At 37.5% G+C, this 123,296-nt stretch overlaps 1 protein-coding gene across 1 annotated transcript; it reads right to left on the bottom strand.

Annotated features, from left to right (window-relative positions):
- Positions 1–24,200: 24,200 nt before the first annotated feature.
- On the bottom strand, positions 24,201–119,553 carry LOC116707721 (protocadherin-16-like). Its single transcript, XM_032545203.1, has 21 exons — positions 119,099–119,553; positions 109,373–111,193; positions 48,596–48,784; positions 45,957–46,188; positions 45,636–45,872; positions 44,012–45,040; positions 43,117–43,304; positions 42,938–43,034; positions 39,562–39,719; positions 37,432–38,281; positions 34,803–35,042; positions 34,096–34,218; positions 32,821–33,030; positions 31,844–32,710; positions 31,647–31,760; positions 31,341–31,552; positions 30,484–30,635; positions 30,103–30,233; positions 29,525–29,811; positions 29,264–29,405; positions 24,201–28,252 (listed from the first exon to the last, which is right to left on the bottom strand). The coding sequence occupies exons 2-21, from the start codon at positions 111,170–111,172 to the stop codon at positions 25,668–25,670; spliced, it is 9,843 nt and encodes a 3,280-aa protein (XP_032401094.1). The 5' UTR covers positions 111,173–111,193; positions 119,099–119,553; the 3' UTR covers positions 24,201–25,667.
- Between the last annotated feature and the right edge of the window lie 3,743 nt (positions 119,554–123,296).

Genomic DNA, 123,296 nt, shown 5'->3' with positions numbered 1-123,296 from the left:
CAAGGAGGAGTAAATAGGTGGTGCTTTGTACTAGCAGGTGTTAGGGCACCTAGAATGGTTGCCACTGTAGATTCAAGGATTCTTTAAAACCTCTATGAAAGAATCAAACCAACACTCCAGGTATGTTTTTTGTAATGGAACAACACAACATCATGTACATCTAAAAAAAGTTGACTTCACATAATACTTTCTCTTTAAAAGGAACAAACACACAGTTTATTTGCACTACTGACTGCTTGTATCACATTTCACATTTTTCTCTTATGCATATCACTGTAAAGCCACTGTAACTCAGTGTTTTGCACGTTCCTGTTAGTTTGTATTGGTAATAGTATTTCGTTTATCACTGACTACAGTGTTGCACAGGATGCTCTGGATGAGCATAGAATTTGGTAGAATTTGGTAAACACGTTTACCAAATTCATGTTTGTCCTTCTTTTTAAGACTTTTTTTTTCCATTTCCACCTTAGCCCTCTGATGGGCTATAAGGTGTGTTGTTTCTCACTCGCTTACTGTTCAAAATCACATCCTTATCAACATTAAACTGAGAAAGGTTTTACTTTCACACTTCTTTGATCCACCTGAACTAAAAGTAAAATATTTGATAGGGTTAGATGAATGAATGAAGTCTGTGGAAGATTACATTTCTGTCTGCCATTTCTTGGTGTCATTTCAGTTTATTGTTCTGCTTGGTCACCAGGACTTTGGTCATTTAATTACACTGCAATATTCTGCCCAAACCCTCTGGTCTTGACATTCATATGAATGTCACCACATATTCCTTGCAGCCCAGCCTTTTATTAGTGGAACAGCTAACTATTAAACTCTGAAAACTACTGCCCTTTATGGCTCGGTTCAGAGACAGAAAATGATCAATTCTGAAATGATATCTCCCATGTGATGTCAGGTATATGTGTCATATAAAAGGACATCAACCGTTATTCTTCCCTTGAGCAAGAGTTGCAACTTGCTCAAATGTGTAGTAATGATGCTGGGATTTAAAGCACACAAAAGAAAGCACATGCACACGACTTAATAATGTATGCTTTCTAAAAGTAATACATAACCTATTTTTTCATTACTTACTGTGCCATTAATCAGTTAGGATTACCAAAATTATTTATATTTGTTAAATAGCAGAATAATTAAAGACAGTATTGTTTAGAGATTTTTTAAATCACTTTCTTAAAATTCAGATGTGTTCTATGAATATTATGCAGCTCATAAGGGCCTTATGAGCTGCTGATGTTTGAATACACAAAACACACCTACCTATATATTTTGCAGACAACTTCTTAAGCACACCAATTTCCTGTGTGACATCATGAAAAAAAAAGAACTCAACAAAGATATCAGTAAGAGAATTATGAACCTACATAATTCACAATTTCCAGATGCCTGAAGGTGCTATTTTTATCTGTTCTTACAGTGATGTGAAAGAAGTAATTTTTCCCAATCAAAATAAAAAACAACATTACAGTTCCCAAATGCATTTAGAGACAAGGACCTTTATTTTTGGGAGACATTTCCTATGGTCTTGCCCAAATGATCTTTGCTATATCTGGAAAAATGAGGGTGAAGTTTGCGAATAAGAGCTAAAGTATGAGAGTGGAAGCATTATGTTGTGTTTGCCTTTTGCCTCTAGATGGGATTGTGTGCTTCACAAAAAAGATGGAATGACGAGGAAAGATCATTATGTGGAAACATGTCTTGCAACACCTCAAGACATCATTGAGGAAGTTAATGCTTTGGCACACATGTCCTCCAAAAAGACAACGACCTTAAGCATACCATCCTTTTAGGTAATGAGTGACGGAGAGACAGCATTGTTTTGGAGGGGCCACCACAAACCTCTGTTATCAGCTGCTTTCAAAAGTTGGGGGTTGAGCTGAAAAGCTGTTCAAACATACTGTTTGAGAAGTTTGTAGAAGCTCGTTTGACTTAAAACATAAAGTTTAAAGATGAAGCGAATCATCCGTTCTCCATGCTAAGTTTGTGATGTATGAGGTTACCGAAGAGTCAGTGAGTTGAATTCATGAATTCCATTTATTATACCAAAATACAGCTGGTCCATTCTGACATGCTACCTTTAAGAGCTAACAATCAAAAGGCAACAAGCAACAGTTGGTAACTTCTTTTGTTAGCCTCTGTCTAAGCTACGCCCCATAGAGGGAGTTCCCTAGTGTGTCATTTCTTCTAAGCAGAGCTCCCCTTTGCATGTCGTTTCCTGTAGGTTTAGCTTAGCAACTAGCTATAAGAGATAAAAGGAAAACACAGAATTTATTTATTCTCAACAAAGGGCAGTTCTACAAATGAAATGTCTGTAAACTTTTGATTTTGAGGAAAATCATTATTCAGTCATTTAGCAATAAAAATCAGCTTCTTCATTCTACCTGACATTAAAGAGGAAAGACTTATTCTGAATTTAATGCCAGGCAATGTGGTTCAATCTGCAAATTCCTGCAAACAGATAGGGAGAAATAAGAGAGAGAAATATTATTTTTATTATATGCCTTGAGATATAATAAATTGTTAGTTTATTGCTGCACAAGCCAATTCTGGAAGTTCTGAAAGTTTGCAAGCAATGATTCTCGCTCTGATCATGGCTTATTCTGAAAGGTGAAAATACCTTTAAATACTTTAGATTTTTCATCATCCTCACCTTAAAAGAACATCCATCAAAAATTTGCTGGAATGACATGAACATAAATCATAGAACTAAACTATTCACAAGGCTAGATGTCAATAGGGTGTGTGAACTTTTTTTTTATCAGAGTTTAGAATGCATATCATTAAAGTATCATCCGTAGATTTAATAGCATGAACATATCTTTTAGAATAGGAATCTTTTATCTCCACAAATGTTCTGTTTTGGAGATTTTGAAAACAATAAAAGCAGCTATTCCACTCATCAGAGCAGAAAGAAAGGAAAACGTGTGCTACAGTTTTAAATAAACTTACACAAGGCTGCAAGTTGGAGAAGTTACAATTAAAGATAATTAAGACAGAATTTAATTACAAATTCTCTCACAATTAAGCATGCTAAAGTGTTACCCATCACAGATGTAACTTTATAACAGCTGGATATTTCAACAAGGGATTATTTGGGGTTGTGTAGTAAACCTTTATTTTCACCCTTGGCTAGAAGCATTCATTTCTCACACAGGAGAATGTAAATTTAGTGTTGCCTATAAATTTAGAGCAAGTCCAAATTAAACTTTAAAGAGCTCAGGAGAAATCTCCGCTGAGACCACACTGCTTGTCACAAATGCAGAATATAAAATCAGGGGGCAGGATGGGGGAAGCGTGAGACCTAGGTTGCAGTCTTCCCCTCCCTGTGTCTTTTTAGAAAACAGTTCATCTTGTTTTTCAGTGATCATTAAGCATGCTTCCAGATGTGGGGAGTGAACCTCATCTTCTCACAGTCGTCTGTTCTCTGTAGCAGAAAACAAGGCTCTGGAAATGGAGAGTGAAGCAAAAAAGAAAACAATTGAAAGCAATGCGGCTTGCATAAAGACTCCAGTAGAATTAACAGTGTTTCACAATTTTCACATGAGAGCATATGGAAGTGATTTTTTTATAGTGTCTTTTAGATACCATTTAAAAACAGTCAATCAACCCCTTTTCCAACTGGCAGTTCAATCACCAAAGAGAGTAATTCATCATTATCTTGGATCTTTGAGTGCTGGGACTTTCACCAACTTTTTAAAGAACCAGCACACCAACAACAGCACATTTGCTAAATGCTTTAACTTCAATACAACTCAAGCAACATAAAATACAGAAAGCATTTTTCAAATAATGCGTTCATTCATTAAAGAAAAAAAAAAGAAAAAAACTACCCCAACAAACTTTGGTGGGAACAACTGCCATACAGCTTTCACAGTAACTGACAGTGAATCTTTTACGTTCTTGTTTTGCAGAATTGTTTTAATTTAGTCACAGTGAAGGACTTTTGAGCGTGAATGGTCTCCTGGCCACGTCACACCGTCTCATTCAAGGTTAAGCCTGGATTTTGACCTTTCAAAACCTTCAATTTTTTCTTTGTTTGTTTAAACCACCCAATCGCTAGTATTCTTCAGATTATTATCCTGCTTCATAAACCAAGTGCACTTGCCACTTGGATTATCACAGTTATACAATCTCTGTGAGGAATTTCTATTCAAAAGGATAATTCAAGATGAAATAACAGCAAATCATCCAGATCATGAAGCAGCAAAAGCAGTCCCGGACCATTAAACTGCCACCACCATGTTTTACTATTAGTGGTATTCCTATTGTGCAATGGTTTGAAATATTGCTTTAACAAAGTTCAGTTTTTTTCTCATCAATCCGGAAATCTTGGAGAGCATCAAGATAAGGGTTAGCCAATGTCATGATAGGCCTTAGTGTTTCTCTGGCTGAAGCATGCAGAGCCTTAGACGTGGCTTTGGGTTGTTCTTTCACCTTCTGAATGAGTCAGACAAAGGCACTCTCAGAAACATTTCGGTAGGCCAGCATCCTAGAGGGTTCACCACTGTTCCTTTTTTTTTTTTCTCTATTTTGGATAATGACACTCACAGTGGTTTGCTGGAGTCCCAAAGGTCTAGAAATGTCTTTGTAATGCTGTAGAGACAGATGGGGTAGATGTCATGACTTTGTTTTTATACTTTGTCAAACTTCTTCAAATCAGCACATTTGATTTTCTTTTTTTTTTTTTGGTGTCTGAGTCTGACTGCATGCAGGCTCTGTTTGAATTAATTCTTGATTTTACAGGTCTGATAGTAATCTACACAACTGAACACAGTTGTTATTATTTGTTCATTAACATTGAACCAAATCTGTTTGATAGTTGTTTTTATTACCTCAATAAAATCATCATTTGAAAACAGTTTTTTATGTTTATCCTCATTATCTTTGTAAAATGATAATGTGTGTTTAATAACAAAGATGTGCTTAATATTAAACACATTTGTGTGATTCTAAAACTTGTTTGACATTTCAGCATGACAAGAAAGTAAAAACTCTAAGAGGCAATACTTTTGCCTTTGTGCTGTTTAAAAAGCAAACATCAAAAGAAGAAATAAATTATCTTGACTGGCAGATGTGCTTAGATGAATTATTACTGCCACAAAGAGACTTTGTTGAATTTTTGAAGGTGTTAATTTAGGAAAAAACACAGGAGCTGTCACAAGTATTTTTTTTTCAATATTTATTTAGGCAAAGTCCCAAACAACTCAGGAAAATCATATCTTTGTGCTGTCAAATAAAAAGTCCACTGAATTATTTAGCATGTCAGCTTGAACAGTTTTCACCCTAAATTTCACAAGAGATTGCTTTATGAGCCTACAATTTGGGAGCAGGCAAAATTAACTTCACTATATGGCGTGAGAGCAGTGGCCCCTGTGAAATAAAGGCCTTGCTGTTGCTCTGATGTTTCCACTTAAATTCACCTGCATAATAAGAGGGATGACTTGTCAGCAGCCACAAATAAACTGTGAGAGCAATTTCAGAATCGTAAATCCCCCTAGGGATTGCTGGCACTTTCAGTTAAGTGTTAAAGTCACCATTATTTGTTTTCGTGAATGCTACCTTTGGCACGCCCACAGACGCTGTGGTTAGGTCAAGCGCGGAAGCCAATGTCTCATTTTCTTTTCCTTCTTCTTCTCCTTTGTATACTGTTTACTTACTTTCTCATGCAATGTTCTGATGCAAACTTCTAATTTTACAGTGCTTTTGGATGCATGCTCTTTTCCCAACATTGGAACAAAACCTCTGGTTTTGTCACATTTAAATTAAAGAACAGGGGAGGTTGATGAATATTCTGTGTATGAGTAATTGGCAATACATGCATGCTGGGTAATGGTTTGCATGATCCTAATTTTCCATTTTAAAACAAACATGTTTTAAAACTGACCCTTTAGATAAGCTTAGTTCTATGTCAACCCTTCCTAAAAAGGCTGGAGGTGTAAAATATATGACAGCAAACTCTCTTAGCAATAAAACATGAGGACAGTTTTCACACCTGGATCAATACACCATTAGCCAATAAAATCAATGTTTTACCCTATTATTTATTGTTTATTTAATTATTATTTTACCACAAAGTCTCAAGAGATAAACTGTCCTTCAAGGATGATATTACAATTTCATAAAAAATGACTTAAGTACAAGTGTAAAAAACTATTTACAAGAACACAGCAAAAATTAAGACTTTAACAATCCTTTTAAAAAGGATTAAATAATAACATACACTCTTTAGTTAAATAGCTTTTAAGAAAAAGCTGTTTGACTAAGCTAAATACTTTGATTAAGAACAAATTTCTTCTTAAATTTGTTAAAGAAGAAAATAATTAAGAATGAATCAAATTCTTAATGTATTAAAAGCACAAGTACCACTTGCAGGAAAATGCAAAAGAGATCACTGTGATTGGCTGCATAGTGGTGCAGCTGTTGAGTTCAAAATGCCTTTCTCAACTGTGAGAAAAAAAAAGAAAAAAAGCCCATTAGACTTGGTGGTCTCTTTAAGAAACCCTTAGAAGGGCGTTTGCGTGTGTGTGTATCATTATTTGTCCTGTGTGTTGGCTGGTAACCTATCCAGAGTGTATCTCATCTGTCGCCCAATAACCACTGGAGGACCGTCTCACCAGTAACTCTGAGGGATGTATAAACTATGAATGAAAAGACTGATAATTGTGATGAACTGGATGACAGTTAGCCAGAAACAAGTGGTTGGTGGCAACATGTGCTGTGTTCCTCTTACTTTTAAAGTCCAAATCTGAATTTAGGAGTGTCTTCAGACCAGACCTAACCATGATCCAATTACCAGTTTGAAACACAAAGGGATGTAACCATTGATGTATTTATTCACCAGACTAACTGATTATTTAAAAGTATTTAGCTTCCCTTCGAGCTTTTTATTCTTTGGTTTTCTGGTTTAAGCTTTGACCATCTCTGTATTGTCTTGTCATATCCTAATCAGTTTACTGTATTTATTATTGTTCAGTAGGTCTTGGCATATAAATGTAATTTGATTCCTTAATTCATGGTAGTGTTTGGTTCCTTGTGCATGTTGGATGTACTGTAGTTATTTGTTCAATATTTTTTTCCCTTTATTTGACTCTCAGTTCAGCTCCTAATGTTAATCATTCAATTTTCCTCAGTGTACCTATGTGCCTTCTCTCCCAGCAGCACCCTGTCTGTAATCAACCACCTGCGTCTTGTTGGCAATCACACTTCACAGCTTTTCTGTCTCTGCCATATTTTTGATGGATTTGTATACTTTCCCTGCCTGATCCACTGCTTACATATAAGCCCCTATGCCATTATTTTTTTTCCATATAAGTATATCATCTTTAAGTTCCTGTCTGTCTTTTGGGACCGGTGAAACAAGTTCACCAAGTTGTATAGTATGTGAAGCTGAATGGGAGAAACCACTGACTTTCATTTTAATATTATTCAAAACTTCTGCGGAAATCTGATTTTCGTTACTTTTTTCCAACTTCAATTTTGAAAGTTTCAATTTGCAAGTGACATAACACACATCTAAAACTGTATTCATCCATGAATTATGTAGTTCATGAATCGAAATGGTTTTCTTTCTGCTTTTTTTTTTTTATATAAAAATACGACACACTGAGAAAGTCTAACTCCACAACTATTTTAAACACTCTGTAAATATGATGGTACTTGAAAAAAGTACCATTTCCATAAGTGGTTTTTGTGAAACCACCGAGGTGGAGTCTAACTTTCAAGTACCATAACAAAGAGTTTTCCATAAAAGCCTGAGTCATGCTTAAAAGATTACTCACACACTGCACACTCCACTTTTACTGGCACCCCATAAAGATGTGTACAACATATTAGAAGTAATTCATGTTTTATTGCAGTTGCAAACTCGTTCCCTGAAAAATTGCTACAATTTTCTAACAGTGAGATTTTTAACCTACTTTTACGGTCTTTCTCTCTGTGTGGTGGCAGTATAAATACTATTCCTCATCCAGTATTTCTCATCACAGTTCCAATTGTACTGAACTTTTTATTACATCTATGACTCTAGATGAGTGTAATGATAAATAGGACTGTAAGTTTAGCATTGTCATATTTGGTCTTGACTGTTGGGGTATTTGTTTTTCTTGTTACATTTTGTCTTCTGTGTCATCTCTAGTGTTTATAAAGTTGGTCTTGTATTTTTTATTAACAGATCCATTCTTGAATAATCTTGTCTACTTCCTGAGAAAACTAGTATCCTCTGAAGCAACGTCTTATGACAATGTGGTCAAGATAGGGCAAGTAATTTCCAACACCTGCTTAAGGTCATTTACTGACTGTCGATCTAATTTCAGTTAAAGTCAAGAGAGCATAGAGTAATAAGAGATACAGTTGTTCACTTTGTGTCTGTGAAGTGGCTTCTATAAACATCTGAACAGAATTCTTCAACACTGAAGTGCTAGGAAAGCATTTCTGTCTAAACAATCTTAATCCAAGTCTGGAGCTCTGCTTTGCCACAAGCTGGTTGGGTCTGTAATTTCTGGAGTAACCGTAATTAAAGTTCGCAACTACTTCTATCTTAAAAGTCCAGCTGGATTACTGGCACCTCAAAGAGGACCATAGGCTGGACACAGAGCTCCTGTAGAAGAGCCAACAATGTCTGTGTTAGATGTGACTGGAAAGGTCACAGTAAACACGCTCCAATACAGCACAACGTTCAGTCAGAGTTAGTTTTCCTGCAAATGTGAACTCTCTCTACACACGCACACACAAACTTAAAAACTATGAGTAAAGCCAGTTACTAAAATTCTTTTTTAAGGTGTGCCAGTTGGCTTGTCATCTGTTAGATGCAAAAGACTGCTGATATAGCAATGATTCAGCTATGCCACACAAATTTAATGGAGGAGAAGTTAAAGGAACTAAAGTTTTTACCTTTCAAATGGTGAAAAAAACATTGTTAAACTTTGGAAAAAATGTTTTCCAAAGTACAAAACATCTGACATTGCTTGGACATCTGTATCATAATTCCTTTTTTGCATTGCTTCATTGTCCTATCACATAAGACACAATTTGTTTGCTGTGAAAAATATTACAGAATACTCACTAAATCACTAAATCTCACTAAAGTGAGAAAAGCGATGGAACCAGATGGCCTCTGATCTTTTTTACTCTGTCACCAACGCTTCAGACCCACAGAGGCCCATGAAACTGCCACTGTTTGACAGTCACATAGATAAAATAATGTTGCAAATCTCAACTATTGTAGTACACTCTGTGTGGAAAATACCCTGATTCAGCTAATGGTCCAGCAGCAGAAAAAACTCTGCTCCTTTTTTTAAGGTTCCCACACATTACATCATAATGTAATGAGTGTCAGAGGATGATGAAAGTGATCCACAAATCTATTTGAAATAGAAATCTTTGGCCCACTAATACAGTCAAGATGAAAGTAGATGAGATATTTCTTGGGAATACAATGAGCAGATGCTTTGGGATGGGATGGGATACTGTGTCCATTATACTGTACTTTCAATAAATGGTTATTCTTTCTGCATACCAGAAAGGGAAAGCATATTGCATCATATTTTTAATTTAATAGCATTTTGAAACTTTGGTTTAAAATCTTACCCTTTTTACTTTCATGATTGCATTTTCACTGTGCATTTATCAGAAGGCAATATTTAAAATCTTAAATATTTTAGGATTTTAAATATTCCTAAAATATTTAAGGAACATTCTAGGAATATTTAGGATTTTTCCTAAATATTCCTAAAATATGAAATTCAGAATACTCAGAAGGCATCATCGAAAACCTGCTAGTCTTGACTTACAAACAAAAATAAAAATACCACAGTGCAAGAAATGCAGAAAATAGTAATTCACCAAAACAAAGTTGAAGAAAGCACCCATCCATCTAGCTGTGCTCTTCTTATCCAGAATTGGGTCAGGGGTTACATGGCCCAGGATATCAATTTCCCTAGTACCACTGTTCAACTCATTTCAAGCACAGAAGGGATAAACAGTGTCTTGTGTCTTGGGACCCAGGAAGCATCCAGATAATAAGTGCCACACTTAACTACAAAGCTTCTCTCATCTGATAGAAATCCTTAATTTATCTCTAAGGCTTGCCCCACCTATAGACTAGAGGAGGTTCATTCCACCCTCTTGTTTCCAGGACTTGGTTATTTTTGACCAGGAGCAGTCCATTTCTTTAGACTCCTAATAGTACGGGGAAATGGTGGAGGAGCCTAATCTTTTTACAGATTATGTCTCATATTGTACTGTCACGACATGGAGACAGATATGTACAAATATGTAAAAAAAAACATATTTTTGTAAAAGTTACATGAGCTTTAACAGTTGATCTAAAAAGTTCAACACATTAATACAGTATTTCGTAATGCAGAATAATCACATTTCCTATTTTTTCTCCTTTTTTTTACGTAAAAGCCTCTTTCCCACGGAAAGGTTACTTAGTTCAAAGTAGTGTGTGACAGTGTCTTGCACTTCACTCAACAACGCAGAGTGTGTTAAGTCAGCGAGATGCGGGAGGAGGGTCATACTGGTGTACTGAGTAGAAAATTTCACTTTAAAAAACACAGTGGTGGACGCTTGGATGAAAACAAGGTAGCAGATAGCCCACTTATTGCAATGATGAATTATCCTTCCACTGAAGCACAATCAGTTTTTTATTAGCATTTCTACCTCACGTTTGAAACAGAATGACTTCTTCTAAACCTTCCTGAACATGAAAAAACTGAGACATTTGGTTTGAGCCAATAAAACCATTATAGTTTTAGTGGCTCAATTATAACTTTATTGCATTTTTATAGTGACTATAAAAATGCACTTTTTAAAAAAAAAAATTAGCATTTTCATAGAGTTAAGAACAGTAATTAATTGTGATAAATCACAGTGCTAGAGTGTGATTAATCTCATCACATTTTTGAATAAGTTGACATCACTAGTCATAATATATATTTCATGTATAGAGAGGTAAGTCGGGAGCTTTTTGCTTCTTCTCTGGTCTTTTTTCACCACAACAGAACGGAGCAATGCTTGCATTGCGTCAGGCAAGACCACAGTCCAAATATTTATCCCATTCTCCATCCTGCCATCATCTCTGAACAGGACAACAAGATGCTTTAGCTCCTTTTCTGGACCCAGAGGCTCACACCCTACCCAGAAATAGCAATTCATATTTTTCTGGTTGGGAACCATCGCTTTAGAAGAGTGAATCCCTGTCGGTTCTCATTCCTCTGTAAACTGTTCCAGTGCACGCTAAAGGCAGTGGCTTGAAAATCCTAACAGTACCAAATCACTGGCAAACAGAAAACATGAAAGCCGAACATTCCCTTACCAGCTATCCTTCTTTCTATAGCTACACCTTGAGATTCTGTCAATGAACATGAAAAACAGGACTGGTGAGAAAGGGAAGCCCTTCGCTTTGCTCAGTCTCCAGCTCCTTGTTTCCTTTCCTGTCAGAATTATTTCAAAGACATGTTCAGAAACCTTCTTCAGTTCCATAAAAAAAAATATTACAAACTCTAATTCTAAGTTCTTAGAATCTGCTCAGCAAGTCCCTGAAGGTGAGGACCTAGTTCGAAGTTTCACAGCCGAAAAAGCCGCAGAGCACCTTATACATCTGAGGTGAGTCTATTGGCCTGAACCTCCTTCCCAACACCCTGAAGGGAAGCTGAGAGGTGTGATTCCTCAATAGTTGAAACACACTCACCGGTTCCTATTTTAAAAGGTCAGGCACACTATTCTTGTTTGATACAGATTAGGTGTTACCATGTGACTTTGATATCCCCAAAGCCATCCAGGAGTCTGCAACCTTTAAAAGCCAAAAAGCCAGTTTTGCCCTCAGTCCAGCTAAATAACACTGGTTTAGAGCCATGAAAACTACTTGACTTTTTGAAAAAACAACTTCTAATTTCTTTTAATAAACATCTAATACAGGAAATATGTTGTAATTTTTAAAGAATGACTATTTCCCCCTATTTTAAGGTTTTAATACAAAGAAAAACACAATAAAAAAAAAAAAAATAAATACATTTTCTTATGGGATGTTATTTGTATAGTGTCGAGCCTCATAAGAAAAACAGATCTAAATAAAAAAAGATTCTGTGCATTTAATTTCACAACAAAAGGATAACAGATGTAATTATCCCATTAAAAACAATTGTTAAAAACTTCAGTGTTTATATATAATTTTTAGTCAAAGTAATAAAGAGTCAATGTGGAAGGTCCGAAGAGCCGCTCTCCATACTGAAGCCATAGGTTGCAGACCCCTTTGAATATCTTTAAAATCTTTGGTCACAGCATTTGATTATGTATTACCAAGGTGTGTGTCGAACATTTCAGTTTAGTTTAAACAAAGAAAATATTCAGGGTGAAAAGTAATGTCAGGGAGCAGCAGTAAGGCATTTAATTTTATTTTTCTTTTTTAATTAAAAACGTTTGAAGACTCTCTGAATGGACCAGGAGTCACAAAGACACTGCTTATAAAATGGTCAGAATCTTATTAAACTTAGAAGCCATTTACAGATTTTTCATCTTTGTTAACTTCTAAGTGAAAATCATGATTCATTTTCCGTTCTTTGAATATGAAACTATCCACTTTGAACTTTTAAATCACATATTCAAAGAGAAAAAGCTTTTGCACTGGGTTTCTCATCAACCCAGTGCAAAAGTAAGTGTTTCAGACTTTTAACAACTGGGGAAGTTCAGCTTTAATCACAGAGAGTGAATTACACCCGAGCTGCACTCAGATGGTCTGATTTACCTTTTCACATTTCATTTTTCAGCATGTTCCATCTGGAGTTGTCAGTAATTAGCATATGCTGATATCTTGAATATAAAGCTCTGCAGATCTGCCACAATCAAAGCTTAATTCCCTTTTTAATTTTTAATAAACAATACATTATTTACATTTCATTATTGTACTGACATGTTCTTTTGATCTTTATCCTCCAACATATGGATCACGAGTAGTACATTACAGGAAGTCACTTTTTTTTTAATGAGTCTTGCAAAAATAGACAATCGTAATTAACACTGATCCTTCCCTACAGTTTGGCTGTTCCATTCCACAGTTCTTCATGAAAATGCCAGAAGCAATCTGTGCTCTCCTATGATGTTTAAATTTAGAAATTTTTACTGCATAATGGTGACAAATATGGAGAGAGAGGTTCCTTTTTTCTTCTCTGTCTTTGGAAGATTATCTTTATTTATGTTAGAATGAGACTTTTGTGATAATAAATAACTCGTGCTGCTTATATGTTGTCACTTTAGCACATATTAGGTGTTAAAGAGGCGGATGGTGACAGTTTTAGCAAACTATGTGTGAGATTAAACTTTACTCTTTATGTGTTACTTTTTTTGTAAACGTGAAGTTATTTTTACGTTAAAGGAACAGTTTCTCTGCATGTACCAGTTGCATTCCTGTTCTGGTTTAAAGTGTCAAACTCAAATGTTTCCTTAAAGCTGTAAAGATTTTCAATCATGAGGCATTACTTTTATGTGATGCTGCATATATGACAGCGCATACTGAACAATCCATGGTCATAAGAGAAAATCTGTCTTGCATTAATATTTCTGAAGAATACTGGTGTGTAAAAGGTGAATTATCTTTACAGCTCCAATAAGTACCTGTACACTCAGAGCAAGTTAAAGCACATGGGGCTGTAAGTTAAAATTCTTTCCACAAACTCGGTGCCATGCTTGTTCAGTTTTACTCAGTAGCTCAGTAGTATTTCAAAAATGTCAAAATACTTTGGATTCCACCATTCTTACCACATTGTTATTTGGTAACACGCTGATTTACAAATGAAGTCTGTCTCCTGAGCTAAGTGAAACCAGGAAAGATATTAGGACTGGCAGCCTGAAAAACACATGCAAAACTGAGTATATAAGCTTTGTCATATTCTACATTTTACAGGAAAGACACTCACTGAGAAGGACATGGATCATAGCAAAGCCATAAAAAAGCGACAGCTGAGAGTATTTTTGACATTTTTAAGATAAAGTGTTCCCTACTTGCATTACAGTGAAGAGGTATTTATGCTTCCACAGGTTTTTACTTTTCGGTCACATTTAACTTGGGTACATATCAATAAAAATGCCAAATGATGATTCAGTTTATTAAGGGAAAAAGGAATCCAAACCTTTACTGATCAGTTACGTAAAAAACAATTGACATGACGGCCCCGCCCCCTTGTGGAAGAAGAGCTGTCCTCGACAGGCCAACTGTTATTAAGTCAGACTAACCGACCTCAATGTGATACCTGAGACATTTTTTGAGTCATTTTTGTTTTATAAACCAAAACTGAGGCAAAGACGGCAGCCAAGAAGACTCTCTAACTAGTCCTAGGTCAGGTCTGCAAGGTTATTAGCGGGAAATAATGGAGAAATCAACGATAAAGCCCAAGAGGAAAAATGAGGGACACAAAGTCTGGTTGGATGTCAGTGTGAGCGCTGTGGGATGCACTTTGCACATCCAAAATGGGTGAGTAATGACCTAAATAATACTGGCTTGTGAAAATCTGCCATGAGGAAAATGCTTAGAAATAAACAGTAGTATGAAACGGTGTTTAAATGCCAATATAGCAGTTAGCGCTGTCTGTTTTCATGCTGCCATAGAGCTACCGTTGGAATCTACACGCATAAAATCCAGCACAACTACCTTCATTTATTGATCTGGAAATGTTTAGATGTTTATCATTGTTGTTTTAATTTAACTGAGTTGTGTTTATTGACGCGTAGCTGTCAGCTGTGAGTCGTTAGCACGGAGCCTGAGCCGTTTGTAAGGAGTCATGAGTCGTTAGCACAGAGCTATCAGTAAGTGTCGTTATGACAAAAACTGGGATGTTTACTCCCAGTTGCCTTCGTGGTGCTGACTAACGTGATAGTTTCCGTCCTTCAGTTTCATTCAACTGGACGTGAGGTCGGCTGCAGTCCACGATCCATTTCTTGCGTTTTTCCAGACCTCTTTTTGGTTTTGGAAATGTAATAAATTGTATTCCGCCCTCTACATGTTCTGGGTAACGGCTGTCGGGATTGCATATTACCCACTGACAACTGGCGCCGTGATTATCTATTATTTTCCTCAAAATTTCTCTGACTGCAGCGTGTTTTCTATGATAGATACTGTCAATATTCTCGTACTACTGTACTTGGAACGCTGATTGCTCAGTTGCTGACAAGTGCCCTGAAATGATTGGGGGAGGATTGCTCTACGTCAGCATGGGGGCGGAGCCGGCATCATGTCAATTGCTCCCATAACTGCTTGTGCCAGTCTTAACTGGCAGTCAATGTTCTACGACACAATGGAAGAACGTGTGCCCACTCTTTTTTTGCTAATTTGTTTCAGTTTCACCCAATCTATGAGTTTCCAAGCATGGACAGTCAAAGTTTAATTTGTTATAAATTAAGATTTGACATTGCTTTGGATCATTATCCTCCTTGCAGAACCTAAACACACTTGGATTTAATGTCATGAACTGTGTGATGAACATTGTCCTTCAGGATTTTCTAGAGAGCAGAATTTATTATTCCACTAATCACTTCAAAGGCCGTCACACTCCTATCTAGACATAAATAATGCAGTTTATGTTTTTGGAAATGTGCCTTCCTGTTTTTGTTTGTCAACAGAATAATCAAATTTTTACCTGGGGCTTCTTCTATTGTTGCAGTCTCTTTATTAAGCCAGCAGGGCTTTAGCGGTTGCTCTGGCTTCTTTTGTGACATCTTGTCAATTTGTGGATAATGGTTCTCACTGTGGTTTGTTGGAGTTCCACAAACCTTAAAAATGTCTTTGTAACCTTTCCAAGCTGATAGATTTCAATTACTTTCCCATCTTCCCACCTGAGCCTGAATTTGTTTAGGTCAACATGACGCATTGCTTTTTCAGATCCTTTATATCACTCCATCTTGTCAGTGTTGTTTAACTGATTTATTGATTCTGCATGTTTGGCATGCAGAATGAATGACCTCATTGGTTGTGGTCAATGAAATAGGAAAGAAAATGTGGTTTATTGCAGTTATTTATAATTTAACCAGGGAGTGATTTCTATTGCACAAAAGGTCAAGTTTATTTGACCCTATACAAAATGTCTTTTAAAGTGTATAAAAAATGTAAGTGAAGAAAAGCTTTCTCATGGCACTGTATGTTTTCAGTTGAATGCATAATAATCCTTTACATACATTATTTTTAATTGGGGAAACTTTATCTTAATTTATCTGTGGTCTGATGTTTTTACAGACTACAGCTCTAATGCACTGCAGTCAAATATTGTATTGGTTTATCTTCAAATCTTATCAATATGAAATAAACTGTTCAGTGCATGTGTTCCAGTGCAAAATAGTGGCACTTCAGTGATAGTTTTCATGCATTTGTGTGGAACCAACATCACCACACACAATGAATATGTGCTTTGAATTGAATGTAACCTTAGCTCACATTGTGGAAGATGAGAACATCAGTCCAGTTATGGTCAGCTTGTATAAAACACGAACAACAAGAACAAAACGCTATGTGGTTTCTACTATGTGCTACCATGTGAATAATTTGTGACCACTGAGAGTAATAATCTAGCTTTCCAATATTCCACTAATGGTCAAAAAACCACTTGGCTATGGGCTTAGCACATAGTTTAGAATTATTCACAGTTGAAGGAAACTGTTGGGTAGAAATCATTTAAACTGTTGAAAGACAAATCTTCCAGTGACCTAAACAATTTACAACCATATTCTTTTTGCATTTCTTTGGCCTACACCATTGTTATTTTTGACCAGGAGCTGTCCTTTAATTCACTAGAATGCCTTAATTCATCCGTGAAACTTGGGAGGGTGGAGGATTGCAACTTTGCATTATTTTAGGGTCCAAATAACTTTCTTGAAAAGCCTCCAGCTGATCTAAAGGGCTGCAGCAGGGGTTCTGAGTTGAACTACATCATAAATCTGCTTTTTTTTTTAGCAGCTCCTCATGTGCTCCTAAATACCAGAATAGATCTTAAACACTTCATAGAAGTATATTATTCCAAAAAAGCACTTTGCTCTCAGAGTGCATACTTGCTTGTGGTCTCTAAAGTTTCTAACTGTAAAACGTGCATGCACGCTTTTATGCTACTATTTCATGTCACTAACTATGTGGCACTCTCTCGTTCTCTCACCCACAGCTTGTGACTTTTTGCTCTGTGATTTTTTTTTCAAGCCAAGATGGTGGGTTTTTCCCCATGGGCTGCTGACAATGGAGGAATTGTCCTTGCAGTATTAGTAAAAGACAACCATCAACAAAAAAAGAATTTAATCAATGATTAGTTTCTAAATAGTTTAATGGGTGTTAGTTTTTTTTAGTCAATAAACTAACACCCATATGGTTTGTGTCAGCGTTTTTCTACTACTACTACTTTCCTGTCTATGTGTCTGACTCACTCTCCAAAACAGAAAGTAATAGAATGGAGTTGAAATGTTGGATCGTGTCATTGTAGTTGACAGTCAAACAGGGAAAAAAAAGACAAAAATGTTTTTTTATGCACCTTAAAACTGGTAGGAAACTGGCTTTGTTTCCAACCTTGGCAATGGTGCTAAGACTAAATCTTCTATCAGCTATGCCAACTGATAGAAGAATGAACTGGCCAGAGAACAGTCATTGTATTCATTGACTTTAGATCCAGCTTCAACTGTGATGACCGGATTGCCTTAAGGAAATTCTTCTGCAATTGACCCATGAAAGTAATAACAGTCTGGTCCAGATTCAAAGCAACCTCTCTGAAGAATTACCCATAAAGATGAGAGTGCTCTAAGGAGATATGGTCCCTCCATTCCTGTTGTCGTCAAAAGGAATTCGAAGGTTTGACACAAATCTGTTCATGTTATTATTTTGGTGAAAAAGTATTCACTTTTAAACCAAAATTCTACCAAGTTTGCCCTAGATATCTATAGACAATTCAGGCATTGCTTAGATGTAGTCTAATAATGTCTACATTTAAAAACTGAAAAGAAGTCTGACCAGCTGTCATACAAAGAAGACAGACAAAACCATTTGAGGTCCAGGCCACTGCCTGGACCTCAAAAAGTGTTATAAAGTGATAAAAGAAAAAGATCATAAAGTGTTAAAAGAAAAAAGAAAAACATTATAGAAACATCCACAGGCACCTGCAGGAGTGTAAGACTGCTAGCTAGGGATCAAATAAGAAGACTTAATAGCAGAGGTCTTTGACCGTAGTCCTGCATCTTTAATCTGGTTAAATACTCCTGAATCAGATTGTTCAATGACTTTCTCAGCATCCAATCACATTTGACCAACTCCTATTTAATTTGATTCAGAATCATATGCATGTAAAAACTACAGCAAGTTTGAAAGCCTTGGCATATTAATAATAATGATAATATTCTTCTTCCCATTTTGACAAATGATGAATTTTCCCCTGCTTTGTATTACAAAATGGGTACATCAAAACAACAATTATGTTGTTGTTTTTCTTTAGTTTTGCTGATACTTAAAGGGTAATTCTGTCTAGTTTTGAACTTGCATAGAGACAGAGTAAATTCATCTTTGAATGAAAATTGTGTTGTGTCCCTGTTGTGCTGAAGTTGTTTATAAAGTGTTTATTTCTGTCTTTTATAGTTGTGAAAGCTTTTTTAAGAGATGCCAATAGATTAGTGGATTCAATTAAGCATTGTCTGTAAAATACAGACTGATGTGAATCAGTGATGAGGAATACTTGCCATCAGCATAGCATATTGCTGTGAGTCATTACTCTGTGGTGAACAGCTTCATTTTAATTTCTGTACTGTCTGCAATGTTTTTCTCCCCACCAGACTGACAGATTGTAACACATTTTTCCCAGAAAATGAATAATTACAGATATTATCATTTAAACTTGATTGAGAGAAAATAAACATGCTTCAATAAATATTTTTTTCAAATTTCAAGAGAAAAGCATCATCTTAACTTGAAATGTTCACCCTAAAAGGACTGAACATATGTCGTATATTAAAAAAATAATGTGATAATGTGAACAGAGTTGCTGTTAAACTCGTCTGAGGGACTGATTCATTTTTTACGGGTTTTCCCCGTATGTTGTAATTTATTGATCTCTGACATCATTGTTTTTCAGTCTCAACAACTAGCTCAAAGATATTTTCAGACACTATTTCAACTTCTGCCTTCAGTTAAATGTACATTATTCAAAGGTTTTGCAAGCATCCCTTGCAAAAATGTATTTCCCAAACCTGCGTAGTATTTTGAACATAGAATGAGAGATACATTTAAATGCAGCCATTTTAAAAGGGTGAACTTAAGACAAGTTAAAAAGGGTAGAAACAAATCAAAACAAAGCCGACCCTGAAACACAAGCAGATGGTCTGGTAATAGGAAGCAGGCTGGCCTTGTTGCTAAGTGACACGGGCTAAGAAGAGAGCCCATAGTTTTGGCCGCGGTTTTGCAGGAAAAACACTTCTCCTCCCTAGTCTGAGCCACCCTTTTTCTCCATAGTGCTGTGGTTCTGACGCAGTGGGGAAGGATGGAAGGCAGGCCTAGCCAAATGAGAAACAGACACTCTTCACCCCAGTATTGCCTATTTCTCCCTGTGGCTTTTTTTCTTCTTTTTTTTTTTTTTTTTAAAGAATTCTATCCAAAAATAGATTTGGGGTTCGCGTGCCATTGGGTTTTGAAACCTTCCCTCCCCCCATTCCCTCTAGTCACGCAAGTAGCCTGGCAAGACCTTGAAGAAAGAGCAGAGGAAAAACACAACTCATGAGAGACATGAAGATTGTAGGAGTGGGGGGAGTCTCTTTGAAGAGTTTGGAGAAAGGATCATGTTAAGCTGAGGATGGGATGCTTTGGACCTTGGCCATCTGTTGAAACAACAAGAAGCAGAGACTTCCGTGCAAGCTTCAGGTATGAGGTGTTTATAGGTAATCCAAGCATGAGTGGAAAGACACTGCTCAGCTTCATGTATTTAATGAATGGAAGCCTGGGTTTCACCACAGAAGAGTCTGTTCCCTACAAAAGCACAAATGAAAATATTCCCATGCCCTCTCTTTGTATGGGATGGATGTCTGCCGCTGATTTTTATCTTTTCACAAGTCTCTTCATATAAAACGTCATCAAAATGAGAACACCACCTTGGTTGTAAAAATGAGACGTACCCTTGAAATCTTGTTAAATGCTTTTAAAAGTCTGTCTGTTTTGGTTGAGTTGCAATAGAAAATACCTTTAAACATAAGGCAGAGAGAGTGACGCATAGCCAAAGCATCTTCTGTGCAAGTCATGTTAAAACCATTGCATTCTTGTTGTCATTTTTCCTGCAAAGCTGGAATCCTATTTCTGAGGAGCAGGGGTATTCTTTGGAAGACCTTCATAAGGGTTGTGGCCATTTTCTTTCAACAAATGTTATATGCAAAAACAAAATCTGGCCACTGTACTCTTCATCCTAAACTGTAGTCACTCTGTAGACTCTGATACTTCTCCAGGTACATAACTGATAGACCGATTCATCCACAGTATTTTATTTTTCCATTGAGAGTGGGGACAACACATGAGAGAGTTGGTGCTAGTCTTTACTAAAGCGGACCAGAAAGTGTATCCCAACTATTGAGAAATTGCACTTCTCCATCTAGTGTTGTTAAGGAAGTTGTAACTCGTCAGTTGGATCCGAGAACAGTGAGACTTTCCTGGCCTTGGAACCGGTAGTAATTTCAATACTCACTGATTTTGCAAACAGCTACATTTCTCCACCCCTAGGAGACCACGATGAGCAGCATCTGGAAACCGTACTTGTTATGGACAATGAGTTTTATGTTCATCGTGTCATGGTTTATGGGTTTATGGGTCTATGTGTCATGATCTTTGAGATTTTCTTGTTTTGTGTGGAAGTCTGGATTTTTCCAATGTATTTACATGTTCTGTTTTGTGGTTAAGTTTATTTTATGTTATGATATTGCTTTGTGCACCTCTGTTTTTTTTCTCCTCCTGTTTCTGTTTGCTGTTTTGTTAGCTGACTCCCCACACATGCAGTTTGTTAGATGATTAGCCCTGACAAGAACTTAGTTCTTTTTGTTGTTGCCAGCATGTCATCAATGTTTCATGAGTGAACTGTTCTTTGTTTCAGTCTTGTTCCGTTGTTTGTCAGTGGATTTAGGAAGTTATAGTCTGCTTTTTAGTGTTTTAACTGTTTTGATTCTCAGAATTAAAAAAAATCTGTTTTTTGGGGGGGCTCTTCATCCTGCTGCCTCTGCTCATGAGTCTGCATTTGGGTTTTACTTTGTCAAGTACACATGCAACCCACACCGTTTGCCAATACTAAAAGATTTGTTTAAAAGTTCCCATTAAACAGACAAACAATACTCTGGGAAAATCCAATGAGGTCACATCAAACCAGAGAAAAAGAGAGCTGCTCGGGTTTTAGAAAATGTGATGGAATAATGAGGAATGCCATTCAAGTGGTCTGCTATCAGGTGATCAGGAATGATGTATCTAAATGCGTAGCCAAGCTCTTCAACACAACAAACTTACATTTCTCAAGAAGTAGAATTTCCATGAAAAGCTTATTCAAGACATTCAAACTCAACATGTGGTTTGAGCTGGAATGAATTGCGGCAGCTTTTAAAGTTGTGACGCTCGTTGTGTTGCAATAAAAAGACAATGTTGCATCCATTTGGAAGTGTGCAACGCAGGTACCGGAGCAAAATTACTCAACATGCATGAAATGACTTGAGCAGCATATTCCTTGATCAAAGTGTGCAACTGATCAGCATGGTTAGCAACACTCACTTCTCCAACAGGTTTAAGGATTTCAAAGAATGAATGTTTGTTCTGTGGAAAACAGCTTTAAGCCTGAATATCATAAACATAGAAAGCTACACAAACCATTGCTTCACTTGCTTGCTCATATTACTGAGAAACTGAAAAATAAACGTCAATAGCAACATTTATTTGTAATGTAAAACCAGTAGAGGTACCATATCTGTATTCTTTCTACAATATAGTTTACCACAGCTTGCTCATAGTGTCTCAAAAACCATTAAAACACCCATTTAGTCATATTACAATGAAAAATATGAATTTACTTCACTGATACTTTTGAGATAGACCAATGGAAATCACTCCATTATCATGAGGTGTAAGAAAAGTGATGAATATATACTGTATGTTTTACATATCTGAAAAACTTGGCATGGACTCAGACTCCCTGAGACACTTTGGTAGAGCAAACATTCACTAATAGTTGTTTTGAGGTATATCTCTACCAATTTTGAATATCTAGAAAAGTACAGTTTTTGATAAATTTCCTTTCCAAACTAGTTCAAGCTCTGTCAGAATGGATAGAAAGCAGTTTTTTTGGCATCGTTTTTCAAACACTTTCTCTTGTGTACCGCTGTTCACACCTCTCCCTTGCTCTTTGCCGCACTGCTCCTAGATTACTACAACAGAGTCTGCCATGAATGCTCAGGCTAGTTAGCATGGCCTCTGATAATGACAGATAAAAGGTCTTCCTGGAACAATAAGTTGTATCCCTATCATTAACACATTGAGCACAGCATATACAAATGTGATTGATTGCGCTAAGACCTTCCTGCTGCCTTTGGTTGGTTGTTTGCCGTGTCCTTCAAATCGACTTCTAGACACGGCCAACAACAAATCTAAAGATTTTCTGTTAGTAATAAGCACAATTAATACTTTTTATTTTGACAGATTCCAACCTTCTAACTACTTCTCCTACTATTCTGTTTAGATCAGCGAACATGTGTTGGCAAATTTTCAGTATTCCTCAGTTTTGGATGATCAAGTGGGCAGTGGTCCATGAAATATTCAAAGCTAGAAAGATTTCCAAAACGTCATCTCTGACCTGGATGGTGTGTCCCTTGGTCTTTAGAGTGCTGCTCATTCATTCAAGATGGCCTGCACAGAGCAGGTGTATTTAGATTATACAAACAAAAGTGAACATTTTATAACTAATAAGGTGACTTATTAATATACTTGATTATATTCAGTGGTGTCAAGGTAAAACAGAGCTGAATACAAATGCGTACCACATTTTTTGGGCATTTTCATTGTTAAATTAAATTCACCATGAGTTTTGTTGATCGGCCATATAAAATCCCAATAGAACAAGTTATTTTGTGATTGTGTGACAACGTAAAAAAGTACTTTGTCAAGGCAAGGCATATTGGTTGTATTATTTAAAAAAAAAATCATTATTTCATGGATTTCTAACCTTGAGGAACACAATTTTTAAAACACAGGCATGACAGCAGTGACAAATCACTGAAAGCCACAACAGTGAGCATGAGCAAAAAGACAGCCTGGCACTGAAGATTGCATGCTAAATCCAAGCCTTTGTGTACTGACTTTGTGTTGATGGGAAAATGATAGACTTCATTCGATTTGCACGCAGCCTTTCATTTAAGCTTGGGTAATTACTTGCCTTTTACCCTCTTACTCATATCAACTGAGCTCTGTTGTAAATACACTGACTTCTGATGCCAGATTTGGGCCACAAAACTTATTTTATAACCTGAGCCTGTTATGGAGCTATAGCTTGTCTGTATCTTTAACTTGCTACTAGATTCTGTTTACTTTGCCTTGCTGAAGTAAACCAATCTCTCCCATCTTGTTGAAAATGTATTTTCTTATTTTCTTCAGGATGCAGCCTGCAGTGAGGTGCTCAAGAGCCACTTCTTTCTTGCTGGTCATATATGATGGCGAGTGAGTTTCGGAATGGAGAATTTACAAAAGCTTAAATAGTGGATATCCTTTGAGAAACCATCCGTAGGAATGAAATTGGATGATTTTACAACTTTTTTTTTTTACAACAATCTTTGTTCCACCACAAGTGAACACACCATACTTAAAGGGGACCTATTATGCTGGTGGGTCTTTCATTTTACGGTTTGTATGAATGGGTGTTATAGACAACTACATAATTTCACTTTAGGGTCAATGAAGTATTTGCGTGTGTGTCTGTCACATTTAACATGTTTTTCTACTTCTGTTTTGATTAAAGGTGCTTCTAAAAACAGTCCAAAACACACTGAGTCTTCTAAAACCACCCAGACATTTTTGGCAATAAGTTAATGTTTTTTTGGTGTATGGAAACAGCATTATGACTGCAATCCCTGCCACCCCCTCACATAAAAACCCAAGTTCACATTATGGAATAAATGTTTAGATATATCTAGGCCATCAATATGAGCTTGGAAAGATGCAACAGAGGCAACAATGAGATATCAAGAACTTTAATCAGGCACTTTTTCCTTAAAACATCACTCAGGACAAGTTTAGACTTGATATGCAGTATTTTCTCATGTTTTCTCTTCAATACTGACCGTAAAAGAAGGCAGATGACAAATTTATTTTCAACGTCTGTTAAATAAAAATGTTACAAAAAGCAAGGTGCCTTCATTCAGTTAAATATGTAGTGCTTATTTTGTCATGGTCAGGATATTCTAACATTCCTGTGAATAATTTATCAAGCCCCTCTTTTTCTGGGCCTGTTTTAATAAGGTTACAGTTAAATGCTAGATGATAATATAACTATAAAACTGGCAACTAAGTAGGGGAACTATGAAGTTAAAGAAATAGATTTGAACATGTTTTGTTCTGTAAAAGCCAAAAGCACATTATGATCATGCAGATGATCAGATCTCTGCATAAAAGCAACTGAAACATTCCTGCTTGAATATCAAAAATTAATTGTTTTTAAATTTGTTAGTTGATGATAAAAAGTTTAAATAATGTACACAAAAACTTACCAGAAAAAAGATCTTTCCCAAATTAGAGTAAAAGAATGGCCCTTTTATCGAGTTTTTACCAGTACAAAAAAAATGTTAAAGTAGCAGAATTGCTTATATTTTCTGGAATGGTTCTGCTGCTGACAGAGTAAGTGATTTTCCATTTTTCACATGCCTGCTTAACAATTTTCACAATAAAACATGAAAAACAGTAAGGCTTAAAGTGATAAATTAAAGCCGTTGCTCTTACTGTACAAGAAAAATGGGTGTCATGTTCTCCTTTCCTTTGTACAGTTTAAAGGAGCGTGTGTTAAGGACATTTCAGCTTTTCACATTCATTATTATCAGTTCAACATATGATCACAGAACACTTTTTTCTGACTGATGTTCCATTTAGGAAAGTAAAGAAGTCTCTTCTACTACAAATATTTACAGTTATCTCATACAAAAATCTAAACTCATAAAACCTTGATGAGGAGCTTCATTTGAACCACGAGGTTGAGAATATGTACAATGTCACCAACATATAGTACGGACATACAGTACAAGCTACAAATATACAGATATATTCTGGTGTCTACTACCCCTTGACACTTTAATGTTTTTGACAGAAACCACATGTAAGTACAAAAATATAAACAATTACTTTGTACAAAATATTGACATCATGTATAAATCTCCATCTCAATGTGCAAATTAACACTGATCAACAAAATAAAAATACATAAAACACACAAGCACACACAGAAAGGCATAATCCTTTTTGGCCTGTAAATGATGTTTTGTCTTAAAAAGCACCACAGCTTCAACTTTTTGGTCTGAATGAAACACTGTGTACTTGTTCTCTTGAGAAACAGAACAGAACAGAGCTGAGCATTTCAAGTTGCAGCCTATGGTCCTACAGTAGCACAAGTTTTGAACAGCAGTGACTGGGTTTTAAACCAGCAGTTTAACATTTAAATCTGCAGATCTGCCTCCTCGCTGTGTTCAAAACTGTGCTCAGTTGTGCTGATTAAGGAGGCAGAGGGACCCTGTGAGACACTGAAGGGTGTAACTGCAGGAGAACGAGCTGCCAGCGGCGAGAGAGATGGGGAAAAACTAGGAGACATTGCGACCGAGGAGATGGACCCCTCAGCGCTGATTGGAGATCTTCTTAATGAGGCCAAGTGAGAGAAAGTCCTCGATATGGCAGGCTTTGGAGGTACAGTTTTGGCCCCAGGGTGGGCCACAGAGGTTATGAGAGGCGGAGGGTCAATCCTTGACTCTGCTTTTGCTTTATGATGAAATGACCTGCGGGAATGAGGAGGAGCAGTTTCATCTTTTAAACGTGCTATTTCTGTAAAAACGTTAGCTAGGGGTTGGAACTGGGGGCACCAGTTAAGAAGGTAGTCCCAGTTGTAGCTGCCCCTCAGCTCTTCATCACTGGCCACAATGGCTGTAAGGGAACCGTCCACAGGAGGCTTCCCGTCCTCTGGGAAGGTATAGTCTTTAGGGTGGGAGATGCTGAGTCCTCGCCCGACACCCACATACCCACCCCGTTCATCCCTATACACTGGCACCTGGCCAGCTATTAAAGTACTATTTGTGCTGCTCAGTTTCTTTCCTTTAAACCAGTCTAAAGGTGGTTCACAGGAAACATCTGACAGCTGATCAGCATCCTGCTGAATTCCAGAGTCTGGACCTCTGGCAGATATACGCTCCTGCATGGAAGAAGAGATGCTTGACACTCGAGGATATTCATTAATCATTCGGATCTCGTCATCCTCTGCTGCCTCTGCAGAGCCCCGGCCACTAGAATGAGACGGATCCAGGGATCCCCCACGAGTGTATGGACCCCCAACATTACCACTCTGATCAGATGCGTACCCAGGAAGTGCCTGATGGTATATGATTTCATTTGCTGCTAGTTTTGATTCCTCAAAATTATGCAACAGAGTTCCTGAAATTGTGTTTCTTTTATGGGTTCTTTGCTCCCTTTTGTGGTGTCGCATTCTCACAAAAAATAGTGCCACAGCAATTACTATTAGAATCATTATGGTCCCAAGTGAAACAGCAATGACGCTGACAAGCAGCATATTCATGTCTGTGTTGAGGCCAAAAGATGTATGGCTCACGTCAATGGTAACTTTGGCGACTGCTGTGCGAGAAGTCTCTAGAGGGCTGTGAGCGGTAACATCCAGAGTAATCAGGCGTATCTCTCTTTTAGATCGGCTCATATGCCTAGAGTTGCTGTCCATCTTTATAGCAATTTCTCCAGTTGATTCATTGACTTCAAAGTAAGGAGAATTTTCTGATAACGAGTAAAGGACAATGCCATCCACACCTCCGTCTTCATCTCTAGCTTGTATTTTGCCAATGATCTGACCTTTCCTTGCTCCTTCTGGCACTTTAAATGAGAAGTCTGATGAGATGAAGACAGGATCATATTCATCTTCCCCGGTGACATAAACCTGTACTGTTACAGTGGAAGAATAATTGCCAGCATCCATGGCAACAGCTACAAAATGGAAGGAGTTGACCTTCTCAAAGTCAAATGTAGAGCGTGCTCGTACTTCGCCTGATGTTTGATTTATGAAGAAGTCCTCTTGTCTATCTTTAGAGGTATCTAACAGGTAATACTTCAGCTGTCCAAAGACTCCCTTGTCATGGTCAACTGCATGCAATATGGTAACTAAGGCATTGGGGGGCTGGTTCTCCCTGACACTTGCAGTTACTGATTTAAGAGGGAAGAAAGGCCTGTTGTCATTTATGTCTTTAACCTCAATATTTACTGATGTCAATGCATAATGGCCTTGACCATCAGTAGCCTGAACAACAATCATATGTGACAGCCGAGTTTGGCTGTCTAGAAGTCTCTGCAGCCTCAGTACTCCAGTCCAACGATCCACCTCAAACAGATGTGTCTCATCTCCTGAGCTTATAGAGTACTGCACCTCTCTATTGGGGGCAGAGTCTGGATCTGTGGCTGATAAATGCAAGATTTCCGTCCCCATTGCTGTACCTTCACTAAGCACAACACTGTAATCTGTTCGACTGAATGTCGGAGGGTTATCATTGGCATCTGTAACGCTGATTAGGACGGGCACACTGGCGCTTCGCTGGGGGATTCCCCAATCTGACACCACAACAGTCAGATTATAAGTTGGGACCACTTCAAAGTCCAGCTTTTCAACCAGAATCAGGCTGCCAACTGTTTGGAATCCCCGGCCCTCCAAGAAGTGCACACTGCTCTCAATCTGGAAGGTATTACCAGAGTTGCCACTGGCAATGGCAAAATCAAAACCACAGTTTTCCCGGAAAAGGTCTCCATCCACAGCTTCTAATGTGAGAACAGTTGATCCAGGAAGACCATCTTCAGAGACAGTGGCTCTGTACTCCAACTGGTGGAAAACGGGAGCGTTGTCATTAACGTCGGACACTTGGACCTGGACAGTGGCGATGGATGATAGAGACGGAGTACCATGGTCCCGTGCTTCAATTGCCACAAGGATGGTGGGATATTCAAAATCCAGTTCTGTCTTCTGGCTAATGAAAAGAGTCCCTGCAAAAAAGGGATGTTTTTAATTAACTTAAAGGATCTTTTTGTTAACTTTAATTAACAAAAAACATTCATTGTAAACACCAGAGTGTCTTTCAGTGATAGTTATACCCTAGGATCCTTTTCACATTTAGTCATATTACAACCTCATGTTTGAATTAGTAATGGGACTCAATTAAAATTTTAATCAAGTTAATTTCAGGGTCTGTAATTAAATAATCGCAATTAGTCACATTTTAATTGAAAGCCATATCTCAACAAAATAAGCAACATTTTCAATTCAAAAAAACTTTTTACTGCCAAATTATTACATAAATGGACACATAATCTTAACAACAAGAATATTTCTTGTTTTTAATCTATAAAATAGGTTATTCAGCCATCAGATTAGCACAAACTGCTGTTACACCCATCAAGCTTTCCAAAAATCACTTAATGATTAAAGAGATGTATGAATCCTTTTGCAAAGCACTCCAGCTATTAGCAATACCTACTCAAAAACAAAATAGCAATAATAAATATGAGGACTGCACAATTTATTGCACATAACACCATCACAGTTACACACTGCAAATTTAAGCATTTGTTTATTTATTGCACGCTATGCCTGCATCACATTTACCAAACTTATTGCATATTGGACATTTTCATGATATCATGCTGCCCTGATAGCTACAATATCAGGAATATATATTCATGTATGATGTTATTGCTATATTTGGTAGAGTTTATATCAGGTTTGGGTACAAGATGAAAGGGTAAAAATGAGCTGAGGCAAATGAATTAATTCTTTAAAAAAAGTGACAGGAGTAAGTGAGGCTACAGCAGCTCTTGTCATTGTAGTGCAGATTTTAATAAAAACAAATAGTTAAATAACGTATTTAAGTTGATATTATGTTTTATTGAAGGAGAACCTTAAAAATTGTTTGCTTCCTTGTTCTAAACATGCACAAGACTCAGTTAAAGCATGTGCAAGATTATTATAAACTTATAATATGCACACATTATGCTTACCATTGCTTGGATCAATGAAGAAAGCACTCTTAGTGGATGACATTACTCTGTAGGTAATTCTTCCATTCTCACCAGAGTCACAGTCAGTGGCTGTCAAGGTGATCAATGGACTGCCTGCTCGTAGGTGTTCTGACACGGTCACCTGTTCAGAAGCACAATGCAAATCTATAACTGATGTCTAAATGATTTTCAAACAACAATTTGCTTCTCTAACAGATGCGATACGGAGGTGTGTTTAAACATGTTTGAAGGTAATTGTACCTGGTACAAATCTTGAGTAAACGCAGGGGCATTGTCATTCACATCATCCACTAGCACAGTAAGATTGGCTTCACTTTGATGTTCAGAGTCAGATGAGCGGACTGTTAGTGTGTACCATGTCCTTTCTTCATAGTTGAGAGACCCTGTCAAAGACACTCCTCCCCCATAATGATGAACTCCAAACATGCCTTGGCTGTCAGCATCTAGGTGGAGTGTATAGGAGAGCGGGGGTCCCGAGTCCACATCATTTCCTGTGACCCGAGTGATAACTGTCCCAATAAGAGTGTCTATATGTATAGGGGATACGGGAAAAGAAAATAAGTCATTTAGGTTGCATCTGAAATGAAGCAGAGTCTATAATGAAAAACTGGGTTTTTTTTTTCTTCATGAAGAAATATCCGGTTCTGAAAAGCCTTGACTGAAGACACAGGAAATGAATACAGAAACACTGGCAATAACTTGTTTCATAAAAAGGGGTCTGATTTTTAAACACTGAGCTCCAGTGAGAGAGCTGCCAGGGAGCATGATGCGAGGCTTTATGATAAGATCACTGAACTAACTTCCACTGAGATGCTTACCCTCAGGCACCCGGATCTCTCGAGGCAGAGGAATCATGGGGCTGTTGTCGTTGAGGTCGACGATGATCACAGTGAGGGTGGCGGAGCCAGCCAGCCGTGGGGTTCCCCGGTCTGTTGCCACAACAACGAGCCTGGTGCCACAAAATGAATATCAGTATCTGAACTGCAGCTGAACTTGGATGGATATACCATCATAGCAAACGAGATGAAAAGCAACCACAAACCATTTTTTTGGCCTTCACTCAACAAAAAATACTACAAGAACAGAATATACATTAAAATTTAAGTAAGTACTTAAGTAAAAATAATGATCTTCAAAACACTTAAAACTATGACAAGTCTAGCATAGAAAGAAGAGGAAATGACTGACAATAAGCTCACTTTGTTTGTGTCCATATCTCCCGGTCCATGATGGCGCCAGTGGTGATGCTGCCAGTCAGCGGGTCAATTCTGAACAAACCACTCATGGATGATGACCTGATGGAATATGTTACCTGACCATTCTGACCCTGGTCGAGGTCATCTGCAGCAACCTGAAATGAAAATGTCCATATTGGAGGGAAATATATACTTTTAAAATAAATATTTTCAAATATTGTGTTAGTGTAGCTTCAACTTTGATGTCAATTGTTCATTACAACTGAGAATCACACTTTATGGTACTAAGAATGAATAGTTATTTGCACTTATAGAATTGGAATAGGTTTTTTTTTTTTTTTTTCTTCTAATCTGACCCTAGGTGCCAACTCAGTTTGTGATTCAAAATTAATTTTTTTCCAAATTCAGTTTCGTAGGTTTGTCCAGAAATTATTTATTTATTTTACATTATGAACATTTGGTTTCCAAACCTTCACCAGGTTAGGTTTTATTAGCTGCTCTGTTCCCACCTAAAGCATGAATTATCAATTTAGTGAAGTTGGCTTCTGGTCTGGCAGTGTGATAAAACACTGCTTGATTATTTTGTGCTCTGGACAAACTTAAATTATTTAAAATATGAACTGATCAAAAAATATTATAACGAGCAAACAAAGTGTCATCAACTCGACATAGATAAATGTAAAAAGACCATTTCCCCCCAAAATGTCTTAAATTCAGGTAAATAAAGATGAAACAAAAGCTGGGATCAAACTTTAATTCCATATTCAGACTTGGGAAAATTGTCCATTCTACTTAAGGACTCAAATTCACTTTTAAACTCCATGCAGCAATAGAAACATCAGAAAGAGTGGCTATGGTACCTGAATAATAGGAGAATTGTGACCTTGCGCCTCTTTGATGTATGCTACATAGTTCTGGAGCTGGAACCGTGGTAAGTTGTCGTTCACATCCTGTAGAATTAAGTTGACAGCCATGTAAGAGCTGGAAGATGCTGTCTCTGCTTTCACCACTAGGCGGAGTTTTGGAGTCTCCTCATAGTCCAGTCCTTCGGATTTCTGCACCCAAATTTCACCTGGTTCACGAGAGAACATTCACATCAGAAGTTAATCAATGACTTGGACTGGAAAATATTTCCTTGCACCTTTTGCAGCCATGAGTAAACCTACCAGTAATAGAGTTTATCCCAAAGGACTGAATTTTATTTCCACTGAAAATGCTGTAGATGATCCCAGTTTTGGAGCCATCAGGATATTGGGCTTCAGTTTTTGTCACTACGGTGCCTAAAACATCAAGAACGCACAATATTGAAACACTTCAATTTAACTTCTTGTTTACATCATGATACATTAGGATTTATTCAAACCTTTAGCAGCGTTTTCTTGCAAACTGACGTCTCTAGCTGTACGAGAGAAGCGAATCCCTCTGTAGTTTTGCTCCCTAATATAAATGATAACAACTCCCAAGGAAGACTGAGCAGGATTTCCTTGGTCCATGGCCTGAACTATCAAAGTCCTTTGGGTTTGGGTGAGAGTTTGAAGCTTTTCTGTTGCCTGGATGTCTCCTGTTAGTGAGTTGATGGTAAATCCTTTGACAGGATTGGCAAAGCGATAAAACACAGACCCATTAGCCCCAAAGTCCTTATCCTCAGCCCTCATTGTGGCTAAGATTTGCCTATTAGATATGCTGCTGGTAGAGATGTTCAGAATAAGTGGATCCTGAACGAAAAACGGTGCATTGTCGTTCACATCTTGAATGTAGACTGTTACTTCAGCAGTTGAATTTAGAGGGTTTGCAGGGGATGAGTCAGTTGCACAAACCTCAAAGGTGTAAGAGGCGGTTTTCTCTCTATCTAGGGGTGCTGCAGTGATGATGCGGCCTGTGTTCTGGTCTATAATGAACATGCTCTGAGAGCCATGGCTCAAGAAGTAGAAGATTTGACTGTTGGGTCCATTGTCCAAATCAATGGCCTTGACCTCTAGAACCAGGGAACCAATGGGAACGTCTTCTGAAATGTCAGCAGTAAAGCTGCTGCTGTCAAACTGTGGCCTGTGGTCATTAACGTCCAGAACTGTCACTTCAACAGTGGTGCTGCTACTGAGCGGAGGACTGCCTTTGTCCTGAGCTACAACTGTTAAGGTATACCCAGGTCTCTTTTCTCGATCCAGCGGCCTTGAAGTATACAGCACGCCTGATTTACGGTCAATGTGGAAATTTTCAGATGGATCCCCAGCTGTAAAGAGAGCAAAATTTGATAATGACAGTTAAATATTGTCACCCTAAACTATAAAAAATAACAATAAACGTGGAAAACAAAAAAGGCAATTAAATACATAGTAACACCTGTAATTCTGTAGCTAATCTCTCCACTGTCTCCTGTGTCCGGATCTGTGGCTTTTAGGGTAAAAAGAGGTAACGCATCCAGATTTTCAGGCACCTCTATGCTGTAGTAGAGACGTCCAAAAACAGGGGCATTGTCATTTACGTCAAGGACCTTGATCTTCACTGTTGCTTTAGCATAGTTGGGTGGAAGGCCTCCGTCTTTTGCGTAAACTGTCAGATCATTAAAAACACACAATATGGTTATAATAATCTGCTGTTGATAGAATTTTAAAGCCTACAGTTCCTTGCAAAAATATGTATACCTCTGTAACCTTTCCATATTTTTGTCATCTTTTGGAAATCATGAGATTGTATGTGTTAAACCAACACAAGATATTTGTGGGGGGTGGGGAATATGTTGTTTTGTAATTTTTTGTGCAGTGTACATGAGAAAAGTGTAGTTTGCATTTGTATTTAGCCCTGCTGGGTAAAAACTTGGTGGAAAAACTCCACAAAGTATTTGCAGCTATTTAAATCTATTTATAAAGTTGGATTTAGATCTGGATTTTATTGGCCTATTTTAAACCATTGAAAGATTTTGTTCAAAATCACTCCACTATAGCTCTGGCTGTATGTTTACAGTTACTGCCCTGTCAGAAAGTGAACATCCACTCTAGAGTGAAGCCTTTTTAAGTCTCTAAGAGAATTTCCTCTGTCTTCCCAATTAACTTTGACTAGTTTTACTATCCCTACCAAAAGGGACAGTAAAATTAAGTTTGGTTAAAAAAAACAAACAAAAGTTCAAATGTCTTCCGTTTGGTTGTTTAAAAGGAGAACACTGGGTCTTACAGGGCTAAGCAATCTCCATCTATTTTTAAATGATGCGTTTTGGCATGCTTAAATTGTGGAAAATACACATCTAACAACCTTGCTTTAAACTGATCTGTGTGCTTTTTTCGTTAGGTTTTATTATGCTCTTTTCACACTGTGTCTTTCGAGAACAGATGTAATTAGAGTTAGACTAAATTACACACAAGTGGATTCTATTCACAAATAAATTGATTTCAGAAGGTCGTAGGCTGCATTTGGATTATTTTGGGGGTGAAATGAGCTTGATATAAATGCCCTCCACACCTCAAATTTTTTATTTGTAAAAAAAAAAAAAAAAAATCTCTTTTCCTGCTTGTGGTATAACTTCAGTAATGTGAAAAGGTTAAAGAAGAATGAAGAGTTTTGCAAGAAACGGTTAAAGAACATGTTTTTCTGTGATAGCTTGAGCCACACAATGGACAGTACCTGTGACAGAGTAATAATCCTGAAGCTCCCTATCCAAAGACTTGGTAGTCGTTATGATGCCTGTGACCGGGTTGATGGTGAAACTTCCCTGTGAGACACCATATGTCACGAGCCCATTGGTTCCTACAAAGAAACATGCAGTCACAACTCATTCATTTAGATATTGATTGTAAAAAGAAAAGCAAAACATTCCATTCTAAAATCTGCAAAGGAAGTTAATTATTGCTGTCTCATTTTAAGCCTTTATTCTTGTTTGCTGTGAAATTTGCTGTTTAAGCACTTGGCAGTGATAGCTGCCTCCCTTCTGTTACATGGATGCCAGATTGCGTGCTAAAAGAAAGCAGTCTGGCAGCCTCACTTGTTTACTTCACTAATTGCTTTTAAGTAGAAAGTTTATAATTTGCTTTTCTGTTTTATGTGCTTCTAAGTTTGGGCCAGTACATTTTCTCTGTATCTCCTTGCCTCCTGTGATGCCTTTATAATTGGAAACAATTGTTAATGTCAACATAGTGATCACAAAAAAGCATGAGTTAGAGTAGAAATAGATTCTGTTTACTTTTTCAGTGCAAATTAAGGTTTTCTGTTTACAATAGAATGATGAAAAGAATGCTAATATGCATTTCTGATCCTTAACACAATACTAACAACACTTTCAACCCCAAATATCCAAATCATGTACAGTACGATTCCATGTTCTATGTCTTCACCTTGATCCAGATCTGAGGCCAACACTGTTAAGACACTTGTTCCGACAGGTTTATTCTCAGAGATTTGGGCTTCATAATGACTCTCTTCAAACCAGGGCACTTCATCGTTGACATCAATCACATGGACACACAGCATCTGGCTAGACGAGCGTTGAGGTATCCCATGATCCTCAGCAATTACTGTGAGGTTAAAGATGTCCTGTTCCTCACGGTCCAGAGGTTTGAAAATAGAAAGAGAGCCTGAAAACAAATGAATGAAAAGTCAATTTTGACAAAGGAATAGCCCTTTGCAATAATACAGCTGGTTTCACAGAGTCTGTTGCATACAAAATTTTCAGTGTGTCATCAAAGACAGGAAAAACAACCGCTTTCTAGGACTGTGTGACTGCATCTTATTTAGAGGGTAAGTGTGAAAAGTTGCCGTGTGAAGGCCAAATCAAAGCTAATATCCTCCACATACACAGCTTTGCCTACCTGAACGCTACCACCACCATTGTTGTAACAGCCGACTAGTCTGGCCACAGTTTACGAGATTTTCCATTGAGGAATACCACAGCCATCGAGAAAGAAGCTGTAAACACACACTCTAGACACGCAACAGCCAGGCCTGCCGTGCTCCGGAGAAATTAGGGGCACCCTCGCCTTTTCATTATCCTGCCCTTAGAGGTTAGAGCTTGCATTGATTCAATTTCAATTTCATGCTATTAAATGGGATGTAACTGTTTAAGGCAGAGGGGGCAAAGACTGTTTTATGTTTAACTTCTTTATGTTTTTTCACTTTGTTTTGCTTGGAATGAGATAACTTGGCCCTAAGCTTTAAGCTGGTAAAAGTTAGTGCTGGGATTTTTTTCACCTAAATTTGACTCCTCTCTGATCCTGCCCTGCTTCCAGACACTGATAACATGTGAGAGAAAACAAAGAAAGATTGTGGGTTATTCAAGAAAGGATTTTGGATGTTCTAATCCCAATATATTACACCTGTGTAGGTTTATGGCGCCACATTCTAACTGTGTTGCTTTTAGACATCACAGTTGCCTCCTACATTGTACCACAGTATCTAAACATTTCATTTGGTGCACTGAGGCATGCAAGTGCTTCTTACTTCTCTGACTGTAGTTGTTTCAACGAGGAAACCCTTGCAGAATCTTATTTTTCCATCAGCCTCCTTGTGGAGTTCCCCAAGGTCCCATTCTTGGACTAATTTTACTATCCATCTACTTTGTAGACTCACTGACTACAAAGTGAGTCAGTGAGACTCAAAATTAATCCTTCCCTGCCAGATTTAGGTGTGAAGTAATCTATTTATTTCATCTTCTAACTGATCCATTTTGAAGTGGATCAACCAGAATTCCAGCTTTAATCCAAAAGAGAATAGAAAAAGTAAAAGATTAGGGGTTGGCAAAGCAGCCTTCCAGACTCTGGTTTTTCTTGTTCACTTAATTAATTTATATAATTTTAGTGGTCTTTATGGTTTAGATGATGTGGTCAATGCTTTATAAATAAACTTGAACTCAAATAGAACTGTACACTCTTCCACATAGTCTTACAATTGACTGAAAATTAAATTAATCATCATTGCCCTTTGACAAAGAGCGATGAAAATGTGCTACACTCTCTGACTCCTAAAGATTCCTGATAATTGGCTTAATGGCTCTCTCTAAACGGGTTAACAGTGTCATTGTAACATTGTGATGACTTGGTCCAAGATCGAGTCAGTCACACCCCTATAACAGGAGCCGCCCAGGTGCTTAACTTTGTCATTATTTAAACAAATAACCGGTGTGCATGAAAACACTTCACAATGAAAACACACTGGGCAGAAGGGGTGACTTGGACGACAGATTCTGAATGTTTTCATCCTCTCAGAGGGGGGATGCCGGTTGGGGAGTTGAAGGAGAGGTGGAGCAAACGTTGACACGTGTCTCAAACACCACAACAAAGCCCACAGGACCAAATAGCTCAGGGTCAGTGTTGACTAAGTGGCAGGGCAGTGTAATGTGAGCTCACAAACACACAGAATGTGGGTGAACACGTGCACACACACCCCCACACGCCCGCACACGCGCAGATATGCGTAACTGATCCCTTCTCTAATGGTTCCCAGAAGCCTGGGCAAAAGGATCTTTGGTCTTTCATGGGAATAGACCTACAATAACAGATGATGGGTTGTTGTGTGTGCACGTGTGTTTCTCGTGTGTAAGTCTATTATTTGACAGGCTGCTCTATTCAGCCTTCAACTGTGAGAGATAACTTAAGAAAGGTAAAGTAGGAGTGTGTTGGTAAGTAAGGAATGTGTTACTGCTTCTGTGTGTGTTGCAGAATCTGTAAGAAATAAAATGAATTAGTTAATGGTTTAAAAAAAATATGTGTTAATATCAATATCACAAATAAAGGGATATTGATATTTTTTGTAAAGTGCCTTGAGATGACATTTGTTGTGAATTGATGCTATATACATAAACTGAATTGAATTAAATTTCAGACAACCGTCAGTTTAAAATAAATGCAATTGAGAGTTTTTATGTATATCTTTAAAGATAGACAGACTAAAGATGGATACATCGTATGTTATTGCTCACAGAAAAGGAAAACCTTTTATAATATAATTGTTGATATTAACTGAACATACCCGTATTAGGGTTGAGGTTAAACGTCCCGCCCGTGTTGCCTGAATGGATTCTGTAGGTCACTCTACCGTTCTCCCCTTGATCCGCATCTCTGGCCATGAGAAAAAGCACCACAAAGCCCACTGGCTGGTCCTCCATGACGCTGACTGCTGTTGGTGATATGAACATCGGTGGGTTGTCGTTCTCGTCGGTTACATAGATCCTTGCTGTGACAGAACCCCAACGCCTCTGGCTGACAATGAGGGCCGAATCTGTTGCCTTGACAACCAGTATCATTGTGGATGTCACCTCATGATCTAGCTTGTGACCCAAAGAAAGAACACCAGTGACCGGGTCAAGAATAAAAAGGCCAGGGGTATTTGGCCACTGCTGGAGAATGGAGTATTTCAGTTCACTGTTAAGCCCACTGCCATCTTTATCCATCGCCTGGAAAGTGTAGACAGAAGAGCCAACTTCCATGTTCTCAGAGATGACAATTGTTATGGGATCCTCAGCAAACTCAGGAGAGTGGTCGTTGCTATCTTCTATGTTGATGTCCAAGTTGACAAGCGTGCTTTTAGGAGGGACCTGCGATAAATCATCCACTTCGATTCTCAGGCTGTACCGTGTGTCTCGTTCATAGTCAAGAGGACGAGCCAGATACACATCACCAGTAAGGCGATCCACAACAAAAGTCCCATCCCGATCTGTCCCGCCGATCACTGTGTAGGTCACCTTGCCCTCTTCTGCAGTTCCTCTGTCATGAAGGCGAACTGATCCAATAACAGTGCCAGGACTGGCCTCCTCCTCCACAGAGTTGAATGAAATGGAGTGCAGGCTCGTTTTAGTGGCTTGACTGTTTTTGCTGATAACCTGTAATTGAAAGAAACCAAAGTATTTGAATTAAAATGCAAAGTAAACAGAATGTCATAGGATGTTCCATTTATGTAAATCCGTGGCCAAGCAGCAGCCGATTTTACAAAATCCTCTCACCTGCACAGAATGTGTTCAGTGATAGTTAATGAATGCCAGTCACAATGAATGTAGTGACAAAAACTGTTTTATGGATAAAAGAGCTGCTACTATTAATCATTTTCAATATGATTTTTGCATTACTGCCAGGACAAATTATACATGATAAAAGTAACACAATCAAAGGCAAAAAATAGTTCAAGGATCTGACTTTAGCTCTGGGAAATAAATTGCTCGCTTTGTAGTTTTTAAAGGGGCTGTTTATGCTTCTACAAATATTACAGCATTTTACGAAAAGAGAACATGTGTAACTAAATATCTTGCTTAAAAGTGATTGTTAGTTTTGTCTGATTTAAAGAGTAATAAGATGTTTGTACTAGAAACTTTTGTGTTTTTGCAGTGTAGTTGTTTTTAGTTTTTGCTTCTCACAGTTGATTCCAGTTTCCCCACTAAATATGTACTCTTAAAAATTCTAATATGAAATAATCATAACAATATACATAACAATACATTCTAGAGAATAGTTAAGATTGAAAAATAAATAAGGTTAAAAGAATGAGTAAAGGGAAATTTTATTACTGCACCAACAGACATGGAAAACACAGCAAAGGTCAATTGAATTAACCAATAATTATAACTTTCATGTTTTTTTAAATAATATTTGAAAAGAAAGAAAATCTGGACTTGTATTTGATGGATATGCTAGTTCTATTTTCCAGGAACCCATAAATTGAAGTTCCTTCCAGGGCTCTCTATGTTTCCATTTCTGTTCCGCGTTATATATTACCTTTAAATACCATCAGTGCTGTGTTTTGTTGAGTGTAAGTAAAGCTCTGCTACTTTTCGTAAAAAGGGCTACTGTACCAAAAAAAAGTGTTGAAGTCATTGGGTATGACCTTGATCTGAGAATTCTACAGCTGGTTCTCATCATAACCCAGCTGGGAGTGTTTAATTTAGACCCACTTTTCCATTTCAGATTGAAATTTCCCTTTAGAAAATTCACAAGAGGAGAAAAGGGAGGAGGGTGGGAGGCGACCTTGTCAGAAGTGAGGCCGATATGTTGGCAGCTAGTCTGAGGGGCCCGGAGACATGGATCCTCTCAGCCCTGGGTCCATTCTTTGATATTAAATAGGTGTGTAGTGAGAGTGTTTGCGCTGGCTGAGCTCCAGTAGGAGTCTGACCTGAATTGTGAGAGAGCAGGAGGCGCTGCGCGGGGGTAGTCCTCTGTCAGTGGCTGTCGCTGTCAGAGTGTATTCAGCCCGTTCTGAGTGGCTAAGAGGGGATGATGAGTGCAGCTCGCCAGTGATTGCGTTCAAAGAGAAACGCTCAGCTCTGGGACCTTGGAAAGACACAAAATGTTACAGTTAGCAGGAGACGACAGGTGTAGGCAGACAGAATACAAAAACCTGACATGCTAAAATGAAGCCAAACATTTGTAATCGGGACACTAAATATGACAAATTAGTTTGTTTCACTACTAGTGGGGATATAATGAGAATTTGTGGTGTTTCTTACATATGTCTTCAATATATTAGAAACATTATCAGAAATGTATTTCAGTAACTCGCTAAGTAAATTGATTATTTACATGCACACACTTATATTTATAAGTCTGTATTTCTGTAAATTATAATTAATTAAGATTTTTCTACTTTTTTTAGTTAATGAAACTATGACATCTGAGATCAGAATATTGCATCAGACCAATAAAAACCATTTCACCACAAAAATGTGGGTTTAATGAAAAGTACATTCATAATCTTCGGGACTTTAGTCTTGTGTTTGTCAGTCTGTATTTCATATTCTGTTCATTTCTTAGTTTTAACATCCCTTATAGATTTGTTGTATACTCTATAATTTGATGATTTGTATTTTTAATTTTCTATTTTTAATATGCCCTGAGTAATTAGTTGCATTTGCTTGATCTTAGTTCCTGAATTCCTGTCTTTTTTTTTTTTTTTTTTTAGCTCTTGGTTAACAATCTGTAGGATTTGACTTTCTGTGTAGGCTTGTATCAGCTATTTACTTGTTTCAGTGTCTGTGTTCTCAGATCTACCCAGTAGCTTCCTTCAGTGTCTCAGCTATGTGTCGACCCAAACTGCTTCACATCTGTACCTTAACTAACCTGCCCACCAATAAAGCTGCCCTTTAAAAATACTACTTGGTTTTCTCATTCAGTGTTGAATTCTCATAAGCTGTTTCCTTGTGTTTCCCTTGTGTATTATTTTGGACTACCCCATGAACCTTAGCTTTGGTAAGGTATTTTAATTTTCTTTTTTAAAAATAAAACTGTTCATTTTCATGAGCATGCCTCCTTCTCTCCTTCCTAAATTTGGCTCCTGCTCATCATCTTTATGTGACATTGTTGGGTGATAAGTGTCACCAAAATCTTGTACTCAGTCAAGAGCATGAGCCAGATATACATCACGGGCTCAAATTGCGATCTGTGCCTCTGATCACGTAAGGTCACCAAGTGAACATTTTTAACTTGACATTCTGTTGTGTTTATAGATGGAAATAAAATTTTGAAGGTTAGTATTTCATGGCTAACTGCTGTACTGAAAGAGCTGGCTAATAAAGAGCTGGCTGACAATACATAGAAAACTACTGAAGAAGACCCCGCTGAATTTAAATCATTTATCTGGCAGCATTTTGTGGAATGCAGTTGAAAAAGGAAACTGATATATTGAGTTTTGGGTTTCAATTCCAACTTTCTCCTGCCACATATCGATGTGTTCCTTGGCAAGCACTTAACCCCAAGTTTCCTACTGATCTGAAAGTGATTGGATGAGTGAGGCTTAAATTTAAACCACTGTAAGTGGTCAGCTTGACAAGAGAAGAACTACACATATTCAGTTAATTGAGATTCTTTAAAACACAGTGCATGGTGAAACAAAAATGTGGGCTTCTTCATTGTCCCAGACATATTGGTAAAATATTGTCTCATCTTTTTCTCATGAACCCAGTATCACGTCCTGTATCTTCCTGTGAGTTGAACAAATTATTAAACCCCTGCTGACAAGCCTTTTTATTCAAGTACAATAAAAATATTTCACCACATTGGAGAAATAAAGAAAATTATTTAATCATAACAACAACCATTCACCTACTTTTAGAATCCCTTGAATCAAAATTATATGTTGTGCTACTGTAAGCAGCCTCTATAAACAAAAAGCTTTCAGGAGTATAACTATAGCAGAAAATGCAACAAAAGCAGCAATTTTTACCTCTCACTGCATGCAGTAGGAACCCAATATATTTTAATCTGTCTCTTGTTTGATTTCATTTGTTAAAATACATTTGTTTTTGCACTTCAGACTTTCAACACATTCCAAAACCAGCTTCTTCTCTAAACACTCCAAGAAATTCAGGCAGCTGCATAAATGTGTCAGCTGTTATTTTCTCACATTCCTCCTGCAAACACATTTTTATATGTGTTTACAGGAGGAATGTGATAAAATAACATTGCATTTTTTTGCATCTATTTTTTGTTTCAAGAATCTTCACACATTTCGTACTAAGGACAAGTCAGGTCATACACTGGTGGATATTCAGTGTATGTTTTTCTGCATCTGTGGTTTGTTCTGCTGTTATTTTTAATTAGATTTTTTTAATGTTCATTGTGTTAAAATACTGCTTTACAGTTATCTTGCAGTTAAATGTGGTTAGTGTCAATGAAAGAAGTGTGTCTCCTAAAATCTTATGCCTCCTAATGAAAGTGTAAATAACTTTTCCATGTGCCACTGATGCAAAATCCATGCCATCACAGAGTCTGGATTTTGAACCTGTTGCTAATAAAAGTTCGGGCAGTCCTTTTTGTCTTTGCCTCAGAACACACTGTGTCCATTTATTCTAAAAAGAAATCTGGAATACAGACTCTTCTGACCACAAACCACTATTCCATTATGTGAAGTTCAATCTAAGATTTGTTCGCTCACTGAGAAGACAATTTTGCCATTAGACAGGGTTAACACAGGCCTTTTCTGTTGCACAGTAAAGTTAGAGCTGAGAAACTAATTGTGTATTGCACAATGAGACACTTTCCCAAACTTTCCCCATGCCCAGATGGCTACATCAACAACTGACATTGCAATTCTTGATGAGATTCCATTTGAGGGATCAGAGATTGTCCAGTTTAAGCTTCCACCCACCTACTCCCAATGGCATTTGCCCAAATTCCGCCAGTATGCAAATCCTCAGCCATCTTCGTTGGAGGAAATTTCTGCTTCTCACACATTTGTTTGCCAACAAATGTGTGAGAAATTTCTAATCTCCTTTTTTTTTCTCCACAACAACCCAAACAGTTGCAATTAATTATGATTACCATCACTTGTTGGACCCATTGGTTATTTTTACCCTGCAAAATTGCCGCATTACAACTTTTTGGAAGGTTTTAAATGTGTTAAAGCAGGACTGACTATATATCATCACATGAAGAGTTGACAAGATTATTTGTTAGCTTAGATGCAAAATAAAATAGAACAGTTAATAGATTTATTGAACACATTAAGCTTATCATTCATACATAAATCTATAAGAAATTAATTCATAATGTACCTGACAAGGAGTAGATTATTGTGCCATTCTCTCCTTCATCTGGGTCTTGGGCTTGCAGAATTCCCAGCACAGCGCCAGCAGATTGACCTTCAGTCACCTATTGGTTAAAAGCAAAATTTTAGACATGAGATTCCCCCCCCCCTTATTTGCTCATCTATGTCCCTCAGCTATGACGTCACCTGTATGATGACATTTTTGCCAGACTGACTGTGGATGAAAGTTGGATCATTGTCATTGTCATCGAGTACAGTAATGAAGACGGTGCCTGTCGCAGAGCGAGGCGGTGAACCTCCATCTTGTACCACCACCATCAGCTGATAGCTTGACTGCTGCTCTCTATCAAGAGTCATCCTTGTACTGATTTCACCTGGGGAGGAAAAGGGGGATGGATGAGAGGGAGTTTATGCAGAGAGACTAGCACACCGGAATAATGATGAGGGACTTAGCAGTCAGCAGGCTTTTATCAATGACACTCAGGAGTAACAGACATAAGCGCATGAGAATTGAATGCATTCGCTTGCTCAAACACACACAGCCAAATTTACAAGTGGATGAGGATTGGCAGATGTTGTAGACGTGCAGAACGGAGCTGGAGACTCATCACAAAGCAGAGCATGAGTCTCTACCCAAAGACCAACAGGCTCAATGGGCCAATTAGAGTCCAGAAAAATATTTCATGCTGCTGTCACCATTATCTGACTTATTTATAACCATAATCAGGGGGCAACTTCACACTCTCATCTTTAAAACATTACTCAGTTAGTTAAACTCTGTTTTTCTTTCCCAAAAGAACCCTGAAGATTTCACTAAAAAACTGTTTGCTGAAGTGTGATGTTTTTTTACTCTGCCTTGCACGAGTGTCCTTGAAGGCAAATGTTCTAGATAATCAAGAATTCACCTAAAATTGTATATTAGAACTAACTGTACATTTCTTCTGGTTTATGTCTTTTCCCCACTGATTAGTATTTGCATGGATTTACAAACTCCTCTTTTATACATCCTGGAGTAAACCCAAGCAGTCCTAAGTGTTGTTTAAGCAGCCATCTAATTGACTGCAGACATTTTTCTGCAAACCTGTGTGTGTGTTTATCTGGAAGTGGCGGTCAGTATGCAGGAAGCGGTAGTTGAGCCGTCCGTTGGACCCGCTGTCTCTGTCTGTGGCCAATATGTGACCGAATCCTGTTCCCGTGGGCAGATTTTCCCTCACAGCCATGAAAACTCTCTGCTGGGCGAGCCGAGGAGCATTGTCGTTCTCATCGGTCACAGATATGCGAACCGTGGCACTTCCCGTCTTTTTTAGCCCTCCGTGGGTCACACTGGCCAGCACTGTTAAAAGAAACATGTCCTTCTGCTCTCTGTCTAGAGAGCTCTTTACAAACAGCCAGCCGCTGTCTGCAGCAATGCCAAATCCTGCAGCATCTCCATCTGGACGAAGGTGATACATCAGCGGGCTCAGATGACCCAAGCCTGGGACCTCTCTGCTCATGGCCCTGACTTGCAGGAAGCGAGTGTTTATTGGGGTTCCTTCTTTTAGCTCCACTCTGTAGGTGAGGGTATCAAACACAGGACCCTGCTCGTTTTCTGCTTGCACATGAACTACAAGCATAAGGGTGGCACTAAGCGGGGGCACGCCTTTATCTTTGGCAATCACCAAGAGGTCATAACGGGGGTTAGTTTCATAGCTGAGGCTGCCAACCAATCGGATCTCTCCAGTGCTGCGCTCTATGCTGAAAATCCTCTGGATTCCATTTGGAGAGGAAAGTTCAAAGCTGAGTTGTCCATTGAGTCCTGAGTCTCTGTCCTCTGCTTGGATCCGATACACCACCGTGCCCATCTCTGTGTTCTCCGGCAGCAGCAGGGACTCTGAAGACGAGGGCAAAAACACTGGAGGGTTGTCGTTGATGTCTGCTATGGTGATGTGAACACGGGTTTGGCCAAACGCCGGAGGGTTGCCACTACGGGCCTGCACTTCTAAATCAAGAACAGGCTGGGTTTCGTGATCCAGTGGCAGACTGGTCCTTAAGGCTCCAGTGTCAGAATCCACAGTGAAGTAGCCTGCTGGGTCCCCAGAGCTTATTGTGTAGGTGATGCTCTTGGAATTGCCTGGAGTGACAGAAAGACACCAAAACAAGAACTTAGTTTTGAATCTAAAACTTTAGCAGTTGCAGATATCATTTAAAGGGGACATATTTTCAAAATTGTGATTTTACACATTTTTATACTTTTAAAATACTTCTAAAAACAGCCTAAGTGCTTAAAAGATCACCTAGCCTTTTTATGGTAACAAGTTCATATTTTTGGTGTCTGGAAGTGAGCCGTTTCAAAGATTGTGACTGGGGTTACCTAGCAACCGCAGCCAAGCCCAGCCCGGTTACGTGGCAACCCAAGCAGAGCTCCTGTATGTTTGTTCAGCTGGTTTTATCGCTGTATGCGCTCTTCAATGGCTGCTGGAAAAGACAGGTGTTTTGTTGTTGACTTACCATCCAGAAACCGCTTGCTACATTCTTGTTGGCTGCATTTCAAAGATGTACGGTTATATAATTGCGCATGTGTTTATAGGCATTTTCATTTCAATGTGTAAACATTGAGTTGGGAGAGAGGGCCGCATGGCCAACTTACTGTCTAGGAATGATTTTGTGCAAAAAAATATTATAATGAATAAGTTGTGAATAGACAAGATACCTTTCCTAGTTCTCACCTGTTTTACTGCTGGCTTGGACGATGCCTACCACTGTCCCACGCAAGGCATCCTCTGATACAGTAAGGTGGTACTGAGTCTGTTCAAACACAGGTGGTGCCACAAGTCCTGCCATCACACTGATGTTGACTCTTGCATTGTCTAAGGCTAAGAGTCCCCCACCGTCTTGAGCAGAGATAACCATGGGAATAATGGAGTTGACTTTCCCATAGACTGACCGAGACAGGGAGATAACACCTACGAAATGGTTAAAAACAAAATATTAATTTATATGCTTAAGAGAAAATGTGTTGGCGTGAACAGGAAATTTTGTTTTCCAACCTGTATCTTTGTTGAGAGTAAAATATGGAGAGGCTCCTCCAGGTACCGTTTTGTATGTAATTTTGCCATTCTCGCCAGAGTCAGGGTCATAGGCCATCACTCTGACAACAGATGTCCCAGGGGCACTCTGTGTGCTCAAACTAACAGCATAACTGAGTGGATAGAAAGCGGGTCTGTTATCATTAATGTCAACCAGATCCACCTTCACGTAGGCTACTGAACTCAGTCCACCCTGCGGAGGAAACAGAAAGATCCACTGTTACACGTACACCATACCATGAGCAGAAAATAACACACATGAAAGAGAAAAGGTTCTGGTCAGACCGTTGCTGAACAAAAAAACACATTAAAGGTTCTGTTGGAGTTCTAACCCCTGTACTGCACAAGATATCATAATAAATGTTTAAAATTATTCATCACTGATTCACTTTAGGCTATTTTACTACCAGAAGTATTTTTATATCACAGAAGCCCCCCACTCAGATGTTTTGTAGTTGCTTAGAGGGAAAGTTGTGCAACAACAGTAGAAAACAGAGAAAGCTATTTTCTCATACTGTAGCTCATATGGAAACTGTTAGAGAACGACAAAAACATCATAAAATCCTCCAATTAATGTCAATAAATTATAAAACAACAAACTGAATAACAAACATATTTAGATATATGACTGGAGGCAGGCTCGGTTTTGTATTGTCCATGTGGAAATCAGCCTTTGCTGTAATTGGGTGCATTTACATTTGTGTTGCTAAAAATATGCATTAATGCACCTATCCCTCTTCATATTGATTCTCATGTTGTGAAGAATTGCTTTGTGTGAAATTTCACCAGTTGTTTTGTGTTGTGGAGCAGAACATTACTTTGTATCTTACCAGCTGTAGACAAAACTATTAACCTTTTAGTTTAGTATAAAACCAGATTAGTTAGTCCCAAAGGCTGAATCTAGTGGGAAGCTGAAAGGGACCATGACCAAAACAGACTTGATGTTTGAAGGAACTTCAATCTTTAAAATGTCACAGTATTTATGGTCCTTAAAATTGTAGTCAGGCTTGTACAGAATATTATTATTTAGATAGTAAATTATGGTTGGAGGCGGTGTGCCTTCAATGAACTTCCTGTGTAAAATCCACAGATGTAAAACATTTCCAGTGGAGAAACTGAGCAGAAAAAAATACTTTTTTTGGAATATGACCTTAAAAATGTTCACCTTACAAGCCTGTCTCTAATGTGAATGAAAATGAAACCTAAGTGACATTCACAGGATAATGTTTTTGGTTTTAATTATAAGCTGAAACAGTAAAATATAGAGAGTTTAAAAAGAGAGAAAAAACATATTGAGAAATGAGAAATAAATCATTAAAATAGTATTCATAAAAATGCATATTGGTGAGAGTGTGATTTAACCCACATGCTACAATTATTTGTTTCTTCAGGGATAATAACTTCCTGTCATGATTGTAAGTCCAACTGAGATTAATTATCTCAGCTGGACTAATGAGGTCCTAAAAACACTTTTAAGGATTAGTTTTGGCTTGTTGTTACAGTTCTATTTTTCAAACAGTATTTCACACTTGAATTATATTTCTGCTCCACAGCGGGAAGGACCGCAGAAAATTACACAAAAGTAATTTTCATCTTTATTCTGAATGGATCAAGTTTTACTGGTACAAACAGCAAATCTAGTCAGTGCATCTAGATTTCACCCTGTATAAAACCTTCCATTTTTTTTTAAAGACGTGTTCTGTCTTTAGTATCACACAGTAACATTATTGGAAGTGTACCAACTTCTATTCTTTCCAATAGAAAAGTACAGAGACTTTAACTGCGGAATGCAAACTTAATGATAGCTTACAGGTTTAAGAAACAGCATAAACTATTGCATAAACTGTGACATTGTTGAGACTGGGGTTGTATTAAAATGCTAAAACTCTATTAAGCTTGCTAACTAATTTGAACTTTTAAATTAATGACTCAAAAAGGGATATCTACTGCAGGTACAGCATTGACTGCTTATTTCAACATAACCTCCTTTCAAAAATCCTGGCCTATCCCATTAAAGGTGAAAATTAACAAAAGCTGTAAAGCCAGATTTGTGAATGAACAGAGATTAATAGCTTCTCTTGGGAAAGAGAAATGTCTCATGATCCATACTGAGTGTGTGTTCCCAAGGCACCTGAGACTGTTTCATTGTTTTTTTTATTTGAAAAGAATACAGTGCTGGCTTTTCATTTGGACCAGGTGGCAAAACCGAGGGAGGTGGCAGTCCAGCTTGTTAAAGTATTACTCCCTGACAGTTGAGGTATTTCTCCATCTGATTACTTTAACATACCCAAAGTCATTTTCCTTCATTTTAAACCTTTCCATCTTTGAGTATTTTTTGGCAGCCAGTGAACAGGATGGTTGAGCAAGTCTACCTACCATGAAGAACTTTTCATACTTTTATTTTTTACTTGGCACTTGATTTCAGAGGTTTTTTTTCACTTATTTTATTTATTTTTATTTTATTTTATTTTTTTAACACTGCTGATTCTGTTGCTGCTCTCCCATCAGTAAAAAAAAAAAGCATGGATGCTGTGTTTATAGGGTTACAATGTGGCTTGCAGGATTCATATTAAGCATAATTTCAAAGGATGGTGGCTTACCCCGTCTACCGCTGTTACAGTGAAGTCGAAACTGTCCGGCCCTTGATCCCTGTCTAGTGGGGCATTAATGCAGATCTGGCCCGTCTGCTTGCCAATGGTAAAATGAGAGGGAACAGCGCTGTTACTGCCAGAGCCAAGGGAGTATGACACCGAGCCAAAGGAGCCGCCATCCGCATCTGTCGCAGTCACCTACAGTAACAAAAACATGTCAGTGGTTAAAGATTGCTGCTCAGCATGTTAAAATTTGTACATTAATGCACAATGGTACACTAAAGTGGCAATATATTAAAAGCATTTTTAAGGGATGCTAGTGGGACGGTCAATCAAAAAACAGGAGAAAGCATCTTTAGTGTTTAGTGTTTATTTGAGCCAAACAGGACGTTTGGCAGAATCTAACTCTGAGAAAAAGAAAGATTTTGGCAGAATATTGGTTGACTTCCACAGGCTCTCAGAGAAAGCTGCCAACAGGATATACAGCCTGCTTTACGAGTGGTGTCAGTCTGGTGACAGGATCGGCTGGCCGATGAGAAGTCGCTCTACATTATGAGTAGTTTTATTCATGCTGCACATCTAGTGGTGGAATCAGTAGTCTTGTAAGAGCAACTCACAAACCGTCAGCCAGGAAGTGCATTTAATTGCTGCAGGATCTCCCAGGACAGCAAAAGGTAAACAGAACAATCAGATCAGGCCCCTGGGTATCAGTGGTGTAATTGTTAGCAAGTGTGGGCGCTAGATTACTTTGGGGGTAAACCTCACAAGTTGATTAGATTCCACCTTCCTTCCATGTTTAATAAATGGAGCTTTTGAGGAAAACATTAATGGGAAGAAGTGCTCGGGTGCTCCGGCTCCCAGTGGCACATTCATCAGGAGAACTGCCAAGAAAAATAAGGCAACCCGTGCTTATCATCAAACGTTTACTCTTTTTTTTTTTTAAGACGGCGTTGGAATGACTGTGAGTAGTTGGAAATCATTCATTCGAGGTGATGAGTTTGGCTACAGTCATTGAGCCTCCATCTCTTTCCTGAGCAGATGGCAGACGGGGGCTGAGCAGAGAGCATGGCCCACACTCTTCAATGTAACTCCTAACAGAGGGTGAGTGGTGTGTAGGAGTGAGAGAGTTGTAGAGCTGGCAGCGATGCAAACCGAAGAGAAGAATAATAAACCACACGAGGAGAGAGGAAACTGAGCGCAATGCAAGAAGGCTACTCCATTTTTTAACAAGCAGGGAGGCTGCAGCCTACTTCAATGTTTTGTTACATTTTGGGAATTGTGTGTGTGTGTTTGAAGTGGGGAGGAGTATTTATAATCACTTCGCATCTTAATATTGATGCCTGAATCTTAATGAAATAAAAAATCCAGAAGTTTTATAACTTTTTATTATTATTTTTTTTTTACAAAAATGTGTTGGAATAAGTTTGTCCTTCGTCACAGAAAACACTGAGCGATATGAGAAGCTCCCTATGTTACCCATTATTAAGGGGTAAATACACCCACCAAATGCTGGACATCTATCAACATATTTTTATGATTCATTCAGGTTGGCCAGTTCTTGCATTTTGTAGTCCAGAAAAAAAAATAGAAAATGTAAACTTTTTTAGTCTATATGTCCTGTCCAATTTAGGTATACATTAGAAAGGTTAACACACCTCATCAACCCAATCAATTTCTGAATAATCTAAATGGGGTATATTAACACCTGAAAGAACTCCTAAAAAGATTTAACAAACTAAGTGGGACACAGAGCCACACTTCTATTCAGAGTTTAAACGAAACATATTAGTGTCATCTTACTGAAACACTGAGAAGTTGTCTCTCTAGGAAGCAATGCCAGCATCTATTTTCAAAGCACACAAGAGACCACAAGCAAATTTAAAAAAAAGAATTTTAATTTCTCAAACCACAAAGCATAAATCCTGAGAGATGAGTGCAGCTTAAAAGAAAAAGCCTTTGGCATTAAGAATTTTTCAGACGACATGATACGGATGAGTCAGAATATCTAAGCAGATGAAGCAGGATTTCAGGAAGTCTTGAAGTGAAGCTTGTTAGAAATATGCAAGTAAGCATGATATGCTAAGAAAGACATTCAAACAATTCTTAAGTTGAAAAGAGGTTTGAACACAGGATCCCTGTCTTAACTAGTTAAGCTACCTGACAAGACAGCTGTCAAGTTGCAGGACGTAAATAGGTTTTATCGTCATTGCTGCACAAAGGCACACTTTTTTGTTAACAAATAATAACTGAACTCCATTTTCACCCGCCTTAGCGATATCATCTCTATGTTGTGACGGCATCTCGGCGAGTTAACTTCAAAGGTTGAGAAGTGCTGCAGCTCTATACGGTGTGTATTTGTTCTGGGTGGAAATGATGATTCATACTGAAAAAAATCACAGTTTGCTTTTGTGAAAACTGAACACCATCCTAAATAATATCCAGAAAGCAGTTTGTTCACAGCTTAAAAATGCATTTTTAGATAAAATCGCATTGTTTCCATCCACCACTTCCATACAAATGTGTAAATATGCTTGTTTTTATTGTACTATTCTCTGGGTTTTTGCTTGACAAACCTGAAAAGTTATGTCTTTTTCCACACTTTCAACATTATTCTTGGAATATAAAGAGGTCAGTAGGTGGAAATGTGCAATTTTGTACTTTCTGGTATTGCATTTATCTAAATGTGGTCTAAACAAACATCTAAATTTGGTTTCTGCATAGAACAAGGTCTACGTACAGCCTCGATGTTGAAATCAGCTCCATTGTTCAATATGCTTCCCTCGAGCAGATCAGAGAGAGACATTAATTTCATAGAAAAATATCTAATTCACTCCTGATAGTTTCTTTCTGAAGTTATTTTGTTAATATCCAAGACTACAACCACTATCAAAATAAACGTTGGTGTTTAACTGGACATAGATATATAGACACTATTTCAATGTCCAATAGAAATTCCTAACACTTCCTTGACAGTGCACTTCATTGGTTTTACACAAGGTCTGTTTTCACTGGATTCATTGTTTGAAAGCAGAAGTAACCTTACCTCATCTGCAGCAGCCAGAAGTATTCTCCCTACACTTCATGCCTGTGAGTGAGGCATGATGGGGGCTGTCTTATCAGTGGGGGAAAGGCAGCATTTGACTTTTCCCTTCATAAGTCAAGTTTGTGGAAATCTAGAGATAACTGGGGTGCTACAATCAAATTCAAGAAACTTCCCAGATAGGATTTTTTTATTGACTGTCCAATGAAAAGAAGCTGACTTTCAGCACAGAGTATATGTGTCTAAGCAGATCTAAAGGCTGTTGGTTTTTTTCTGTTCTTACCACAAGGTAAGGCAGGTTCTAAAAGTCTTGGACTGTCGTGTTTTCTGCCTTTTCATAAAAATTTCAATTGGTTACTCCTTAGTCTGTCTTTTTTTGCAGCTACTGTGTGTGAAAAAAAAAAAGTTAGTAAAAATCTGCAAAATGAATGATGCAAAGCTGAATCCACTGAGAGGTAAAATAAAGCCAATGTAATTTTTAATCATGCTCCCTGTGTTTTAGAGCGCCCAGTCAAACAAATCCATGACACGAAGCCCTCATTGAAACCAGCCAATCAGGACAGTGCCACTGCCAATCCAAACAGGCTGCAAATGACGGAGTCGACGTGTAAATGTCTGCCAACTGAGAAATTACCATTCACATCTGTGGAGCTTAACATGCACATATCCAATGAGTGCAGTGGAGATGCAGAGGCAAGGTGCAAAAACATGTGCTCCTCTCCTTGTTTCAAAAACTTATTTAATGCAATTTGGTAAAAAATTGTAATCGATTGTAGTTGATTGATTTTAAAATACATGTAACTAGTGAAGAAGCAACTTCTGTGAGGTTGCAATCTCAAACCCCTGTAACAGCAGGACCAATGCAGTCCAAGACTAATCAACATGGAAAGACTGGTGACACGACACGTAGCTCATTAAAAGACAGCATGAACAAAGAGGAAGGTGTGGGTTCAATAAAATCAAACGAATGGGTGACTTGTAGAAATCTGGAGTGAGAGATGCTTTGAGCTGTCACAGCTGTGGTGTGAAGCCATGCATTCTCCTCCCTGTCTATTGTCCTGGCATCACTTCAGAGAAAAGCAGATGTGAAGAAAATCAGCCCAGTACCTCCCACCCTCTACCCCCAAGGCCTCTTTCACTACTTGCTAAAACAGAGGAGATACGTAGGTCAGAATGTTTGGGACATGTTTAACACCACACGAAAGAGCCGGGCAGAGACCGCAATGTGCCGGTGGAAGGAAGAAGCCCACGCATCTGTTGACAAATATGTCAAAATAACACACATTTGAAGCTCAAGAAATATTGTTTGGATTCAGACCAACCATATGTGAAATATTTAGTTGGTTACATCAGAAGAGGCCATAGGAGTGTGCCATCGAATTTGCCCTGAGATGTTTGGGTCTACTTTGTGAAAAAAAAACAAAAAAACTTGCAATGTGACTTAAATTTTAAACAATGTATAGAATAAAACATGAACTTATGAAGGCTGACAGAGGGCAGTCTCCACAAGAATAGCAGAGTGATTAAATTTATGTCCTTTTTTTTGCAAATATGACTGCCAAGTGCTCTTTCTATAGAAAATAGAACTGGCCTGGCGCTTCTGCATGTTTGACTGTGCAGTTTCTGCAACTGACAAAGTGCATTGTGCACTCCTTGATTTTCCGTCCATGGAAAGTACTGTAAGCCTAGCTCATCTGTTTTTTTCCGTGTCTTCTTCCTGTTGTTTCCACACCCAGTGATAGCAGCAGCTAGTCTCTGACTCTCTCTGTTAAAGAGGAAATTGTCCCTTTCCACTATTACTTCATGCTTGCTTAGGATAAGAGATTGCTGAAATGTTAGTGACTCAATGGAATTGGCTGGACTCCCTTACATAGATAAATAGTCATTAAATTTTAACATATTGTGGTCAGGATTACTACATGTCTTAATAAGTCATAGTAATCTTAAGGGTTAGTCCATAAAAGTCCTAAATGGGTCCAGACTTTTCTTACCAAGTCTTAAAATTTAGTAAGCCATAAGTGGATTTTGCTTTAGAGATGACAAGAGGCATTCACTTGCTCTGTAATAAAGAGCTATAGCTGAGAAATTTAGGTGTAATTTTGTTGTGATAAAAACTACAAACCCAGTGATTCAGGGAAGCAACAAGCCCTATCATAAGGAATGCATCCACAGAAATTTACTTTTCTTCACAGAGCTGCAAATGAGTTTCAGTCTTGAAACTATCTTGTAACTTAAATTTGAATGTTTAGGTAATTAAAATTGAAATATTTTTGTCATTTCATCCACTACCAGCTCTGTAAAGTATACATTCAAAGAGGTTTGACTTGAAAACAGATTTCAATAGTTGGCTAAAACCTCTCGTCAATAACTAAAGCTGTGCTATATACTGTGGGAGGGATTTGAAGTTGTATGTAAACTTGAGGTGAAAGCAGCACAGTCATATGCCCGAGATGGAAAGAAAAACAATCTGCCAAAGTTATATTTAACTTGCACAATTCATTAAGTAAGTTCTTAAGTTGGATTAAACTGGACTGTGTGTCATCGGATCAGGATGTTCTCAAGAAGTGGAAAAGTTTCAGTTGGTTCCAAGACCATATGAGTCAAAATGGACTCTGAAATGTCTGTCTACTTTGAACCATGTCTGATTATATAATAGGAGTGTATTGGAATTAACCGGATTGATCTGAATTATTCATTGAGTTGACATTTTTGTGAAATAGTGCCACATAAATTAACTGAACTGAAAGTCAGAACAGAAAACCTCGGGGTATTACAACACAGTCCTGTGGCGTGTTTTTTAATGCAACATCAGATAAAAGTGTTCAGATAAAAGTTCCTAAAACAAATTGTTATTGTTATTACTACTTTTCAAACCTTACTAAATTTGTTTTGTTTTAGTAGTAGTCTGGCTTTAAATAGGTTAGGAACCTGTTGAAACAACAGTTCATAGGAAGGGCAGGAATAATGGAAAACAGCAGGATTTACCCCTGGGGACCATAAATATCCAGAGTGAATTTCATGGAACCAGGACACAGTCAACTGTCTAAGACACCTTATCATTTGCATGTGTTGGAAGAGGCTAAATGTTGACCTAAACTGAGGTTCAGAGGGCCAAACATGGGGTCAGTGTACTGAAACACAGCAGCACGCTTACACTTCACTGATTTTCATTAAAAAATAGTAGACCTCTCTTGCAAGGCATGCCAGGCAAATGCTATTAAAGGCAAACACTGAAAAATAAGTCTCTAAAACTATCTATTTAAGAGCAATATACTTCAAAATAAGTTATGTTGTAAAAGGCTCAAAATCGATGTAAGCACAGGAGTACTGGTACAAATTAAATATTGCAAAATGCAAAAACATCAGCAGCTCTGCATGACTGGAACATAAACAATCTATTCCAGATTTAACAAGTTAATTCTCCGTCCATATGTGCATTTGGGTGAATTAGGGTATCCCCATGAAGCACAGTATAACTGTCAAAGTCAATAACTATCTTAATCACACAGATTTTTAAAACATGTACCAGTTGCCAAATCGCATCCTCCAAATCTGTCTTTCACTGTGAAACTGGGTTCAAGTAATGATTTAACCAGAAATGAACTGCAGATGAACACTAATAAAATATGATGCACATGCTGCAGGGTAAACATGACAACATTTAATATTTGTTGCTAAATGTTCACATCTTGAAACAAAGTAGGTGATTTGTTAGACAGAGTAATATTTGGCTGCCTACAGAAAAGCTGTGCAAAGCAATAACTACTTTTTATTGCAGCAATTCCTATAGTCCTTGGAACTGGATTCTATCAGCTGTCCTCCAGAATAAATGAGGCTACCTCCTGACAACAGAAGGAAAAATGTTTTAATATGAAGTAAACAATGGACCCCTGAACTGGGACGTTTCATCTTTCTGTACAATAAGTGATGCATTTATGAAGAAATGGACTAAGGATAGCAGGTTAGAATGGTGCTCAGTCCAAAAGTTTGGCAGAGGAACAAAAGGGAGGCAATATATAGCAACTTGCAGCTGGATTGCTCACTTGGGAAAGTATTACATTTCCAGCTCTTCCCTGTCATACATCGCTCTCTGTAACCAGCACACTGCTGGAAAAAATAAACAGAAACATCATAACAGTGTTTCTGTATTTCTTACCTCAGACAGAGTTCAGGTCAGTGTGTTGAAGAACTTTTAAGTTGTCAAAGACATTCCTCTTCACTACTACTGGACGTAAAACCCCTAATGCCTTGCCACCTTTAAGATCTCGTCTATACTATCAAGGTAAAACGATATGCTTCAAATGCTTGGGTTTTCTAATTTTGTAAGTATCTATTTAGTAATTTAGTTTCTTTACAAGTTTTGTGTTACAACTTAAATTTGTGGTGTGTGGTTTTCATAAACTTGAGGTCAGATCTAACTAATTTTAGGACATGGTAAAAAGGCAAAAATGTACTTTTTTGTAGTCTTATATAACTCTAGAATAGCAAAATTCCCTGTGAAGATGAGGGTTTTTCAAAAAATATTCCTGGAAATATATTCGTAAATGTACTGGAACTGTGCCACCACAGAACTGCGCAATTTTCTGCCAGAGTCTGGCTGGTCGGAAACTCAAACATTGGATTTTTTTTCTGATTGATGCACATTATGTAAGCGACATTAAGTTGTTCTGACAACAAAAATCGTCAGTGATGAAGTTGTTGTTAAAGAAAGAAGACTCAAAGTTAGCTACTGTCTGAAAATATTTCATACAACATGTCAGAACATGAGACTTTTACAGATGTGAAAGTCTGTAAAAGTCTTTCACATCTGTGAATCACATCTTTTCCATATCGGTGAGTACACCATGTCTTGTTTCACAGATCGCACAAACAATGACACTCTTTGCTATGGATGATGTTATCCAGTTTATGTATCAGTAAGGTATTTCAAAGTTAAGTCAGAGACAGCACATGGGCATAAGTTATTTAAAAAGTTGTTGAGGCATGTGTGTGGTTTATTCTGTCTGTGATATAGTACAACTTTCAGCAAATAGCAGGAAGGAGGATGGAGTAAAGTAAAGTATCTTGGTTTTGTCTGCTTGAGATGTTGCACTCTGGAACATGGTAGACTTGGAAAATCATTTGGAGTTTGGAGTTACAGTAAAGGTCTACAATCTCTAAGGCACGAGTCTCAAACTCACTGTGAAAATATAGAAGATTTGGAAAGTTGCAAAATTGAATTTCAATAAGGAGAAAGAAGTCAGGCACAGCAAAACCAGTATCCATATCTTAAATCATAATAGTTTTATAATACATCTTGGCATTCTTTGTAATTTAGGATGTATCACAAAGTTCAGGTTGCTGAAAGTTAGGTGGTCTGCGTTTTTTAAGCTTTCATTAGGCTTTCTTCTAAAACTCTAGAGTCTGTTTCTCATCAGGACCTTGCATCTGGAAGTTATTAGGCATCTTACCTTTTAAGGAAAAAGAGAATCGTAAAAAAGCTAAGTGAGCAGAGAGAAAAGATATAAAAGGTAAAGCTAGTAGATCTCTGTGGAGAGGGGTGCACAAATTCAAGCAGACATGCAATACTAGTTTTTTTAGGTTTAAAATTGTGAATGCAGTTTGATAAAAATCACACTCCTACGACAGTGACAACAAAATATTCTGCAGCATGAAAACAGTGGATGCATGCGTGCAAATGCACTAAAAACCTCTCAGTGTTATGGGATATCTACTAACATGGACCAGATTATTCAAGATGGAAGAATGAAAGAATCCAGATAACTGCAACATAAAATCTTTCTAAACTATTCTGGTGAACATCAAGTCAGTTTACATTTGACATAAGTCATGATCCAACAACATAAACCGATAACACCAGACTTATAAAAAGAAAATGTGTTGAGTTACACAGCAAAGACAGTTTTATTTGTTGATTTTATGTTGAAAAGTACACCAAAAGAAAATTTGGAAAAAAAAAAAAGACTGCAGGACTGCTACCCAGCAAAATGAAGGATTATTGTAATGGAGACTTTAAAAATGCTTTTAAAGATAAATATGACAAAAACTCAACTGGATATGTTAAGTGTATTGCTGATGTGGCGTTAACCCCTGACCACCTGGAATGACAGATGTTCCCTCTGAGACGCTTCTGCTCTAGACATTAACCTTTTTGTTTTTCAAAGGTCAAACAGCATAACAAACAGCCACATATTTTTTCAAGGTAGACAGCAAATATTTATCTAGTGGAATAAAGATTTTGACTATGCTAAAGATAAATTACTCTACTAAATCCCTTGAATATATTAAAAAGTTAATACCTTATTACTTTACATCTAACCTTTTATTGGGTTTAAATCTGGTTCCCTAGCGCTGCTATACAGATGTTAAAGTTGGTTTTTTTTGGACTTATATTTTAAAATAGTAAATCTCTAATCAAGTAAACAAACTTGACTTGTTTCAGCCATGAACACAAAGCAGACGTGTCAGACTGACTGCCTTCAAAGAAGGATCAGCAGACACCTTTGAGGGAACCTCTTATAAACTTAGAGCTTAGTATCGCTATGTGTAGTGATGTTAGAAGCATGCTGAGTAGATTCATTGAATAGACTGAGGTAACCTCATATCAGACACCCAAGAAAGCAGCCTTGTCAGGCTATTACTTGGCTCTGTTTCAGCTACTCATCCCTTTCACAGTATCCAATAGCAGTGCTGAGGCCTGGTCTGGTGAGTCAAAGCAGGCGGTGAATAGCAGGGACTGGGTAGGTGGGAGGGGAGCTAATAAGAACCATCCACAGCGTGGGGAAACAAGAGCACTGATGTGGGTTAGGCGAGTGCTACAGCTGCTTGCGGTGGGTGGGAGAATGCCTACTGAGCCTGGCATGCACAAACAAAGTGCAGATGTAGATGAAGAGTCGGAGTATACCTGGGCACCATAAATCAATGAGTCTCTTTGATTAAATGACAAGAGAATATTCAGTGCATCAGTGGTCTCCCCTCCCAGCAGCACTGGCCAAGACTGCTACATTCCTGCTATCAAACTGAGTGCGCGCTCCTCTATCAGTTGCCAAGCTTCGCTTAAGTGTCAGTATGCACTAACTTATCAAGCAGGTATTTTGCTCAACTTTACTGACCTTAAAGGAAGGACTTGATATTGCATTATACCACCTGGATCAAATATATCTATTCACTGGCCACTTTAGTAAAGTACACCTTGCTTGTACTGGGTTGGAAACCCTTCTGCCTTTAGAACTGCTTTGACTCTTTGAGACAGATTCAATAACGTATTGGAAACATTTTTCATTGATTCAGATCCATATTGGCATTATACCATCAAACAGATGCAACAGATTTGTCGACTATACTGTACATCTTTAGTTCTAATCTCCTTTTACCCTACTTTCTGAAGATGCTCTACTATATAAAAATCTATTTGTCGTGGAGGTCTTTTGGCTACATTGAACTCATTATGAAGTTCAAAAACAGAAAAATATCCCACACAACACTATGCCACCTTCACCAGCCTGAACTCTTTGTACAAGATCTTATAGATCCATGCTTTCATGTTCTTTACACCAAATTCCAGCCCTACAATCTAAATGTCACCCCTGCAGAGATTCACCCAAATAGGCAAAGTTTTTCAATCTATCACTGCACAATTTTTGTGAGAATATCTGAATTACTAGCCTCAGTTTGCTGTATCAATATGACGAGAGTGGCATCTGGTGTGGTCTTCTGCTAATGTAGCCCATCTGCGTCAAGGTTCAACATATTGTGCATTCGTAGAAGGTTTTATGCATACTTTGGTTATAAAGAGTAGTTATTTGAGCGACTGTTGAACTTCTTTCATCTCGAACAAGTTTGCTGTCATTCTTCTGACAGCAAAAGGCTATTTTTCACTGCACAACACTGAAGATGCTCTCTTTTTCAGCCATTTTCTGTAAACTTGAGCGATAGTTGTGTGTAAAAAATTCCATGAGATCAGCAGCAACCCATCTGGCACCAACAACCATGTCACAATCAACGTGACGTAAATCTCCTGTCTTCCCCATCCATCCAGACACTTTTGCTGAGTTTCAGTAGTTTGTCTTCATCATGTCTAGAAGCTTCAAGACATTGATTTGCTGCTGCATTGGTTGATTCACTAAAACTGCTAACAACTAATTGAACCACTTTCCTAAAAAAAGAGGCCAGTGAGTGCATGTGTTTGAAATGCCAAATTCTAACATAAAACAATCATTTTAAAGGTACACCAGGGAATACTGAATCCTTTCTTCTATTTATCTCTGTTTTTACTCAGTTACATGAATAGTCATTGCTTCTAAGCCACAGATCACATACTCAAATTATACATAAAAAAGTGGTGCTTTTCTCTCTTAATGTTGATTTTCTCTATTATTTTACACTAAGGTACTTCAAATGCTATTTTATATGTAATAGAAAGCTAATAAAATAATAATAAAAATCCTTGTCGTTCCTTCAGAGGGCCAGAGATGGGTAGGAGATAACAGAGAGAGTTGAACCTCAAGTGAAGATGTTGACAAACATTGTATAATATATGTATATTGACAGATACACTGTGCCATTGTAATTTTGTCTGCAAAACATCAATTAAACCAGATCGCTTGGTAAGAAGAGATACAATCACACACAAAGTACACACTTAATTAACTTTTGGTGTTTTAAATGTATTATTATTGATGCACCAATCTAATATTGAACAAACTGTAAGTGGTAGGTCAAGTTCCTGTCACTTCTTCCTATCTTTCTGCATTTATCAGTAAATCTAGAACTTTCACATGGGTCTAAATATGAACAAATTAAGTACTTTTTTCATAAAAAATGTTAATATTTGGTGCCTGCAAGATACATTTTCTCTTTCAGTAAAAACAAGCAGAAAATCTGGTCAAAATCAGAATCAACAGGAGAGACCTGAAAGCAAAACTTGAAATCTGTATCAGTCACAAAAATCAAAATCTATTCGTCTCATTTCACCCCGTTTTTTCCACAAATCATCTTTTTTTTCCCTGGCTCTGTAATAAATTCTAACATCCATGAAAATATAGAAGTGTTTTGATGCAAATCTGCTAATTTAAAAAACCTAATTACATACCAGCACAAGCCGTACAGAGCTACACTTGTACTGAAATAATCAGCCCTGCAAAAAAAGCAAAAACTGGATTATTCTAAATTGGAGACTGCAAAGCATGGATGAGAGAGGTGGTGATGGAGGGGTGAGCCTGGACTTACAGGGTCATGGAGGTCCACTGGAACGATAAATATAAACATACTCTGTCACTGGCTGATAAACACTACAAACAAACCAAAACTGCTCAGGCTGTGTTCTGGCATGAGCTGCATCTGTCCTGTAAACTATGTTTAAACTGCGAGCCCAGAGTTGAAGGTTAGACGTGGTTTAGACTCACGGAGACAGCATGCTGTAGCATTGGACACTGTCCAGATAGCTGACTGTCTGTTTAGATCTTTTTATTTCATTTCGCCAACTCGTATAATTGCAATTCAACATAAGCACATCCTGAGATGACAGAAAATTATGTACTGATATCCAGATGGATTTAGAAACAGTAATATGCAACAGCTGTTATACTGGTGGCTTGTCGTCATCATGCATTGAATCCCAACTTTAATCCTGCTGGGGGAAAAAGACCAGATCATTGGATTTTCCATATTTACACAAGCAGATTTTCCACTTTTTATGAAAGATACATTTTTCCTCCTTAAACCTGGGTAGTTTCTGTTATGGCAGCACATTGTTCCCATTTGGCATGTTCAGCCTAATTTCTAGGCATCACTGGTGGGTATCAGCATTTGATTCATGAGATATTTTTCTTTCTTTTGAGCCTCCAAAGTTATAGGCAGGATTCATTTCCTATCCACGGTATTTATTTAGCTCTCAGCAAAATATTTAGGTGATAGAGTAATTATATTTTATCTTGTATACATGTCCAATCCTCTCCTTCATGTGATTCATTTCAAACAATCCCCTCTGAGTATACATAAGGTAGTCAGTGAGCACTTTAGTTGTTTTTCAGTGCAGAGGGGACTTCCACACTAAACATGTCCTTCCAAACAAGCTCTTAAATGCAACATGCACAAGTCTGAATAAAACATTTTTCATCTATGTAAAAGATAAGAATCTGTTTGGGTTACACAAAACAAACCTTTGGCAAGGACGTCCTGAAAGTATACTTACACACACCTCAAATTCACCTCACTCACTATCCAAGAGCACTTATTTATGAGCCAGAATCTGCTCAGTGATTACATTTCCTGCTTTCTGCAAAGCAGGGAGGCTTGCATAGAACGAAGTTGTTATCATCAAGTGTCTGGAGATATGCTTCAGTATTAATTACTTTTCCAGCTGTGCAGGAAAACGTCTTGTGTGTAAATGTTATGTGGAGGGCTGTTGAGAAAGGAATCCATGAGGTGTCCACTTAGTGAGGAGCAACAACTGATTTTGAGCCAAAAATGTTTTATCAACAACTTTGGAATTTCAAAAGAACACAACTGAAGGTTTAAGTAGTCTATAAAGCTGCCATCACACTAATTTCTGTCCTGCCATGTATACTGGCGTGTTGATGCATGTGTGGTACATGAGTGTAAACATAAGAAACAAAATTTTTTAAATATGTGGGTCACTTTTTGCAGCTACATTACACTGTTTTGCTGAATTATGTGATTATGTAAAGCATGTGATTTGATTTTTTGTAATGTGTAAGAATCAGCCGACCATCTTGAATGAAATGTAGTTATAGATCAAGTAATCATTTTTTTAATTAATCAAGAAATATTTATTGAATTAATCAAGAAATATTTGAATTGTCAGTTTTACTTTCAGTTTCAACTATTAATCTTCATCAACTTGCACGAAGCATTTGCCTGGTGTTGTTTGAGGTTTAAAATCCCAATAAAATTGTTATTGGATTACAGTGGGTAGAGTACTAAAAAAATCTTACTTAAGTGAGAGTAGCACAACTGCAACACATTTTTACTCAATGTGTTGAAACAGTTGTTAAAGAAATTAGTCAAGAGGAAAGAGTCACAACAACAAATCGCTGTGAATTTTTTTCAACATGGTGCGCAATACTGTGAAGAGATTATAAGGTTCAGTTAGCATACCAAAGGATGTCATTCCACTGTTACCCAAATGGTAGTCATATGCAAAAATAAAAAATGTATTCTGTTACATCATTACAAAAGCACCTTAAAGACTTTAATCTTTTCAACAAGAGCAAGAGAGAAATGCTGTTTTTTTTTTAGCAGCACAGCTGAGATTGCCCCTGTAGATATAGGTTCCTTGTGTCATTAGACTAACTCAACCGCAACAAAATTCAGAGTTAAAATGAAAGCAGATCTTAAATTTGACATTCAGATCGGGGCAGATCAAGCTTTTATCAGTTGAGGCAGCTGGCCAGAATAAAGCCAATTTGCCCTAGGAAGTACTTTGAGATGCCGATCTAGCCTTTGTCACCACTGGGCTAGATTGCTGTAATGTGCTTTATGTAGAAGTAAGTAGTTCGTCCACTGCTTAGCTACAGTGCATAGAAAATTAGGCTGTAAGTCTGTCATCCACCACACATACTGTAAATAGGAAAACATTTTAGTTTCCCTCAACTTCCTGCGTATATATTTTAGAATTAATTTTAAAGTTTTATTTGTTTCTACAGGCCCCCTTTTTTTTTTCTCCATCCTACCTCCCTGAGGCCTGATCTCTAATGTCAGCTTATTAGCTGCTCCTCATTTTACATGTGATTACAGTAACCTGGGAGGGGCCCTTACTTTTACTGATGCAGTTACTAAATAAATAAAAAAGTGGAATTACCAACCTTTCCACAATAAAGAGATATTTTCTCTGTTTTAAAATAACATCTAAAAATCTTTCTCTTTTGCACTGGCATTTGCCATGGTCTGAGATGTTTATCTTATTGTGTTATGCTTTATTTTGTTGCAAGGCTGATCCATTTCGATGGATTGTAATGCCTTTTCTTTCTTTTATTTATTGTTCTGTGCAACACTTTGATCTTAAAAGGTATTTCGTAATATAGTTTTATGCTCTGTTCACCAGAGATATTGTTTTTTGTTTACCTGGGCCTACAGGTTAGCACTGTTTCAAATGTTCTTTGTACACCATAAAACAACAGAGAGTCTGTGATGGATGTGTGATAAACATTACTGCAAAGGTTCTGCAGTCTGCAAAACAACTGTTACTGTGTCTCACAAAAATTTCAATACTTTAAAGACATTCCTCCAAAAGTGCAAATGTAATTAATGAGCTCTCATGCAAACCACTCTCATTTCTTTCTTTGCAGAAAAGAAAAATCTGTCTTTCCTCTTGAAATTAAATATGAACACAGTGGTGTGTCATTAAATGTTCTAGCTGTTCTGTTTTGTTCTTGGTTGGCCTGTCATTGTAAAAAATTGTTGCTTTCTGCAGAGAAAACTGACATCACAACCTTTGCAAGGCTTTGGCTGCTTCAGTGCCTGTTGCCTCAGGTGGTCTCAGTGTACGACATGTTTATTAATGTAAACAGAAGATGCCTTGTTTATGCATATTTTTGAAGCTTATGGATTTAATAGCTTCATTTTAACCTGGAGTAAAGTCTCAAGACACTTTCAATATATTTATATCAGTAAACCCAAAAATGAAAGGGTGAAAATAAATTCATCTGCAAGTTTTTCAAATCCTTGATTTTACACATAAGTCGATGAGGAGTAAGAAATGTGGATGTAGTTTAAATAGTGATGATACAAGACTATTTGAGGATGAAAAGAATTGAACCATAACACTTTCTGAGCCTGAATTTGTTCTGCATATAGTCTGCAAATCTCATTCTGTTAATAGTTTTGTACTGCATATTCAACAAAAGCTCAATTTTCATTCGATTTTTAACAAACCAGGTAATAAGAGCACGATGGGCCTTTTAATGCCTGCATGTTCACAACTGAGACAAATGTGTCCCATACAGAGAAAGGGGTTTAAAGCGTGCCAAATCCAATCCAATGCAGCAGAAAGTTTTGACTAACATGTGAGTTCCTGTGTCGCAGGTCAGCCAACCTATTTTGACCTTCAGTGTGCTCATCATCTCACCCTCCTTTCATGTGTTGGCCAGCGGAAAAGTGAATTATGGTGCCATTAGGTAAGGAGAAGTGATGTGGATCACAGATTAATTGGCACCTGACGTCTCCCCAGAAACCTTTGTGCTCTTGCATGACCCAGTGAGCTATAATAAAAGACTTCACTGATATTCTGAGGAATGATATTAAAGGCTATCTCAGACCGGCAATCAACCTTCAAAAACACCACAGACAGTAACCCACTTATTAAACAAGGAAGCCAAGCAAAAAGCAACCCACCATTTAATGCCTTAATATGTTTTGCTATGGTTCTGCAGCACTGAGAGTCTATCATTTGGATTTTGGATTTCACGCTTTATTGGCTATGCTGGAATCTCATTTCCAGACATCACTAGCATTTCTTTTCATCTCTGTTTGCAGCTTGCTTTTCTATAAGTAATGAAAATTATGAATCAAATTGAACAAGCTAATCAGAGATTAAGTGAACATAAGAACCAAAGAAGGAAACTGAATCCTAACTGAATTGCAGACTTCATGTAAACAACAGTGATCAATGAATAATCATCTGAAAACACTCTGAAGAAATTAGTGTTACCTTTTTTGCTGGTTTGATTGTAGACTCTTTATGAAGAGATTGCATCATACCTCTGAGTCTAATCAAATTAAGAGGTTGCACCAAGTGAAACCAATATTCAGTTTTCTATGTGTATTTGGGATGTCCCAATCTGATCAAAGCATTTTTAAACAACCAGTACTGGCAATCTGCGTATAAACTCTACTGCTGATACCTGTTTTTAGTTCACGGTCTGTGAATATTTCAGCCCTACACCTGGCGAGACACACAGCCTTACACATATTTCACCCTTTACAGTGACATTTACAGGGAAAAAGAAGATCCAGCAGCTCCTTGTGTGTCTCTCTGTGTTGTGACTTTCACTCTCTGGAACTGAAAAGACTACTTGAAAATATCACTCAATGAATTATATCCAAGCAGAGATTAATTTTATATAATATAATAATTCTATCTGAAGTAATCCTAGCAAAATATTATACACACAAAAAGAAAGGGAGTGAAAACATTTCCTCTTGTAATAATTTGAGACTTAAAAACACATTTTCTTTCTTTCAGCTGTTAAACAGATCCTTTATATGTATATAAAGTATATGTATATTATATGGACTTTTATGTGTATTGTACATTTGTTAAGAAAAAATATATATATTGTATACTGTTAAATGAGATTGTTTGATTTTACTTATTGTGTTCTGTTCAATATCATTTTTGTAATGTTCTCTGTTCAAAATAAGTGACATTTTGAAAAATGAAAAGCTATTCCAACACAGAAAGTGAAAGTGAATCAAGCTAACATTAGCTTAGCATAGCAAACAACTAACAGTGTAAACAATGTCAGCAAAACAAGAGGTGCATTTATTTAAAGCTATTGTTTATATGTCTACTCAGATATAGAACTTGGATAAACTATCAGTAATGTTATTTGTTTTGTTTGAAAACAATTAATAAGGCAAAGGTCATTTAAACTTTCTTAACTGAGTAAATGTAGGTTGGAGCAACGTAGCTGTCCAGAAGAAACTGTATTTTAAAAAAATAAATCTTTTGCTTTTGAGCAAAAACAATACTAAGAGTAGCTGCACTATACAGAACATAATTGGTGAGTGAGTTGTAAAACTAAGTAAATGTCATGATGAAAAAAGCCATTGATTTTTTCCCCATTAGACAAAGTGTCACATCTCTTTACACCCAAGCAGCAGGGGGAACTCCCTAGCAAGTCAATGCAAACTCTCTGATTAGCAATAATCTGTCCACAAATCCTCTTCTGTCTCCAAGGTAGTTTGCCCCAGTTTCATTAGTGTTGGACAAAGAAATTCACCACAGCATGCTGGACATTCTCCTGGTGTGTCCACTTGCTTATAATTGTTTGAAAAGATGAACATGGCACCTTCAGGCATCTGGAAATTATACGAAAGAATGAGCCATACTTGTGGAGCTAAATACTTCTCTTGCTGATATCCTGATAGATTTCGTTTTATTCTCCTTTGATATCACAAAGGACAGCAGCATGTTTTACTGGTGTGTCTCGATTTAAGTCCAATGCTTATCGGAGGTTTAAAAATATATTTATCTATGCTTTTACAAGAGCATTCAAAAGCACCATAATCTTAATGTATGTAAGCTTCCTAAGTTAGTGAACGTTGTCAAAATATTTCTGGAAATTGTCTTTATTGTCATTCTGGTATTCAGTAAGCATAAATAATTTGGTAATCACAAATGACTTAAAATAGTCAGCTTAGTCTAATTTAATGACAGGAAATGAGAAAATGAGTCTTTTTATACAGTGAATGTAAATATCTGGTTTCATCCACATTAAATTTGTGAGGTATACTTCATGCTTCATTGCTGTGCAGCCAGCCATTTGCTGAATAATCCAATTAAATGAGGCACTAACCTTGGGAATCAATGCTGTTTTTCAGTTGACATTATTATTTATAGCGCTGCATCTGTCTTCCAAACATACCCATAACAGCTAAACTAATGAGCCCATTAAGGCTGTATTGCATCGGCACTGAATGGGGTAATGTGTTGCATCCTGCTGCGAGAACCCAAACCCTAACATCTGTGACTCCGTTGAGCACTTTGACTCAAGACCCCTTTGACAACAGCAGAAATAAATCAGAGTTTTAATCCCGGCGAAAGATTTATCTAAGAACTGGAATGTGTCACAGGGCGTAAAAAAACTGCTATGCCAAACAGACACAAAAAGAGAGAAAGGTCACAGTCTGCCTCTTTTTTCTGTTCATCAGCAAATAAAAGGAATTGAAAATGTCACATGAGCTACTTTTTCTGAAATTCTTTTCTAAAGAAATATTTTGTAAAAACTTGCTAAATGGTTATGAAATAAACCAAACCGTACAAAATGCCTACTACAAACTGCAAGAATTAAATGTTTGCTTGTGGCTTTTTGGAAAGGAAAAGCTGGGAGAAGGCTACATTTATCTAGCTTGCAATGGAGCAATAAATTGCTCCTTTTAATGAATTCTTGAAGGCAGCAGACTTTCCCTTACTTTGATTTAGGCACATATGAGATCCAGTCAAGGAAATATCTTTACTCCAAAAATGTTTTTTTTTCTTTTCTTGATAAGTACTAACCCACTTTATAACTTCAGAATACTTTTCACATCTAATATTCCCCCTATTTTCTTTTTGTTGCTCTTAGGCTAGCAGACAGCAGAGCCAACTGTGATAAAATGTCCTTCTCAGAGCAGGCATGTCCTTTTACTTCTAAAGTGACGGCAGATTTACTCTCATATGGTTTTTATATTACAGGCACATTTTTGAACAGATTCTCTCAGCACCTGTTCTGTGACAAATTGGTCAAAGCATCTGGCTGCTTTGTACTTCAGCAAAGTATATTCCTAATATAAAACTGTCAGTATATTTCAAGTTCAGTGTTAGTGCAAAAGCCAAGGTGTATCTTCAATTGGTGATAACAACACTTGTGGTCATATTTCAGGGTAATAATACAAGAGAGGTCATGGAAGCAGAACAGCAGAGAGGGAGGCGGGACGCAGACCTTGACCAGATCAAAGAGAGGTTTACTGAGGGTTTACTGTGCATTTCAACAACAGTAGTGAGGATGTTGAACTGTCTGAAAAACACTTCTCATTCTGTTTAGCAAAATAGCAGATTTTCACATTTTTTAAATTAAAGTCTCAAACTTCAGGGTATTTTATGGATTTTATGTGATGGACCCAATTCACATATTTATGAATTGGGTTTCAAAATCTTTTAACGAAACTCTAAAATGTTTGCATCAGTGACGTAGGGTCAGGGGAGGCAGGTGAGGCAGAGCCTCACCTGTCATCATGGAAAAGTAATATATGATGATAAAATCATTTATATTGCTATTTTCACCCTGTGGTTTGTAAAATTACCTATTTTTCATTTAGCTTAACCAATTCTGATTTTTTATTTATTTTATTTTTTTCAAAATCGCTGAATTTTTGCATTTTCCCATTCAAATGCTCAGAAGTGCAGCCGGTGAGGCAGCAGCGAGCTGAGATTGTGCAACCTCTGCACTGGCTGCCATTCTATGAGAGCATGCTCCTCCTGTCTGTACGTCGCCAATAAAGTGGCTGAAAAGCATTTAATGTATGAACAGATTTTCCATAATTTAGCTTATGTATATAATATACAGTGGGTTTTTTTGTCTCCAACCCCGTGTGTAACGTGTTTCGTGAGCTGATTAGCGATCACAAACGGCAGAGAACAGCTTCGAGGTGAGGCAGGCAGTTCTCTTGTTTCATAAGGACATACTTTACTTTCTGCAGAAATAATACATTTGTGTGTATGCTTCAAAGTATGCTAGAGAACATCCTCGAGCATAAAGTAGCATCTCCAAGACAGATCAGCCATAACTTTCTGGTCCACATACAAAATGAAATGTGTGTCAGAAATGATCCAGAACACATTAACCCCACAGTTTAATATAATGTTAGCATCATGCTGAGGGGCTGATTTTTTTTTAGCAGTAATAAAGAAGCTCTTTAGTGTTTAGAAGAAAAGGGGTGGAGTTGGATCCAACCAAACCTGAAAAAATAGCTTTGAGTAGCTGTATGACAAAAAATGGCGGCAAAAAATTTAAAAACGTTCAACTTGCATCTGTGCTGAGACATAGCCCAAACTGCAAGCAAAGATGCACTACAAATGTTGATTTAAAAAAAACAATGGTTTTTTTTCAGTCATTTTCTGTCACTCGGTAAAGTACACCAAATTTTGAAGGTGTAGCTCGACAAAACGTAAAACAAGTTCAAGGTGCGTGAGTCACAAAATTGAGTAAATAAAGAAGTCAAGTAAGACAAGTTACAAAATAATTTCCACTGATGATGAACAAAACTTACATGGATCTTCCTTATTTCCAACCACCAGCTCTGGGCAATCAAGGATAACGGTACATTAAGTTTTTCTGTGCTAATGATGTGGGTTTAGTTTCTCCAAGGACTTAATGAAAATCCAAATAATTTTATGTGGATACAATCTGTTCTTCAGCACAAATTTAGGCATCTAGCCTTTTATTTTCCAGGACTTTGTTAATAATAATAATATTGAACAGCTACTTAAATCTGTCATTCATAGTTGTCTGAATGGGTGAATGGGAGCATTGTGCAAGGTAAAGAGTAAAGCTAGTACCCTCTTGCAAAGAAAGGAAACTGGGAAAAGCTTTAAGGCATAAAATCACAGAAAGCAAAGTCTGAAAATGAAACAACAAAAAAACACTTCATTCCCCTCATCCTCCATTCCAAGTATCCTCTCAGGCTGGGGCTGTCTACAGCTCATTCAGCAACAACTGTACTGTGTTTTTCTTCTCTTTAACAGATTACATCAGCACACAGAGTCCATCCCCTTTAATTACAAACATTTGCTGTATTTCACAAATCTGGAGCTGATGTGAGGGGCTCCGACTTTCATACGTGATGTGAGAGACACGTTTGAGTACACATAAATAGTACAGGTCATTGCAGAGGGCCTCTGAAGAAAGGCATTTTATGCATTTACTGCACTTTATTGCAAATTCCCAGCTGCAGGCTGCTTAATCCATCAGTCTAACAAGACCACATACAAACACTGAAAATATTTTGTTGAATACCTAAAAACTGGGGTAATGAGGGATTAACCGTGGTTTTCGTAAGGAAACTCGAAGCCATGTGGGGTGTTTTAGAGTTAATTGCAGAAGAGGAAAAAAACAGCACAAAGAAAACAAGTTTTAATCCAAAAAGCCAGTGGGTTATGGGGACTGTGGATTATTGGCAAGTCATGGGATCTCTCCAAATTTGGTCCATTAACATAGCCTAAGAAACCTAAGCTTATTTAACAGGTTTAGGATTCAGATGTCACATGCTAGATTCTTTGGAAGGGAAACAGGTTTTGTGTGTAGTGATACGATAAGCTGATCAAGCAGACCTCAAGGAGATTACAACTAATTTCAGAGGCCAAAAGTTCAGAAAAAGGAACTACACAACTCAGAACAGCAGTTGCATGACCAAAGTTGGGCTGATCATGTAGTATTTAGTGGCTTCCAGCAACGTCCAAGTCACAATGCCAGATTTTTCCAGACTTGAATTCCTAGAGTTTGCAGAGCCATTGTCAAAGAATAATTAAAAAGCTCATCATGAAGTGTAAATATTTTTACAGGTTGAGTTGCAGTTATGGGATGTGGCAAAACCTCAAATTTTCAGGAAAGTTGGATTAACATAAGGCTAGGTGCAGGACTGAATGGATGGCCAAATGAATGGATAGATAGATATTATAATGTATTCTAAATAATAGCAATAATAAGCAAAGAAAAATGAAGACCTATCAATAATTCTTTAATAAATATTATATGCAATCCAAGTTACTATTTTGGTTATCCGCCTTCCTAGTGTGCTGCCTAAGCAAGTCTGTTGTGTAATAAATCGTTTATAAATTTATTCAGTGTTGTATAAAGTACTGAAATCTCAGAGTCAAGTAAAAGTACAAGTACCTCTCCAAAATATGACTTTGGTAAAAGTCGAAGTCACTGACTGAAATGTTACTTGAGTAAAAGTCTTAAAGTATTTGAAACTTCTTGTACTTAAGTATGGAAATTACTGTAAAAATGGATGTACTCAAGTAATGTAATGAAAAGTACAAGTAAAAAGTAAAACAAAGCAAATGCAGTTTGAATGACATTTTTTATATTTTGGTAAACTTGTCAAATACACTTAAAATAATGTACACAACCAAGTGCAGGCAAAATCAAACCTGCTAATAGATATACCTGCAGGCATCATTTAGTTAAGAAAATTAGGTGCTTTACCTATAGCACAAGGTTAACTTAACCTGCTTTACAACTGAACCAGCTTCTTAGTATACCCTCCAGGACAGAAAATACAAAGTTTTTGTAAGCCTTAAGTTTTCCCTTCAAGTAAGGTCAGTGCTGAAAATGAGAAAAATAAATAGTACAGAAAATGCGGCCAACATGAAGAAAAAGAGCTGTTACGATTACTCTACTTCACAAATCAGTGAATCAGTCAATGCTACAGTCAGTAGGTGGTGCACACAACTGGTCATTATGCAAAAGAAAAAAAGAATTGGGAGGGAAATGCAGCTTATTGGCATCTGTAAACCTGGTTTTGAACTTGCATGCCTTTCCTATATTCGTTAAATTTAGTCTAAATTGCTATTGCTATGGCTTCTGTCCCCCCTTGAACAGAGGAGTCTAGGTAGCCTGCTACAGTCAACATTAGGCCTAAGCTAAATACACCACGTGTGGAACTGAAACAATGCCAAACAAAGTTCATTTATGCTCAAGATTTCACAATACAGTAGTGCCTAGTGACCAAGCTATAGTTACTGAAACAGGAGGATTATAACCATTTCATAAGAAGTTACCTCGATGTGTTTCTTCAAGTTGGACGGGGAGTTTTTGTAAGATAGAATTTCCATGTGACTGCTACTGATTGCGAGACTTGCTTTGTGTTTAATGGGAGAAGCGAAACAGGTGTATCCTAATTAAAAGTAAAGAAATCAAGAAATGGCAAAAAATGTGGAATGAAGATAAGAAAGGTAGAAGATTATATGAAGTACAAAAGTCAGTTTGAATTCGAAGCATTAATGAACGAAACAGAAGAGAAGAAATAATAATTAGTAGATTAAGAGTAGGTCATACCTACTTAAATGACATGCTTTATAAAATAGGGAGGAAAAATAATGATAAATGTGAGAGATGTGGAGAGAAAGAAAATGTAGAACACATATTGATGAACTGTAAGTCAAATGAACTCGAAAGGGAAGAATTAAAGAGAATAGTTAGAAATATGGGGCATGAATGGAATCTTAAAGGTATATTAGGAAATGAAGGAAACATAACAGATATTCACAAATTAAGGAAAGCATTGTTTATTTATCTTAAGAATACAAAATTAAAAAGTAGAATTTAATAGATATGAAGTAATGCTTCTACACACTCATGTACAGTAGGTGGCGGTATGCACCTTAAAGTTGCTTGTGATCCGCCATAATAGAAAAGAAGAAGAAGAAGAAGTATCCTATTGGTGGTGATGAACAAGCCCAGGCAAGCAGGCTACGGACTTTGTTCGGTAGCCTACTTGCTACTTGCTAATCAGTAGGTGGGGTCAAAACACTTGCGTTTCTCTCTCTCGCTTTTTTGTAACGAGTAACTAAACCACACATTGAAAATGTATCGGAGTAAAAGTACGCAATTAAGTTCGGAAATATAGTGAAGTAAAAGTGAAAGTCATCAAAAATTTTCATACTCCAGGAAAGTATGAAGTACTCCAAAATATACTTAAGTAAAGTAGTGAAGTATTTTTACTTCATTACTATACAACACTGAATTTATTAATCTATAAGGTTTGCTGCAACAGGAGTATTATTCTATTTTCACTCTTTTGCAGTGAATCCGTCACTAATGCTCCAAGGCAGACAATCGCATTATGGTGTGTTCCTAAGATGCCTAAAAAGAACATTTAAAAATCTTCTTTCATCTTTATCTTCTATTGTATTTCCTGGTGATTTTGCTATATTACTGCAAGATGCATAATACAGAAACAATCTTTTCTGAAAAAAATTTCCCTGCACTCAAACATCTCAGCAACCTTTCAGCGCTTTTTATGCTATTCTGAAACACGAAAGCACAAACAATGACCCAAAAATTCTGTGATTAATGTTTAATGCAGAATGATATCAGCATTTATTCGAACCATGTGCTTATGTTACTTTGTAGCACCAACAAGATGTTTAAGTACTTGTGGGTCATGATTACAGCATTTTCTCAAAGTCCCATTAAGCAGTTTTGCAGGGAAACAGCAATTTCTTTGCCAAAAAGTTGCACTGGAGATCAAAGCCTTGGTTTTACAGATATTTCCCTTCTTATGCTGCACACTGTGTGGCCTTTGCTGAAAGGTTCAAAGGAGTGTAGTGCTGGAAACACACTTTAACCATTCAAAACTCTCACTGTTACAATTATGACCTGGCATAATGAGGACTTTCAGCATGCTGAAGTCTGACTTTTAGTGAGCTCTTCTTTAATTGATATTTCAATGCCAGTTGAAGGCATCTTCCTTTCAAGTAATAACTATTACCTGCTCATATCCCATAAACTCATTATTAGTATGGATCTAATTTCAACATATATATATATATATATATATATATATATATATATATATATATATATATATATATATATATATATATATATATATATATATATATATAGATTCCTTCTACAGTTCATTGTCTGCTGGATCGCTGTTAATATATAGACAATGACATGAGGAGGTGACTGTCAGCACTCTCAGACCTGACCTCAGCAGAGTTTATGAGGTGATTTTTGATTGTGATGATGTCACTGTCGGCTGTAAAAACATGTTCAGCAGCATCTGCATGGGTCCTAACTCAAGTGTTCATATCATACCCAGGGTAGTGGGGAAATCTTCTAAAGAGGTGCTGGGGACTGAGAAATAGAGAAACGCTACTCAAGTGCTCATAAAATCTAAATGTTAGCTTGCATTTTTAATCACACATTAAAAAAAAAAAGTTACTCTCGGTCAAAGCCAGAGCACTTTGCATCTAAGCACAGCAGTTTCATCTGAACTTTTTTCAGATGAAACTGAACTCTATCAAATTTACTCCCAATTTACTGTAAGAATGCCTGTGTTTTATTATTATATATTTTGGAATTCAGTTACATCAAGTTATTGTGGCAAATCAATTAAAAAAGAATAACTTATATAATATACAAATAATTCTTTTGTCTGTTCTTTATGATTTTGCAGGAAATGAAACCCAAAGTAGTTTCTCATAGAATTGTAATGTAACGTAAGACTACATATAAAGAGCTTTAAAAAACCCCAAAAAAACCCCAGAAAAGTCAGCCTGATGAAAACATGTCCATGTATTTTCCATTATATGCAATCAGTACTTGGTCAGGGCTCCTTTTCCATGAAGTCCTGCATTAATGCAGCGTGGCAGAGAGATGTTCAGTCCAGGTCTCTGCTGTGGTGTTCAGGAATGCCAGATTGTTTTCAACTCATCTGCATTGTTGGTTCTGGTGTCTCTCATCTTCTTACCATAAAGCACTCACACAGTCATTAAAAAGAGGTTGGATTTTGTGCCTCTCCATCCTTCCATTAAACTCTCTTTATTGCTTCACATTCTTCTCAAGGCTGCTGTAATAAATGGTATTTATACCATTTTCCCCCTTCCACTCAATTTGTTTTTTAAATTGCTTGAAATGGCACTTTTTGAACGGACAGTGTCATTGGCAAATGTTTTTTTTTTTTTTTATTTCCTACCCTCCTTATGGAGGATATAATTCTGCTTTTTGGAAAAACTGTTGAGTCAGCAATCTTCCTCACAATTTTGTAAGCCATAATATATCTCTTTAACCCACTGCATCACTTTGTTGCGAATCTAGAGGATATGTAAATTTCGCTTTCAGTTGAACTGAATTACAGACATAAACATTTCAATCCCTAGTTACCATCATCCAGACAGCTAAACTAAGGAATCCAGTAATGATGGCAATAGTTTACAATTTCAGAGCTGATGCTAGCAAGCAAAGTCAAGTGACTTTGTCCTGAACTTATGATCAGCAAGACAACATGAGAAAAAATAGGCAGGGGGTGCTGTAGATTGGCTGGAGGATGCGCCCAGAGTCTAAAGTTTGGCAGAGCAAGTTGCAGTGGATCTTTAAATCTCACTCAATGTTGTCAGATCAAAGCGGAGGACATGGCTGCAGACATTGGGATGAATAAATAAGGTAGTCCAATAATCCCATGGGGTGCACAGGGGCAGGCCGGGGGAAAAACTAACTAAAGGCAACAACTGAGTTTGAGGAAAATATACCCAAAGAAAGAAAACATCAGAAGAGATACTAAAGCGAAACAAAACAAAACGAAAATAAAACGTAATCCGGTGACCTACGGAGCCGGACGGAGAGTGATGCAAGACAAAACCTTTTGATGTTTGATGTCTTGGTTCTTTTAATGAATCTGGAAAATGGAGTAGGATGATGGGAACTGAGCAGGTAACACTACCTCTCATGATCTTACATGTTTAAGTAATACATTACATCCATTATTTTGGTATGTGCACAATAACAAAGAAATGTATGGAGTGTATTGTGAAAACAAAACAAAAAAATCAACAGAACGTTCTGAAGAGAGAGATCATTAAGGATGACTTCTTTTGTTGTTTAAAGTTAACTCTGCCTGCTTTATCGTCAATGTTTTTGTCTTTTTTTCCCCCTCAGTTGCACAGGGGATTTTAGATGCAAGGTTTGAGCTGAAAGGAAAATTACAGGAAGTGAGGACCTATAAACAGAATCATGAATGGAATGAGAGCATATATGATTACATACATGAAAGGGCGGACACATTATTTTAAAAATTCATTTTTGTAAAAATATTGTAAAAATGTGATATTCAAGGTTGTACCGTGAGAATCTCGTCCCTTCCCATGCCTCAGCTCAAGTATGATCAAGACAAACAAAACAAAGAGCTATATTTATCTGTAGAAATTACCCAAAAACCCAAATCATTACTGCCGGTCTTTGAATGCTGACCTACAAAATAATAATCTCTCCCCTCATTTGGAAATATAATGAAATACTGATGTGGCATTAAATTTCAAAAACGCTGTGAGATGTATACTATTTCCATTTTTGTTTATGTCTTCTTTCCTGTGTGACTGATTTTCAAACAGCAGGTGGGAAGTCACTCTCAAAACCAATTATTGACCTCAGCATGAACCATTTTTAGCATCCTAAAAGACGTTTCAACTGTCAAAGTTAGACGTAGCAGACAAACAGCAGGGGCATTCTTCTTATGTTTTGGTCTATTAAATTTAATATAAAAAAAAAAAAGAGACAAAAAGGAGTTTACATTTAGTAGCAATAAATTGATTTCCTCTACTGACACTTCAGTGAACAGGGTACATTATCTGTGGGAAGGTTTGTTTTATAGGATGCTCGACTCATGAATAATTAAGAGTTTTACGTTTACCTTGATCTACTGACTTCACAGTGAGTACAACCAAATGCATAAGTCTGATACTTTTATAAATAAAAACAGAAAAAAATATCATTATGTCTTAGTTTATGTACCCATGGTTCAGAAAGAAAGAAGTCTAAATTCAATCTACCTTCTGTGTGGGATAGACCAACAGAAGGTAGTGAACAGAAACATGCTAATTTGTGTAACCTCACACAATACATAGCTACAATCTGGAAATACTTTGGACCCTCTCAAAAAACTTATATAACTACCATTTTTAAGATAGGTTATAAAAATGTGGTTAAGGCAATTCACAGACTATAACTTATGATTCATGTTCATTCATGGTTGATATTTATTAAAAAATCACAATGCTTACATTCTATGTAAACACTATTTTCTTGCTTTCTTAAAACTGTCACAAGACAAGTCTAAGCATACAGGTGTTTGCCTGACATTTATTTTTTCTATTACAACTTCACAATTCTTTTAAAACAAAATGACAGTGTGATCTTAGTCGCACTTTCCTGGCATATGTTGCCCCAAAGACAGGGAGTCTATGTGAGGATGGGCTATAAATTTTTTATTTATTTATTTATTTTTCACAAGTAAGGCCCTAAGAGAGTTAACACATGTTCCACTAGAAGCAAACAATTCTTTTTTTCCAATAGTTCCTTTCAAAAAAATTCATTCCCACTTGTTACACTCTGTAGGTTTGCACATAAGTTTCCTAAATGACTGAAGAGAGGTGTCGTTGTCCCACTGGTACAGAATAGGAGAGAAAAAAATTTAACTGGTTGTGGAAGAAAAATGTTAAATGTGTTTTAAGTGATAAAGATTTGTTTCTAATTCTTTTTCGAATAGAAATCATTGACGTGATTTATGCAGTTACAGTTAATGGGATTTTTTAATACACATCTTAAACAATAACCCTAGGGGAATAAAACCTATTCATCAGTGTCTTCTTAACAGGGTTTTATGCAGATTGTAGAGTGGAAAAAAATGTGTACAGTATGGAAAACAGTTCAGAAAAGGTTTCCAAGATGGGTGATAGCTCTGCATCAACAAACTGGTAAATACCTCCTAAAAGCAATCTAAGTTTTTCACGAAGCAATAGATGAAAAGTGTGTCCAATCTTTGCAATGCAAAATTCAATGTAAAAAATGTCAAATGATATTCACCTTCATAAAAGCCAAAAAAGCCTTTTTATAATAAAGCCAAACCAATAAAGCCAACTTAGAATGGGGTACAATGAAACAATACGTAACTACACTTAACCTTAAGTTATGTGTCTCTGACCAACAATATGTAAAACCAACTGTCTATCATGACAAATACACACTCACATCTATAATCCAGTTAAAACCCACAGGCTGGAATTATGCACCACACACTTTGGGATCATATGATCTTATAAGAATTTTCACCACAACGTATCTTTATATTGGAGATTAGGACCTCAGTAACACACAACGCAAATGGAGGGAAATCACCAAGCACAGGAACACTCCTCCAATCTAATTAAAGGCGATATTAAGCACTAATCCTCCATAAGTCTTTTTTTTTAAAGCCAGACATACAATAGAAGGCAAAGTAATAAAAGAGAGATGTTCTTATCCACTGTGCTGCCTGAATGTTCTACTTTATTGCATTCTAATTTACAGTCCTTTGTGTTACACATTCCCCAGGCTGTAATGGATCAAACACTGTAAAAACTGAAAGAACATAACAACAGAAATTAAGGATGGCATTTTTGAATTACAAACAAATATGAATGTTTTTAATTCACAACTACAAAATGTAAAATGATAATGAAATATTTCCATTTGAAATTCTACACTAAAACACTGATTCAAGTTAAAAATACATACTACTAACTGGATACTTATTACTCTCACTATTATGAGTTACAGTAATTTATGATAGCTTGAAAAGCTGATCAAAAATTGTTTAAATATGACTGTATCATACCTATCCTATCATACGGATGTTTGTTAGTACAATTTGGGCAGCAAGTGTTGCTTTGAGATGGCTTTGTGAATTACATACATAATTTCTGCTTTGATCCTGTTTTTCGTACAACAACAGGTGTTCAGGAGGTGGCTTGTATTTTTAATCTTTATCCTATATAAAGTACTTTATGTACTTTAACTTTTGGTTCAGTACTTTGGGCGAAAGAGCAGAAATAAAATGAATGAAACCTTAAAGGAAAAAAGACGGGTGAATGATTAAGAAAATAAGGAAATAAAATAAGAAACAGCAATTTTAAGAGCTGGTTGCTGCTAAAATCTATCCCGCAGGAGTCTCCTCGTTATTTCCAGTGTTTTCTGATGGCATATTCCCTGCATGTTCAAAATTAATTCAGCCAGAACATTTACGACTGGAATGAATGAAGAGATTCCTACCAAATGTCAGAGAGTGACATGCTGGGAATAAGAATTTCTCTGAGCATCAATTTTTTATTGAAAAGTAAGTATAATGACTGCCGCAACCTTTATGTCTGGAGTAACATGCGTCTTGCCTACAAACGTGATTTCTTAGCATTTTGTGGTGTAATGCTTTGCCACTAATATAGTTCTCTGCCTACAGCCTAAACCTGAATCAGAAACAAATTGACCAATCACTTATTGTGCCATACCTCAATGTTAACAAGTTGTGCTGGACTAAGTTAAATAAAACTGTATATATTGTATTTTCTCCAAAGGCATGTCAGCTGTTCATTCAGGCTGTTACTTTTAAACGGGAGGAATGGTAATGATACTCATTTATCTTTGTTTTGAAAAGAAATTGTGAAATGTTGTTTTGACAGCAGAGCTGTGTAACTCTGACTTCTCTCCCTCACTCTCAGAACATGGTGCTGCTTCTAGTTCTATTATAAATATATATATTTTCATGATTAATCCCAAGGCTTCCCTATGTAACAGTAAATCTGAGTTGGACAAAGCTACCATTTGTTTTGTATCTTGTAGAGATATTTGAAAATCTTTTTAAGTGCAAATCTGTATTTTAGGGTGTGCAAATGAAGATGAAGGTACAGAAAAATGTTTTTGAGCTACAATCTGACAGATACCGCATTCCAAGAACAAGTGACGGGGAGAGACAGCTCTGCCAGTATAGGCTGTTGTTTTACTTTTCTAGTAACATTGTCTTGCTTAGACAGTTACATTTTCAATTTAGGCCATTGAAGAAAAAATATGTTGTTTTTTAATTTATAGTTCCAAAAGAGAAATCAGACCCAACTAAAATCCTGATCGGTAGGTCAGAGATTTGGAAAATTACCGTGGTTGGAACAAACACCTGAGTAAATACTACACATTTCAGTTCATCTTTGATCTTTCAGGACATGACCTGAAACCTAAGTCACAAAAACTTCCTCTTCCATTAAAGTGTCTATTGCTTTTTATTGTTCTTTAACCCCCCGATGTTCATGGTTTCAAATATCTTCTTGGATATCTCGGTGCTTTTAACTCGATCTGGAACACAAAACTTCTCCAGCTCAGAATTGCTTCGGATGTATTAGTGAAGGTTGTTTTCTGTTGGGTTATGTATGATAACCTTTGAACATAATTGAATGAGGTTTTAAGCTGTACTAAAATAAAATCTACGGGGACAAGAACTGTGCTGCTGCCCTAAATTTTGCTTATTTTCTTGATTTTTAGAAACAGTCTGAGCTAAAGTGGAGTCCCAAGCTACTCTTAAGTGGGCCTCATTGGGGAGGTGAACAACAGCTCAAAGACAAATTGTCTACTCTTCTGTTATCACTGCAACCAAGATTTTTGGGCAGCTTGCCCAAACAAGACTATTACTATGGCATTTTACTGCAACATAAATGTAACTGAGAATTGGCTTGTGTGTGATTTTAGGTGGGACAATTGATCAAAAATAACAATTAATAAACAATTCAATTGTTAACACCTTTCTATACAAAAAGGCGTCTTTAAGAAACTATTACGATTAGTGGCATAGCTTACAACTTTGAATGTTTTTTGCTTGATCCAATGAAATGTATGGTTGTTGGGGAAGAATGTATTTAATGTTGTTATTCTAACACATTAGCTTGCAGTCACAAAATAGTCTATTTTGACTGATCCTGCTGAGATAATAGGAAGAAGCCTTTGATTTGAGGTAATTTCAAGTAATAGTTTCCAGAGCCATTCAGCTCAGGGGAATGCAAAGTAATCTGCTGAACATTTTAGAAGATCCAGTCAGGTCATCAACCTCATAACACCCACCCACATTTACATCCCTCTACCATTGAAATTTAAAAGCAGTGAAAGGAAAAGAAAAGAAGGACGTAGTCACACATTAGCGAGTGAACAATAGGGGCTGTTCAAGTGGACAATAAATTCATGTCACAGTGCTCTAATCAGCACTAATAAATGGTTGTCGGCCATAATGAAAAAAAATGTAATTCTTTGACAACATTGTGCCATAAAATTCAAAATTGAATTCCTTTCTGTTTTTTAAACGCTGGTTTTTCTGGCAAATGTTTTAAATATCACCATGGCAAATGGAAAGCAAATCCTCAGCAGCCAGGACTGTTCTGTAGCAATCTAAGCCAACAAATTAAGAACGCCTGGTGTACTTTGTGAAATCTTGTTAAGGATACCGTTGACGGACAGGGACTTTGTCACTGTGCGGACAATGGCTTCACTCTGTTGCTGGGTCATTTTCATTAATTAAGCAATGTGGAGCTCCAAAGTTAATCCAATCTCTCAGCCGTCCTTTCTCACGGTTTGACGCCTAGCTTCTGGTTAATTCTACCAGACCTGGCGCTTGACACCACGAGCAACACAACAATGCCCACAAGAGTTTTAGGGAGGATTGAGGACGGAGAAAAGGAACTCAAGCAAACTTCTCATGAATAATCTGTAAAAGGCCAGAACAAGTACCTCTTCTTGCATGTGGCCTTAAAACAACTAAACCTTCCCGGAGAATAGTGGCTGAGTTCACAGCTACTGTGGGTTATGTGGAAAGAGCTCAAAGGTCAAATCTGTATTTTGTTGCTTCATGATTTGTAACTCCTGCTTTCTCTCTTTCATCATGCAGGCATCCCTTTGGGTAACACATCTGCACAGAACAAATGTTACAGTGCTGTGAAAAGTATCTACCACTTTACAGATTTAAGTTTGTGTTTGGCAACATTTGCATTGTTCTGATCAAACTGATTTTAATACCAGATAAAAGTAACATAAGAAGATGACAAATGCAATTTCATATGGTGTATTTCATTCAAACTAATTTGATTGTCTCAAATCATCAAATAACCACCAATATATTTGATTTTTATGTGTGCCATTTCATCTTCTGAAATGTGTTAGTTTTATGCCAGATATAACAGGATGTTCTCCTACCAAAAACGTCCACTTCTGTCTCATCAGTCCACAGAATGACTTCCCAAAAGTCTTTGGGATCATCAAGGTGATTTTTGGAAAATGTGAGAAGAGCTTCTGTGTACTTTGAAACTCTCTCATAAATGACATTTTTGCCCAGTCTCTCTCTTAGCTGAATCATAAACTCTGACCTTAACTGATGGAATTGAGGACTGCTGTGCTTTAAAATGTCGATATGGTTCTTTTTGTGAGTGTTCAGTATGCTTTTTAGATATTCCAGTAGGGCAGCTTTACTTCGAAGGTTCGCCACTGCCGTTCATCGATGTTTATAGATAATGGCTCTCATTGTTGTTTGCTGAAGCCCAAATGTCTTGGAAACTGTTTTGTAAAAAAAATTCCAGACATAAAAGTGTAAGCAAATTTGTTTATCTGTTCTCGAATTTCTTTAGATAGGAGCATGACGCGTTGTTTAATGAAAGATTTTAGTCTGCTTCATTCTGTCAGACAGGTTCTGTTCTTGCTTTAGGCCATCAGACCTGAAAGCAGCTAATAGAACTAATCACAGCTTCTCAGAAAGTAGGATTCAGTTAAAAATGTATTATTTTATTCAAAATCTCAATGTATTTTATAATAATAATAATTATATATATATATATATATATATATATATATATATATATATATATATATATATATATATATATATATATATATATAAAATGTTCTGAAGCATATTTATTTTTATCTCTTAGGCTAAGAGACTAACACAGGTCTAAACAAAGGCAGCTGGTCCAAAACTCATTAGTGACATTTAAATATTTTTGAGAATATATGTACTTATCTACAGTTTGATTTTAATTGTGACATAAAATGTTACATAATTGTTTATTAAATTTGGAAACACTTGGCATGCAACTTCTTTAGTGGTTTAAACCTGAAATAATCTGATCTCTCAGTAAGAATATGGCTGACTTGGTTCACTCTTTGAATCAGTTTTTTCTCACCAGTTTCTCTTTTGAAGTGTTTGCTTTAATTCTCGGTGTGTTACAATGTGCCAATATAACAACTGCTGCAAACAGTTTGCCTTATTCATGCAGGCAAAGAGCCTCAGGCCTCCTCAGGCTAATGGGTCTAGCAGATCACACAAACTGCACAGACTGAAAGATAAAAGTTAAAGTGGAGAAAGCAGCAGAGGTAGTAAACTTGCAGAGAGACCCACTCAGGGTTCCCTTTCTTCTTGTTTCCATTTGGAAAAAACTAATTTGACAGAGAATCCTGGAGCACAACTTAGAAGAGTTTGTCTCTAATTTATGAGTGGCGGCTCTGGAGAGCTGCTTACCCTACTGTTGGCCATCCTTTCACCCCTGACCTTTGCCCTTAACCACTGATCTTCTGCTGCAAGACAAAAACAGAAAAAACTGGTCTGACCTAAATTCTTCCTACTTAAAAGGCTATTTAATTTCATCACCTTTTGAAATGCTTCAAATACTACAATATTTTTCTAATTTACTAAAACTATCAAGAATCCAGTTTTGAAAGGCAAAACCCCAGCAGATTACAGCAGTCAGTGCCATCTGTTTTAAGGATTTGGGTTTACAATTATGAAGGTAGGGTTATTTCCAAACTGGAGACCAACTGCAGGATCATCACACCACAAAACTCAGTAAAATCCACCATGAAATAGCCCAATCTTTACAATTGTGCACTTCAGATTAGTGGAGCTGATGGGTAACATATGGATTTGATAAACTTTGAGGTTGGAACACAGACAACCATGCAAGAGGGATCTATTAGTGTGCAAATGTAACTTGTTGCACAGTGCAAAATAAAATGTCAAATGTTGGTATTTAACGCCACATCACTATTTCTTAATCCAGTCAGGTCCAACTGACAACCGAACTCTTCAGTGTGGAAGCAGTTTCTGAGTGAAGAGGCAACATTAGCTATTTTGGTAACTCTTTATTTGACGGGTTGTGAATAAGACTGACATGACAATGTCATAAACATGACATAACACCTGTCATGAACATGAGTAAGTCTCCATGAATATTTGATTGTTGTCATAAAGTGTTATTCGGTAAATAATTACATTTTTAATACAAAGTTGACATTATTCAAAATGTCTTCGTTATGACAACTTGACATTAACTTGGACAAAAATGTCTTCTTTATGACTTACTCATGTTCATGACAGGTGCTATGTCATGTTTATGACAGTGTCATAACATTCTAATTCACAACCCGTCAAATAAAGTGTTACCGCTGTTTTCACCATCAGCAGGAGGAAAATAAGTACAATAAGCCCAGGCAAATTTTCTTTTTTTCTCACTTCGACCTTAGGTCTCAAAGAAAATGTCATACATTTTTGTGACAGATTCAGATGTCTTTAAAAGAGGCTGAAAAAAGTGGATGGACTACTACTGTATATTATTATACTGTAAGGACTGAGTGACTCACTCAGAAATTAGATGTTGGAGATACACTACCCAAAGTAAGTGAAACGACACTTTTGGTGACACTATTCCCACATTCCTCCTGGTGAGTCCTAGAGATAAAGATAAACTTCACAGTGGTACATCGCATTAAAGGAGTTGTGTAAATGATATGCAATTACAAACTGAAAACATGTCTATTTCAAAATTTTTACCAGGATGCAGACATAACATGAAGGAAACCAGAAACATGAAGAGAAGTGAGGAATGGGCAAAGCTTAGTCTGCAAGATGTCTTAGCTTTGCCTACGTTGGCACTTCAGAGCAATCTTGAAAAAATATTTTCCTTCAGTCTAGCCGTATCTCAGCAAAGTACTGGACTAACTCAGTGTGACATCTGCTTCTATTGGGTTAAAAAAAAATGTAAAGAGGCCCACCCCTTTAAGATGCAGTCCTGAAAACAAGTCATTCCCTTTAGACAAAACTTATACAAAAGTCAAAAGAGCAGGAGAGCAAGCCTACTGTTCACTGTGTCACTGGGGAATCTGCAGGAACACAGAGGTGAGGGGGGCTGCGGACCCTGTATGCTCAGGTTTGTCCCAGAGGGGTCCCGTGCTACTTCCATTTCACAAACAACCTAAGAACTGCTTGGCAGGATGCCGGAAGTGGTGGAGCCAGCTTACAAAACACAGAGAAAGATATAAGTCTGAGTCTGGCATGAGACCAGGTTTATATCTCAGTGACTGAGCCCTGACAAGAGGAAAGGGGAGGAAAGCTCTTAGCAAACTCTGATAATTTAAAATGGAGATATCCTGCTTAATGGTGGTTTAAGCAGCTGATGTCAAATAATGATGAAGTTAAACAACTGAGATCCAAAGCTCATTTATTTTGGGCTTTAACTTGAAGGAAACTTCCGTTTTTATAATGACTGTTCCTGGAGTGTAAAGTTCTCATGTACGCAATTTGCATTCATGATCTTTACAGAAAGGCAATTCTTTAAATGTCTTATTATGATGACTTGTTTAATCAAAAACACTAAGAGCTTATACTTATGTGACCTTCTCAAAAATGCTTGCTCTTAGCAAGCAAAAAAGAGCAAGCAAAAATGTTTTGAATAATGATTCTTCAAGTGCAGAAACCTTTATTGGAGCCTTTATGAAATTTACAATAATAATAACTTTGTCTCAAATGACTGTTGAGATGCAACGGGATAATAAGATTTTCAATCAGAGCAAAGACAGAACACTTATGCTGATTGTCAGAGATGAGAGGAAGCTGCTTTGTGTTGATTCACTTGGTCCTCCCTTCATGCAGGTGAAACCCTTCATAAAAGGCAACTAATAAACTCAGTCTGCATTATGATCATACATTTCTTTTTGCTGTTTATTCATATAAAAAAGTCATTCAAGGATTTAAAAGCTTTGTCTACTTTCCATCTTGTGATAAATTCCCAACCTATTCATTTTGTAACCCTGTCTTTCATACATTCATACATTCAAGCCTTTTTCATATGGCTTGTAGGCCATGCAATGCTTCAAGGAAAAGAAGATGTAGACAACAAATGGATTCATGGGTAGATGAATGGTCTTCTGTGACATAGTGATTCAGTTTGCTTTTACCACTAGTCCCTTATCCTTATTTCTGATTTATCTAATCTTTCTAAAGTTGGTCTGAATGCTTTATTTTATTTTTCTTTGCACTTTTTAAAGCTGTGTTTGTATTTGTGTTCTTCATGGAGTTAATGAGTATTTTCCTCTCGTGTTAAGATACTGTTGTAGTTCTTGAACCAAATCACAGCTCATGGTTGTGGATTAGCAACATCTCACAGAAAATGGCTAATAACTACATGAGAAATGGGAATAAAAGTAGCATAATCCATAGAAGACTTTTGAAATAACTTTGCAAAAGGTCTCAATACCTCTTTGGTTTACAAAGGTTCCTGTAAACATGTTACTGTAATCCTCTGATTATCTTTGATTTGTAATATTAATTGTCTCTTGCTTAGTTTCTTGTTCTTCCAAATCTTTTTGCAATCTTTGCTCTTTCTGTATTTCTAGATCTCTTTTTGTAGGAGTAACTCAGTCTCATCTAAAGCCACAAGCCAAAATAGCAGATGCCAGGCCATTTTCCTGTCTGGCTCATTTTAACTGGCTTTATTTGGACACCTCTCATTTCCTTCTCTTAAGTCCAGTAAGAGCAGGCATCCCACGACGAAGCCCTTCATTGACCTCAGTGATATGACACACTGTAGCTTTAGCCATATGCCTACTGCTCCGGGCAGGAGGAAGCACATCACATATTTGGCTGCTTTCCATCTATTCAGACAGACACTTAATATTACCCTTTATCCCAGGTCTTACTTTCTAAAGTTGAGCAGATAGAAGTCGGTTTAAGTTCGATAGATAGCTGGCGGCTGTCCCGTCCTACTATGACCTGCTGTGTTGCTATCATCGGTCTACTGGGTCAAAAAATCTGAATTGAAACGCATGGAACCAGTTAGCCAGAAAAATACGACTCCACTATGTGATGACTTTGGGTGGAATTCATAAAAAGGATATTCAGTCTAGTCTCTTGAAGGATTACATATGGTGCGTATAATCTGGCAACAATCACTTACATTGCATGCACACAGGTCCCATTTTCTCTGTTTGCACTTGAGTTTATCCAATCTGGTGCTCATTTTCCACATCAAGCCCAAACACAGTGTGGTGACTGTCTCATGAAACATGAAAGAGGAACCAATTAAAACCAGTTGGCTGTATACGTATGAAATAACCACATTTAACTGTAATCCCACTGTTATTTTAGAAGTAATGAACAGGCAATACGTTTGAAGGGAGAAAATGTGTTTCAGTTAATGCTCCTCCCAAAAATAAATAGGGAGGCTTTTGAACTGATCTCCTTATTTTTCTGTCCGCCTAAAAGCTATTATGCACAAATGAAGTTTAAACTGGTATTTTCCATTTTAAAAGTAGATTATACCTCAGTGAGTTTATACTCCCTTTCTCATTTCATTGTAGCACAGGACGGTGGCTGATGCATCGGGCTTTTTGGTGACTGAAAGCTCAGAAGCAGATTGCTACCAGATGAAAAGGTCTCATAGTGCAAAACGGCGGTTTTGAGTAACTCTACGGTTTCTATTATATCAGCTAAATAACACCAGTATGACATGGAAAGAGAAGAAACCTGGCTCCAAGCAGTCTGATCATGAGACTAAATAACATTTGCTTAAAACAGGTTATTCTGTAAAACTAAAGGTAATTGGGCTTTAACATTTTAAAAGGACAAATGATAAATTGACCGTATGACTTTCTTGTGGAACTCATTTCACTTTAGTTGTTGGATAATAAAGTCTAAGAGGCATGATTGACCTTTATAGAAAGTTATTCTTGTGTGTCAAAAGAAAAAATAACTTCTCTGCCTTGAATAGACCCATCTGTGTTAGCAACAAAGTATACTAGTAACTAGAAAGTGTGTTAATAATTTCCTTCAGTCTTTTTTAAACTGAAATTTTAAAAAGGTTTAATTATTTGCCAATTAAATCTCACATGTGTTTGCAAAGTAAATATCTTTTAATAGAACAGAGGAACAAACTATTTTATGGCATCTTTATATCTGTAATGTTTGCGATTTCCCTTGTGTAATTTCAAAGTGACAAATCTGAAGACACGCATGCTCCAGGAAGACAAAACTAATTCAGGCCAGACATTCAGACATTTTTTAACTATGTGTATACGGTCCCTTTAATCTGCCTAATATGTAAAATTCAAAACAGTTATGAAAATATTTTCCCCCTGAATATTCTCCAGATGAGTGAACACGTTGAGCTGTCAAGTTTTCTTTTCTTCTTTGTCAGTCAATATCTCCCAGATGGTAGTGCCGTCTTCCTGATTAGGATCAGTTGTTTTTATATAAAGCATACTTTACTTGCTGCGCAATGACAATCTAAAGCAGAAAACTGGTGTCAAAGCTTATGGTCCCATGCTGTTTCAGAAACCCTAAAACTGACAAGCAGTCTCAGTTTACCGTACTGTATATTGATCAAATATTTACATTTTAATTTCCTTTCTACACAGAAAATTAACCTGAATAAACCCTCTCTATTGAGAACAGGACAACAAATGATTGTCAATCCAAGATCTTGGGCAATTTTCAGATCTCTGTTTCCGATTCCAAAGAGCTGACCTGCCACTTCAGAAAATTTGTAGAGACATACAGAATTTCTCGAATATTTCCAAAAAAATAAAAAATAGGGCATCAGTTTTATTTAGCATGGTTTACGCTGCTAACTTTGCTGAACAGCAAAAATTTCTCTATTGGAATAAATAGGCCCTTACCTTAATTGTTAGATTTACAAACGGCAGCCAATATTTCCAAATCCAGAACATTAAAGGATGCAACATCTAAGACAAATCAAATGCAGTGTAACTCCCTGTTGTGTTGCTTTTGATGAACAACCAAGATCCTTTTTACACTTAAAAAAAATCTGAAAACTAAGCAAAAAAAGGGAGGGAAAACTAGCTGTAGATTAACCTGTTGGTTAAGAACATATCAGCACCAACAAAAAAACATAGTTACAAAAACTATTTTAAATTGCAGATATGGTGGTAAAATGGTTAGTTGCCCACATTTTTCTCTTCTCACACAGGGAAACTAAGCCTGCATTGTAAGCACAACATACTGTAACTGCTATTGGTGCTTCTTTTGGTACTAATCAAACTCATACTATATATTGGGATATCTATAGATTTGCAGCTTAATCTTTTTTTCCCAGTTGAGGAGAACTGATGTTTGAAGCTTGTTATGATATTGTTATTCCAAAACAGGTCAAAAGTTCTGTACCAAAACCTGTTATCTTGTGAAAAAAATAACACATGCCGATTCACTTTTGAATAATTTGGATAAAAGCGTTTGCAAAACTCCATGTAATCTGCCCATGAGGACAAAAAGCAACATTCTGTGTTTGGGTCACCGCAGCTTCAGACATGCGATGATGATAAAAAGCTGATCCCACCCATGTCTAGAAAATAGTGTCTGCAGTGGAAAATGAAACACTGTACAGCTGCGATGAACCGTACCAAACAGAATGGAAAAACACCATGAATTAATAGTTCACTAGGGGTTTGTGTCTGTCTGTTTATGTGTGTATGGTTGCTTTTTTTCTGATAGGTCTCTGTGTTGGTCCTTTAATGAACTGACAATCTGTCTATGGCGTACCCCCTGTCTCACCCGATGAGATCTGGGATAGGCTCCAGCCCCCAGGCAATCCTGAACAGGACAAAGCAAGTCTGGAAAATAAATGGATGACTGACGAAGGCATTATCAGAACTTACTGATAGCCAAGGCACGTTGCACATAATTACCTGGAGAAAATGTAAGACCTCTGGAAACACAAAATTAACATCTGCATTGGACCAATATAAAAAATTATATGAACACTATCACGGATTTTAATGCTTTGTTTTAGTTACCAAGTCAGTACTTGGCTCAGATGCATTTATTCCAACTTCCATACCAAAGTTGGGATGTTTTATGTACTTTCTTGTATTATTTGATTCTGTTTTTGATACACTTGGTAACAGTGTGCTTTTAAACTACCTCCATAATTGGGACCAGTTTTATTTATGTTATACCGTCGTTCTTCGGGTGAAAGTATTTCAATTCATTGATGTCAGAGATGAGATGAAGATTTAAATGTCCTTGAGTCTTGATGACTCCCAGTCAGAAAAATCTAATGGATATGAATAGCTTCTAACATTTTACAGTTATAAGATAATATTTCAGTCCTTCAAACATTAAATTTTCAGATTCTAGCCAAAAATTGTCATGTTTTGCAAACTGTAAAGACCCAAATGCAGGCAGGATATAGGCAGAATCATGAGGACACAGTTATTTAATCAGGTGAACAAAATTATACATTCTTGAAAGCAGTTTGTGATTTGTAAATTACATATTATTATTTTATTTGTGAAAACAAAATATAATTTTTGAAGTTTTCTTGGCTATATTCCAACTGAGAACGTATAGCCTGGTGGGATAAACCATCCTTTATTAAGAACAGCAATGCTTTATGACAGGGTTTGTGGTAGGTGAAACATCTAATGCATAAGTTAGAAAATATGAATGGACACTGGGAGAGATGCAGTGCTGTTTGGCAGTTTACAGACATCTCTTGGTGCATTTAAAACACATCGGACGTATTTTTCTGAACTACACAGAGTCAGAACAGGTTACAGGACCTCAGGTTTTGATAGTTTTATCAGAAGCAGTCACGCTTCAGAAAAGAACAGGTGTGAAATGTATCACTGGGTGCTGGATGATGGGTGGAGCATCTTCCAGCACCAGATGCCACAATTATGGGTTGATTCATAGAGAATGTTTGTGATAAGTTACAGAATAACTTTCTTAATAAGTTATACTTTTGTCAAGAAGCACAAAAAAAGAGAAGAAGAAAGATGCAGTCCAACCCATCACCTGTTGACATTTGGTACCAGCTCCCATTTGACTTACAGCAGGTTCTTCTAGAAATGAGAGCAGCTATGTTGTCTTTCAGACTGATACTACAGAGCCCCCACCCCCAAACCCAGAAAGCGGGAGAGGTGGCTTGACACTGGAATCTTTGGGAGTCTTAGTGGTGAGAAAGATCTGTGGTGAGGCCCCTCCTTTTTACTGGGGTGGGATAAGCCAGGGATTGTGGCGCCTCTGAGGTTAGTGGGCTGTCTCATTGAGACACCATCTCCATCATGAGGCTATTTTTATTCCATGTTCTTTTTTTTTCTTTTTTTTTTGTCTACCCCACCAGACCACTCTTGCATTTTATTCAACTTTCAAGTTCAGCCTGTCTTCCTGCACTGTAAATTGTGTGTCAGTATGTATGGATAATGAAGGCATACAAAAAAACTAAATTGTTTGATTTTTGGATCTCAGTATGTACTTGCTGTTGCCATATTTTTTCTGTCTCACAGGAGCTTGCCAATACAGTTTGAGCTCTGTATCACTGGTTTGGCAGTATCAGTGCAGTGCAAAAAGCTCAGATTCAAACTAAACAAAACTGTCCTGTTTTCTGTTTTAATTAAAAGTAACTTTAACCTTTGACCTTCTGCAATGATTTTGTTGTGAGATCCATAATTATCATGCAGGATATACAAGGCCTGTCTTTGTTGGCATTATATTGCACTAAATGTCATGATTGTATTTGTGAGGGGAAAGTTCCCCACATTTACCCAGCTAATCCTACATGTTGAGTTCATTTGCATGCAGTGCTGTTCGGCCCGTGAGTCAACAGGGGGCTGCCAACTTTCAGGAAGGGAGTTTACCATCATAAAGCAGCTGTCCCACATCAACAGCTCCTGCAGACACAGACAGTGCAATGTTTGTACCATGGCCCATTCTACACAAGAGCAATCCTGAAGCATTTTAACAGCCTGGCAACAGCAAGCTCAGGGACTGAAAAGGTGTCTAGACCAGCCTTCTCAAGAGACTTTTAGTTCACATTAGCACTTTAGGTTAAAAGAAACATCACAACAAGGATACTAATGAATTTGAACATAATCCCTTCATTAGGACTCCAAACTGGAAGTAACTACAGTAAATCTTGTAGATAGAATGAGAGAGAATTGATTTTTTTTAAAAAAAAGACCAAAAGCATACAAAATCATTTGAAGTTATTAATTTGCCTTTGATGTAAGTACTGTGTCAATAAAATAAATTATTTGATGCATTTAGATTGAATTTATTTTATTCTCAACAACCTTCCATTACCTACTAAACAACCATGGCTAAATGAGATCTGCAACTCTCTACCAAAAAAAGAGTTTTATATAAACTATGCTGTCAGCTGTCCTGGCAGAGCTGAATTCATTTGAATAATTTACTTTGCACAAAGGCGTGGAACTGTGGAAATGGTTTATCCATCAATCTAGTCTGGCATAGCTTGAGAAAAACACACTTTCTTCTCTATTGGTTGTTTTTGTTGATCTAATGACATTAACAAACAGCAACTAGAGGCAGTGATATAATAAAGTCTTCTTTGGCGAGCCTGGAAAGTAATCAAATGCTGTGAAACGGTTAGGTGCTGAATGAGCACACCGTTTCCTCTCTGTCATCCAGAGAGCACCCCACCACCACGGTGCTCATTTTCTCTGGTTTCCTTCGGTAACCACATCTAATGATTCCCAGGCTCAAGCAGAGACTGGAAACTAACATTCAGTCCAGCGCGAACACGGTTCTGTGAGCAGATCAAGTCTCTCTTTCCAGTCAAAGAACTGTGACATCACACCAGTAATCCATATTACTCTACCACCCAGGCCTTAGGAAGACCCCACACCAAATTGAGAAACTCCAGAAGGGGATTACTGAAGCTCACTACAAACCATATAATGTGGACACTGACAAGTTCAAAAGCTAAGAACTATGGCTATTGTCCTTTTTAATGTTTGGTGTGGTGGGTAAATCTATTTAAAGACCCTGATATTTATTTTCTCACCATTTACAGAGTAGCACTACACAAAGACAACCTGGAATAATGAAAAACGGCATCATTATATATTTAACTACACTAAAACATATGTAGTACATGCATGCGGATTTACTTCCAGCTTGTACTATCATCATATTAACTTTGTGTTACTTAAAGTAACTTGGTGTTACTTCAGATAACATTACAATAATATTATGACAGTACAAACTAGCAGTTCTTTTGATGACACAACACCCTACAGAGAATTAATATAGTACCAGAAACATCAGTTCAATGGACATAAGATCTTTTTTGAGCTCAAAGCCTCCCCCACCTATTGCTTCACACAGTTGGTCAGCCAATGGGCTGTAATAAGTATAGGTGGTGAAAAACACTTAAATCATATTAAAATACTGATTCAAAAATGACCGTGGGACAGTTGTTAGCATTGTTGCCTTGCTGCAAGATGGGTTCTGGGTTCAACTCCTGACCAAGGAACTCAGTTTGCTGGTTCTCCACATGTATGTGTGGGTACTTTGGTTTCATTCTAGTCCAGAAATGTGAATGTTAGGTTAATAGCTGTTCAATATTGGCCTTAGGTGTGAGTGTTTGCATGCATCATTGTTTATGTCTGCGTTGGACTGGATTGACGGTTTTTTAAAAATGTTCCTCTTCTTCAACTAGCTGTGCACATTTTGGTGCTGTGTTATTAAACTAAATCATTCTAACTTAAAGTATTACTGTAAAAATAAAACAATTTCTAGTCCAGTGTTTAAGCTGCAGATAATTTTGTTTTTCTCCTGCTGGTCTGTATGTATCTGCTGTGACTGAAGCTTTGTCTGTTGTATGTCCAGGCCAAAAATCTTTTCAGCTTGTGTGTTTTGGCCTCATCTTGATGCACCCTTTTCCTGCTGCACAAACTCTTGCCAAATCCTGCAGCTTTGTTTCACCTTCCCAGACTGAGAACAGAACACTCTGACATAGACTGTTGCTCTTCTTGTCTCTCACTCCCTTCAAACATAAAACCTATTTATGTTTTTTCAATTTCTCATCTATCACATAAATTATTTGCATGTCAGCTCAACTAAAAACCTGAAAAACCTCTAAGAGGTAAACTGAGAAATGACTGGAAAAAGATGATTGTTCTTTTTTTTCTAACATGCAGATAGTTTCCATCAGTGTAGTACCTGTAGAATCTGTAGAACCTTGCATTTTAGACATCTAAAACCAGTGTCTTGTACACCCTTAGACCTTATCACCTTCTGTCATGTTATAACCACAAACATTTATGTGTTTAACTTGGATTATATGTGATAGACACAAAGTAGTGGATAATTGTAAAAGTTGTGGATTTCATTTGTATTCACTCCGTCTTGTTCTGAGGCACCAACATAAAATCCATTGTACCTACTTGCATAACACTATGTATAGTGGAACATAAATACCCTCGACACAACTCCATCATGAAATATGGCAGTGGCAGCATCATAATATGGGGATTCTTTTGTTTAACAGGGGGAGGAAAGTTAATCAGAGTTGATGAGAAGAGAAATTTACCTAAAGGCATGGGAACCCTGAAACAAAAATTGCCGAAGGACTCAAAGCGGACATTCACCAGACATCCACACAAAAGTCAGTCTTTATGACCGCGAAGACAGTCGTTCAGTAAACTGCTTGGTGGGAAACGATGTTCACATTGAGCTGTTTTTATGAGACAATGAGCTGGGTTAAGAGTTAGCACAACCAGTCACAAGGAAGCGCACCAGCCAGATTACCACTTTGTGCCACACCAGCATTTGACTGGTAGCTGCCCTGGAGGGGAAGAAATGGGCCTTGCTGCACTCTAGGTTATCAAACTTGCTAGTAACCATTCGGATTGTGGAAAATTAAGGAATTTGTCATGAGAAATGTAGGCAATCAGTATGCAAGACTATGAAATCTCAACCATCTGTGGACACTGTGCACAGAATACTCAAAGTACGTTGGCCCGAGAATCAGGAGCCTGTACCATCAATGTCTACACATACATTTGATTGAGAATCTGTGGCATCATTTGAAAACTGATGCTATTCCTGCGATCTGACAGAGCTTGTACTATTTTGGCAAAAGCCATTCTGCAGACATGCAAAAGTAGTAGAGACACTCCCAAAAAGATTTGCAAATTCACACCACACTTTATTGTTTCATTTTCCTGCCACTTCACAAATATGCGCTATGTTGTATTGGACGATTAAATCATAAAATATATCTAAGTTTATGGTTATAACATGACAAATGAGTTCACATTGTTGTTTGGCCTGACATAAACCATTTGTGTCTGCTTCCCCATATGGTTAAACTGTGGCAGATAAAGTCAGAATAATAAGCGACAGTCTGGCTGCTTTTTGCGCCAAGAGACTGTACGATAGGTGCGGGATAAGGATGTTTCTTCTGGGAAGTGTTTTTCAGACTGATAGTTCCTCCCTTGCAAAAAGAAAAACACAAATTGAATCTAATCATGCTGGCACTTCATTAAGGCAACCCCTATCTATTATCAGAAACCAAGGCGCTGGAAGCAAGAGGGTGAACAGAAAAAAGTAGGGACAGACATGTCTAAGCAAAGCTTGGGGTTTAGATTGAGGGGGTCCACATGAACTTTCGCTCATTTGTGTCCATCGTGACGGATGCAGGGGCCCAACCACAGTCCACATGTGAAGATTGGAGGCTTATGAGATTGAACATGCTGACATATTCAATCCTCTGCAACTCTCATATCCTCTTGAAATAAAACTCTCAGCAGATATACAATATACATTCATCTGATAGCTAAGTTTATACTACGTGTTTACAGACCAGGATAAATGTAACCCTTCCAGTCAGCGGATCCTGATGTTTCCTTCCCCAAACAAACATCCCAGGTTCGGCTACACACTCTCCGGGCTTCTAACGTATGTTGATAATGTCATGTGAAAGCTGAGACAACAACACGGCTCAAAAATTAAAAAGGGATGAACCCTGAAAAATGGGACAGCTTTACTCTAAACAGACCGCAACATTTGGAAAAACTAGAAGTCAAAGAACTATATTTGCACAAAGTTCAGCCTCCCAGGTTTAATAAATTGCCTTTCCTCAGGAAATATAGGAGCTGTCCTATGTAGAAGCTCCAGTGCAACCAAAATGGTGAACCAGTTAATTTGGGATAATGATTAGCTCATGAAATCGATGGGGTCTCTTTATAGGCTACTTTCTACTCTCCCCAGTTTTTTCAATATTGCCATGGTAACAAACCACCACTACAGCTACATATACACACCATTTTTGCACTCACACTGCATGAGGTAAATCGCCTACTATTTCCTCACAGCATCTGCTTGGTTTCTCACTCTTCCTTCTTCTACATCTCACATTCGCTTCTGTCATTCTACACCCTCATTTAGCCTTATTTTCTTCCCCTTATTTAATGTGCATCTTTTTTTCTTCTTCAGTTTTGCCCAATTAAATATCACCCAACCCAAGCTGTGTGTTTTCTAAAAAGGAGCCAATGGTAAGAAAAATCTACAAGAGGTTATTTTAATTAGACTATTTAAAAGTATGATCAAAATCTTGTGTAATTTATGTAGTTTCATGTGTGAAACAGTAAGTAAGACTAAAATTTTAACTGGTGGGGGAAAAAAATCAAAGCGAAAAAAGTTTTCCTGCAGAGTGTCTGATATTGGCCCAGTCCTTTACCAGTAACGGAGCCCTTCCCCCACTCCGCAGCAAAAACATTCACCATACGTCTCTGTATGTGTGTCAGCATGATGAATAAAGAGCGGAACCAGGGCATAGGGTGACTTCACACTTAAACAGCTTGTTTACGAGTAATTCACAGAACTGCGGGAGATGGGAGGCCCAGTGGAGTTTCCCAAATAAAATTTCTTTTTTACAAATACATAATCAGAGTAAAGGAAGGCTACAGAAAACTTTGAGTGAGTCTAAACAGGACTTGTGTAATCTTAAATATGGCTTCCAAAAAGCAAAATTTATTCTTTTTATTCTTTCATTATTGCGAAGATGATCAGTTTAAAAGAAAATGACACTAGAATCAAATTAAATAGATACCAGAAAACCTGCAAATCAGACAGTATGCTTGAGGTTAAAACATCCCAGGAAGGGAATTGGCCATAAATAAAAAATGGTGCTGTAGCAGTGTTGACAGGAACGTTGACAGAGGAAGAGTGCGGCTTTGAACTGGCTGAAAACCAAATCTAGAACACTCCAATTTTCTTTTTCTCTATTCGACAATGACTTCCTTTTAAATAACTACTTTGTACAGCCTCATTGTTGCAACACAATGCATTTCCATAACCTCACTTAACACCATGCAAAGCTTTGCATCTGAAAGGATTTGCACATATAAAAGTAGATTCAAATTTGTTGATACTTTTGGCATATGGATGTGTGGAAACATGGAGCTAATACAATTCAATTTTAAGCAGACACCCCAATAAGGGGCTTCATCAAAATATCTAACACAAGTAGAGGAGCATATATGTTTAGTCGAAACCCAATAAATTTGATTTCTCCAGAGAAGTTGATTTGTTTCACAAATTCAGTTTATGTAGTGAAGCTCAAAAATAATATAGATTCATTACACACATTCTTGTGTCATATTCACAGGAATATGATACGTGATGAATAAAAAGAAACATTTTAAATTCATAAACATAATGTTATGGCCATGACCTACAGAATCACAGGGAAGACTGCTGACTTGATAGTTTTTTAGAAGACAGTATTTGACACCTTCCATAATGAGGCTAAGTTGCAAAAAACACACATTGCCAGTGAAGATGGTCATTCCAAAGGGGCTGTATCTGACCTTATTAAAATAAAGTTGTGTGGTAGGAAAACTCTCATTTCGAAAAAGTGCACAAGCAATATTAATGAATGCAGCTTTGAGATGTTTGTTCAGTCTTAAAAGGTTTGAGGAGATTGACAATGTGAGAACTCAGGTCAGAATCACTGCTTAAACACTAGAGGTGGGAAATATATGTCACTGACAATAGTACTGTAAATGTTGCTTTGAAAAAGGATCAATTTTACATTATTGAGTACTCATGCTGTACCAAACAGAAAGCAAATGGACGACGCATATACGGTAAGGGAGGCCTACAAGGGTGTCCTCATTTAGAAAGCGTGCCTCGGAAGCCAATCAGCAGGCAGGATACAATCTTGTGATTTGCCACATTCAAAAAACTTTCTGAGTTGAATTAGTGCCATAAATTAACTTTTCAATGAAATCGTAATTCATTAGGCGTTGAGGTCACTTAGCAATCAAGAGTCTCCAATTGGCTATACAGAAGATTCTTTTTGCTCCACAGAAAACTTAGCAAATTGCTGAAAGAAACTGTGTTAAAGTGGACTTCAAATATATCTTAAATCTAAATTTTGCTCATTATATTGATTAAACAGGTATTATAAATCTTGCAAAATCTTTGATGAAACAGTTGGGCTGCACAGTGTGGCAGTAATTAGCGTTGATGACTCACAGCACGAATGTACTCACTTTCTTTGTGTGTGGTTAGAGTGTTCTGCCTGTAAATCATGTGGTTCTCTGGTTTCCTCCTTCAGTACCAAGCCATGCATATTAGATAAAATAAAAGTTTCCAATTTGTCCCAAGGTATGAGTATTTTCTTGAATGCCTCTGCTGGCTTTTTGATTGAACTAACCATGTCATGTATTCAGCTTCTCTCCCACTGACCACAGACCATTTCCCTCAATGAGTTTTACCTAGGATAAAGTATGGATGTGTATAGAAGATGAATGATTCAATGGATGAATGAAAGAAACAGTGTGCTTCTAGTTTTAAAAGGTGTTTTCCATTTGAGCTTTGAAGTCAAACTTTTTGAATTCCAAGAGAGAAAAATCTACTGCCGCGCCCCTTAATGTAGTCTGATTAATTCTGTGGTACATGTAGTGTGGTCCAACATGTATTGCTGAACATGCTAATAAATTCAGATGATGTTATTTTGCTAATAGTAGTTTCCTTAGTGTTTCAAATGGTTTCAAAGAAGCAATAAGATGTATATGATTATGTAGCAGTTTTTTTTTCAAATAAACAAAACTCTTGTTGGTATGCACATACTGGTATTTATTCATAATAATTTTGGCACTAAAGCATCAACGCATTCCTACTCAAAATTAAATTGTCTCCCTAAAGTGCACTGCAAAATCGAGATTTTAGAGTGCTAAATAATCTAAAAAGCTAAGAATAACTCTCAAGCTGTTCCTTAAGTTAAAGCTTTATACTTAACTTTTGCCAACCACAGGTCTGTGCTGGTTTAAAAATCCAATATAATTTGCACATGTTCCCTTTACAGCCCTAATTAGTGATATATAAGAAAGTCAATATTGGAAAAAAGGATTTGCTTACAGAATAATTCTGAAGTGGTGTTTCTCATTTGAGCTTAGAAGAGATATTTATGGAGGTTGGCTGTAAGGAAAAGAAAGTCCGATCAGATCAGCTAATGTTTAAATGGGAGACAATACAATAGTCTGTGGAAACTGCATGTGGATATTTGAGGCTTGTGAGTTCGCAACAGGATCTGATGAAAGTTATCATGTATAATTTAGGTTTGAATGGAGACAGCGTCTCAAACCAGATGTCTGGATGCTTTCATTCCTGGGAATGATGCATTGGCTTTCTGAAGTCATCAGCAACTTCTTGTGCACTAGTTTTTCTACTGTTCATTGAGCTGCGTATTGAGAATACTTTTAAAATGTCACAGCTGACTGTACACAGTGTATCTGGATGCCAAACTATTAAGAACCTTGTTTATGCATCCTTTGAGGGTGATAAGCTTTGCTCGAAATCCTGGAAGCAAGCCTACATACGACATGCTTAGGGGACTTACAGCTAACAGTAACATTTCAGGACACATTTATTGTGCTGCATTGCAGCACAGATAGTCATAGCTTCTGCTAGGGATGATTGGGTGGGCACATTTTAGTCCTCAGCCTGAGTTTTGATGAAAGGTTGGTGCAGAATAGCAATGTGCATGACTTCAGTTTGGTAATCATAGCTAAGATCTATTCCTGAATCTCTGAGATACTTTGTATTCCACAAAAAAACTGTAAGACAGCTTTGAGGTAGGATAGGTAGGTCACTGCTTAAGGAATTTGTGCCACTTTGTCAAACATCTAGATGTGAATAAAAAAACACAAGCTTACCTGGTTGTCTGTCCCAAGTCACAGATCTTAAATTCAGCATGCCAGCTCAAGTTAATTACACCAGGAAGTCCCATATCGCACTTTGCTCTGCACACTAAGCCTTACACAGTAATATAAACACAAGCTTTGCTTTTCGACACAAGAGTAAAGAGAAGCAGCAACATAAATCAAGCAACATCAGACCAAATTAACCTTATTGATGAGGTAGACAACCCTCTGGTAATTAGTTCCCCTGCTAAATCTTTAAATCACCTCAGCACTCAGAGGAAATAACTATTAAGCCAAACAGTTGTCTTTTTGTTACAACTAATCATCAATGTGGATGGATAATTATAGGAGAAAAGTGTCAGATGATTACTTCAAACTGATGTCCCCTCTACCTTTTTAATGTCTGCAAACTAATAGCTGGATTATTTTAGTTTTTGGCATGTGACATTAAAGAGGACGTACGTGGTACATGAGCACACACAAAATGGGAATCTGGTTAAAACAGTCTTCAGTCCATTTTTGCTTGAAGCCAATAGAGACAACAGTGGCGAACCACAATGTAAAAGTAGAGGGACTCTTCACACAGTTCTCCCCATCTGTGCGGTGTATCACTCTCTCCCACATGCTTTGCTTTACAAGGCTTGGATAAACGAACATGGTAGAACCGGGCCAGGTAAAAGAACCAGGAGATGTTTTACTTAGGATTGTTTTCAAATTCTCTACTGTTCACTGGGACTTTCATTTGGTTTGGGGAATTTCAAACCAAAATGGGCAATTTTACAAGGAATGTTTAAATTAGTAGCTGCTGTAGTAATATAACTCAAACTGTGGCTTGTAGAAGGGTCAAAACATCAAAAGCCATTGGCTGTAAAAGTTGTAACAAAGTTGAGATGATATGTAATCCGTAGTCCTATTTTGGTTCAATACAAACAAAAACTGCATATATTTTATAGCTCTGGTCTCTAAGCTCATACAGAAACTGAGACATGTTGTTAATATTAATCATCCGCAAAATACCCTTCATTGCCAGAATACAGTTGATTCCCACATAATTTGACCCAACATGCCAATTCAATATCCATTCCTACTTGCTTGGCAACTAAGTTTTTGAAAGATTTCAATGTTCAGTTTTCCTCCTGGGATAATTAGATCTGGTTGTAAACCAAAGCTGGCCTTTTTTGAGAGCACAAAAATGCTCAGTGACTCTATGCTCCAACACATGAATGAGTTTGTTAGGCTGCGAAACATTTTTCTAAATCATTATGGAGCAACCGGGGGTGTTGAGGTTGCTGGCATTTGAAACCGATGCATTCTTTGAAAAAGTCGTTCAGGATATGGAAACATTTGCTCAGTGGTTAGGATATTTTAAGGTTGTGTAATGTAAGACTGTTTTTTCCCCTCTAGGAAGATGCAAATATGCCATGAATGGAAGATTCAACATGCTGGCAACTCCAGATACAGAATTATAAAACACCTCACCCTGTTTTGTGTGATCTAGTTTAGGTGGTTACTGATTTTTGTTACCTGGCAAGCTGTCACTCCGCATCTGCTTCCCAGTCTGGCAGCTTCTGATGGACAGCAGGGGCTTGGATGGATGATTTAGCGCAGATTTGCTTTTGAACAGAGAATATCATGAGCAGATGATGCTTCCTGATGCCCGGCTTGTTTACTGGTGCCAAGTGCCTTGCACATGTGCTGTAGTACCAAGGGGGTGGTGAGAACAGAAGGCCTGGCAGCCGTCATCACAGCCAGTCTCAAGGTCTAACCCCCTCTCCATTAATTTGTCTCAAAGAAGGAGGCAAAGTGAATAATTGCCCCTTTTTAAAAGGTCAAACAAAGAAGCTCTCTCATTTCTGAATGCAACACAGTGAAAACACATGCACCTGTTTTACTCTAATGGCAACCTTTATTCTTGTGGAAGCCAAACCCCAATTGCACTGAGACCCACACGTCAGCCTACTTGGGTCACTCAGAGGAGGACTGAGCCTCCACAGGCAAGCAGATGTGCTACTATCACCTGCCCTCATCCTGATGTCACCAGACCACAGGGACAACAGGAAGAAGCAAAGAGGCGTAACAGGATCACAGTGGAGACACAACAATGTGGGAAAAGGAAATTGGAAGAGATAAGAAACCTGGTGAAGCAGACAAGGCAAGGAGTGACAACCAGACAATGAGACAGGACACCTCAGCGTCAGAAGATATATGTTACAACTGGGATCAACAACTGAATCCCGCAGCTGGGCCAGAGCTTTGTCACTGCTGCCAGAATCAGATTCCCCAGTGGACTGTCAAGTGTTTCCACTCATTTTCTCAGACTCTTTTCTTTCAGAACACCAACACTCTTTCAGATAAAACTAGCAGTCATACTAGGAGGTCTGCTTCACCTGTAGGAGGCAACTTGGGAAACAGACTGTACTGATGAAATGTCATATCCCACTGGATATATATATTTTTAAAAATCTCAACTTTTTTTCCCTACCAGCTTTAAGCAGGAAATCTTCCCAGCTGATGTTTATCTTCCAGAACATTCACTTTAATGGCAATATACCACATGTGACTGACCATAGCCTCTGCACTTGAACACTGAGTTTTCGCAGTGATAGGCAACAACTGACAAAATTCATACAGCATGTTTTGTATTTATATGTAAAGTGAACAGAATGCACTAGATTTGATCTTTCAGATACACTGAACTGTGTTCGCCATGGCCCTTCAAAAGGCAGTTGTTGGAATCAACAACAATTCTACAAGTCTTAAACAATTTTTCATCTCCATGTTGGTGACATCCTGAATCTTCAAAATATGTGTTGTCTGAATGCTGGAGATGCCAGATCTCTAATAGAGATTTCTCCAGCAGTATGAAGCAAAAAGATAACCCCACAGACCTGCCCCTCCCTCCCCTATTTCTGTACACTGGCACCTACCAGGAAGGACACCCCTGAAGTGTGAAAGTATGAGTTTACAAATAAATCTCAGAGTTTCATAATCCAATATGGCATCTTTGTATATATGTTGTGAGAGCTGCTTTACAAAATTCCAAACATTTTAATATGTCTTTTTTGTAACCAAGAGAACAGTGTAGGGGAACTGATCCAAAATGTCGATACTAAATTGGTATCAGTATTGGATCAATAGTAGCGTGATAAGATCAATACACAAGTTTTAGGTTCCCTCTTAAATGTTATTTTATTTTTATGTTGTTTTTCAACTTTAACACAATTTGATTCAAATGGAAATTTGATTTACACTTTAGAAAAAGAATGCACACAAATTAGTTTAGATATTCTATTGTCTATGTGTATCATATTAATATGTTACTAAAGTATTTTGTAGACACCTAGAAACTTGGTCCAAATTCTATCATAGGTTTTTACAAAATGATTCAAATGAAAAACCACAAAAACAGCTAAAGGTCACATGGTTGATGATATATCAAATTTAATTAAAAAGCATCAGCATCACTATCGGCATTACTAGCCTTGTTTTTATTTATATTGGATTGATACTGCCATATGCAGTATCGCACACCTCTACTTCCTGGAACCTTCAAAATACCAACTTCAGTATAAAAGGAGAATCCACCATAAAATTTTGTAAAATTACCATCATACCATAAAACTGCAGTATTTTACAGAGATGCATACCATTCTGACCTTCAAAAAATCTTTCAGCTCATTCAGAGCTTAGGTTTGATCTTATTAAATCCCATTTTCCACTATCTTCTGAATTTAGTAATTGCTGTTAATGTTTTCCTCAAAACCTTCCCCACAACTCTTTCCAAGCTATTGCTGCGAGACTGATAGTGAATTCACAGATGTCTAAACAGACAAAAAAGTCTGTCTGAAGAAACTGGCCTAAACACCCCACCTTCTGTTCAGACGTACATGACCGTTTATGTTCACATCACTGCCCCTGCTCAAGTCAGGACTAAGTGTTCAGGGAAGTATTACATTCACCAACACATAAAGTAGCACATCCAGTTTCCTGCAATTTTGGCATTCCTGGAAAATACTGCTATCCCACAGAGCCACAGCAAAGCTTGGTTGTTATGAGGAGGAAAAAGAAACAGAGGTAAAACCAAGTGCAGAGTCAGCTATGCTTCGAGCTAAACCAGTCTCTCAGTCAAGCAGGCATGTCTAGCATTAAAACTGACAAGTGAACATTTCATTTGACACACACAATGGCCAGAAAATTTTCTGGTGAGAAATGATTGCATGTTTTGTGTACCAAAATACAACTCTGAAATTGGCATTTTCCTCACATCTCCATAATTAGCTTTTCTTATTTTCAGAAAGCTAAAGTCTTGGAACATCTTTATTGTAAAATGGAATTTTTATGCTTGCGGCATGTTCTTTTTTTTTTATAGTCGAACAGGTTTCCTTTCTGCTAAAAAAAAATGTGTCCTCCAATTTTGTGGTCCTTTTGCAGAAATCTAATTTGGATAAAGGTCATAATAAACAGTGTTTATGCACAATCCTTATAAGGCTCAGCAAAACAGAGATTAAACAGTGAGAGAGGAGAAACTGCTTAGAGCTGAAATTAAAAAATTTGGTAATTGTCTAAATAAGCAAAAGGACAAAGAAACTAATTTATGTTTCTAAAGGGCAAATGCATTGCTAAACCTAATTTCTTATCAAGATTCTGTTTAAATTCCACTTTAATTTTCAATCTAAATTAATGAGTCTATTAAAAGCAGCACACAAAAAACAAATAACATAAATAAAATTTCAATGCATCTGTGCAGACGTTTTGAAAGACTATTGAGGAAGGATAAACAAAAGCTGATTCTGTGATTGAATTGTTCATACCTCACCTTTGTACTGATTGTAGCACAAGTGTAATGATATTTTTTTTTCAATTAATGTAATCCACCTTTTTTACTAGCCAACACTGGAGTGAGGAAATGGTTTTTAGGGATTGAAATTAGCCTTATACACTTTTGGCTGGTGGTTGCCAGCAGGTGGCCAGTGTAGTAAAAAGAGTGCAGAAACCATGAGAGGCTGGTGTGAAAGAAAAGACATTCATTCAATCAGTCATACTTTTTTCTCCACAGCAATTATGAGTAGTCTTTTTCCTCTGTAGACCGGCTACTTTTATGTTGGTAGGAATGGAGAAGTGATTTAGAGTGCCACTTCACTGAGGTACCTCTTTCAACTAGGCTGCCTTTAAAGAATTCAGCACAGAATAATGAATATGTCTGAGGGTTGCTGTTTGAATGCTGGGAAAGTTTTAGCTGTAACACTTTTCTAAAATAAAATCTAGAAGGATCACAGTTTTTCATCCCAAAAGACATTAAAAAGTCATGGCCATAGCAAACAATCCAATAAAGGAAAAAAAACCCCTGAAAGTCTCAAAACACAATTGATACCTTTGAGAGAACAGTAATTTTTAACAAAAGCACAGAGAAAGAAAACACCTTTTAAGCGTCATACTGAGTCACAGCTTCAACAAAGAAAAGTTGTTTTCTCCAGTAACTACTGCAATCAGTTTGTCTCAAATTGCTGAGGGGGCAGCAGTAGCAGTGATGAAAGAAAAAGATCCTTTCTCTAATGAAAGTAGGAAAGGTGACATACAAAAAACTTATTATGGCCTATCATCACACCCCACTAATGGAAAATGAAAGGGGATCAGATAAGAATTTAAGAGGCAGACAGACCAGCAGACAGAAAAGGAAGCCCCCCTGCTCATGTCACCTCCGCCACTTCTGCAGGCGCTTGTCAGGGTTCATTTCCCCCACAGCTGCCAAGAGACCCCTCTCGCTTTTCTGCTGGAGCCAAAGGACCCCCGCAAAAAAAAAAAAAAAAACAGACAGAGGTACAATTCTTAGCAGAGATCCTCTATGTTAACTCAAAACTGCAATGATATTTGTAAATTATTCTCTGGTGAAACATTCTGATATAACCAACTGAAAAGATTTATTACTTAAACAAATGATAAAACAGTACAGAAAACAATAAATGACTAACTCCTTAAGCCAAGAAAACCTCACTTTATTCTACACTGTTTCCTATTGCAACGCACATACTGAATACATGGCATTTCAGAAGCAACTTTCAGATTATCTTTCTGTTTAAGAATGTTCTTTATAGTCAACTGTAAAGGACTGACAGGAAACAGGTGAATGAAGTGGACCCACCAATATTGTGCCCCTGATCCACCACAGGAGGTAATAAACCCCAAATCACTATGAAGTTGAAGGGGTAAAACAGGATTAGGAAATAAGCAAGACACAGAATATGAAACATAACAAAGAGTTAATCTATCGCAACAGGAGTGCAGAGAATGGAAGGACTACACGGTTAACCGTTTATCTGATTTCAGAAATAAGCATAACATGTTTAGGATGCTTCACAACCACTTTGCTTCTCTTTAAAGCACTGAGTATAACTGAAAGGCCAGCTTGATGACTGTAACACAGCTCTGCTATAGGAAAAAATTCCTATCAGGTTAAATCTCGAATTCATTTTTTTAGGCATTGCTCAGGTGAATAGTGTAAGTCGTAAGCTACACCTATTTGATTCCATAATTCCTGCTACATGGTCTGTAAGCACACATGGCCTGGTATATCAGAAGATCGAACTGTGCAATGAAAAAACTAAAAGTGACTGATAGATTGGTTAATTATTTTGAAACTGAAATGAACCAAGGTATGTGATAGTGGTAATTCATTGTTCAACATGCCCCCAAAAAATCTATAGACATAGATTAATTGCTTACCTGGTCATTAAGTTGTATATAACACAGTGTCAGATGCTTATTAAGGTGATGCTGAAATTTTAAACAGATTTATGTGATTAGGTATTAAAAAAGTCTCTCCCTCATTATCACTTACAAAATTTTGTAATATTGGCTTTCATCCTACATTTATGGATTCAGGGCTGATGTTGCCAACATCTTGTCAGATGACATGCAGTAATTACTGGTTTGTTTAATTAGTTTCCTAATGTCACGGAAAGGATACACATATTTGTAATGTAGTGCACAACTACAAAGAATGTCTCCTCTTGATACATGAATGCAATCTGTAGAACATAATCTAAAAGGAGTAGCATGAAAATTAAACTTAACTTAAAATGAACAGAAGTAATTAATGCAGGACATAAGACTAAGAATACCACATTATAAGAATTGCACAAGCAGTTAGGTCCCTGTATATCATTGGATTTGCTGTGTAATAATATAATTTGACCTCCACACTATTTGTAAAACTTGCAAAAGTAGGCAGAATCAGGATAGCAAAAAAGTAGACTTAAATTAGTAATGCCTCATAACACATTTCAGCTTGTAACTCAGTGTTTGTAAAATGTGGTTTTCCATGTCATACTTGACTTACCCACTGAAGGAAATGTTTTCTACGCAACCGATCTTCTCTATTGAATTACAAAATTGACTGCTGTTAACTTATTTTCAGTTATCTCTGGACTTCCCTGATCTGATTATAAAATTATTTAAAAACCAAGTGATGTATAGTGGAACTTGACAGAAGAGCACAGGCGCAGAGCCAGATTTCATTGGAATAATCATAAACTGCTGTGCTGGTGACCCACAGAGTAAAATAAATAGAGAAACTTCAAACCTCTGAATTAATGATCACAATGCCCTTATTGTAAAGGGGTTTTTTTGGACCAGAACTGTGGATGGAAAGGGGACAGACACAGTGAATTTAGTCTACTGAGAAAAAAGGCAGTCATCTGATGTCTTGCTGTGATGTTTGGATGTAAAGCTGGCACCCTGAGTAAGAGCAGTCTGTTCTCACATGGTCCGCCAAATACACATGACTGCAACAACTAGGCATGCCAAAAAAAAAAGCCTAAAAGCAGTGCCTTTCAGTGTCTACCTCACATTTAGCCAACCAATTTTGCATGGTGTGGGAGCAGCAGTGAACATAGTGACCATGGATCATGAACAAATGTTTAGTATTTGGTTTGATTACATTTTTTTACAACCAGCTTCAGAACACCTCGAAAATCTCATTGAGGTTTATAGATGAAAGTCAGAAGAATCGGAACGATGCTACCTAAAAGGAAACAGACATTTCTGTGGCTTGTTTGGCTGTGAGAGAGTGAGAAAAAAGAACACTTCTTTAAAAAGCAACAGAGCTAAACAGAGTACTTTATAGGATAGCATGTTTTATTCTGGTAACTCATGGCAGCCTTTTGGAAACCTCTACATTCAGTTGAGAACACAAAAAGACACTGTTATTTTGGTATGCTAGTTGTGCTAACGACACTCATGGTCAAAAGAAGATGAGAAAGTCAGTTCATAAAAAGCACACTCCTTAACAATTTGGACTTTGTTTTAAAATAACAGTAAAACCTTTTCTGCACCCCCACAGCACTAATATTAATCTGTTTCTCAGATAAAAAAACAACTTTTTGCAAAGTGTTTTATATATGTTCTTATACTTCTTAAAAAAAATTTAATTAATCTGTAAAGTACACATCAAAGTGTTGTAAAAGCTGGAAATTATATTCTCCACAAATGTCTGATTGGTGCAAAATTATATATATTAAAAAAACACACAACTCAAAAATATATATAAATTACTTCAATAACATTAACGCCCAATGAACTTCTTTCCCATTGTAATATCGGCCTTTTTCCATTAAAATTGCCAGACATAGTTGAGAAAACAACATTTCCAAGGAAACAAAACTACAGCTGAATAGAGAGGTGTAATTTGTCTGAACTTTAATTAATCTTGTCTTCTGTGGCCATTTTTTTCCCACAATGAACAAGGCTAATTAAGTTGCCTTTTAAAAGTGACATAACATATAATTCTTTAGATAAAGCCTTGAATTTGTCTCTGCCTGTGTATGTGAAAAACCCTTTTGTGTCTGAGCTGACAGGGTACTTTAAACTGCCCCTGTTACCCTGGAAACCTTTCGAGAGGTGAAAGAAAGGACAGCCAAAATGGAGATCATCTTGGCCTAAAATTGCAGGTAAATCCTCAATAAGGCCATCCAATTTCAACAGCTTTACCAATAAAAATAATTTGCCTCAGAGGAATGAAAGGTCTCAATAAACTCACTGAAACATTGTCTGCTATTGATTCTATGAATTTACATTAGTTTTGTCTTTCCAGAAATCTTGCCTGTGATTTTCAGGCAGCACCTTTGGAACTCGGCCTATAACTGGAGGAGTTCTGATTAACATTAATCTCTCGACATACTTTCACTAAAACAAAAATCCAGAGAAAAAAAGTCCTACCTGTAGAATGCAGGTCCCTGGAGCTGTGTTCTCCTTGATGGACACGTTGTAGAAATTTTTCTCAAAAACAGGCTCATTGTCATTTATATCCTGAAGTAAGATGTTAACCACTGATGTGGAAGAAAGGGGAGGTTTTCCTCCATCTGTGGCAACAACAGTTATACTGGGACTAGGGTTCTTTTCATAATCCAGCTGGGATAGAGTGGTAATAATGCCTGTGATGGAGTCTATACTAAACCAGCTGTAGTAGCCACTTGGATCTTGCAGGATGCTGTAGTTAATATCTCCATTTGGCCCCTGGTCTTTATCTCTTGCAGTTACCTGCAACACAAAGCTGCCTGGGAAGACCACTTCGGGGATCACTTGTCTGTACACCGGCTGATCAAAAAGAGGAGGGTTGTCATTGATGTCAGTCACCTGGATGACAAAGGAGGACTCCGCCCGTAGTGGGGGTGTGCCCGAGTCTGTTGCCATGACCCTCAGTTCATAGGTGTCCCTCTCCTCCCGGTCCAGAATCTGGTCCACACAAACAAGATATATGATGCTATCTTTTGTTGTCAGGCCAAATTTTCCATCTCCTCCTTCTAACGACACATTCACATTGGCATACTCTCCGTAATCTGGGTCGGTGACTGAGATCCGGGCTACATACTGGCCTGGCTGCGCACCTTCGGAGATTCTAGGAGACCCATCCTCACTTAAAAAGATGATAGTCATGGTGGGCTGGTTGTCATTGTAGTCTCTGACATGAATGGTTACAAAGGCATTGGTCACTTCTGGATGGGTTGCATTGTCTTGAGCCTGGACCACAAGCTCATGGACTCTTCTCATCTCAAAGTCCAGCGGCTTGTTCAAAGTGATTATCCCAGACCGAGTGTCCACGACAAAGTACCGATCGGGGTCACTTTGCCTCCTGTTGATTTCATACAGAACCAACCCGTTATCACCCTCATCGGCATCTGTTGCAAACACCTGGAGGATGTTGCTTCCTGGTTGGAGATTCTCAGATATGATAGCATGATAGCGGCTCTGGTTAAAAACAGGAGCATTGTCATTTATATCTTGTACAATAATATCTAAAGTTATCTGGTCAGTTCTTTTGGGTGAACCGCCATCAAAGGCCTCTAAAGATAACGTGTAGGTTGATCTTTTCTCTCGGTCTAGAATGCCATTGACCACCAAGTCCAGGAAGAGAACCTCACTGCTTCCCCTCCTTGTCTCCAAGGTGAAGGCCTGGCCAACATTTCCATCTTTGATAAGATAACCCTGTGTTGTGAACTGTCCTTTATCACTGTCCACAGCTGGCTCAAGAGGAAATCTTGTGCCAATGGCTGTCTGCTCGGGAATTTTAAATGTCACTCTTTTTCGGGGAAACTTTGGAGCGTGGTCATTTATATCATTTACGTTGATAGTCACTTCAACAGTCACACCTGTCATGGTGACTGCAATGAAGCTGTATCTGTCTCTCAACTCCCGGTCCAGAACTTTGGCAGTTTTAATTATACCAGTGCTTTCATCTATGTCCAAATCACTGCCCACTCCAGTGCCCTCATGGTCGGAGATGAAATACAAGGAAGCCGTGACACCAGGAGGAAGTCCAGCGCTGATATCACCCACAACTGTGCCAGCTGGTTGTTCCTCATCTAGCTGTAGCTCAAGGGTCCCAAAGACAAAAGATGAATGGAGTGTTAAAAGCTCCAAGGCCACATACACTATTAGCACTATCCTTCTGCTAAACCACCCATCAGAATGCAAAGGATCCATTTTAAACTTTCCAAAACCCTTGGCAGCTGTCTTCATCTTTGCTTCTTCGTTTTAAGCCTGAAAAAACACAAAAAGACGGAAACCTGAGTCATATCAAAGTGTCACAACACCAGGAACCAAGAAAAATATTTACTTAATATTTCTAAGGTATTTTAAGAAAAAATGGGAATGTCTTTAACACCTTCTCATATGTTTTTTGGCTGATTTCTCTACCATAATACAGAAAAGGTCTAGTATATAAAATTTTCCAACACGTCTTAGCTCAGCTAATAAGTCAGCACCTTGTTCCTTCTTTAAAATTCTTCTTTTCTATGGAAGCAGCCAAAACCCAGACCACAGCATACCCCCTCAGAAAGTGAGTCTGGGGGAGTTTCATGCAAATAAGGTGAGAAAATCACATTTGCCTGGAAAACCTACATGTTTTCTGGAGGAGCATGTTCACATGTAAAGCAGGGAGTGTGTGTTTCTGTTGCATTTACAGTGGATATGAAAAGTTTACACACCACCTTTAATGTGACATGTGTCCTGCATTAAGTGAAAAAGCAATAAATCTGTTAGAAGGAAAATGTAATAAAAAGAGAAGCTGCAATAACCTGATTACATAAGTGTGTACCCCTTAAACTAATAATTTGTTGAACCACATTTTGATTGAAGTCCAGCCTTCCATATTCCACCAGGCCTTCAATTATACAGAATCTAAACAACCATAAATAAAATTTAGCTGCAAAAGTCAGCTAAGCTTAACTTTCATTTCCATCCTTTAGCTAAAGCCACAGTTTGCAAAGAGGTTACAAAGAACCACCATAGCTACAAGGGCACAAAAACTGTTTACCATGGTACATTAAAGACAACCTTTCAAAACGTTGTCTTTACAGTACAGGTGTAAAATAACCCTGTATTATTTGGTAAATGTGTGTAGTGAACTGACAGGACTGTACCCAATATTTTTGGTACAAATAATGCGGCGCCTCTGGATTTGAACCAAAACCTTCAGAAAGTCGAAGATGAAAAATGAGTTTATTGTTCAGCCTCACTGTGACTGCAAGCATTTGACAAAACCCAACAAAATTACTTCAACAAAGGAAAACAGAGTACAGAACAAAATCCAATCGAAAACCAGTGTGGTCACCTGGAGAGGGCTGTGAGAAAGAGATGTCCTCAATCTACTACGGAAAACTTTTGCCAGACAGAGTGGGTAAATATTGCCAATTTAAGTTGTGGGATGCCGACTGACTCTTCTCAAAGGGAGATAGAAGGCTAAAATTGTCTTGATCTTTGTGACTCTGGTTTTGTGTTCAGCTTTATTTTGGTATTTCATAAGCCATTTCTTATATTTCCTGAAATCAACTTCAATTTCTTGCCTCCTCGCACAGCTCCACACAGTTTCACCTTATTTACTTTTGAGCGTAAATATCTCTCAGTTGGTCAGATCATACTGATTCAGGAAGATGTGACTTGTGTGGGGAAAGTGAGACAATAGAACATATAATGTCTATTTGTAGCAAAAACCAGAAAGCAAAGCAGGACTAATCAGTCTTGAAATTGATAAATAACAGTCCAATCTCTTAAGAAAACAACCCTATTAAGACCCTTTGATGTATGTGAAAAGATTATTTTTTGTCATTTGAAGTTAACCAGATTACTTACAAATATAGGGTGTTTTCTTTTTGTTTGTTTTTGGGATTTTTAGCCTGCTTTTCTTGATTCACATTCCATTTTATAGCCAACCACTATTAAAATCAAGAAGATGATCATCCTATCTTCACACAAGCTTGTTTCTCTGTCATTTGCATTTTTAAGTAAAGCTATTTATTTTCACTTGGCTGTCTCATGCCTGCGTTTGAGTCTTACTCTAGACCATTACATAACAGATATTGAATTAGAGGTGGTTAAAAAAAAGTATAAGCTTAAGGATCCACAATTATGCGACCTCTGCAGAGCAAATGTGTATTCAGTACACATTTTCCCTCTAAAAGATTTTTTTAATCATTTGAATTGCACAGGATACATGTTCAGTTTAAAAAAAACAAAACAAAAAAAAACACTTTTTGCTACCTTAAACTGATTTTAAAAACAGATTTTCCATAGCAAAAAGCATCCATGAAGAATTTGGCATTGCACCCACTCCACCACAGACAATCTGTAACTGAGAATGGGAGACACTGTGAAGCTGTGTGGAAACAGTTCAACAAGATAGTCACCATCTGCTGAATAATCCTGAACCACTAAGTGTTTGGCACACAGAAAATTATCATGTCTTTTGAATCAAATGGAGAAACTGGCTTCCCAGTAGTGTGCGGTTCTGTCTAGATTGAAGTAATTCAAAACTACTTTCCTTGTTTTCAAAGAAAGTTCTACTTTAGCTTGGAGGAAACGTATAAAGACGAACGTAACACAGGATTGAATTTCTAAACACCAAAATTTCTCAAGAAAGCTTTCCAAGACTCCCCCCAGTGGTTTAACAGACACATACATGGAAACATTCACAACACATCTGTGTGTGCATATGTGCGTGTGTTTATGAGTGCGAGTGTACCCACTAAATCCCTCCCATGTGTCTGTGAGCGCAGTGTGGTGATCTGTCTCAGCCACGGTAGTAGCGGTGTGTTTGAGTGACAGAGTAGTAGGCTAGAGCAGAATTGAAGGGCTCCACGCAGTCTACCTCTTTCCCTTTTTCTGGCTCGACAGCATTATAATTGAGGTCCTCTGGATGTTGGCCATATGTACACAAGATTCCAGGCCTAATTTCAGTCTGCCATAATTCAAAGCCCACAACACAGAAAATGCTAACTTTTAATGTAGTAAATTCCATTTTATGTGAGCAGAAAGAAACCTATAGGGTCTTGTTTTAAAGTATGTAATTTAATAAAGTGTTGCAAGTGGCTGTCTGTAGTTAGCAGCAAAACTAACTTTGATCCTAATGTCCTACATTAAGTTCAAATTTATATTTCTTCCAAGAAGACAATGTAAACTCCAAATAGCACAACCTTAAAAGTCAAGCACTAGAAATTCACCGTTACATTCCATCACTTGGATTGCCTTGCATGTTCTCCTCTTGGCAAAAATATATAAGCACACATCCATGACAGCCTGAAAATCTTGACTCTGTGTGAACTTTGTAGTCTCAGTATTGATTTACTTTACAGCAACAGTGGGGATAAACTTCAACATCCAAAGCACAAAAGGGAGCATTTTTAGGCCCTCATCTTTGACCAAATGCCACGACTGAAATAATGCATTTTCTAGTTGAGCTCCAGCAGTGGACCTCTGCAGAGCAGTTCAGCCTAATGGATATAGCAGACACAGCTGGGTAAGACAATTGCACAATACCAAGTTTAGTAAAGTGTGTGGTTTAAAAAATATATAGAAAGAAAGGAAAACACATTTTTGTACTAATGCCAATAAGTACACCAAGGGAGAAACAAACACAGGCGCAGAAACATAACGCGATATAAGTTTAGTTTCTGAAAAACAGAACTCCAAAGTTAGAATATTTTATTAATGTAATGGTGACAAGAGGCAGTTCTGTAAAATAAACTCTTTGTAAAAGTGCTCTCATTCAGAAAAACACAATATTCTCCCATGCATCAAGAGCCACAGATTATGTTTAGTAATTTCCACTGGAACTTATTCCCATGTATCAGAAACAGTAAACGTGGACGAAGGTGCTCTGGTAGGCTAAGACTATTGAACGTTTTGACCCAAATGCAAAGTTCTGTGTGACAGGATACTAAAACTAAACCTTAACACCAGTCACAGTGTGAAACATAGGGGTAGCATCATGCTGTGAAGATGCTTTTCTTCAGGATGAACACAAGCTAAATACAACCCTTCACAAAAACGGTTATTGAGCCTACAAAAGAATTGAGACAGCACCATCCTGGAGGACAGTGACCCCAATCAGACAGAAAGCTCTACAATGGAATACTTAAGCTTAAAGCGTAATCATTTGTGAAATTGGCCCCATGCAGACCAAAATCTATTTGAGAATTTGTGGCAATGTTGTAAAATCTGTCTGACCTCCAGCACATCACCACTCATTCATGCTCTCTTTGTTCTTCCTCTTCTACCCGCCTCACTGTTCCCTCCTTCCGCCTCATCACCAAGGGGAGCAGAGCCTTTTCTCACTCTGCTCCCCAACTCTGGAATTCTCTACTTCCTGATATCTGCAATATCGACCCTCTTCTTACTTTTAAATCACAACTCAAGTCGCATCTGTTCTAGTTGGCTTTTTCATTGTAATTTCTTGATTTTTTTTTGTTTTTGTTTTTTTTCTTCAGCATCTGTTTTCACTTTTGGTTTATTCTTGCATTTTTTCCTTGTAAAGTATCATCGAAAGGATGATACTCTCCTTTTATTGACTACTGCTCTAGTCAATATAAAGAGAGTAGAGTCAATGAAAAAGAAAATGAAATTTAATGTACGTACAAATTAAAATACATTTTCATTGACTCCATTCTCCTCTGACAAAGATGAATGGGCAGAAATTGCAGCCTCTAGCTGTCCAAAGCTAGTAGAGAAAAGACTTGCAGCTGTAACTGCGGTGAAAGGCAGTGCTACAGATATTCACTCATGGTGATCTGAGTACAAATGCAAGCTATACTTGTTCTAATCACTAATTTTTAAAAACATACACTATTTTCCTTCCACTGAATAGTTAAATTCCCCTTTGTGTTGATCCATTACAAAAACTTATCATAAAATTCATTGAAGATGGTGGTTGTACTGTGACAAAATGTGGAAAAAATCCAAAGCAATAATTACTTTTGCAAGGCACTGTATGTGTGTGAGATTGTTAGTAATAACTTTAGCAGTGGCCTCATTTTTCTTCCTAAATCCTTAAAACTAAGCCTGTCAACCAAACAATACCAAAGCTGTAGGTTTGAAACAAATATATTTCTGAGCACTTTGTTAGATGAACTGAACTGAATGCTGAAAACATCAGGGCTGTGATTCATCTTCCTCTCTTGTTATTCACACCTCATAATGGAAAATGTGTTCCATTTTGCTCAGAAAGCAGATTTGCCAAAATGTACCTGACTTCTCAGGTTTCTCTGAAGTATTATTTACGTCCTGCACTGCTGCAAAACCAAACACATCTCTGGTTAGGCATGTTCCACTAAAAACAAAAGCAAACTTCTGTCTCTCACCTTGAGCCAATACAGACACTGAATGTGATATAACAACACTTACACAAAAAAAAAACTTTTAGAATTTGGAAGTAGTGGAAACTGCTGCTGCACATGAAGCTAAAACAACTGCTTTGCATTTGATCTAGTAATATGCATTTCAGGATTGTCTATATGAAGTTGCAAACATACATATTTTTAATCTTGTGTTATGTCTGTAATTTCACTTACTCAGAGAACAGCTTGAGGTCTAGCAGCATAAATCAAAATACAGTAGAATATTCCTCAAAAGCAATGGGACAGCTGACCTACTTTAATAAACACAACTAAATTTTTATTATCATCAGACAAAGAGGGGCAACTATAGTGACAGACTTTGTAAAATGAGCATGTCAGAATTCCAGTTAACTCAAAGAAAACGTCTGTGGTTTCGAGACCATGCCAGCCAAGCGAGGCTCAGAGGAGCCATAATGGAAACCACAGACAGAGCAGCAGATTGCCTGGACATGAGGATGACAGGCTTAGCACAAAGCAAACTAAAATGCTATGAATGTTGGCCAAACTAAGTGCTCCGTTTCTGTGCCTCACATTAGTCTTTGAAACCTCGCTCTGTGTGCATGTAAAAAGAGCAGGAAAAGCCATCATGGGCCTCCACATGCATGTGTGCTCCCCTGGTAATAACAAACACTGTGTTGAAAAGGCACACTTTCTCCTTTTTTCCCCCCTCTGAGCCCTTTAGCCAGAGTATATGAGGGTGCGTGACAAGACGAATCATCTTCTTACCACATCAAGAGCAGCATGGGTCTGTTTAACTATTTGTTTAAAATGTTCTAGCTAAAATAATAATGATATATTTTAAAGTGAAACTTTTTGTCACTGCACTGGCAGCAGCACACAGTACTGCATCAGTAAAAACACATGTGCATTTAGTTACAGTACCAGTGATGCAAGAAGACAACAACTAAAACAAAAGGTCACTACACCGTATGTGAGAATACTTAAAGGGATAATCCAGGGTTTTCTGAAGTGATGTTCTGTTATAAACATCCGGATGTCTACCTGTAATAGATAACTCCCTTTAAAACCAACCTGATCTCCAAACATCACAGTGGTTTATGTAAACACTACTTTATGAAAAGTCATCACATTTGAAATGAGTGGTTATTTACACAGGAACCTATAGTTATTTACACAGGAAACTGAGGTCGGCCGAAGTGTTCCACAAATGACCCTCCTATGTGAAACAAATTCTTTCCACTCAAAGAAAATTAAGGCAATGTAAAAATAAAAAAAACTTAAACCACTATAATAATTTTCCTTTTTACATCACCTTACTTTTATATCAAAGAGTTAGTCTGGCTGGAAAAAACATGTTTTCCACTATCAGCATGTGTTTCACACTGAAAAATCATCAGTGCTGCACAGCCTCCGACCTTTATTTCCCATGAAACAATCACATCAGTGTAGGTAATTGCCCTATGTAAGCGTGTTGATACTTAGCATTTGCATAAACTGTTTTGACTATTTCTTTTAGATTTTGTTCACAGGTGGCCTTTATTAACACCAAGCCAAACGGGGAAGGAAGTAGCAAAAGGAGAGGACGGATATGAAGCAAATAGTCTAGAGTCGGAAGTTGAACCCTGGACTGTTGTCTCAAGGAATAATTGCCTTTGTATAAGGTACTTATGCTCTACTGCTGAGCTTCTCATTACCTGTGCCATGACGGTTTTAAGAAGAAAAAACCGTCAAGACAGAACAAATCTGGTAGGGTCTTGTCTCCTCCCAAGCTGTTAAATCCAACTCCAAGACCAACTATTTGGTTTAAATGAAGATGCCAAAAAAGTTTTGGGTTTTTTTATGACCTGTTTGTTATGTTTTTATAAAACCTAAGTTCACAATCCTGGACAATTCCTTTAAGTATTTTTTAGAATTCAAGTACTTTTAGGATTTAAAAGAAATTTCTGGAGTGGAAAAGCTGGACATCTCCAGAGACGGAATATGGAACAGACAGTTTTATGAAAAGTTGTATAAAACACTGACTTTATTCAAGCAGGCTTTCTTCTTTTCCAGTGTGATTTAAATCTGGTCTGCATGCAAACATCAGCATAAAGTTCTGGGCTGAAGTTGGTCCTAAGGTTTTGTTATCTGTATGAACACAACTAAGCATATTTGTCGTGGCCAACTGCACCATAGCAACCGACACAACCACAACTCGGGTGCGAGGTGATGAAACCCTGTGGAGGTTTAATGAATTTATTAATTGAGGGAAAGGAAGAGCCCATTCACGGTTAATGAACATAAGTCTGCCGTCACAGTCATTGTGCCGTCATGTGGAACCGTTTGGTTTGGGCTCAACTGGCGCAGGAATGAGGCGTAAAAAGCGCTGCAGCGGCTGCAGCAGCTCCGAGGACAATAACTTCATGCTGCACAGTTTGAGAGGAATGTTTTCGTCTCTGGGGGGCTTTAATCACAAGCGACAAAAACGGGCTGTAAATCTCTCTCTCTTTTTTTTTCTCCTTTGGCCGCTCTTCAAAGTATAGGCTATGTGCGGGACTTTTGTAATTTTACAAAGAGTTAGAAGAGGGCAGTGCTTCTAAGCAAAAGTGTCTCTTTTCAGAAAAACCTAGGTACTATTATATCAAACTTTTTCAAGTTAAAAGGAATGTTTCAGCCACCTAAATGCAAAACAAAAGTTGACATAATCCTGTTTTGTTAAATTTTTACAAAAGCATTGACAGCAATTTAATGACTATTCTTAGATATTTAGACTACACTGACAGTCAAGCCCATCTCATCAGGGAGTTAGAAGATCCTTACTGTGAATGATACTCACATTCATCTGTTCCTCTGTGCTGTTTTTCATGCAGAACTACAATAAATCCACGCTCTTATAAGTTCCCCGTTATGAAGCACAACGTGAAAGTTGCATCCATCCCAGAAAAAAATAGTTGGGTCTCCTTCTTCAGTGAGTAGCCTAAAGAGATCTTCTCTGCAGAATTAGTTTCTTTCAAGAAATCCTTCACAGCCTCTTTCGGATTTCCTCACGAAAAGTGAAAATGCAAACTTGCGGCAAACTTTCCTCATCTAGGGGACGCTCTCAGCTCTGCGGCAGCCTCTGCCTGTCTGTCTGTACGGCTGCAGACACACTGCTGTGGCTGCTGCGCGCTAACTGAGACCAAGCGATGTGGGGGCCGAGCAGTGGACGTCCGTCTCCAAAATCTGATTTATTCAACACGTGACGGGCTGCAACCTCCTGCTCTTCTCCTCTTCAGCGCTGCTGCTGCGGCTGTGATTGCTTTAAGGAGATACCGCAAGGAGGCAGTCCAGGTTTGTGCTGAACTCTGGTGCCACCAACCTATCCAAAAGAGAACTGTAAGTCACTTTATATTTCAAATGCTAACTACTAGAGTATTTTCCCCATCATGCACTGTTGCGTCCAAATGTATTAGAATATCATAGAAAACTTAATTTATTTTAGCAGTCTTTTCAAATGACTGTAAATATTGAATTTCAACTTAAAATCAAAGCTCAATATCCAGTAATTAAATTACTGAAGAAAAAAAAACTCAAGTGCCTGCTGACAACAACAACAAGCACATTGTGTTGATGATGATGTATGGATTTCAACAACAGGAATTCACAAACAATACTTTTTTCTTTCCAAAACCACGCTGAAGAAAATAAGCTAACAATTCCACTTTGTATATGGGTGCATGTCACCACATGAGTCGAGCTGAACAGCTGGCTTTAATAAATATTATGGAAGATGGTAAACTTTTAACAGATTTTCACATAGATTTTGAAAGACTATAGTTGCATAGGGTTCATTCTTACATATCTGAGTGAGAGTTTGACTCAGAGAACTTCCCAAGCCATGATGACGAGTCTTCAAAACTTTACTGGGTACAAATCTGTTTGAGGTTTCACTGTGTATTTTCACCACTATTCTTCACTGTTTGTATCACCTTAAGCTGTTCTGTGATGCGCAAGAGAACCTTCAAAATAACAATGAAACTAGAATGAAATCATATTATAAAACAACCTAAGATCCTGGGATCCTAATGCTCAATGTTTACACTCGCACTTGACAATGGCTGTAAACAGATGCACATTTATACAACCATACCTCTTTGAAAAGCAGAAGTAGAGCCTCCTCCCCAATCAACAAGTATGCAGCAAGTAGTTTTTGGATGGTAAGTGCAAAATTAAACACTTGCTTTTCCAGCCGTCATTGTACAGCACACCCAATGACTGCTGTTTTGTTGCAGCTGAAACTAGCTGATCAAATATGCTGGAGCTCCACTTGGGTTGCTAGGCGAGGGGTGGTGCTCGGTTGGGGTTACTAGGTAACGGCGTGGTACCAGTTGATTGTGATTTAACAATTGGGAGGTTCATTTTCCAGACACCAAAAAATATTAACTTGTAGCCGAAACTGACTGGGTGTTTGCTTTGACTGCTTTGGCTATTTTTAAACACAATTGAGACCCAAATAAAAGTATAAAAATGTGCAAAAGGTGAATTTGGCATGATTGGTCCTCTTTAAGTTTGTTACGATGATGCTTTATGAGTGATGAGAAACTGTAGCACAATGTGATTGTCTATTTTGAAAACTGCCCAGACTGGTGACACTATCAATAAAATTATTTTAACATGAGAGAAAAACCTTAAAAAAACAACAACTTATCAGACACAATGTAAACAACTGTAATGTAAAATAATGGCTCTGGCTTAAGGGCACTCAGGCTCTTTTCCAAGGGTTAATTTACTACTGCCCTAATATCCTCAACAAAAACACAGCATCACAAGAAGGCCCAGCCATCATACACAAAGCATTTTCCCTCAGATGTTAGCAGTCAAGGAGCCCCCTGGGGGTATTTTTCATCTAAAGTCTAGAAAAGAAACAAAGCCCGCAACTTTTCCTGGGATCTTGTGACTCTTGAAAGGCACATCGGCTGCATCATCTGTCAGCTCCCTGGAGGAAGCCCACTTTTATCTCTTGTAGTGCAGGAGTCATAACTGTGCCTTGCTACCTTGTCAGTCATTGGAAGCATTAAAACAGACTGAACCTGCGCCATGTTTTGTTTCGAGCTGATAAATGAGAGCACAACAAAGTGCTATCCGCTGTGCCAGTGTCGTACTGAGGAACATCTGATACCGTTTGGATGCATCTTCAGGATTTATGTCGTGATCACAAAGAAAAGACATCATACTTACTCTTGGTTAAACAAAATAAAGTAGTTTGACTTATGATAAACAAATCCAATGACAGTACACATGATTTAAAGTAATGATGCAGATGTATTGTTTTGTATGCTGTGAATACGAAAACCAAGCCATAAATGAAAAGTGGTTGGACAATGTGCTTCCTGCCAGAGCACAAGATTTTTTTCAGCTAAATCTTTTTTTCCCCTCCTGGCAGCCCAATCATCTACCCCCACTATGTGAACCTCTCTATCACAGAGTGAAATGACTTCCAGAGGTGCCAGCTTCTCATTATAACTGTGACAGCAGTGTACGCAAACTCACATAGACATTTATGCACCTCCCAAAAAAGCCCTGATAGCCCAGTACTTTGCTTCCACAGGGACAATCATCTACTCTACCTGCAAAAACTGTCACAGTTTCAATTCAGGAAAATAGATTTTGTTTTAATACACATCTTGTTTGGACATAAAGTTTGATAGGGTTCAGAAAGGATAATAGAGGACACTGTATAAAAAATGCAATGTCTGCACAACTCAATTACAAGGTTTAATAGAAGTTAGTGTATAAAGGTAGGGCTACACAAAAATATGATAAAATGACAAAAAAATAAACCTTTTTATTCAGTTTTCTGTTTTCACAAAAACTGATAAGAGACAGACTTTGATGAGAGTGATGTGGTTCTCTACTCAGCGTATCAATCAGCCAGGTGGCAGCAATAGCATTCAGTTAAAAAAAAGAAACAAATCTCCTGCTTCACAAAAAAGTTTTCTTTTGTTTATTTCTATTTCCAGTCAGTGTGGATTGGCCTCTCTCCTATGGTCTGCATGGTATGAAAGAATATGGCGGTGTGCCGTGGTTAAAGTTGAATTTGAAATCTAAAGTAAGCTTTAGCTATTGAAGTGCTTTGTCTGTTTGCTTTTTGTAAGAAATATGCAATGAATTTGATTATCTCTAGTTCAAAATCCAAAATGCCTGGACAGGCCACAATTAAACTGAGTCAGTCTGGTAGCTCGCCAGGGTGCCATTCATTCAAGAACCACTGCTAAGCCTTCTTTATAGTGTGAGCTAAAGTAATAAATGAGATGAGATTATTTTTCTCGGGTTTGATTAAGGAAGGCTGAAGGCACTTATCAAGATCAATTTTTTGTCTGCAAATTCATTTCAGTATAAGTCTTGTAGACATATAGACTTAAGTATTGTCAAATTTCCTGTTAGCATTCTTATCAGAAAACTTGTAAGGATGAGAGAATTGTCTTTCACTGTGATGTATGCTCAAAGATGAAAAGATGTACTGAAATTAAAATGTCAAACTGATTCATTTAGTTATGGGTTCAGGCAGATTAGTACAGACTCTGTGAAAATGTATGAGCACATGTATAATGGAGTGACTGTAGCTCAGTGCCCATAGATACTTATTTCACTGCTCCTGTGAGTCATAACAGATTATGAATAAAAACTAAGGTGTGGTAATGAAGAATAAATCTGCAGTTCTACTTTGAGGTTAGGCCCTGTCCACATCACAAGCTTGTAGTCCTAGTAATTTTTCTGTCATGCCTATTTTAGAGATATTAAACCATGAATGAAAAACCACAGCGCTTGGCTCACTGATCCCCGCTCAGAGGCCATGGCAGAAATAATAAACAGATCAAATTTAATCAGTGATAAAGTTAAGGGTAGAAAAGCTCAGTCTATCAGAAAAGGTTACTATGATCTAAAACAAAAAGGGTTCCATCTTAAAAACCTTTGAATTAGTTTACCACAGACAATAGGATCCATTTTTTAGTTGCCCTTTATAACATATGAATTTCTGTAGGTTTCATGTTTAC

This window comes from Xiphophorus hellerii, chromosome 18 (genome assembly GCF_003331165.1).
Source record: "Xiphophorus hellerii strain 12219 chromosome 18, Xiphophorus_hellerii-4.1, whole genome shotgun sequence".
Lineage (NCBI taxonomy): Eukaryota > Metazoa > Chordata > Actinopteri > Cyprinodontiformes > Poeciliidae > Xiphophorus > Xiphophorus hellerii.
This window is presented reverse-complemented; position numbering and strand designations above follow the sequence as displayed.

Bases quoted from the DNA above. Each gene is read 5' to 3' on its own strand.
- LOC116707721 (XM_032545203.1), bottom strand. From the start codon at position 111,172: ATGAAGACAGCTGCCAAGGGTTTTGGAAAGTTTAAAATGGATCCTTTG. The intron at 35,043-37,431 runs GTATGTTCAGTT...ATTTGTTTTCAG, and splicing joins TAACCTCAACCCTAATACGG to GCTCTCTTTCTATTTTCAAA. The intron at 29,406-29,524 runs GTACAATTACCT...GCTTCTGAACAG, and splicing joins TTACTCAAGATTTGTACCAG to GTGACCGTGTCAGAACACCT.